Here is a 144,179-nt window from a genome sequence, read left to right as displayed (position 1 = left end):
GTTTTGACTCATTATTTTGAAGACTGGTAAAATGATAAAGCATTTATTCAGCCTTTTCTAAACAAATTCAGGGTAGCCAAATTGTTGAAGACTGAAAGAATCATTCTATAGAAGAATTCTGACTAACCAGTTAAAACCACCCCCCACCTAAGGAGTAATAAAATTAGAATATCACATTTTGTAACTACTAGTGGTTTGGTCCACCACTCCCCTATCAATTTGTCCTACTGTGGTGGCTTTCATGTTGCTCTGATGCTGGAAGTTATGCCATCAATATATCAAATACCAAAAGAGTCACCCATGGCAGACAGGTTTCAGTGGAGCTTCCAGACTAAGACAGACTAGGAAAAAGGATCTGGTGATCTAATTCTAAGAAAAGAAAAGAAAAAAAAAGGCCAGTGAAAACCTTATGAATAGCAGCAGAACATTGTCTGATATAGTGCTGGAAGATGAGCCCCTCAGAATGGAAAGCACTCAAAATATGACTGGGGAAGAGCTGCCTCCTCAAAGTAGAGTTGACCTTAATAATATGGATAGAGTAAAGCTTTTAGGACCCTAATTTGCTGATATGGCATGACTCAAATTGAGAAGAAACAGCTGCAAACATCATTAACAATCAGAACATGAAATGTACGAAGTATGAATCCAGGAAAATTAGAACTCATCAAAAATGAAATGGAACACATAAAGATCTATATCCTAGGCATTAGTGAGTTGAAATGGACTGGTGTTGGCCATTTTGAATCAGACAAGCATACAGACTACCATGTCGGAATGACAAATTGAAGAGGAATGGTGTCACATTTATTGTCAAAAAGAACATTTCGAGATCTGTCCTGAAGTTCAGTGCTGTCAGTGATGGGATAATATTCATATACCTACAAGGAAGACATGTTAATAAGACTATTATTCAAATTTACGCACCAACCACTAAGGCCAAAGATGAAGAAACTGAAAATCCTTACCAACTTCTGCAGTCTGAAATTGATCAAACATGCAATCAAGATGCATTTATAATTATCAGTGATTGGAATGCAAAAGTTGGAAACAAAGAAGAAGGATCAGAGTTGGAATATAAGGCCCTGGTGATAAAAACAATGCTGGAAATCTCATGATAGAATTTTGTAAGATCAGTGGCTTATTCCTTGCAAATACCTTTTTTCAAAACATAAATGGCGACTATACATGTGGAGTTCAAAGGATGAAATATACAGAAATCAAATTGACTATATCTGTGGAAAGAGATGATAGAGAAGATCAATATTATCAGTCAGAACAAGGCCAGGGGCCAACTGCAGAACAGACTATCAGTTGCTCATATTGCAAATTCAAGTTGAAGCTGAAGAAAGTTTTAAAAAATCCATAAGAGCCAAAGTACAACCTTGAGTATAGCCCAGCTGAATTTAGAGACCATCTCAACTATAGATTTGATGCTTTGAAAGCTAATGACTCAAGACCAGACAAGTTAGGCAATGACATTAAGGACATCATACGTGTAGAAAACAAAAAGTCATTAAAAAGGCAGGGAAGCAAGGGAAGACCAAAATGGATGTCAGAGGAGACTCTAAAACTAACTCTTGAATGTAGAGGAGCTAAAGTGAGTGGAAGAAATGATGAAGTAAAAAAGCTGAACAGAAGATTTCAAAGGGTGACTCGTGAAGACAAAGTAAAGTATTATAATGAAATGTGCAAAGACCTGGAGTTAGAAAACCAAAAGGGAAGACTATGCTTGGCCTTTCCCAGGCTGAAAGAACTGAAGTAAAAAACTCAAGCATCGAGTTACAATATTTAGGGATTCTATGGGCAAAATATTGAATGATGCAGGAAGCATCAAAAGAAGGTGTAAGGAATACATAGAGTCACTGTACCAAAAAGAATTGATTGATGTTCAAGCATTTCAGGAGGTAACATATGATCAAGAAACGATGGTACTGAAGGAAGAAGTCCAAACTGCACTAAAACCATTGGTAAAAAACAAGGCTCCAGGAATTGCGGGAATACCAATTGTCAGTTATCTAGTGCTGCTACAACAGAAATACCACAAGTGGATGGCTTTAACTAAGAGAAATTTATTCCTTCACAGTCTAGGAGGCTAGAAGTTTGAATTCAAGATGCCAACTGCAGGGAAAAGCTTTCTCTCCCTGTTGGCTCTGAGGGAAGGTCCTTGTCTTCAGTCTTCCCCTACTCTTGGAACTTCTCAGGGTAGACACCCTGCGTCCAAAGGAAGGCACTGCTCTTGACTCTTGTTTCTCGGTGGTGTGAGGTTCTCTTATCTCTCTGTTCACTTCTCTTTTATATCTCAAAAGAGATTGACTGAAGAAACAACCTAATCTTTTAGATTAGTCCTGCCTCATTAACATAACTGCTGCTAATCCTGCCTCATTAACATCATAGAGGTAGGATTTACAACATATAGGAAAATCACTCAGATAACAAAATGGTGACAATCACACAATATTAGGAATCATGGCCCAGCCAAGTGGACACATATTTTTTGGGGGACACAATTCAATCCATGACATCAATTGAGATGTTTCAACAAATAGTTGCATTGTTGGAAGCACTCATTTATCTACGCCAAGAAATTTGGAAGATAACCACCTGGCTGAACATCTGGAAGAGATTCATATTCGTGCCTATTGCAAAGAAAGGTGATTCAACAGAGTGTGGAAATTACTGAATAATATCACTAATATCACACACAGGTAAAATTTAGCTGAAGATAATTAAAAAACCATTGGTTGTAGCAGTACATTGATGGGGAACTGCCAGAAATTCAAGCCGGATTTAGAAGAGGACGTGGAACCAGGGATATCATTGCTGATGTCAGGTGGATCTTGGCTGAAAGCAGAGAACACCAGAAAAATGTTTACTTGTGTTTTATTGACTACACAAAGGCGTTCAACTATGTGAATCGTAACAAATAATAGGAATTCCAGAACAGTTAATTGTGCTCATGAGGAACCCATACATAAACCAAGAGGCAGTCATTCAAACTGAACAAGGAGATACTAAAAAAGCCCAGTGCCATCGAGTCCATTCTGACTCCTAGCAACCCTATAGGACAGAGTAGAACTGCCCCATAGAGTTACCCAGGAGCACCTGGCAGATTCGAATTGCTGACCCTTTGGTTAGCAGCCGTAGCACTTAACCACTACGCCACCAGGGTTTCCAAGGGGATACTACGTAGTTTAAAATCAGGATCGGTGTGCGTCAGGGTTGTATCTTTTCACCATACTTGTTTAATCTGCATGTTGAGCAAATAATCTGAGAAGCTGGACTATATGTAGAAGAATGGGACATCAGGATTGGAGGAAGACTCATTAACAACCTGTGCTATATAGATGACACAACTTTGCTTTCTGAAAGTGAAGAGGACTTGAAACACTGATGAAGATCAAAGACTACAGCCTTCAATATGGATTACCCTCAACATAAAGAAAACAAAAATCCTCACAACTGGACCAAGAAGCGACATCATGATAAATGGAGTAAAGATTAAAGTTATCTAGGATTTCCTTTTATTTGGATCCACAATCACTCCCACAGAAGCAGCAATCAAGAAATCAAACGATGTACTGCATTGTGCAAATCTGCTGCAAAAGACCTCTTTAAAGTGTTAAAAAGCAAAGACGTCATTTTGAGGACTAAGGTGCACCTGATCCAAGGTACGGTATTTTCAGTCACCTCATGTATATGCCAAAGCTGGACAATGAATAAGGAAGACGGAAGAAGAATTAATGCCTTTCAATTATGGTGTTGGAAAAGAATACTGAATATACCATGGACTGCCAGGAGAACAAACAAATCTGTCTTGGAAAAAGTATAGCCAGAATGCCCCTTAGAAACGAGGATGGCGAGACTTCATCTTACGTACTTTTGACACTTTGTCCGGAGGGACTAGTCCTTGGAGAAGGACATCATGCTTGGTAAAGTAGAGGGTCCGTGAAAAAGAAGAAGACCTCAGTGAAATGGTTGACATAGTGACTGTAACAATGGGCTCAAACACATAACGATATTGAGGATGGAGCAGGTCCCGGGCATTGTTTCGTTCTGTTGTACATAGGGTCGTTATGAGTCATAACCAGCTCGACAGCACCTAACAACAATGAATTGCTAACACCACTGAATGAGACAGGTGTTATGTGCCTCTTGATGAAAGTACTCAAAATAATTTATTAAGCAGTCTTGTCACATACATGCATGTATGCGTACACACATACACACATTCCGTTACAGATTGAATTGTGTCCCCATAAAAGATGCATTGAAGTCCTGACTCTTAGTATCTGTGAATGTGAACTTTGGAAATAGAGTCTTTGAAGATGTCCTCAGTTAACATGAGGCCGTACCAGAGTAGGGTGTGGCTTAATTCCATCTGAGTGGTGTCCTTATAAAAGGAGAAGAAGCACAGAGAGGTAGAGAAGAAAGACAGCCATGCGAAGATGCATCTACAAGCCAAGGACAGTAAGAAATGCCTAGGGTTATGAGAAACTGGAAGAGGAGATAAGGATCTTCTAGAACTGACAGAGGGAGCACGACCCTACCAACTCCCTGAATTCAGACTCCTAGCCTCCAAAAGTGTGAGACAATAAATTTCTGTTCCTATGTAAGCTACCAGGAGCCGTGGTGGCAAAACAGTTAAGAGATCAGGCTGTTAACTAAAGGTCAGCAGTTTGAATCCACCAGCCACTCCTAGGACATAAGTACTAATTTACAGCATAGAACTTCACAGGACAAGTGACCCAACTCTTCCAACAACAATAACAGCAACAAAAAATTGCAAGCAGAGAAAAAAAGAGATGGAGCAGGAACTTATAGATTGTAAGAGACAAAAGATATTAACCAAATGCAATATATACATTTGTTTGAATCATGATTCAGAGAAATTTAAAGTGAGGGAACATTTACAGAATAATCTGGTAAATGTGAACACTGCCTGGATATTTGAGGGGATGAAGGGATTTTAATTGATTTGGGGGATATATTGAGCCCTGGTAGCACAGTGGTTAAGCACTCAGCTGCTAACCAAAAGCTGGTGGTTCTAACCTGCCAGCTGCTCCTTGGCAGAAAGATGTGGTAGTCTGTTTCTGTAAAGATTTACAGTCTTGGAAACTCTATGGGGCAGTTCTACTGTGTCCTATGAGGTTAATATGAGTGGGAATCAACTTGACAGCAATGGGTTTGAGTTTTGGGGTTTAAACCAAGTATAAGAGCAGTGTAATAAATGAGATGATGATACTGATAGGGCACATAGACAACAGAGAACTTCTCTCAAACCCTAAATTAGCTATTCAATATTAAGCTAGAAGGCAACTATAAAAACACAAAATAATAAAATCAATCATTGAAGTCTGAATATTTTGATCCTTACATGCTTTAATTTTTCTTACAGTGGTGTATGGTTCCTTTACCATATCAAAATATCATGGGATGAAGCACCTCAACAGTATATTCCTATTAAAAAAAAAAAAAAATCCTTTGACAACAAGTCGTTTCCAACTTACAGTGAAACTATAGGACAGAGTAGAACTTCCCCATAGGGTTTCCAAGGCTGTACATCTTTCTAAAAAGAGACTGCTACATTTTTTTCCTATGGAGCAGCTGGTGGGTTTGAACTGCTGACCTTTAAGTTAACAGCCAAATGCTTAACCACTGCACCACCAGAGCTTATTAATAGTTCTTAAATGATTTTGTATGCACTTAACAATTGTTGAAAATTTTTCCAGGTTGTGACATCTCTGAAAAGGTGAGGTGCTAGATCTAGAAACACATGTATGTAAAATACTTACAACACAGTTGGTGCCCAGTGAGTGAAAATTTTTATTATTGTGTCAGAAAAAAAAAAAAATATATATATATATATACACATTAACAGGGCCATATGCTTTGATTTTCTCAATTCCCCAGCCTGTGAAAGAAAATCTGCATTGGTGAGCTCAATTTTCCACCTTTTCTCATCTCCTAAAGAGGACAGATTATTTTGTGCTGAATTTAAGCCTACTGAACAATGTGATGGAAGAGGAATCAAGAAAGGAGAAAGTCAATGCTAAAAAGGCCGGGGGCTTAAGAGAAAGTGCTTGTTGAGGGGTAGGTTGGAGATGAAAAAAGTAGAAGATGAAAATGGATTTTATTACAGTAAAACCTGTGAAAGCCGAAACCTGTGTAAGGTGGAAACCGGCCAGAGAAGGAAAACTCAAATATTCTCCAGTAATAGGGGGCAATAGAAAAGTGGTAAGAGTGCACCCTGTGAAAGACAGAACACTTGTGAGACCAGAGAAACAAGGCAGTCCTGTCAAGTTCCGGATCTCACAGATTTCACTGTAAAAGTGGATGTGGAGTATATATTTGCATCTCCTTGAAAGCTCTTTGAGAGTCGCTAGTTTTTTTTTTTTTTTTAGTGAAAGGTGGAATTTCTTTTTAATTATATTTCAAGAGTTCAAACCGTGCTATTTGAATGTAGCACTGTCCTGGGACTGAACCTTGAGGGTCTCTGAATCTACGAGCCTTATATAACTACTTACATGGAAATGCTTTGTGAAATTGTTGGGAGAATGATCTGCCTTTATACCTCCCAACCAGGCTGCCTAAGTAAGGGCCTTGGGCCCAGGGCATTCTCTGATAAGGAGGCTGGGAATTGGGTCACCTCCTCTCTCCCATTTCCTTCTCCTTATCAGAGAAGCCTTCCCCCTGTTCTGGGCACACAGTAACTTTCTCTGTCTCTTGTACATGCGCAGGCACCATAGGGCACCTGGCCAACCCCACTTCTATATCTGTTTCCGGCAGGGAGGGAACAGGGTCTCTTGTACTGTGGCACAAGAGAGAAAACATGCCAGATTGTAATATTCAGCCTCAGGTGGTGGACTGAACGGGAAACAGGCTTTGTGAGACCGAACACTGGTACCCCCATGTGGTCCACTAGTTCATTACAGTTTGCATTCTGTGTGAGCCTCTGGCATGGAGCCACTATTGCACACACACACACAGACACACACACCCACTGCCGTCGAGTCGATTCCTACTCATAGCGACCCAATGGGACAGAGTAGAACTGCCCTATAGGGTTTCCAAGGAGCACCTGGTGGTTTCGAACTGCCAACCTTTTGGTTAGCAGCTGTAGCTCTTAACCACTATGACTCAGGGTTTCCCACTTTTGCCCACCACCACTACTGCCCACCACCACTGTAAGACCTCTGCTGTCCTACTTTGGGGTGCAGAGATGTGCTCTGGTCCTGCTGCCACCCAGGACTTGGCCTCATATGTGAGTCTACCTAATATACTCCTTTGCTGTCACACTGGAGTTGCATGCCTCTTTTTTAGTCTCTCAGCACTTACCATTTTTTGTGATAAATTTGTCATTACTGGTCCATGCCTGGACAGATACATACCTCTACACACAAATGTAAGGTAAGAGTACTTATGAAAAAGCCTAAAAGGTGAAAAAAGGGAACCACATTTAGGAAGGGACAAGTCTAGAATTGTAGGCCAATAAGCTGTACTCTACTTCCAGAAGACATATTAAAACACATACTCAAAATAAATTAGCAAGAAATGGAAAATGGCATGGATTTTAAAGGTGTAAATCCTATTCTAATGTATTTTTTACAATAGTAATAAATAGAACAAATTGAAGGCATATAATGAGTATAACACATATTAGCACTAGTAACACTTTTATTTGGTCTCAGGGTTCAATCCTTTAAAGCATCTCATGTTAGATAGTCTCCAAAAGTACTGCAAATTCAAATAAGTCAATAGTGACAAATGCTTCACACAAAAAGTAGCTCATGAAAGAAGAAAGCTGTACAAATGCAGGGTAGGGCAGAACTTATTGACATAAAATTGATCTGAATCACATAAGCCACAAGTTAAGTAGGAGTTAGCAATGTGTCACTGTAATTCTAAAAGTTAATAAAATTCTGAATCATCTGTATAAAAGAATGGCATGTTAGTCACCACAGTCTATTCTGGTAAGATTAGTTTTTGAATAATGTATTGTTTTAGGACCCCATAGGTGGTAAAACAGACTTCAGTGAGCTGGGTTCCAATGCTAGCTTTGCCTCAGGAAACTGGTTATTTTGTGGAACTGCTCAGGGTCGCAGGTCCTCAGCTTTCTTCATCTTTACACCAAAAATCCAAATCCATTGCCGTGGGGTCAATTCCGACTCATAGCGACCTTATAGGGCAGAGTAGAATTGCCCCCTAGGGTTTCCAAAGCCATAAATCTTTATGGAAACCAACTGCCACATCTTTCTCCCCCAGAATGGACTGGTGGGTTCAAACCACTGACGTTTTGGTTAGCAGTCCAGCTGCTTAACCACTGTGTCACCAGGGCTCCTTCTTCATCTCTGGAGACTGTAAATTGAGGGCACAAGTCTAAAATCATACTCAAAGGACTCTGCTGATGTAAAATCCTGTGATGGACAGGAACAGGCATTATTACAAAAGACTAAGGGGGGTTCTAATCACAAAGTCTGTGATCGCTTTACCACAAAGAGCATGAGATGTCACTATCTCTAAGAAATTCTACCAGGGCCTCTCATCAAGTGCTCTTTCTCAGACAGAACCAAAAACTTGTTGCCATCGAATTGATTCTGACTCATAGTGCCCCTATAGGACAGAGTACAACTGCCCCACAGGGTTTCCAAGATTGTAATCTTTATAGACGCAGACCATCATATCTTTCTCCGTCCGAGTAGCTGGTGACCTTAGCAGTTACAGGTCGAGATCTTAATCACTGTGCCACCAGGACTTCTCAATCCAAGCACAGAGGCTACTAAACAAAAGGGGTATCTGCAGACAAAGAATTATGACCATCCAAGGCCTTTGTTGAGGTTACTTTCACATGGAACTAACTAGGAGCAAAACGACTAGAAAACAACTAAGTTTTTGAGCTTCTGACAAATAAAACATAAAGGAGACTTACAGAAGCCTCCCAGTTTGTCATTCTCTTTCCCCGTTCCATACCAGCAAGACACAGCTGGTGAAAGCTATTTAAGCTGTGCAGGGCCAAGGAGGCCAAACCCTCTACACCCACTTCAGATGAGGCCATGGTGGAGAGTGGACAAGGGAGTTTCTGCTTGAGAGTACAACCAGGTCAAACCAAGGAACTTAATAAAATATAAGAAGGGACTTGTCACAACCGCTACCCAGCAAAATTTGTTAACTGCTACACATCACTGACTGCTTTGTGTTTCCCATTATTCCATTGTCTGAATGGGAATTTTAGTCGTAACTATCCTGTTCCTACTCAACAAGTGTTTTCTGGATGTGTGGGGGATAGATAACTCATCTTTCGGTAAACCGGGGTTCCCTCAAATCTCACAACCAGTTTCCCTTATTATTAACATCCTACATTAATATGGTGTAAATACATTATGACTAGTGAATCAGATATTAACCAAAGTCTGTGTTTTTATTCATGATAAATGGAAAAAATATTGACATTGTCAAGGATTTCATTTTACCTCGATCTACAATCAAAGCCCATGGAAACAGAAGTCAAGAAATCAAATGATGCATTGCATTGGGCAAATCTGCTGCAAAAGACCTCTTTCAAGTGTTAAAAAGCAAAAATGTCATTTTGAGGACTAAGGCGTGCCTGACCCAAGCCATGGTCTTTTCAATCTCCTCATACGCATGCAAAAGCTGGTCAGTGTTTAAGGAAGACTGAATAAGAATTGTCTGCTTTTGATGACCTTGACTTAAGAAGCACTGGACATTTTGTACAGTGTCCCTCAACTGGGATTTGTTTGTTTTTCTCATGATTAGACTGGAGTTTTAGGTTTTTGGGTAGAGGACTACAGAAGCGTGCCGTTCTTATCACATGAGAACAAGGAACATGTTAATATGATTTATTACTATCGATGTGAGCCTTGATCGCCCCACTGATGTAGTGTTTGTCAGGTTTCTCCATTGTAGAGCTACTCTTTTCCCCCATGTTAGTACTATATTCTTTGGAAGGATGTCACTAGGGAAAGTCCATACTTAGGAAGTGGAGAGTTATGCTCCATCTCCTTGAGGGCAAGGGGTTTACTTAAGTTACTTGGATTTCTTCTGCGAGGGAGATTTGTGCCTTCTTCATTTATTTATTTAATCATTTATTTATTCTCATATGGACTCAGGGATAGTTATCTTACACTTTGGGTTATAATTCAGTACTATTCTATCTATTTTGTTTTTCAAATGATTCCAGTTCCGTATACTGGAAGCTATGGGAGCTCTTTCAATTGGCTCCTGTGTTGTCCCTTCGACATATCTGTGTGTGTGTGTGTGTGAGTGTGTGCATTTGAGCAATTCCTTACTTTCTGGAACCACATCAAGATGCTTCAGAATCATCTTGTATATATCTGGCACCAATTCTAGAATCAGCCATTTCTCCAAGGAGTCCTAGTTCCTTTAATTGGAGCATGGTATTAGAAACCAAGATCTGGGTGTATGTATGCTTATTTCTTCTGGAGTGTCATTGATTCCAAGGCCTCTCAGCTGAAAGAAAAGAAAATATGTGTATACTCACATACATAAACCCAAAAAACATATTGCCGTCGAGCCGATTCTAATAGTGGCCCTATAGGATGGAGTAGAACTGCCCCAGAGTAGGGTTTCCAAGGAGAGGTTGGTGGATTTAAACTGCTGACCTTTTGGTTAATAGCCGCACTCTTAACCACTGGGCCATCAGGGCTCCTCTTACATATATACACATCTACAATTATTTCTATATGTAACCATCTGTATTTATAACAAGTAAGCATGAGTTCACACTGATGTCTCCAACTCTGATCGATTACCACATGGATTACTGTAGCCTCCTCCTCTTGCTTAACCTCTCACTCCAACAGTGAGAAACTTGGCTCCCATTACCTGGCATGCATTTATCTAGTAGTTTAATTTCAGTATACTTGTACAGTGGTCTTAGAATTGTTAACCTGTACTCCCATGGGAACCAATTTTACCACCTGGAGTTTAGTGTTCATGTACTTTTTTCCACTAGTCTTACAGTCTTCACTCATTTCCATACACTTTTCCCCACTTCGTTATTAAGGTCAGTTCAAACATTTATAATACAGTCAGATACTTCTGTCACATTCTGCATTTCTCCCCGGGATCTTCCACCCGATCCTAAGTAATATTTTTAATTTGCAGATTTTGTGGTTCATTCTTTGTACTGTATAGTTATATGGGTTTTGACAAAGGCATACTGTCATGTAGTCACCATTCCAGTATTATACTGAGTAGTTTTACCATCCTGAAAATCCCCTGTGCTTAACCTGTTCAACCCTCCCTCCAAATCTTTACAGTTTACTGATCTGTTTACTATCTCTATAGTTTTACCTTTTCCAGAATGTCCTATAAACAGAGTGATACAGTATGTAGCCTTTTCAGACTGGCTTTTGTTTTTTTGTCACCTACTAATATGCATTTAAGATTCGTCAGTGACTTAAAATGGATTGATAACTTGTTCCTTTTTATCAGTAAATAGTATTCCATTGTATGGATGTAGCACATTTATCCAATAACTATTGAAAGACATCTTGGTTGCTTCTAGTTTTAGGCAATTTTAAAGAAGGATGCTTATATACTTTGACAGGCAGGTTTTCGTGTAGAAATAAATTTTCAATTCATTAGCTGGATCATGTGATAAGCCTATGTTTAGTTTTGTAAGAAACTGCCAAACCACCTTCTAAAGTGGTGTACCATTTTGCATTCCCACCAGAAATGAATAGAAATTCTTGTTGCTCTGCCTCCCTGCTGGCAATTGGTATTGTCAGATTTCTGAATTTTAGTCATTCTAATAGGTGCATATGGAGTTCATGACTGGCACAAATGGCTTGGCACTCCATTAACTAACAAAAAGGTGGTAGTTCAAACCCTCCCAGAGACTCCTCAGGAGACCGGCCTGGCGATCTGCTTCTGAAAGCTCACAGCCTTGAAAATCCTGGGGAGTAGTTATACTCTGCACACATGGGTCTCCATTGGTCAGAATGGACTCGACAGCAACTAACAACCATAACAATAGATGTATGTATAATAGGTGGTAAAAGTATCTCATTTTAATTTTTCTAGTAACAAGTGATGTTGATTATCTTTACATATGCTTATTCTCCATCTTTACATATTCTTTGGTGAGTTGTCTGTTCAGATCTTTTGCCCATTTTTAACCAGGTCATGTTCTTATTGTTGAGATTTAAGAGTTTGTTGTATACTTTGAACACATTATCAGATATGTGTTTTGCAAATATTTTCTCCCAGTCTGTGCCTTGTCATTTGATTCTCTTAATAGTGCCTTTCACAGAGAAGATTTTAATTTTAATAAAATCCAATTTCTCAATTTTTTTCTCTCATGGGTCACGTTTTTGGTGTTGTATCTAAAAACTCTTCACAAAACTCAAGGCCATGTAGATTTTCTTTCATGTTTTCTTCTAGAAGTTTTATAGCTTTGTATTTTACTTTTAGGCCTATGAACCATTTTGAGTCCATTGTTGTGAAAAGTGTAAGGTGTGTTCCTACATTCACTGTTTTTGGTTTATGGACATCCAATTGTCCCAGCTCTATTTGTTGGAAAACCTGTCCCTTCTTCAATGAATTGCCTTTGTGACTGTCAAAGATCAGTTGACTGTATTTGTCTAAATTAAATTTTAATCTGTTCCTGAAAATAACAATATTCTTAATGACACAAATCTAAAAGGTATAAACGAATTCTACTAAATGCCAACATTCCTTTAATGATGTATATTTTTAACTATCAATTATGAAACTACCATGATTTGAGCATAGGCTACCTCTCCAAATGCATCTCTTCACATTGATTTACGCCAGCCTCCAGGCAGTCTCTCTATTCCTAAAACACACCAAAGTGGTACTTGTCTCAGTGCCTAAACACTTTCTTATGGCATATTTCCATTGAATTTGCCTTTATGAGCCTGAAGGATCCCTGTGATTCTTTCCTGTCCTCTTGGGAAGGGAGGTAAAATAAACAAATTGTGACCATTAAGAAAGTTGTACCATTTGTATTGCAAAAAGAGAAGAGAACATGCAATGCTTATAAAATTCCTGTGAGAAGTCTCTCTTAGATCAGAAATTATAATGCCTTACCATTTAATGGTTTGATGTAGAAAGGGATCTGATCCTTAGTGTCCCCAGTGAAATGAAGGAACTGGGTGTGGATGTTATCACAGCCCATTGTTTCCACTGCAGGAAAGAGGTCAGAACCTCCCCATTCCCACCTTGGAAACAGTCACCAGGTCATGCCTGTGAATTCCCTTGTCTAAGCAAGCTATGTCAGTTTCAGGTCAGTGACTTCACAGACATTTGGTACAACTCACCCCTTGGCAGCCACCACCACTCTGTTGTACTGTGGCGGCTTGCATGTTATTGTGATGTTGGAAGCTATGCCACTGGTATTTCAAATACCGGGGGGGGGGGGGGGTCACCCATGGTGGACAAGTTCCAGCCAAGCTTCCAGACTAAGACAGACTAGAAACAAAGGCCTGGCAATCTGCTTCTAAAAATGAGGCAATGCAAAAACTGCAGAACACGGAATATTGTCTGATATAGTGCTTGAACCAGGTAACATTTCTTTCTGTTAAACATATGGTTCCCATGAGTCAAAGCTGACTCGAAGGCAACTAACAACAATAACAACCCCTTGGCAGAGAGTTGAAAGCAGTTTGAGTGATATCTGAATATTGTCTTGCATAGAAGACATAGAGGAAACTAAGAAGTTTTTTGACTAGTTTGTCTCTTGGCATCTTTGAACTTCCATCTCATGTTTGAAAGAAGCGAAGAACAGCCTAGCCCAGAAAATGGTCTGATTTAGGCAGATTCTAAGACATCTCCTCTTCCAAACCATTTTCCCTGGCTGGTTCCTTCTCATTATTCACCTACTCACTTGAACACATCATTTAAAAAAAAGAAAAAAGAAAATCTTCAGCCAGTCAATATGTCTTATTTTCTTCACAACTTCTATCACTTTCAGAAATTGTCATGTGCAGGGCCAGATGAAGGCAAGTGAGTTCCCTAAAAACTGATAATCTGTGATGCCCCCTCCTCTGCTTACACATTCAAATGAGATATGAGTTATATATACAATGTGTGCGTGTGTGTGTCTTAGCTACCCATGATATAATTTCTTCTTAAATGTGACTATAATATCAGTGATTGTCTTAGGTTGTGTTCTCTAGGGAAACAAAACCAGTAAAGTATATAAATATAGAGGAAGAAAGATTTATATCAAGGAAAGCTCACAAAGTTGTAGAGGCTGGAACATCCTGAGTCCATGGGTCAGGCTGGAGGCTTTTCCTGATTCATGTAGCAGACCCAAGATTGGGAGCTGGCAAACCCAAGATTGGCAAACCCAAGATTGGGAGGTTAGGCAGCAGGGCTCTTACTCCCAAGATCAGCAGGCAAGATGGCAGGCAAGCTGTTAACTCACGTCCTAAGAATAGGAGGTCAAACAAACAGGAGCCAGATGCAGGGTCCAGAGAGAGCAAAAGCCCAGGAGCCTCGATAGAAAGTCCACCTATACTAGATGCAGGCCACACCCCCAAGGAAACTCCTTTTCAGCTGATTGGCTACTCACAGCAGTCCCATCACGGAGATAATCACATTATATCAAATCTCATCATAGAAGTGATCACGTCATCATACAACTTCCAAACTACGTCATAACTGCCAAACCGCTGAGAATCATGGCCCATCCAAGTTGACAAGAACCTTAACGATCACAGCAATTGAACACAAAAGTAGTGTATGCTATTTTAGTAGAATGAAATGAAAGGTATTAGAAAATTTATAGTAGATGTGGGGTATTAAGATTTTTACTATATACCACATTTCCTGCAAAAAACAATACAGTATTTCACACGTTTAACAACAAAGAAAATGAGCCAGTAAACTTAGTCGTTTACAACAATCAATGCAAACTTCTGTAAATCTTCCACAGTGAGAAACTGACTTTCACCTGTTTTGCTTTAGACAGTTCATACTTCAATTTTGATGCTTTTTGTTGTAATGAATGCTATAAGTGAACAAATGAAAAGGTGCCATTAAAGAATATTTAATGATCAAAAAAAAATTACAAGTTACCATATTTATTTTTAGATAAGTCTTTCATCTCTAACATGTTATATTTGAAAACATTTCTTTCTATTCTTTGCTTTTACAAATTATTCAATGATTTCATCACAATTAAGCCACCAAATCATATCTACTTCTATACACAATAAGGGTAATGAATCAAGTCTTTCTTAAATCATTGTTGTACGCTGAAGGTTTTTGAGTCTCTTTGGGGATGAAAATGAGCATTCTGTTGTGCAGTTTATGATCATTAATGTTTGGAATACGCGTAAAGCCATTTCAACATTGGGAAATATGCATCGTATTTTATCTTCTGTTGTGGAATCATACATGCCTACATGAGTAAAATGTGTCTTTCTGAATCTGTAAACTTAGTTCTCACGCATGAATGAAATTGTCACCCTTCTCTGTAAAGGTTTGTATTTAAGCCATCGGGATAAGCCTGGACTAATTTCTTGGATGCCTTCATTCGTTCTTCATCAGGTATAGCCACATTGTTTAAGAAGAAAAATCTGTTTGAAAGAACTTCATACACTTTCACCCTTCTTTTCATGCAAGATTCAAGTATGTCAATGATGGTGTAGTATGTGGTTATACGAAATTGATCTCAGACACTCAATACTTCTGGAGAACTTTTGTCATTTACTTGTTTCTTTCTAATGCTTCTGTGACAATGAACCGTTTGATAATCAGTATTTGGCAGTATTTATTTTGTTGTGTTTCAAAATCTTCTCTTATTTAGAGATCTGTGCATGTCTTTAAATTTACTTCTGAATCTTGGGAATGTTGACTCAACCAATGAAAATGCTGTGATATGTTATTCCACATAACCAACATAAATACATACTCTAGTGTTTTCATTTTGTTGTCAATATTTTCAGCTTCTCTTTTGGCATCTCATTTTTGTGACTGGTCTTCAGCAATATTTTCTAAGCCATCTAGAACCTGAGTGTATGATTCTAGGATTGTACTTCTTGCTACGGCACGTGCTTCCCAACGTGTATTAGAAAGACATTTAATACTCAATTATTGCTGTAATGGTTTAGGTTGTGTTTCAATTTGGCTAGGCTATGATTCTCAGTGGTTTGGGAGTAGTATAATATTGTGATCACGTCCACCTCCATGATGGGATCTGTTGTGAGCAGCCAATCAGTTGAAAGGGAGTTTCCTTGGAGGTGTGGCCTGCATCAAATATAAGTGGACGTTCTGGCAAGGCTCAGGGGCTTTTGCTTGCTCTGGATCCTGCGATTGCTCCTGTTCATCTGACCTCTGGCTCTTGGAACTTGAGTGAGCAGCTTACCTGCAGTCTTGATATAAATCTCTCTATATACATATATTTATACACTTTACTGGTTTTGCTTCTCTAGAGAAACCAGCCTAAGACAATTGCCTGAGTATGTTTTAAGAACTGCCTATCAGTGAGTAGAGGCAGCAAAAAATCTACAGAGTAACTGAAAAATAGAAAAAAAAAAACTGCTTCCAGACCACAATCTACTGTACTACGTCCTACAAGATTAAGTGAATGCACAGCACATGGTATGAAAATGGTGTATTCATTCTGTTCTAAAATTTCCTGTTGAATGCCTTTATAATACCCTAACATGTTGGCAGTGTTGTCATAGAACTGTCCTCTGCACTTAGAAAAATCAATTTCGCAAACTTTATATAAATATGAAGTATTTGATTTGCAATCTCTTCACCAGTATGACTTTTTAAGTTGGTCAATGTGATAAATTGCTCTATAGGTTTTCCATCTGTTGGAGATCCATATTTTAAAACAGTGCTTAGCTGATCTGTATGAGAAAAATCAAAAGTGGAATCTACAGAAAAACTGAAATGTCGAGCTATACTTTACTGAAAATAGTTGATCAAGCTTTATCACTTACCAAGTTTATTAATCATTCACACATTATTTTAGACATGTATGATGGGTTGCCATTTCCTGTGTTACCATATTTTGAGATGCCATCTGCTAAAAATGGATCAAACTGAGCAACAAATTCAAGTAAACCCCCAAAATTTCCATTTTGTAAGGACCCAAACACTTCATTTCTTCTTCAAAAAGATAGTCCATATTCAGTGATTCTTATAATGACAGCAAAAAGGCTTTCCAGTACTGATGTTCTTCATTAATTTGTGTTTCCAGTTCATGAGTTAAGCCAAAACCATGTCTTCAGTTTAAGTATGACAACATAGTCTCTGTGAATTGAACTATTTTCACGTTTATCAATCATATTTGAGTTGCACCAGTTGCTAAATCCATCCATAGGAAATCGAGAATTAATGATTCAGGACTGGATAGTTTGCAAACAAAACAATGTACAAAGCTGACTAATGGAGAATACAGTAGCCACCCCTTAAAATTTTCACCATTAGCTTTGCATCCTAGAAATACATTCTGGCTACAGAACCTTATTGTTTACCATGCACAAAATTTTTTACACAAATTTTCAAATGGTCTGCTGTGACGTTGACAATCAGTTGACCCTCTTTCAATCCAATAATTTACATCATTAGTAGAAAAATTATTCCACAAACAGAATCTGTATTTCTCTTATTCATGGGGTCTGCAGATATGACAATTTCAGATTCTAAAATAGTTTCACATTCTATAACATTATTAATTTTCTTACTACAGCAAGGAATGGATGTAGAATTTTAAAAAATTCTGTTATAGTTACCTTGCTATTAATAATTTCAGCACTAGTACTAGTACAATGATTTTCACCTATCAAACTTGAGCGTTTAATGGAAGTAGTCTCTTCTGATTCTTTGTTTTAAAAAGGAAGTTAATTTTGGAATTGTCTTTAGGGATTCACAAATCCTTTTCATTTTTAAAAAGCTTTCATTTTTTGCACGCCACTTTGTTGTTGCCATTTCATTTTACCTGAATATAAAATTATGTCACTTTTAAAATTTGGTTGTACTGTAGCAAATGAATTTAAATACTTGAAAATAAATAAAAATTATAAGTAAAATCTATAAAATAAAATTTACATTAGAATTTGGACGTTAGCACAAAAATTTATATTTCAAAGTTGTTGTTACGTGCTGTCGAGTTGGCTCTGACTCATAGCAACCCTACAGGACGGAGTAGAACTGCTCCATAGCGTTTCCAAGGAGCAGGTGGTAAATTTGAACTGCCGACCTTTTGGCTTAGCAGCCACAGCCACTGCACCACCAGGGCTCCATTTGAAAATTAGTAAGTAAAAAAAAAAATTAATTTGGAACATGTAATTTCGTTCTTCAGCTCTGAGATAATCAAATTATATCACTTGGATATAATTTCATTCCTTTGTCATATGATGTTTGTTGGCTGGCCCTTTGAAGATCTCCAGGAGTGTTTTCTGTCTTAAAGTTATACTTAAAAACTTACACACTTACTTTCTGTCCTTTGATGCTGTGTCTTCACAGTTCATCGGACTACTGGCGATACCCAACTGGGCAAGAGCAATTGTAAAGGGCATGATACAAACACAAGGGTATGCTCCGTTTGAAGATACATTTTGGTTTGGGGCAGGACAGGACCAGATATGTCACAAGTCATGTGATTATAGTGCTGTTGGTGTGTTCCTATGTGGTTTATGAGAGAGAACTGAATGTGAGGTTAGACTCAATCGATCCGAAATGAAAAGGAAAATATAATTGCTATTGTATACAAAATTTATAAAATGTACATTTTATTTCTTTGTAGAATTATTCAACTACCATATTGGGAGATACATACATAATCGATGTAACAATAGCACCACTTCTTGACAAGCAAGTTTGGTTTTTAAGTCATAACAATGTCAATCAATTTCTTAAAAGAAAGTCATTCTGAAGGAAAATGGGAAATAAAATGCATTTATAAAATTTTTATTATCTAAATATTCATTTATTTCCTTGAGGAATTTTCCAATACATAAATATCCTGAAAAAATATAAATGTGATGTTGTGATAAATGCCATTTGTAGCTTTCTTGGAAGATGAATTTAGAAACATATCATTGTTGCAAAACAGAAACATATTTTGCGCAATAAATATGAATTTTGCATCCTCTCAGTGTACCTAATACCTTGTTTATTACTACAGAGTAATATCAAGCACTGTGTTCTGCACAACAGACAATAAAAAATGAAACTCACTTGATACACAATTTAAAACTTTTACCATTATATAAATATTAATATTTCCAGCATTTTTGGGATGTTTGCTATGTTAATATTATATTATTACCCATGTTAGTCCTATAGTAAATGTATGCTAAATTGAATCTGCGTGTGTGGCAAACAGATTTTAAAGTTAAAGTTATAAATATTATTGTTTACAAAAATAGGATATAACTCTGTATGTAATGCTATGTAGTTAGGAAGTAACTTGGCTGAATTCATTGCAATGGTCAACTTATTTGAGTTCCTTCACTTTTGCACATCATATGGGACTGGAGTTTCCATTGGTTAATTATCAATGCGTGCACAAGAGCATACCCTTTTGTTTATATCATGGCAAAGAACATTGCTGGCCCTCCTGGCTGGAGTTGCTGGATCAGCAGGCATGGATGTACAAGACGGTTCTCTCAAAATGGATCCATTTTTGCTCAGTAACCAATCATGTTGGATCCAGTTGCACATCGGGTGAATGTAGCAAGAGTTAGACTAGACAGCCCGCCCTCACTTGCTTATTAGAAGGAACTAGTATACTCCAAGAGACCATCTAAGATAAGGAGATTCAGTTACATGGGAGGGAACCGTAGGAGACAGATATCAATCAAGGTGTTAAACTGGTAGGGGCCTCATAGCTTAAACAATCTTGTGCATTGGGGGCCCTCCTGACCCTTCATGAACTTTATTTCCGGCCAGCATATCCTCACGCACTGGAGCAGGTTATCAAGTTCACGTAGTGCCCTGCCAGTTTACTTCAACTAAGGCACTTGCTTTTGCTTGTGTCCTGTCTGCTTGGTATCTATGAGTCTTTGTTTGGGCCGTAGGTGCCCCTGTTTTGTTGATACCCTAAGCGCATGCTTACCTTGTTTATTGGGTAATCCGTCCCTGATCAAGTGTCATGGATTGAATTGTGTACCCCCAGAATATGTGTCAATCTGGTTAGGCCATGATTCCCAGTATTGTGTGGTTGTCCTTCATTTTGTGATTGATACAATTTTCCTATGTGTTGTAAATCCTAATCTCAGCCTATGGCTAGTGAGGGAAGATTAGGTTATGTTAAAGAGGATTAGAGTGGGTTGTAACACCTTGCTCAGATCACATCCCTGTTTGAATGTAAAGGGAGTTTCCCTGGGGTGTGGCCTGCACCATCTTTTATCTTAAAAAATTCTTACAAGAGATAAAAAGGAAAGGGAAGCCAGCAGAGAATTGGGGACCTCATACCACCAAGAAAGCAGCACCAGGAGTACAGCAAGTCATTTGGACCAGGCATCCCTGCGCAGAGAAGCTCCTAGTCAGGGGAAGGCTGATGACAAGGACCTTCCTCCAGAGCTGACAGAGAAAGCCTTCCCCTGGAGCTAGCGCTCTAAATTTGGACTTCTAGCCTACAAGACCGTGAGAAAATAATTTTTTTGTTAAAGCCATCCACTTGTGGTATTTCCATCTGGCAAATGATCCTCCATCCCCACCCACTACCCTCCCCCGCTCCCCTTGTGCTCCTCCCTCCTGCCATTAGAATATAAATTTCATGAGGGCAGGGACCTTGGCTCTTCTGGTCATCACTTTATCTCCAGAACCTAAAATAAGGTTTTCAGTAAAGATCTTTTAAATTACTGAATAATAAAGCAATTGAATGAATGAATGATGGTAGATTACAAACCATGCATTTTTTTTCCTACAGAGCCTGGAACAATTGGCGTTTAAATATTTTAATGAGAAGAATGTATCAGAGACAATGCAGAAGCAGTTCAATTACAAAATCCTTTCTGAAATGGCATTTTATAAGGTAATGATGCTCATTTTCCTCTTTTGTAGCCAAAAAAATTTACCTAGCTCATGCATTTGAACATTCCTGTAATCTCTCTCAAATGCTACACTTCTTAAATGGCAGGACAAAGATCCAGCAAATAAAGTTCAGAATGGTGCCCAACTTTTGCACTGTAACAAAGTCAAGACAATTCCAAAGCGCATATAGAACATTGACTAATCCTCGGGCCTGTGAAAAAGATCATCTAAGAAAGAAGTGAAAACCAGGAATAGATTCATAGATCCATGAAACGTTTGAGTTAGTGGGTACATTAGTCCCACCTGTTGCCATTGAGTGAATTACAACTCATGGCAACCCTATGGGTGTCAGAGTAGAACTGTGCTCCACAGAGTTTTCAATGGCTGATTTTTCATAAGTACATCACCAGGCCTTTCTTCCAAGGTACCTCTGGGTGGACTTGGACCTCCAATCTTTCTGAGAGCAGCTGAGCGTGTTAACCATTTGAACCAACCAGGGAATCCAGTAGTTAGAGAGCTGATATTCTAAACCTCATGTTTTCCATAGGAAGAGTGAATCCATGAGGGAAAGTGGCCTGTCCAAATTAGCACAGGTATTTATGGATGCATCTGGGAACTGCTGTGTACTATGATAGATAAAAATCTAAAAGCGATTTATTTACGTTGCACCAAAATGACCAGCAAATTTAGTGGTAAAATAAAATTCAACATTATTGGTAGCTGGCCATGATGTAGCCAAAATGCAGTCAGTTATTTTGCTAGAGCTCTGAATCAAACTGAATAGTAAAATTTTCTAAATGCTCATGATTTTCAATCGGCAATGATAGCTTGACAGTCTCATCAAACATACCTCCTTACGTGAATGATTGCTGTTTTTGTTTTGGGGTGCTGTCAAGTCAATTGTAACTCACAGCGACTCCATTTGACAGAGTAGAACTACCCCCACAGGATTTTCTTGTTTGTGATTTTATGAAAACAGATTGCCAGGTCTTTCTCCCGAAGAGCTGCTGGATGGGTTCAAACCACCAACCTTTCAATTAGCAGTCTAGCGCTTAGCTCTTTGCCCCACCGGAGCGCCTTACATGAGTGATAATAGTCAAACTAAGGATATACAGATTACTTCTTTAATAATTACTTTTTTTTCCTCATTAAAAGAAAGAATACTCTTTTAACAAATTCTATTTTTTGAAATTAGTATGTTTCTTTCATTTTATTCTTTTAGAGGGATATTGTCATGTTGGAACAAATAATTCTCTTTTAGAGATATCTCTTAATTACACCCACTCTTAATTAGTAACAGAGACCAGATATTCCTAAATTTAAACGATCATGTCCAGGAAAAATGGGTCAATCGTAACAGTTAATTGGTCAGAAAAAAATGAGATCTTCCAAATTGTCTTAGGGATCTGTCATTCCTATCGTTTGAATAAACCCAGACATAATGAAATGGTCTTGGTGAATCCTATGTCCCGCACTCTCTCTCCACTCCATACTTACACCATTTTTACTACAGCTTTTGGTTTAATACAGTATTGTAAAAGAAAGGGCCTATTAAACAGCTATACAAAAGTGAGAAACGTGTTCCTTTTAGGTTTTTTTAAATGAAGCATTAGAAAGTCAAATACTTTAAAAAGGATATTCAAATGATTTTTTAATTACTACAAAGCATTGAGATGTTAATAGCATTTATATAAAAAGGAGGGATACTATTCTATCCAGCCTTTTCTGCAATGAATTTCAAGCCAAAGAAAATTACTTCTTTTGATCCACTCTGATTGCATGTAATAAAAGAACAAAAAAACATATGGCTCAATTACCACGGCTTCTCATCAAGCATGAATTAACGAATATCAAATTATTATTAATTGTTTTTCTGGCTCCCTCTTCATAGGACCATGATTATACATTGCTGTATTTTGACAACCATATTGTGTTTAACACTTTGTGGACCAGTCAGTAAGTGAAATAGTTGCTAGAAATTATTATACTGAAGGATAATTCTTTGCATTTGTGGTTATTTAGAAAATACATGGTCATTTTTAAATTCTCCCTAGTTTATATCATTTTTTCACAATGGCCTTACAAAAAAAAAAAAAAACACAACTTCCCTATAATTCTATCCCACCCCTGATGTTCCCTACTCTTCCTTTTGGGAAGAGTTGCTATGTATATGTAAAATAATTGAAAAGTTTATTTTTTCAATTTTAATAATAATACTACCTCCTTACATATGATTGGAAACCCTGGTGACGTAGTGGTTAAGTGCTACCGCTGCTAACCAAAGGGTCGGCAGTTCAAATCCGCCAGGCGCTCCTTGGAAACTCTATGGGGCAGTTCTACTCTGTCCTATAGGGTCGCTATGAGTCGGAATTGACTCAACGGCACTGGGTGGGTACATATGATTATTAGATTTTAAGCTCCTTAAGAAAAATTCCTTTAAAAATAAAAAGCTATTGCTTGAGCACTTAAAAAAGTAAGTTAACCAGCATAGCACAGAAATTAGGATCATAAATTATGATCATTCTAATTGACAAGTATCAATGTTAGTGAATGATCTTTATAGACACTCCACGAAAAGATTCTGTGTAATTTATAGTTTATTTTATTCTTATAAGCCTTCTGTAAATATAAAGGGCCATATAATATGAATATATTTAACATGCTACAGAAAGTGCCTTTTTGGTCCATAACCGTGATTTCTCATTGGTCATTCATATACCCAGATTTTGAAATACATGCAAAGAAAATTTAACAAACCATAATATGTAAACTACACATGTCATATAATTTTATCTCTTACCTATAAATTCATTTCTTTCTGAGTTAAAAAGGCAGTCTACAGAAATTACACCCGTGATAAACTAAAAGTGACACTAAAGTTAAAATCTAAATGTTCTTTCTAGTTTAATCTGCTTAACGAGCACACACATATATCGGTTTCAGAAGAGCAAACTAAAACTTGCTTTAAAATTGGAGAATTTGGGGAACAGAAATGGATCTTAAAAATCATTTTGTTCAGCGCCCCTCATATTGCAGATTCAGAGATTCAGAAAGTTGAAGTGATTATCTATCTGAGATGCATACAACCTTATATATTAGCATCTTTCTGCCAAACTTTATCAGGAAATGTTGATCAACATTTCTTTTTGCACTAACAGGAAACGTATCTTGCTTCCTTGACAAAGATGTCAATAACGTCGATAAGTCCAAATTCTTAGAAAAATGAAGGGGAGAAAATGAGACACTTGGTTATAATGGAAACCATGACCCACAGCTTAAATACGGAGTGGGGATGGACCAGGTTAGAGCTGATAAGGCTCACAGCTGTCAGAGACATGGCTGCTTTGACGACAGTAACTGAGACCACTTGAGTTTCTTATCTAGCCAGCTGCTAGATGGTTCTTTTTACTTGTTGCCCCTACTGAAAGCATTAGGTCATTTTTGCAGTAGCAGAATCGTTCATTTTATACAAGAGTCAATCTTCAGTGTCAAAGCTCTTCTACATTATGTACTCTGAAAATAAACATTTTAAGCTTTTAATTTCATAAGGAATGCTTGTTATCTTGATTCCCGGGAACCAGAATTATTGAATCCACTTTGCTGAAAATTGTAAAGAAAATAATAGTTAGATTTATAAATTCAGTACAGAAATAAGTCCATAAATAAAAATTAAAGAAATAATCACCTATCAAGACACAGTGGTACTCTAAACATTCTACTTTTTCCTTCTACTTCTGCTTTCATCTCTATGGCTTTTGGTCATACTATGTAGACGTGGCTCAGTGGTTAAGAGCTCAGCTGCTAACCAAAAGGCCGGCAGTTCGAATTCAGCAGCCACTCCTTGGAAGCCATATAGGGCAGTTCTATTCTGTCGTTAGGGTCGCTATGAGTTGAAATCGACTAGATGTCAATGGGTCTGTTTTTTGGGTTTTATGTACATGAAGAACCAGATGCCTGGCACATATACTGATGAGACACCTGATAGCCATGTCTTGACAGCTTCTATGCCAGTATATACCAAAAGAAGGCAATGCCTATGAGTGTATGCACTTGGGCAGGGAGGAAGACACAGACTTCGGAATCTTTTGGCAACAGCGCTTCCTAAGCCTTATCACGGGCTTCTGAGGAAATACAAGTTTTCGAACCACTGCTATGTACATCAAGACACTTGACATAATATTGGATTATGATGAGGCTGCTAAAATTAGAAAGAAAACTGAATATGAGAACTGGGGGAAAGCAGAAAATAGAAGGCAAAACAGGAATATCATCAAGTTTGTTCTTGGAATTGATTCTGCAGCCTGATGGAAATTGGGTTTCTGAACATTTTTCAGAGCATTTTCCAGAAGTAGCCTTCCAGTATCTCATTAATATCACACATTTGTCATTAAACTCTGTATACTTTGGATCCTATGTAAGAATCCCAAATGTTCCTCTTCCATTCACTGAACCAATAGGACATGAAGAAAAATGGCTTTCACATAGTGCTGTTGCCCAGCTCCTCAGCATTGTTTTGGTTATCTTATCCACTTACTATTGAATTAAAAATAAAATGTGGACACTCACTTTTAAAAAGTAGTCAAGTTTCATAGAATTTTACTTCACTAATTTACTGTGCATTGAGACCATCTTTAAAATCAGTGTTTAAACTTTTGTGCTTAGTTTACAGAAAATCTTAGTTTATAGAAGTACTTAATGTGTTCTTCTCATTTCATTTATGCTGGTTAAGAGTCCATATTAGAGTGATGTTAGTCTTGAACTGATAGAATATACATATGCTATATTATATTTACTATAGGATTATATAGAATTAACTGTAGATCTTGCATTAAAATAACATTAAAAGGCACATAGCATAATAACTAAACTAGGCAAAAAGTGTACTCAAGTGCAAGTATAAATGATCATTCCTAGACATGGACTTTGATTGAGGAGGCACTGAACTTGTAAACAACTCTTTGAGCAGAGGTTTATTTTTGTTTGGGGAAAAAAGTGGAAAATTTTCTAAAATCAACGATCTAGTTGCTTAGCTGTACCTATGTCTGGTCTGCTATCAGAAGACAATATAGATGTTGACTGATACTATGCCATCCAAGAAAATACTATCATAGGATAACTGTCTGTAGCTGAATTCTTAAGTAAACATAATGAATGAACATTTTTACTTTTTTGAAATACATCATTTTAAACAATACTTAAAGCTTGTTAATGTTAGCAAAAGTGATAGTTCCTTATAGATCTTAACACTTACCCATAACCTTAGAGTAGCAAGGTTTACAGTGTATTGTCTGTCTATAAATCCAAATACTGTCGCCTGCTTTTAGGTTTTCCAAAGGCTGTTTGCATATTTCACACTAAGGGAAACATGAAGCAATATATAAAGTTTACATTATATAAGAAGTCTGGAATCGTAGAGTAACAGGGGTAGAAAAGCTCTTTCCATTCATTCAGCATCATCCTCCACAACGGCCCTGCGATGAAGCCTCAAGAGAAGCCACAGAGAAAGTGAAAGTGTACTTGTCTATGACCCTTGTGCCTAACTTTTCAAGTAAGTTTTCACAGCATTTCCCTATCATGGAGGTACATTTCAGGGCATATCTACCACCTGATAATTTCTGTTTAACTTGCATTGGAGCAGATGTAAATTTTCAAAAATTGGTTATACCAAGAAGAGAGCATTACTCAATATCTGAAACAGAACCACAAAGCTTTGTTTATTATGTACAGGAGGAAGACCTATGCTGTCCAGGTACAGCCTCATTGAGCAAAACAATTGCTGATCTTATAAAGATCTGGGGGAAGAGTTTCTTTTGGGTTGCATCAATTGCAGAAGCAGGAAAGTGTTGACAGCCCCTTAGATGCAGGTACTGTAGCGAGCCCACTGCTGATTGGCTGACTTTCGAAGCATGAGACTGTCACTGATTGGGTACCTTTTAGAGGTGTTTTCAAGGAAGCAAATTGCCATTGATAAATTTGGCATATTTGAACCAGTCTGGTGGTTCTCTATTCCCATGGCTGGAAAACAATCGAGCTTTTCCTAGGAGTGTGGGAATTTTTTTATTCTCAGTTAGTAGTATTTTAAATTGAAAATGGAAATAAATGCCCCAAAATGTGAGAAATCAAAATTATTCTAATTTTCCAAAAGCAATAATCAGGGGGAATTTCCTTGTTTTTAAATGTTTTCTCCATTTTTTTTTTTTTAATTTTGTTGTGGTAAAATATATATAGCAAAACATTTGCCACTTCAACCATTTTTACTTGTACAACTCAGTGACATTAATTACATTCACCATTTTGCACAACCATCACTACAATCCATTTCCAAATTTTCACCACCCTTAACAGAAACTCAGTGTCCCTTAAATAGTAACCTCCTCCTTTCCCTCCCACAGGCCCCTGGTAACCACTAATAATGTTTGGCCTCTAAGCATTTGACTAGTCTAGATATTTCATATAAGTGGGATTATACAATATTTATCCTTTTGTGTCTGACTTATTTCACTCAACATAATGTTTTTGAGGATCATCCATGTTGTAGCATGTATTGGAATGCCATTACTCTTCAAGGCTGAATGCCATTCCCTTGTATGTAGGTACCACATTTTGTTTATCCATTCATCTGTTGATGGACACTTCGGTTGTTTCCACCTTTTGGATATTGCAAACAATGCTGCATTGAACATTGGTATACACGTATCTGTTTGAGTCTCTGCTTTCAAGTCTTTCTGGGTCTGCATAATAATTTTAAATATAGAGCTATAAACTAAGTTTTGCTTAATTGAGTAAATTCCAATAACAAAAAGAAAGTAATTTCATTTTCTCATAGTTACTCAATCTTCAGATTATATTTTAATATTTAAATTTATATTCTGTATACATGTATATTCTTTGTAAAAGATATATATGTATGTATAATTTTATATTCTATTATATATATATACAATTCTATATGTTTGTTTAAATTTAATTCTATAAAAAACTGAATTTTTTTTGGCCCAAAATGAGGCATTGTATTTTTTATTGCTATGTGTTTCTCTTTGAAGCTAACTGGAGAAGAAGCAATCAGCTGACAAAGTATTACATCTACTTGGCTGAATAAGATAATTGGAATGGATTATAGAATGTCAGCACTAGAAAGGGCCCATCTGTTTAGGCAACTGGTTCTCAAACTTGCTGCGTGTTAGACTTGCCTACAAACTTCTAAGGAGCCCTGGTGCCACAATGGTTAAATGCTCGACTACTAACAGAAAGGTTGGCAGTTCAAATCCACCCAGCAGCTCAGAGGGAGAAAGACCTGATGATCTGCTTCCAAAAAGATTACAGCCTAGGAAATCCTATGGGACAATTCTCCTCTGTCACCTGGGGTCACTATGAGTTGAAATGGACTTGATAGCACATAGCAACAACAACATAGAGCTTTTAAAAAGATCAACTTCCAGGAATTATCTCTGAGATTCTTGATTTAATTAATCTGGGGCTGGTCCCAAGCATTCCCTTGGTTTCTAGTCACCTCAGATGATTACATCATGCAGCCAGTGTTGAGAACCACTGATCTAGTCAACTGCGCCCATGTTATAAAAAGGGAAACGGAGGCCAAGATAATTTAGGTGATTGTCCAAGGTCACACAGCCGCAGTTAGCAGTAGAGCCAGAACTAGAATCCTGGTCTTCTAACTTCTCAGTCACACCAACAACTATAATATTGACACACCCAACATTATTGTGAGAATCAAAAGAAATGGCATATGAAAGCCCAGACTACGAAGCTCTCTGCTAATGCAAGTTTCGTTACTACTATACTAAGCTATGATGAACAAGCCCTGGTGGCACAATGATTAAGCACTTGGCTGTTAACTGAAAGGTTGGAGATTCCAACCTACTCAGTGCCCCCAAGTGAGAAACACCTGGCAATCTGCTCCCATAAAAATCACAGCCTAGAGAAACCTGTGGGGCAGTTTCTCTGTCACACAGTGTCACTAGGAGTTGAAATTGACTCGACAGCACCCCACAGCAATAACCTACAATTACATATGTAATTAATTATTATAAAGAATCATACTCTCAAAAGCAGAAAATGAGTTTCAACTATTGTAAGCCTATCAGCACTGTGTAATTTCATGATAAAAGGATCTGCTGTCTTCTCAACAATTCATTTTCCTTTCTGGATTTCATTGTATATTTTATAGAATAAATGATTTATTAAAAAGTTGCAAAAGCTTTTATAAAGAGATCAAGTGTTTGTCTTTTTCACAGATTTAAACCTCTAGAGTAAGAGTGAATAAATGCTTTAGTAATCAACCCTAAGACTAAAGCCAAGATCGTAATTACAAAACCTCGAGGTTTAGACTGCAGAACTCCAGGAAATATTTAAGCAGTACATTATTAATGAGGGTGATAGTATTTCTGAAAGCTTTAACTTCATCCCATGTATTTCATTAAATAATTATTTTTATTCCAGTCATTATGCAATTTTATATTTAGTTAAAGTAAATGAGCACATTCTTACCTTAAAGCAAGTACAGTGGCAGCGAATTTGTAATTCATCTAAAATCATTTTCGCTTCTACGCCCAAGGGTTTCCGGCAGTAAGTGCACATAGCTCTCTCAATGACAGACCTACAGAGACATACGCAATTAAAAAAAAATAAATCTGCCGTTGTACAAAAGACAGGTGTATTTCCCATAAAATCATGTGGGAATAAGTTAGCTTTGATGATACTTTAAGAAATTGTGCAAAATCAAGGAAAGTTTGGGGTTTGCTTATTCTAGTAATCAGATGGATTCTTGTCTCGTTATCGCAAAATGATGTCAAAGAATTCACATTTGGGAAAGTCTCAAATTATTAATTCATCAGCAATCAAGAATGCATCTGGGGCAGCACTGAAATGTTCATAGCTTCCTAACTGAACTAAGTAATAAATACCCCTTGAAGTTAGAAGGGTTTTTTAATTATTAATTTGCATGTATCATTTTACAGATTACATGAAAAAAATTATGCTGAATAGTAATATAAATTTTTAATTCTCAAAACATTCAATAGATCAAAAATAGAAATTCATTCAAGAGAATATTATTAAATTCACAGATGATGGGTCTGTAACACCCTAGGCTCTAGGATCACCAAAACACTACCTATAATAACTTCTCTTGGTGTCCTCATGAGACTCAGAACATTGGGCTACTTATGACAAAATTTATATTTTCCAAGGAAGCATAACTGGGCCATAAATTTGATGGTGGAATATTGTTTGTTTGTTTGTTTGTTTTTTAATTCTGGAAAAAAATGTCGAGTAATAAATGAACTATAGCTGTGAATCCCAAATACCTTGCAGCATACCACAGCCTTAATAAAGCTTAATAAAGTCAACAAATGTTGGACTGTTTTCCTTTTGGAAGGTTTTAGGATTAAGTTTTAAATAGCATCTTGTAGAGTTTACTAGGTTCAGGGTTTTAACATGTGAGCCTGAAATTTCTAGAGTAGGATGTATCATGATGTGGCAAAATAAAAATAGCCAATATTTATATAGTGCTTCATATGTACCAAGCATTTTTCCATGCTCCTTACTTTCATAGACTTAGTCTTGACAAAAGAAGCAGGCAGAACACAAAAGGGTAAATAACTGTCACACAGTGAGGAGTAGAGCCAGGATTTGAATGGAGATGACCTGGCTCCAAGCTCCTGGTGCTGCTCTGGGGCCTGCTATGAGGTCTCTTGGGATCTCTGTGTTGAAATAAGTTACCTAGGAAGCAGACAGGAGAAAAACTGGAAGGGACTCAAAGGTGGGAAAAAAGGGATTAGAACAGATAAACCTTATCTGGTTTTAGCCTTTCAGTCTAGTAAACTCTTCCTAACCTTTATGAATATAAACAAATATTTTCCTTTTTCAATAAACTCTATAGCTACTTGCTTATAGATTCCTGGCAAATATTTTCCTGTGGGTTCTCATATGCATACATAATATGTACACACGCACACACACAAGCCCAATTTCCCCTTCAAGATTGTAAGCAATTCAAGAGTGAAAAATAGGTGCCTTATATCATTCATCCATCCCATAGACACTGGGCTAGGAACTGGGAATACAAAGAAGAGCAAGACGGTTGAGAAACTTTCGTTCCACCAGGGGAGGGAGATGTGAGATTTGAGGATCACAGTATAATATAAATATGTGGAAAGAATTGTGAGAGCACAGAGAACAACTAACCCTAGGGTGAAGTCAGGAAAGGCTTCTCAGAAAAACTGTCATTGAGTTAAATCCTGAAGAAGAAGGACCTCTCCAGGTGGGCTCAGAGAGGTGGGGTAGGGTGTGACAGAAGATTTCCAAGCAGAGTGAACAGGATGTACAAAGATGCCACACAATGAAGGCATTTGGATTGATTGGGCATTGGTCAATATTCAGCAGAACCTGGTTGTGAAGGCCCATACAGAGGGCACAAAGGAAATTGGTCTTTATCCTGTAATCAGTGGGAAGCCACTTTAAAGGCGATTGGCATGCTTAGAGAAGACCTGTGGGGACACAGCCAATTTCACACAATAATCAACAGCTAGACTGCTTGGACTTACAAAGGGTTGACTTTTGCACTAATGACTAAGAAAAATTTGAAGGACTATCCTAGGAACAGGACTGAAATACTTCACCTTAACAGCAAAAGTTTTATGAGGAATGTTTCCCTCCTTAACAATAAAAACACCAGCCCAGGGAAAGCTCTGAAGATTGTTAAAAAATTGTAAGTTTTGCCTTATGAAAACATAAAGAATTCTCTTACCCACGATACCAAAGGCCATCTTGTTAAACGTTGTTAAAAATCCATGCAGTCTAACAAATAATCTTTCAGCTATGTTATAAACTAACCTTTAAAAGTAGCTAGGCGACTAGGCCCACTGAAACCAGAACGGCTGGTTTCATTAACTTTCACTTAAACTTATTCTTCCAGAAAACAATCAGAATTAATAAACACATCCTGTTTTTAAGATTAATAAATATAACCTGCTTTCAAAACTAATGAGCAGACCCTATTTTCAAGATTGATGAAAATGTCCTGCTTTCAAAACTTTAGGAATCTTGTAACCAAGTCTCACTGATCTTGTCACTGTCTTGTAACTGTTTAGCAAAATTATGTATATGTCAACCAATCAGAAATTTTGTTCAAAAGTTCCTGATGACTTATATAAAAGCACTTTAAGAATCCTAACTGATCTGAGCGCTGATTGACTAGGTAAATTTTGTGCTGCCCAACTTTCAAATTGTCTGTTAAACCTGCATAGCAATCTAGTAATGGTGTTCTGAGTTGTTTATCTTTTGACAAGACCATACCATTAATCAAAGGTCTTTTCAAAACATTATATCAGACCTAGCTCTTTTTATTATCTAAACAGCATTTGTAGTTCTGTCTACTACTTGTATAGGTGACTTTATTCCTCAAAGAAGCATGACTTAAAGCCAAGACACTCAGCAAAGCATTGGCAATGGGCAAGACCTTGTAAAAGTGACAGACATGGGGCATACTTTTAATGCCTGGCCCATGTTTCTCTTAGCAAATGTGACATATGTTCATGTTTTCAAAAAACATTTATAGGACACCTGTTAGGTGCCAAGCACTGCATGAGAAGCTGAGGCTATATATAAAAACAAAGTATGTTCTTACCCTCAAGGGAAACCCTGGTGGCACAGTGGTTAAGAGCTATGGCTGCTAACCAAGAGGTCGGCAGTTCAAATCCATCAGGCACTCCTTGGAAACTCTATGGGGCAGTTCTACTCTGTCCTATAGGGTCACTATGAGTCGGAATCAACTCAATGCCAAGGGGTTTACCCTCAATGAGCCACATTTCCAGCCCCTGCTAGAGAGAAACACCATCAATGGAATGAATACTGGGTACTTCCATTACTCCTGGTTTCCAAATATATAATGCTAATAGTGAATTTTCATTTCCCCCACTGGAAGATTTCAGGCCACACTAGCATGAGTGTCACCTATGTGCCCCACTGAACATTAAATGGTAAAAGAGGTTCATCTACAGCAAAAGCCTGGAATGGGGCCAATTCACCAGCACTAAATCAATACCATTTTTAACCCCACTTCTGAGAACCGAGCTTGGGAGGAGAGTGGGTGATAGCAGCCTATCCAAGCAGCTCTTTGTAAGGCGAGCTGCCTTTGGAGAATGGCAGGGAGGGAGGGCTGAAGCCAGTTTAGTGAGGTAGTGGAGCCTAGATGATAATGATGTGGTACTACTGGGGATTCCTGGGAATCACCAATCGCTGAGGAGCTGGCCTTGTAGGCAGCTTCAGAGCACAGAAAGGTCTTAATAAAGTGCATCAAAATCAAGGAGCAGCAACACCAGAAAACAAACAAATTCCTGAATGCAAAGGTTGTAATGAGTTGTACTTTTCTCCATTCATATACATATAAAACAATCTCTATCGGGACTGCGATCTCCAAGCACCAAGGATAGCAAGAATATACATACTTTTATGTATAAAACATGTATACATACTCACCTATCAGAAGTTGAATAAACAGTCTGAATGTAGTTTCCAGAGGTATTTTCCGGATGTACATCCTTAGGTGATTTACTAGAAATAAACAATACAGATGTGTGAGAATTGGGCTATTTTCCCCAGTATTGGTGTATATGCCTATAAACCAATACTGGGGAAAATTAGTATTATTTGCCTATATTAGTATTATTCATTGTGATGTTACATGCCAAGACAATGTACTGGCACTTTTCTTTTTTTTTTTCTTTAAATCTGGAGAAGTATTCACATACAAGCCACCTCTGACATGACCTATCTATCAAAGTATATCTAACCAGTTGCCACTGAGTTGATTCCAACTCATGGCAACCCCATGTGTGTCAGAATAGAATTGTGCTCCACAGGGTTTTCAGTGGCTAATTTTTCACAAGTATCTCACCCAGACCTTTCTTCCATGGTGGTCAGGATGGACGTAAGCTTCCAACCTTTTGGTTAGCAGCCAAGAGCATTAACTGTTGTACCACCCAGGGACTCCATCAATGTATGAAGAGAAGGGGATAAGGAATGTAGGAACAAGTGTTTAAGTGGGAAAAGAAGCTGTAATCGTCATGAAATGTATACTGTAACCTCACTTATTTACTAAAAGAAGGCTACATGCACTCTAACACAGATAAAATGAAATACATAAAACATGAACCAGTACAAGCACACCCACACATACACCATTCACAGGGAGAAACAGTGACTCTGGGACTTTTAAAGAAAGGAATAGAAAGTTTTCTTTTTACTTGGAAACATCCAGTAAAGAATAATTTATAATGAAAGCAAAAAGAGTGTGATGTTTTAAAAGTCCCCCTCCCCCCCCTTTTTTTTTCCATTTCTTAGTTTATCCCAGTTTGTGAATGTCTCAATTTCCTAGACACAAATGAACTCAGTAATGCACTTCACTGGCCGCTCACCATTGCTTCCTAAACACTCACGCTACCTGGGAGTGTGTTAGGACTGGAAGCAATACGTTACTATTATTTCATACAGTGAGTGATAGCCCTACAGCCCTCCCTTGGGTTTCGTAAATGAGAAACCTCTCTCTCCCTTCAAACTGCCCTTGGGCAGACTGCTGTCAGAAATGAAATTCATTTCATAAAATACAAAACCCCTGCAAGGCTAAATAAGACTTCGCACATATTTATGCACTAAGTATCTATCATTACCCACATTTTACAGATGAGGAAACTGAGACTTGAATAGATTAAGTAACTTTACCAAGGTCGTGTAGCTGGTGAACGACAAACAAGGAGTCAAATCTATATCTGATTCCAGGCCCTGAGGTCTCTTGATTGTACTGCACTGTCAGACAGTGATCAGATTTTTAGGGAAGTTAGGGATGTTTGACTTGCATCACCATCCTTGTTAGGTTGAGGTAGAGGAGGGCAACCAATCCTTTGAGTTTCCTGGCCTGCAGTCTATTGGCCTGATAAGCCATAGTATTATGTGGTCTTAAACTTGGCTGTGTATCACCTGGTTGGTGTGGTGCGTGCTTGTATCGATTCCAACTTGTAGCAACCCTAGATGACTGAGTAAAACTAACTCATAGGGTTTCCTAGGTTGTAATCATTGTGGCGAAAACCTGGTGGTGTAGTGGTTAAGTTCTATGGCTATTAACCAGAAGGTCAACAGTTCAAATCCACCAGGTGCTCCTTGGAAGCTCTATGGGGCAGTTCTACTCTGTCCTATAGGGTCTGATGGCAATGGGTAATCTTTATGGGAGCAGATCACCAGGTTTTTTCTCCCATGGAGCACCACCAAACTTTGGGTTAACAGCCTAGTGCTTAACCATTGTGCCACCAGGGCTCCTCAGAATCACCTGGAGGGCTTGTCAAACTACAAATTGCCTGGCCCCACCTGCAGAGTTTCTGATTCAGTAGGTCTGCAGTGGGGCCCAAGAATTCTCATTTCTAATAAGTTTCTAGGTGATGCTGATGCTGCTGGTCCAGGGACCGCATTTTGAGAATTACTGTTCTGTATAACTCTATTCAACATGATCATGACTTTATTTGGGAGGCACTGGAATCAATATAGTTAAAAATAGACTGTAAAATTCACTGTAGTTAAAAGAATATAGTCATCATAACAAAATAATTTAGGCACATTTTATTTTTGACACTTCCATGAATCAATTTAATATTCATTTATTCGAGAAATCAAAAAATTAGACTATTATGGTAATAGAATATTCCTAAATCTAAAAAAAACGTACTGTTCTCTAAACATTTCAGCATTATAGTTGTTTGGCATTGGTTCCTATGAGACTAACTTCTTTAAAAAGCAAAATGTATTGGTGTGATACCCCACAGGGGTGAAAATATGTGAGAGAGGTTATTATGTGAATATAGGATACCTGTCTACATTATTCTTATTCTATCTGCTGATATTTGGTCACTTGCTTTCATTGTAATATTTGGTACTAGTTATCTAGTTACCAATTTCTTTCAGACTTAGTAACTACTTGATATTTTAAAATTTACTAAAAATTTTTAACTTTTAGTGTAGTTAAAAGACAGCAGGAATCACTGCCTTGGACACAACAAAGAGTGAGAGTTAGACTAAGGAGGAAAATCAATTTTATGGTTGTATTTTACAAAGTAAATTATGCCTGAGTTTGAGAAACCCTTTTTTTGGAAATTTGCTCACCTTTTGACAAGTACTGAATTTCCTGGAGCTTCCTCAGGCCCCCTCCCCACAGGAGGCTTCCCTGAATACTTGCTCTTTGGCGCTTTGAAATGGACTCTGATTAACACTTGTCACTCATATCCGTATTTGTGCGCCTTCCATTACATTACCCCACAATTAGGCTAATTTTTGTTACAGTAAAACCTGTGTAAGGCCAAAAACCTGTCAGAGAAGGAAAACTCAAATATTTCCCACTAAATGCTAATGACAGTAAAGTGGTAACTTCACCCTCTCAAAGGTGGCAAGCTTGCAAGACCTGTAAAAACAAGGCAGTCCCATCAAGTTCCAGCTGTCACAGGTTTCACTATATTAACCAAAAAACCACCATCAAGTCAATTCTGACTCATAGGGGCCCTATGGTACAGTGTAGACCCATGCGGTTTCCAAGGCTGTAAATATTTATGGAAGTAGTCTGTCACATCTTTCTCCCGAGGAGCGGCTGATGGGTTCCAACTGTGGACCTTTTGGTCAGCAGCCAAGTGCTTTAACCACTGTACCACCAGGTCTCCTTCCCCCCCGCCCCCCCCACTCTATCATGCTTCTTGAAAACCTGAAAATTGAACGGATTTAGAATCCTTGACCTTGGTTGACATTTTCCTCAACAAGTTTAATTTGGACCAGAGGATCTACTAAAAGTTATCACTTATTTCAGATTAGAGGTAAGCATGGCAGATAGAAGCATTTGACTAAAGTTGGACTTCAATTTAGCATAGCAATATTTGTGTAACTTGGTAAAGCTTATTATAAGTACGTAGGCATATAAGTTTATGAGAACTTTTAATGGCCCTGGTGGCACAAATGGTTAAGGGCTTGACTGCTAACCTAAACATTGGCAGTTCAAACCTACCCAGCAGTTCATCATAAGAAAGATGTAGTAATCAGTTCCCATAAGGATTACAGCCTAGGAAACCCTACAGGGCCATTCTACTCTGTCACATGGGGTCACTACGAGTTGGAATCTACCTGACCACATCTAACAACAACAATCCTATTACATATACATGTGTTACATTGAAATATTACTTGATTATTTATCAACTAAATATTGGAAACATTATGAAGAATTATATACCTAGAACTCAATATATTCTTAAGCGGTCTTCAATTTGAAAGAAGCATACCTAAAAAAATAGTATCTCTTCTTAAACATAGGTCATTTCAAAATTATAAAATAAATATAGTAAAACATTTGAAATAAAGTTCTGATACCTATTCTCCACATATGTCCTTGTGTACACAACTGTATCCTTTGGTCCTTCATGCCTGGTTCCAACACTGGAGCTGCAAGACAAACCATTTTACCTCACATTTAAAGTTTACTTACAAGGATAGGAAAAATAACAAGGCTGTTATTCAATTTAATGCAAAAAAATGCTTTGTAAATTTCTTCCATAATTTTTGGAATATAAATGTTAAAGTTGTATTAGTACACTTTGCAAAATTTCTTTATTTTATGCCTCTCATTTTGTTCTTAACTTCCACTGTCTTGGCCTACTTCCAGAGTGTTATTACGAAAATTGGTTACTCAGGAAATCTGTTGTAGAGCATGAGAATTACTCTGAATATTTGCGTAATATGTTTTACATTCTGTTTCCCTGATGGCCCTTTTATTTTCTAAACTATAACTTTCCCCAAAAATCTCAAACAAAAGTGGATCTTAATTAACTATCGTGACAACATGTAATTTAAGGAAGCATTTTGTTGTTGTGTTTTTGTTAGGTGCCGTCGAGTTGGTTCCGACTCATAGCAACCCCATGTACCACAGAATGAAACACTGCCCGGTCCTGCACCATCCTCACATTAGTATGCTGAGCCCATTGTTGCAGCCACTGTGTCAGTCCATCTCATTGAGGGTCTTCCTCTTTTCACAGACCCTGTACTTTATCAAGCACAATGTCCTTCTCCAGGGACAGACCCCTCCTGAAAACATGTCCAAAGTATGTAAGATGCAGTCTTGCCATCCTTGCTTCTAAGGAGCACTCTGGTTGTACTTCTTCCAGACTGATTTGTTTGTTCTTCTAGCAGTCCATGGTATATTCAATATTCTTTGCCAACACCACAATTCAAAGGCATCAACTCCTCTTCGATCTTCCTTATTTATTGCCCAGCTTTCACATGCATATGATGTGATTGAAAATACCATGGCTTGGGTCAGGCGCACCTTAGTCTTCAAAGTGACATCTTTGGTTTTCAACTTGAAAGAGGTCCTTTGCAGCAGATTTGCCCAATGCAACGTGTCTTTTGATTTCCTGACTGCTGCTTCCATGGGTGTTGATTGTGGATCCAAGTAAAATGAAATCCTTGACTTCAATCTTTTCTCTGTTTATCATGATGTTGCTTATTGGTCCAGTTGTGAGGATTTTTGTTTCTTTATGTTGAGGTGTAATCCATACGAAGGCTGTGGTCTTTGATCTTCATCAGTAAGTGCCTCAAGTCCTCCTCACTTTCAGCAAGCAAGGTTGTGTCATCTGCATAATGCAGGTTGTTAATGAGTCTTCCTCCAATCCTGATGCCCAGTTCTTCATATAGTCCAGCTTCTCAGATTATTTGTGTAGCATACAGATTGACTCGATATGGTGAAAAGATACAACCCTGACGCACACCTTTCCCAACTTTAAGCCACTCAGTATCCCCTTGTTCTGTCTGAACAACTGCCTCTTGGTCTATGTACAGGTTCCTCATTAGCACAATTAAGTGTTCTGGAATTCCCATTCTTCACAACGTAATCCATAATTTGCTATGATCTACACAGTCGAATGCCTTTGCATAGTCAATAAAACACAGGTAAACATTTTTCTGGTATTCTCTGCTCAGCCAAGATCCATCTGACATCAGCGATGATATCTGCAGTACCATATCCTCTTCTGAATCTGTCCTGAATTTCTGTCAGCTCTGTCGATATACTGCTGCAGCCACTATTAAATGATCTTCAGCAAAATTTTGCTTACATGTGATATGAATAATACTGTTCGATAATTTCAGCATTTGGTTGGATCATCTTTCTTGGGAATAGGCATAAAAACGGATCTCTTCCAGTCGGTTGGCCCGGTAGCTGTCTTCCAAATTTCTTGGCATAGATGAGTGCGCATTTCCAGCACTGCATCCATTTGTTGAAACATCTCAATTGATATTCCATCGATTCCTGAAGCCTTGTTTTTCACCAATGCCTTCAGTGCAGCTTGGACTTCTTCCTTCAGTACCATCGGTTCCTGATCATATGCTACCTATTGAAATGGTTGAAAATTGACTAATTCTTTTTGGCATAATGACTCTGTGTATTCCTTCCATCTTATTTTGATGTTTCCTGAGTCATTTAATATTTTTCCCATAGAATCCTTCACTATCGCAACTCAAGGCTTGAATTTTTTCTTTAGTTCTTTCATCTTGAGAAATGCTGAGCATATTCTTCCCTTTTGGTTTTCTATCTCCAGTTCTTTGCACATGTCATTATAATACTTTACTTTGTCTTCTCAAGCTGCCCTTTGAAATCTTCTGTTCAGTTCTTTTATTTCATCAATCATTCCTTTTGCTTTAGCTGCTTGACGTTTGACAGCCAGTTTCCAAATCTTCTCTGACATTCATCTTGGACGTTTCTTTCTTTCCTCTCTTTTCAATGACCTCTTACTTTCTTCATATATGATGTCATTCCACTACTTGTCTGGTTTTTGGTCATTAGTGTTCAACACTTCAAATCTATTCTTGAGATGGTCTCTAAATTCAGGTGGTATATACTCAAGGTCAGACTTTGGCTCTTGTGGACTTGCTCTGATTTTCTTCAGTTTCACCTTGAACTTGCACATGAGTAATTGATGATCTGTTCCACAAGCAGCACCTAGCCTTGTTCTGATAGATGATATTGAGCTTTTCCATCGTCTCTTTCCACAGATATAGTCAACCTGATTCCTGAATATTCCATCTGGTGAGGTCCATGTGTTTATTTGCCATTTATGTTGGTGAAAAAAGGTATTTGCAACGAAGAAGTTGTTGACCTTTTAAATTCTATCATTTGATCTCCAGCGTTGTTTCTATCACCAAGGCTATGTTTTCCAACTAGTGATCCTTCTTCTTTGTTTCCATCTTTTGCATTCCAGTCACCAGTAATTATCAATGCATCCTGATTGCATGTTTGATCAGACTGCAAAAGCTGATAGAAATCTTCAATTTCTTCATCTTTGGCCTTAGTGGCTGGTGTGTAAATTTGAATAATAGTCATATTAACTGGTCTTCCTTGTAAGTATACGGATATTATCCTATTACTGACAGCATTGCACTTCAGGATAGGTCTTGAAATATTCTTTTTAACAATGAATGCAACACCATTCCTCTTCAAGTTGTCATTCTCGGTGTAGTAGACCATATGATTGTCTGATTCAACGTGGCCAATACCAGTCCGTTTCAGCTCACTAATACCTAGGATATCAATGTTTATTTGTTCCATTTCATTTTTGATGATTTGCAATTTTCCTAGATTCATACTTCGTACATTCTACCTTCTGATTATTAATGGATGTTTGCAGCTATTTCTTCTCATTTTGAGTCGTGCCACATCAGCAAATGAAGGTCCCGAAAGCTTTAGTCCATCCACATCATTTAAGGTGGACTCTACTTTGAGGAGGCAGTTCTTCCCCAGTCGTCTTTTGAGTGCCTTCCAACCTTCTGGCAGTATATCAGACACTGTTCTGCTGCTATTCATAAGGTTTTCACTGGCTAATTCTTTTCAGAAGTAGACTGCCGGGTCCTTCTTCCTGGTCTGCCTTAGTCTGGAAGCTCAGCTGAAACCCCCATGGGTGAACCTCCTGGTATCTGGATACTGGTGGCATAGCTTCCAGCATCACAGCAACACGCAAGCCCCCACAGTATGACAAAGTGACAGACATGTAGGGGATGAAGCCTTCTAGATCTACCTAAAGTGTTCCAAAGGAGCCCTGATAGAGCAGTGGTTAAAGGACTCAACTGCTAACCAAAAGGTCAACAGTTTAAACCCACCAGCCGCTCTCCAGGAGAAAGGTGTGGTAGTCTGCTTCCAGCTTTGGAAGCCCTGTGGGGCAGTTCTACTCTGTTCTGCATGGTCGCTATGAGTTGGAATCGACTCTACAGCAATAGGGGAAAGAATGTCAACATCAATGTCATAATCATACTTTGTATAAAATAGCAAATGGTGGTCCTTATTCTGTTAATAGTGTGTTTGAGAAAATCAGAATCTACTCGATGACAGTGGTTAATCGGGAAAAAATTGGCATATCCAGTTTTTTCTTAATCATTTTTGTAAGAATCCCCTTTGCAATCTTTGTTATTAAGTGGAATTGCCACCTTTATGATGCTCTGTTTTATTTTCTCCTTTTGAGGATAGAGAATAATGCAAAATACCATTTAGCTTTAAAAAATATTTTTTACCAAATGTGTAAACTTTCTAGGAAAAACACATTTTAGTTACATATTTTACACTTTCAGATCCAGATGTCACGAGGTAACAAAGATTAACTTGATAATTCACCACCTTTTTGTAAGGCTGTTTACATGTAACCTCTGATCAAATTGGAAATTTCTTCATTTCAGAAAAAAAAAAAAAAGGATGAAGTTTGCATTTTGGATGTTTTTTAAAAGCATAGGGAACATGGTTCCGTCACTTGTTTCCTAACTGACCACAGTACCTGGGATTGTTCCTGATTTCATAAGAATAGGCAATGGTTCCAGTAGACTGGCTGTTTAGTGCATTGGTAGAACCATTGACTTGCCCATTTAGTCTGAAAAAGCAAACACAAATATTTGGCACTGAAAATCAAGGCCACTTAGAAGTTCTTTGTTTTATTAAAATTTTGCTCAATTAACATTATTTTATATACAGTGAATCTGTTTGCCTAGTTTCTTCACAGGTACTCACCCAGAATATTTATACTTTATTCCCTCCACGGGACCACTATTTTACCATGAAGATTACTCTATAGCCATGTCCCACATTGTCTAACTCTAGGGTAGAACATCTTTTTATCAAGGGAGGAAACCATCTGAAATTGGTTCTAGTAATGTCACAGAAGCAGCGCCATTTTAGGAAGTTTACCATGTGCAATATATCCGAAAGTTTATCAGTTTAACAAAAATAATCCAGGGGTTGCTTTGAGTAACTCTACTTTCCATTTTGTTTTTAATAGAAGGGAATGCTTTGAAGACAGCAGAACTCTGACCTAGATCGCAGCTAATCTAAGAATGTCACTATGTTGAACAAAGCGTAGAGTATTTAGCTTGTCCCTATGAAGCAGAAGAAATTCTTAAGGAAGAATAGTGAAAATGTTAGCTCTTATTCCTCCTCCATGTTAGTAAACTCTGTTATAGGAGACACATGAAAATCCAGAGTGGATTTTAGATCTTAATCAAGCCATATCATCAAACAGGCTGTTACTTCTATTTCTAGGTAGCTCTTAAAGAAGAGGAAAACATTTGTTTACATATTATCTCTGGAATACAGAAAATAATCTTGTTTCACAAAACATACAGCTCAGTTAAAATGATACTAAATAATGAAAAGGTGGAATTATTATTAGAAGATTAGATCAATATGATTATTAGAATATGTCATTCCCAGGAAAAATAAACCCAGCTAGGAGTTGATTGGAAATACTCAAATCCTATATTATACAACATAAAACTCAACTTTAGCCAACAGATAGCTTCAAAGGGCAGAGGTTATCAATGAGTTCGAAATGTGTTTGCTTTGTGCTCAGCAATGTAAAATCAAATATCGCCAGCTTCTAAAATCTGCAGACAGGAGATGGAAATAATTTGCAAACAGTACCATTTCCTAGTTGTGTTTATCATGAGATTTATGACAAAGCCTTCATGAAAGATTTAATTTTTAAAAGTGTGAATAAAAAACAAATGCTAGAAAAAAAATTGTAGTGTAGAACAACTTTGATGGATTTTTCCTTTCATGTAGGTTTTGAGGGTGATTTTTTTTTAAATAAATAAACCATTTATTTTGGAGTATTTAAGATTTACAGAAAAATGGCAAAGATAATACAGTCACCCAGCTTCCCCTTATGCTAACGTCTTATGTAACCATGGTACGTTTGTCAAAAGTAAAAATTAGTATTGGTGCAATGGTATTAACTAATAGCATTTGGATTTCAACAATTTTTCCACTGACGTTCCTTTTCTGCTCCAGAATCCAATCCAGGATATTACATTTCACTTAATCCTCATGTCTCTTTTGTCTCCTTAGGTCTCTGATTGTTGTCAAGCCTTTGTTTTTCATAATATCAGGCTGGTTTTACAAAGAAAAGTTTGCCTGGATACAAAAAAAGTGGTAATACTTGTGTATTATTATTTAGAACCATAGACACAGAGTTGGAGAAATAACACTTTGGCTACCAATGGAATAGCCTGTAGTGCTTTTTAAAATGCTGATGTCTGGGGTTCACATCCAGATATTCTGATTTAATTGGTTTGGGGGTATAGCTTGGGCACTGGGATTCTTTTAAACCTGTCTCACATACAGTCAAGGTTGAGAAGCACTGCCTCAGAGTTTAGGAAGTCCAACATCTTACCCACTAGAGCAGTTCTTAAAGTGAGACACCAGGAACAGCATCATGAGATCACCTGGGAACTTGTTAGAAATGTTGGTTCTCGGGCCCCTCTTCAGATCTACTGAATCAGGAACTCTAGGCATGGGGCCCAGAAATCTGTTTTAATGAGCTCTCCATGCAATTCTGGAGTCCATGGGTGATGCAAATCCTAACACCCTCAACTGCTAAACAAAGGGTTGGAGGTTCAAGTCCACCCAGAGGTGCCTCAAAAGAAAGGTCTGATAATCTGCTTCCAAAAAATCAGCCACTGAAAATCATACGAAGCACAGGTCTACTCTGACACACATGGGGTTGCCATAAGTTGTAATTACCTTGATGGCAATTTTTTAAAAAAAATCCTATCTTTAGGTGATGAAAAATGTATTATGTATCCTTAAAATGTGAGAAATGGCTACATGAAATTTATTTCACTCATAATCACTAATCATCAAGTTTAGGGAAAGACTCCATCAGTTAGAACTCCAACAAAAGCATTTAAAGTTATTCTTAATAAATCAAATTTACTTGGGCATACAAGTGACTGTATAAGCACATTCATAAAGTAAAATCTTAGTTTAGCAGATTGGCCCAGGACTCTTACTTAGACTTCTATTGCCTTGTTAACTTAATCTTAGCAACCTGAAATTAAACAGCCCTAGGACAATTTCAACTTATAAACCACCCATATCACTGCAAAACTTCATAAATCGCTTTTGTATAAAGAATAAAAACTTGTTAAAAGCTTACCATTTTAAGATGTTCTGTATGTTAGAGTTTACTTCTATAAAACTGTCAAGGTCTTGGGCCCTTACAAAATTTACAAATTTAAAATGTAAAAAAAAGGAACTCTATGGTAGAAAAACAAGGAGCCCTGGTGGAGCCATGGTTAAGCACTTGGCTACTAACTGAAGGTTGGCAGTTCGAACCCACCCAGTGGCTCTAAATTAAAAAAAAACTTGGCAGCCTGCTTCCCTAAAGATTACAGCCAAGAAAACCCTATGGGACATTTCTACTCTGTCATATGGAATCCCAATGAGTTGGAATCAACCTGAGGGCCCCCAACAACTGTAGAAAAATAAACAGAGGACTTGAAGTAAGAACACCTGTGCTCATTCTGCCTCTCCCATTTACTAACCTTCTGAGCCTGATCAAGCCTCTTAATCTCTGATCCTCAATTTTCTCTTCTATGAAATATCTACCCATATCGAAAAAATATCAAAAGCCCAATGAAATTTCCTTTCTGTAGTTAGACTACATGAATCCAGAAATTGAGGTCAGAGAATTCTTCCTTTTCCACTCTTTCTCAAATTTCTATTGCAGTTGCAACTGCTGGTGTTGGAGTGGCACATACATTAACTGTTTAATTTGTAGACAGCAGAATAGTGAGAACTCATACCCATATGGGATTCAATAGGACTGGAAAAGAAATGAATACCTCCTGAGAAATCACACCTGTATAGGACTGTAATAGAAATGAAGGTGAAACAAATCCCTCTTGGAAATAAAGCTCAGAGATCAACAAATCGTTTTGCAGTGGTGGTCAGAGCTTCTGGGAGTCGTAACTGAATATAATGTTAATCACCATCCCACCGGGGACAGCGTGGTGGGTTTCTGATTGTAGATGTTGTACATGATCATTGAATTATGTCAGCCAAGAGGCGCACATGAAATTGCAGGAAGGGGAGTGTGCGCATTATAGTCAATCAAAGGTGTTTTCCATGTCCTTATCTTCTTCTATGCAGATTTCCACACCCGCACTGCTGAAGGACACCAGAAAGACCAGGGAATGCCTGAGTACACAGAAATTATGAGGAAGCAGTAAAACTCTGGGTTATCAAAGAGATACAGAGTAGAGAATGAGGAAGCCAATAGGTAAAGGAAAGAGAAACTCACACTCAAGGGGTAGCTGAGTATGTTAATGACAAAGAAGTAGGGTTAATGTCCAAATATACCTGATTCTAAGGATTCTAGAACTGCCTTGGGTCAAGAATGAACAACCTTCCATTTCAGGCCTTTACGAGGCTGGGCCATGCCATCATTCCTGCTCTTGAATGTCCATGAAATTCCATCTCCTCATTAATCCTTAATGTAAAATCCCATTTTATAAACAAGCCCAACTGAAACTTGAGCACCTCTCAAACCATTAGTGAGAAGTTCCTTAATTATACTTTATCATTTATTTGTAATTTTTTTTTTTTTTTTTACCTCTATCACTTCCAAATATTATTTGAATCAGATTGGGTAGTTGTAAGCCTAGCCCTATTCCCAAAATAATAAATGTTTTCCTAAGATAAACAAATCCTACTAAAAATTTATCCTCCCTCATTCTATCAAAGACTTTCTTGGGATCAGGAAAAGGAGGAGGGAAAGAGATGATTTCAGGAATTTGAGGCTGAAAGAAACTATCACCTATTAGGTGCAAAAGCCTTTTGTTGGCATTATGAAAAAAAAGTGAGCCAATTCTTTTTCTAGCTTCTCCCCTATCTTCATTCAAAATCAGTGGTATGATTTCCTTATATAAAAAAGCATTTAAAAAAGAATAGTCATTTGTACTTTTGCAATTAAGATAAAAATAGAAACTTATTGTTTTTAGGGTTCTCTCATATGTGGGGGGAGGGAGAAACTCCTAAATATGGAAAAAATTATTCATTCATTCCTTCCTAATTTGAACAGTTTATAAAAACAAGGAAGTATAGCTTCTATCCTAACCTTCCTTGTAAAGCCAAACAAGGTCTAACATTTTTAAAGCTATTATTATACTCTGTTGTGTAAAGAAATTTGAAAACTAGGTCTTGTTTTGTAGCTGTGATGAATTTGTGCATTCCTTTTTTTTTTTAGTGCTGGATATCCAAGGGAGAGACTCCCAGAGTTCTTTATACACTGTTGAAAACCTACCAAGCAACAGAAAGTAAAAATAAATCTTCACAGCCCCAGTGAGGAGCTTTGAATTTCCATGACACTGTTTACACTGAGCAACAGAGCAGCAGGTCCTGCATCAGAAATTCTAATAGAGTAAGAATTTTGTTATTTTTTTCTCCATATTAGCTGCTAAGTACCCTATACCATTGTTCTTTGTATTTGGGTAGTATTTATAGACAAATATCATAATATAATTCAACACCCCAGAAAATCTTTAAAAAGTGTATAATTTATACAATTACGTGTGGAATTAATAAGAAAGAAAGAAAATTATAATAAGTCTTACCTTCCATCCTTACTTTCAGACACATTACTTTCAGACACATTGGAGTTTACTTCAATTAAATTCTCGAGGTCCTGGTCTCTATAGAGGAAGAAAAAAGAAAATACATACACACGTATAGATAGATAGATACATTTAGTTATAAAATAATTTCAGGACATAGACAAATATTAGATTAAAAAAATCAGTACATAATCTTAGACATAGTCATTATTTGTAGTCAATAAGGATATGGGCTGTTGGAAATCTGGCACTGATCTCTTTGTTCCATTCAACTCAAGCATGAGATCGTGGATTATGTTGTGAGAGAGACGTAAAGAACTTATCCTTTGGAAAGACTGGAAAATCTAGTCTGAAAAGAAATTGCTGATTTATATCCACACTGAGCTAACATTTACCAAATACAAACTTTTGTCACGAGTACTAACTTTGGATAGTTTCACATGGATTATCTCATTCAGGTCTCACAAAACCCTGGAGGGCAGTACCAGAGGCTCAGAAAGGATAAGTGACTTTTCCAAGGTCAACTAACTAATTTGTGGAAAATTCAAGATTTAAGCTACCTACCCCAGAGAAAATCAGTTCTTAGATGTTTAATTAGAGACGTCATTTGGGCTTTTTAGATCACAGAAAAAAATGAGAAGCGAACCCAAAATTTGAATAAACAATTCATGATGAGGAGGATAAATGGGAAGATTAGATTCTTAAATTTTGGATTTCATTAATGATTTGATACCCTTTCATGAGACACAATGTCTTCTGGTATGTTATTTATATATTACTTATTTATACACTTGTAACGCTGATTGCTTTGAACCAATAGAGCTCATGACAAAGGCTTTTCCAAACTCATGAGAAAAAAACTAGAGCTTTGTTTAGGAATCAGAACAATAAGGCTCAGCTCACCGTACTTCGGAGCCCTGGTGGCACAGTGGGTGAGAGCTACGGCTCCTAACCAAAATGTAGGGAGTTCAAATCCACCAGCCACTCCTTGGAAACCCTATAGGGCAGCTCTACTCTGTCCTATAGGGTCACTATGAGTTGAAATTAACTCCACAGCAATGGCTTTGGTTTGTTTTTTCCCTCCGCACTTCTTCCTTAGGCAAATTATTCAACATCTCAGAGCTTAGTTTCATAAATTAGGATAATAGCATCTAATCTCATAAGGTTGTGGTGAGAATAAATAAACTGATGTAAACAAAATTTGTGGCACAATTGCTATAGTTGTGGATTAACCGAAAAAGCATATAATAAATGCTTGTGAATGGAAGTGTAGCAACTCAGCAGTAGACACGGTAACAGTTCAGACAGCAGCAGCAGGATAGACCCAAATGCTCTTTGATTCCGCAATTTTAAAGGATGGCTTTTTCATTTGTATTTCTGTCCTAACTTTTCACGTCTTTGGAATTAACTCTAATTCTTACAAATCCCTCTTCTCATAGTCTTAAATACCCACAAAAACCCATGGCCATGGAGTCAATTCCTACTTACAGCAATCCTATAGGACAGAGTAGAACTGCCCCATAGGATTTCCAAGGAACACATGGTGGATTCAAACTGCCACCCCTTTGGTTAGCAACCAAATGCTTAACCACTGCACCACCAGGGCTCCATAGTCTGAAATAGTGGAGTTAAATAAGTTTATATGCTTATCCAACACATTCATTTATTATGAATGGACTCAGTATAAGCACTCCTATTCATAAAATGAATTATCAATAAGGATGCAAATGAATAAGGAAGACTGAAGAAGAGCTGAAACATTTGAATTATAGTGATGGCGAAGAATATTGAAAATACTATGGACTGCCAGAAGAACAAACAAATCTGTCCTGGAAGAAGTACCACCAGAGTGCTCATTAGAAGCAAAGATGGCAAAACTTTGTCTCCTGTACTTTGAACATGTTATCAGGAGGGACCAGTCCCTGGAGAAGGACATCACGCTTGATAAAATAGAAGGTCAGTGAAAAAGGGGGAGACCCTGAAGGAGATGGATTGACACAGTGGCCGCAGCAATGGGCTCAAACATAGCAACAATTGTGAGGATGGTGCAGAACCGGGCGGTGTTTGGTTCTGTTGTATGTAGGGTTGTTAAGAGTTGGAACCAACTCAATGGCACTTAATAACAACAGCAAGGATGCAAAATATGATAAAAAGTGTTCTTATGTGCATGTGGAATGATATTTAGTAATATTCTTTTTATATAACATCCAAGCCATCAATAATTGATAAAATCTGCAAATTAGGCAATATCCTATGACCATGCTTTTAAAATACTGGATGCAAACTTTTGAAAATCCAGGAATTAGGGCAAATTATTTTTTAATGTGAATTACTGTAGAAAATATGCCAATTAATATTTGTAAAAAAACACAGAATTTCAGAAGTAGCTCCAAAGTATCAAAATCATTTGATTCTGTAGTCTAAATGATGTAAAATTTAAAGCTAAATTCCTAAACATAGCTGCTAGAACTTGTAAAAGGTAACCTCAAAGCTCACATCCTTCAAATTTGTGAAGTTTTAGACTTGGGCTTTTGGATTTGCCTATCGCTGATACTCCCTCACTAATACCCAGAGCCACATTCTTGGCCTCAGGGGCCACCCTCCTATCTTAATGACCTAGCCTTTAGGTGATTCTCCCCTTAACATTTTAAATAATGTTTTATAAATACGGGGTAATGGAACAAAATTAAATGAAGTATCACACTATTCCAGAATCCAGCTTCCTGGGAATACCAAACTGGGATGACTGGTGTGGTAAATAGCGAGAGATTGCCAGGAAATGTGAATCTAAGGAACTCGAATCTTGTCCCGTGGCGTGATTCTCCCCCGACTGTGAACCGTGGAAGCACTGAGCGCCATTTTTAAAAGAAGATGGTGGTTTTCATTACAGCTTGTACGTAAGGTCACATTATCAGGATCTAACATGGCCTTGCAAAAGAAAAGACTTGGCAATCTGCTTCCGTAAAGAATACAACCAAGAAAACTCTATTGAACAGTTCTATCCACAATACATGGTGTCACCATCAGTTGGAATCCACTCAACAGCAATGGGTTTTTGGTTTTAAAGTGGCCTTGCACATAGAAGCTACTGTGTGAATACTTGTGGAATTAATTAAATTATCTTTTTCTCCTTCTCTGAGGGAGATCAAGTACCACCTCACTTATCTCTGGGAAAGGGGGAGATGTCAGCATAGACCCTAGAACCTTTAAGGAAGTCAGTTCCATCCATATTTAGATACATAATGTGCACCACAGAGGAAAATATAAATGAAGCCAGTTATAGACACTTCATCTCCATTCGAAACACTCACTCAGGACCCGCCTTACTTTAGCCCTGAATGGTACATATTTCTCTCTTTTTTGCACAGCTCTCTGGCTTTCACCCTTAATTTTAGATCTGCTCCTACCCTTACAACATAATTATGATTAGTTTCTTAGCCTGATACTGGACATCCTCACTTCCTCAGTCACTTCCACTCCTGGTTGCTGCAGATATTGCATCTTTTCTCTGCCCACATCTTTTCCACTTCCTCCAGGACCCAAACTCTCCTGGACCCTAGCTATTGTGCGGGAAAACAGGAAAGGACTTGGACCTGAGAAAGGAAAAGTCAGAATCTTAAAAATCCAACAACTGTAGTTAGATGCCATCATGTTGAGATTCTGACACATAGCGCCCCCATGTGACAGAGTAGGGATTTCTTGGCTGTAATCTGTGTTTTTTTTTTTTTTTTAAATCTGGACGGAAACAGAACACCAGGTCTTTCTCCTGCAGAGCCACTGTATGGATTCAAACTGCCACCTTTTCGATTAGCAGCTGAGTGCTTAACTATTGCACCATCAAAAAAAAAAAAAATCCATTGCTATTGAGTCAATTTCAACTCATAGTGACCCTATAGGACAGAGCACAACTGCCCCGTAGGGTTTCCAAGAAGCACATGGTGGATTGGAACTGCCAACCCTTTGGTGAGCAGCTGTAGCACTTAACCACTACACCATCGGGGTTCCCATTGCACCATCAGGGCTCCTTAATCCAAGAACTACAGGTAGATGATTCAAAATGGGAACCAAGCATGCCTGTTTTCACAGAATTTTTCCTGTGTGCATTAAACAGTATCATACATTTAAGTTCAGCAGAATGGATTTTAAGATTGTCATCTAATTAATCTATGATTACAGTTAAAGCAAAATAGAGAATTCCAATTTATGCAAAGTATAAAATGTGTATCTGCTTTGGTTGTTCTCCCTGATGGCTGTCATTGGCTAGATTTAAAGATCCAATTACAGAAAGTTCAGACTGCCCGTAAACTTCCCAAGTTAAAGGTTGTAAAAATAAATTTTTGCTCTTTAATTAAGACCACATCTATTGCCTGGTGTCTTTTGCACTGTGGTAGAAGATGAAGAGCTGTGAGTCAGAGTGTGAAAAAAAGATTTTTATAGAAGCCCAACCAAATGCTGCAGGGTGGGGCAAAGGGTTGGTTTTAAGCCCTTCCCATGACAGTTGCAGTGGAAGGGAGAATTTATAATTTTGCATATTTATCAACAGTTGAAATTAATTCCAATGATATCACCAATTCTCCATAGATACAATGAAAAGTGCTAAAGAGCAAATTGTTAACAATTGCTGCTAAAAATGTTTCTTTACGTAGATTTCAAATGTTTGGGGAAAACATGTAAGTTATCTATGGGTTAAAGCAAGAAGCCCTGGTGGCGCAGTGGTTAAGTGCTCAGCTGTTAGCCAAAAGGTCCGAGGCTGGAACCCACAACCTGCTCTGAAGGGGACAGATGTGGCACTCTGCTTCTGTAAAGATTACAGCCTTGGAAACCCTGCGGGGCAGTTCTACTCCGTGCTATAGGGTCGCTAAGAGTTGGAATTCGACTTGATGGCAGTGGATTTGGTTTGGGTTTTGGATGAGCTAAAGCCACAGCACGATATTTGAATACAAGCATTTATTTAATTAATTAATATTCCCATTAAGGAATACGGTAGTTCCTTACAGAGGGGATGAAGGAAAAAGTAGAGATCCTGAGGACCTAAAAATGGTGTCTGTAACTATACAACTTTTCCTAGGATAAGTTCTGCATGAGAGAAAGTTCTCAGCTCACTGCTAAGTGCTATTCCACCCTTCTCTGGGTGTGGGAGGTGTGTATTAATGAGGCAGCAATATGTTTCACTCTCCACAGCTTACTTAAATTGCTTTTTCAGAGTGTTGAACACATTTACAAAATTAAGGGCCTCCATATAAAAATTTTACAGTGGTACTTCTTTTCTGCCAGGAATACATCTCAGGAATGAAGCTCTAGTCAAAAGGAATATTTGTCTCTGGGAAAGGATTATAGAATACAATGAGATAACTGGTCTAATTCTTCAGCTCTATTGATGTGGGAAAATGGGTCCAGTTGTACATATTTTTTAAACTCTTTTCAATGTAGGAGTTTTAATCATTAAGTGCTCAGCTGCTAACCGAAAGGTTGGTGGTTTGAACCCACCCAGCACCTCTGCAGGAGAAAGAACTGGCGATCTGCCTCCATAAAGATTACAGCCTAGAAACCCCTACTCTATCATATGGGACCACAATGATTTGGAATCAACTTGATGACACCTAACAACAACAAAAACACATAAAGGAAATTAACAGTTTCATAGAGAAATTAAATAATTTAGGTACTTGAAACAGAAGATGTGACCAAGAATTTCAGTGGTTCTAATTCATCTTGGCTCATCCAGATTGTCATGAGCAGAAGATATCCATTGGCCTAAGCAGAGAGACCAGTCATAAGAAATCAGATTTCTTCAGTCTGGTTTTACTCACAGAGGCTTAAAATATGAGAGCTGAAAGGCAACGAACTTTATCTTGATGCACTATCATAAGACCTTGATTAGTTTGAGGACTGGCCTTTAATTCACAGAATATTTGTTAATCACCTACTATGTGACAAGCATTGTGCTAGACACTGGGGATAAAGTAATGAACGAGACAGAACAGATCTTTGCCCTTAAAGATCTTCTAGCCAGAGGGAGATAATTAAGTAATAGTTCCCTCTAAGAGGAGAATGCTATGGGAAGGGGAGGACAGAGAGCTTGAGAACACTTAGAAGTCTCCTGATGCACAATGATGGGTCAGAGAAGGTTCCCCAGAGATTAAGCTAGAAGCACCTAAGCTGACACCTAAAGTAGAAGGAGGAGAGAAGAAGGTGCAAGTCAGGGGGTATATGAATGGGGTTTGCTTGTGGGTGGAGAGTAATAGATGGGAGAGGGAAGCACATGGAGCCCAGAACATGGTGGGCTTTGGATATCAGGTTAAGGAGTATGGCTGTTATCCAATGGCAATGGGAAGCCATGGAATGGTTTTAACGAAAAGAATGACATGATCAGATTCGTATTTTAGAAAGATCACTCTGCCTACGCTGTGGCGAATGGATTGGAAGGCAAAGGGCAAAACTGGCAGCAGATGGATCAACTCAGAGGCTACAACAATAATCTAGAGGCAATAGAAGCGGAGGTAACAAAGTGTCATGGACAAATTCTTGAGATAATTAGAATCATCAAGCGTGATTGATTGACTGTGGGCAACGAAGCAGTGGGAAGAGTCAAGGTCACCCCCAGCTTTCCATTTTGAACAGAAATCTGAGAAATATACAATAGGAAGAAGATAAGAAGAAACTCTCCTCTTTTTGGAATACTAAAAGCTAGGAGGCATGTGCCTTAGCAAATGCTATGTTGCCATCAAGTTGATTCTGACTCATAATGACCCTATACGACAGGGTGGAATTGCCCCACAGAGTTTCCTAGGCTGTAATCTTTATAGGAGAAGATAGCTGGGTCTTTTCTGCCACAGAGCTGCTGGTGGGTTCAAACTGCAGACCTTTCGGTTAGCAGCAGAGCTCTTAACTATTATGTCACTAGGGATCCTTACCTCAGAAATGGAAAGACCTTAAAAAGATGGAAGCAAATGTTACATATAATTAAGAATCTTTCTTTCTACTTCAGATGATGCCTTTGTTAACTTTAAAGGTATAACTATCACTGGATGCTTTAAAATCATTTGAAAGCAATAACTTAGAGTTTTAACAATTAGTCTAGCAACAGCTTATAGGTCACAGATACTTGAATATCTCTCTTTTAAGGTGAGCTCATGACAATGTGAAATTATAACTACTAAAAGTCATGCAATTTCTCCCTGAGTCAATGAAAATGCTGTGCACATCTGCATTGTTCAGGTTGATGTATTCCTAGAAGGAGCTCTGGGAGGCCGGCTTGCATTCTGATCGATGACGAGTATATCCAGCCCCTAACTGTGAATTAAATCTACAGCTGCTGGAAATGTCAGCAAAGTCACATACAAAGAACTCTGGTCCACTGCTGTTACCACTATTAAATAATCAGTGCTTGTATCACATCAAATTAAATGTCAAAGTGCCTTGTGGCTGTTATTCCTACTGGGAGGCACTTAAAATGCCCCCCTCTCTTTACCTACATTAAAACAAAGCCAGCAGCACAGAGGAGGCATTGTAGCTACAGGTGGCTGAACAAATTGAATGAAGCAATTTTCTCAAATAGCTCAGTCTTTCCTGTTTGCTCTGCTTGTTTTTTTAATTTGTATATGTATATATATATTGGTGGGTTATATATATATATATATATATTTTTTTTTTCCGTGATAATTCTTGAACAAACTGGCTGATTATCATTGAATCTGGTCAACTGCTAAAGAAGAGATGTCTGACTGTATAGCTTAGGTTAGATTTGTGGATCAAGCTGCCATCTTGAAATAACATGATAGTCAATATTATTTCTAAATTTCCTGTTTATACCACTCATAAAGGATTAGGAAGATTTCTTCTTTTTATAGATATTTCATTAGGAGTTGCTGAAATGGAAACTATCTTTAAAACAAAAAAATTAACCTCTTTTACTAACACAAAAGGCAAAACTCTTATAGGAAATTTATCGTTGCCAACATAGCATGTTTGCCAGAGGAAGGGAGGAACGAAGGGAAAGAGGCAGAGAGGGAGGGAGGGAGAGAATCAGCTGCTCTGACATTGGCTACGATAGCCATTGTTAGTTACAGTTATAATGTGGTTATTAAATCTAACCACTTCCAATGATTGGGAGCCTCGTAAAAGTGCCGCTGAGAAAAGCGAAAGTCCATCCCAACAAATACCACTGCAAAGAAATGTTTCTATTGAACAAAGGTATTTCCTCACTATTATGGGTGGCGGGCCCACACCAAAAGTCCACTGTTATTTCAGCTGTTAGACAATCTCTGTGTGACAAGTGCTATCTCTTCTCCCTGTCATTTGAACAATAATGCTCTAGAATGAATGGATCTGATTGCAATATTTTTACATGCATGTGAGAGGTTGGGGGAGGCGGCTATGCATAGGGCGTATGAAGGATGGAAAGGAGAGTCTGAGCTGATTTATTGACAGAGCTTTTGTTTTTCTTCTGGACAGTGACGTCAGAAGGACCTGGGTTTAAATCCAGGGTGTGTTTTCTTTCTTGAGAGGTTATTCAGTATCTTTGAGCTATAGCTTCCTCCTCAAAAAATAGGGTGTATGAATATATTTCTCGTGGGGTGGTTGTGAGGATTGTGTACACAAATTGCCAGTAATACAATAGGCGCTCAATAAATGCTAGTCTCCAACTGCCTTTGTGCCTTCTTACTTCAAAGACTCCAACACCCCAGTGATAAAAACATACAAACAGAGAAAGCCAAATAAAGCACTAATGTAGAAAGTACACTAGGAGACATCAGAGCTAGGCCAATGAGTGGATTACCCTCTCTTCTTTCTCTTAGGAGCTCAGGGCACTTTTTCAAACACTAATTTTCTTTCTTTATAGTGGAAAGCAGAATATAGTGGGACTTTGATTCCTAGCAATACATTTATTATGATAAAATTCCAAGCCAGCAAAACTATTCGGATTCTAATATAATATATTCCTGAACATTTTATGTTAGGAGCACTTAGGTTAAAGATGTCACATAAAGAGGCAAATTATTTGATATTTGCCAAACACAAAATGAAAATTTAAGCTGAAAATCTGCTGTAATATTTTGTGAGCCCACACTAGCTATGGATCTGGGATTCTGAAGACCCTCAATATCTTCCCCAATGCTCTACAGGCATCTATGTAAACCACCAGTTTGGTTCAACTTTTTCAAAATATTTTTTTATTATCTAATTTTAGTCATTTTTCATTTCAGTACTGAAATTCTATTTCCTATAGACAACAAACACTAAGCTCTTTTAGTGCAAATAAGAAGCTCAGAACTGATTCTAAAATAGCATCAGAATTGATTCCAGAAGCGTGCAACATGTTTTTTTTGTTGACAGGAGACATGTGGGTTATAAATGTGTCCTCATTTGAAACACTAAAGAAAATAAAAAGTCTTCTTTATTAAAAAAAAGAAACAAAATGTCTCATCTAGACTTGGGAACATGGCAAGATAGTCAGTCAAGGTCATTTACCGCTTAGCGTTTCTGAGAGCTGAAGGCTTCACTTCAATAAATTTCTCCAAGTCTTGGCTGTTTAAAAAACAAAACAAAAAAGTTCAGATTAGTGATAGAATTTTCTGATTGGTACTGCTTTATCAAAACAAAATAATAAATCCACTCCACCCAGGGGCAAGAAATGGCTGCTTTTATTTGATTACCTCTGATTGCTCCTGATTACTGCAGGGTTCACTTTGATGAGCTTATCTAGGTCATGGTTTCTTTAAGTAGCAAAATAAAAAGCCAGTAGATTAATTATAAAGGTCTTTTGCTGAGATCATTAAGGTTACATATCTGTTTTAAATAACAATAAAATAAAATACTCTTCCTGACCAAAGCACATGAAAATAGCATAGTTTCTATTACCTTTGGTTATTCCTTAGAGTTTCAGGATTCACTTTGATGAGTTTATCAAGATCTTGGTTCCTTTAAGTGAAAAAAATTAAAGCAGCTTGGGTTACAGAAGTAGCCCTGGTGGTGCAGTGGTTAAAACACTTGGTTGCTAACAAAAAGGTTCGCAGTTTAAATCTACCAGCCATTCCATTGGAGAAAGATATGGTGGTTTGCTTACATAAAGATTTATAGCCTCGGAATCCCTATGGGGCAGTTCTACTCTGTTTCCTATGGTCAATATGAGTCAGAATCGACTCCATGGCAATGGGTTTGGTTTGGTAAGTTAGTGATAATATGGGTTGAAGTCACTGGAAATGGGAAGGATTAACTATCTTATCATTTAGTATGAGGCATATTTGCTTTTCATAGAACAGCTTGAAATGAATTTTCTAACCAATTCATAGGAGGACAAATTACACTAGATCAAAAGAAAAATGGCTCTGACTTTTTGTACTTTATTACCAGAGCCTATCTACAAGGGCCCATCTACATGAGTCAGGCTCAGCTTGACTGCAACTGGACTGGACTGATCAATAAGGGCACACTGGTTAAGTGCTACACAGCAAACATCTGGTGAGTAACAATTTTTCTCTTAAATATTTTAGCTTTATGAAGATCCAAACTGATTCTAACATCCTTATCATTTTTAATCCACGTTCACCAATGAAGGATATCGATTAAAATAAAATAAAAGCTCTAAAACTGGGATTATTCTTAACCTAAGGCTTGGTAAAGGAGTTCCAGCAATTCGTTAATATTAAGACTTTTTTTCCTCTGTAATTAAAAGGTCCCTGGGTGGCACAAGGAAACCTTGATGGCATAGTGGTTAAGTGCTACGGCTGCTAAACAAGAGGTTGGCAGTTCGAATACACCAGGTGCTCCTTGGAAACTCTATTGGGCCGTTCTACTCTGTCCCATACGGTTGCTATGAGTCAGAATTGACTCAACAGCAGTGGGTTTGGGTTTGGTTGGGTGGCACAAAGGGTTTGCTGTTGGCTACTAGCTGAAAGGTTGGTGGTTTGAATCCATCCAGGGGTGCCAGAGAAGAACGACCTGGTGATCAGTTTCTGTAAAGTTTAAAGCCAATAAAACCCTGTGGAGCTCAGTTCTACTCTGTAAAGCATGGGGTCCCCATGAGTTGGAACTGACTAAAAGGCAACAGATTTTATTATGACTAAAAAACTGAATTAAACTTGGTTGTTCATGGTCATAATCATTCCATACTCAAACTGTCCTATCATTCTTTTCTCAGCCTATCAGCAATTTTTCCTCCCATCGAGTTTGCTATTATCCATTTCTCAAGGCATGGCAAGAAATCACAGGACTGATAACACTCGCTATTACTATCATATTGGACAGCACTCCCTTCCCAGATGGTCCTTTCTCCTTAAATAAAAATAAAAAATATTTTATTTATCAAAAAAAAAAAAATACAACTCAACATCAAAAAGACAGACAACTCAATGAAAAAGAATGGGCAAAGAACTGGAATAGGCATTTCTCCAAAGAAGAAATACAAATTGTCAACAAGCGCATGAAAAGACCCTCCACATTGTTAGCGTTAGGGAAAGATACAAATCAAAACCACAATGACATACCACTTCACACCCACTAGGATGGTTATTGTTAAAAAAAAAAAAAAACGGAAAATAAGAGTTGGGGAGGATATGGAAATTGGAACCTTCGTCCATTGCTGGTGGAAACGTAAACGATGCAGCCACTGTGGAAAACAGTTTGGCAGTTCCTCAAAAAGTTAAATATAGAATTACCATATGTTCCAGCAATTCCATACCTGGGTACATACTCCAAGGACTTGAAAGCAGGGACTCAAACAGATCCTTGTACACCAATGCTCACTGCAGCATTATCCACAATAACCAAAGGGTGAAAACAACCTCAATGTCCATCAACAGGTGTATGGATAAACAAATTAAGGTATATTCATACAATGGGCTATTATTTTACAGTCGAGAAGAGAAATGAAGTTCTGATACATGCTACCACATGGATGAACCTCTAAAACATTATGCTCAGTGAAATAAGTCATATATGAGAGGACAAACATTGTATGAACCCAGTTATATGAAATATCTAGAATAGGCAAAGTTGTAGAGACAGAAGGTAGAACAGTGATTACCAGGGATGGGGGAGGGGCGCAGGGAGTTAGTTAATGCTTTCTGTTGGGGTTGATGAAAAAGTTTTGGAAATAAATAAGAGTGTTGGTTGCACAACATAGTGACTGTAATTAATGCCACCAATGTATGCTTAACGATGATTAAAATGGCAAATTTTATGTTATGCACAGTTTGCAACACACATACACAAAACGGTTGATGCAAAGTTAGGAACTGAAGGGGAACCATTTATAGCACAATCATCAAAGGGGTCTGAGGACAGCTCTGAACTTACAGCCTACAGCCCTAAACCTGTCCACAGAATGTGCTTTCCAGACCCTGGCTGTGCTTAGTTTGATCACTTCATCAGAGACCTCAGAGCTGCTGTGATAGACAGAAAGGCCCTAACAGAACTTTCACTATTTTGAATTCTCTTCAATAATAATATTCTCAATTAAAGGTCATCAACTGCTATCTAGGAGTACAATTAAAGAAACGATTAACATCTGACAATTATCGAAAATGTAATTTTCTCTGTATTCAATTGCAAAATCCATTGTAAAGCTAAACTGTGCCAGGAAAATATCAATCCTGAAAATGAGATTAATTTCATATACTAGGAGAAAAAATACAAAAAATAAAACTTCATAGAGGAAATAGTGTATTCAAAGGCCACAACTTTTTTATTTTAAGATATAAAATTAATCACAATATTTCTAGTATAATTATATGTGATACTCATGTGCCAGCATAAGTAAGGGTAAATTGCACAGAAAACACAAAAAACAAATGTGGAAACTTCCCTTTTCACTGTTATGCTGAGCACAGAAAATTGGATTTATCCAGCAACTTAGCAGAATGGTATTCAAACCTCTGTTTTATGGACCCCAATATGAATTAAATTTTACTTCACTACCCAGTACTCTTTTATCGACAAATACATACAAGTACACACATATATACATGTAACAAAACAAATTTCATACCCTCATATTTTCTACCGTGTTCAATTCATTCTATTTAATCAGAAAAAAAATTTTTGATTGACCCTCACGGAGTTAATTATGAAACACTTTAATGGATTGTGACCAGCAGTTTGAAAAACACTAGCTTAGAAAACATATATATGTATGCTATGTGCTACCCAAACCAAAAACCAAACCCATTGCCATAAAGTCAATTCCAACCAATAGCAACCCTACAGGACAGGGTAGAACTGCTCCATAGAGTTCCCAAGGAGCACCTGGTAGATTTGAACTGCCAACCTTTTGGTTAGCAGCCATAGCACTTAACCACTATACAACCAGGGTTTCCATGTGCTACCACTATGCCTAAAAGAACACCACCATGTGTTAATGAAACAAGGATCTCCGTGACACTCCAGAATTGTCTTGCTTGATAGCCTGATGAAATTTGTTACCATGAACTGAAAACAAAAAATATATAGCCATTTTTTTCAGGGTCTGGATTCTGCAAATATATAAATCTTATATCTAAGTTCCATTCAGGGATTATGCAACATTTTTCACACTTCGATTTACGGCTTTTGTTTGTTTTGCTTTAAGGACCTAGAAAAGGATACATTATAGAATATTTAGGCATTATTACTTAAATGAAGTTTAAAAGCTGTGAAAGTATTTTGTAGTTATTTGCATATTTGTGCTGTTGTCAACTATGATGTAATCCTTCAGGTGACCCCATGAGAGCAGTTAAGGACACCCCTGGCTATCTTGGAAAGGGCTACTATCTCAGCTTCATAGCCTGCTATTTCAGAAACCAAAACCAAACCCAGTGTTGTCAAAGTCGATTTCGACTCACAGCCACCCAACAGGACAGAGTAGAACTGAAGCAGACTGCCACATCTTTCTCCCGCAGAGCAGCTGATGGGCTCAAACCACCAACCTTTTCGTTAGCGGTTGAGAACTTTAATCACTGTGCCACCAGGGCTTCTCTTTTGCTATTTCAGGAGGTGCTTAATTACCTTTCCTTTATCTTATGGAGCCCTGGTGGCACAGTAGTTAAGAAGCTTGGCTGCTAACCAAAAGGTCAGCAGTTTGAATCCACCAGCCACTCCTTGGAAACCCTATGGGGCAGTTCTACCCTGTCCTAGAGGGTCAGACTATGAGTCCGAATTGACTGGTCAGCAACAGTTTGTTTTTGTTTTGTTTTTTGATGGAATACTATGAGGCTTTTGGTCCCGGCCTCAGAATCCTCATCTGTAACACGAGGGAGTGAATCGGATTATCTCAAGGGCTGTGTTCATCTCTAACATCTCTACTCCTAAGAATCTGCGAATATGAATTACTGCTTGTCACATTTATTAAGTTAACTATTCAATGTCTTTTTTTTCTTTTTGAATGCAACTCACTGACAATACCTTTCTATATTCAGCAACCAGCACGAGTGTTACAAAATGTAATATATTAAACTGACAACCTATTATTGTCCTGGTCTAACATCTTTGTGCCCCTGTTACATAATTAGCTTTAATCTATGATAATCACCTGCTGTTAACAAGATTGAGTATGTCTACTGAATTCTCTCTTTGCTGTTCACGGCCTATAATTATAACTAATGTGCAACTAATGGTGCCTAATTGTAAGCTGTGAACCCAGTAGGTGCTCAGCAATTATTCACTGACTAAGAGATCACAGACTACTATCAGTTTTCCACTAATTTTCCCTGTGACCCTGGTCAAATCATTTAACCTTTCTGAGTCTTAATTTCTTCTTTTGTGAAATGTGTGGGTTCAGCCAGAAGAGTGTTTTCAAAATGTGTTCAAACTACTGGGCTGAGAGTTCTCTGAGGTTCCTTCCTTCTCTACAATTTTTTGAGTGTATCAACAAAACTTAAAAAGAGAAAGCATGAAAACATTCTTAAGATACATGTCATAGATTGAATTGTGTCCCCCCAAAATATCTGTCAACTTGGCTAGGTCATGATTCCCAGTATTGCATGATTGTCCACCATTTTGTCATCTGATATGATTTTCCTACATGTCGTAACTACTATCTCTATGATGTTGATGAGATGGGATTACCGGCAGTTATGTAAACTCAATCTACAAGATAAGTTTATGTTTTAAGTCAATCTCCTTTGAGATATAAAAGGGAGAAGCAAGCAGGGAGAGTGGGGGCCCTCATACCACCAAGAAAGCAGCACCAGGAGCAAAGCATGTCCTTTGAGCCTGGGGTCCCTGTGCCTGAAAATCCCCTCCACCAGTGGAAGATGACAAGGACCTTCCTCCAGAGCCCACAGAGAGAGAAGGACTTTCCCTGGAGCTGATGCCCAGAATTTGGATTTGTAGCCTGCTAGGCTGTGAGAATAAACTTCTGTTTGTTAAAGCCATCTACTTGTGGTACTTCTGTTATAGCAGCACTAGATGACTAAGACAATACATAACACAGTAATGGGCAATGATATAAAAATCTTCATATAGCCAGCGACAGAAAATGAATTTTTATTATCTGACAGGTACTACTTAAAGAATTACCAAATGGCCAGTCCATCACCTTGCTGGGAGAAGTAAACAATCTAAGGAAATGAACCTCTTTCCATTTCCACTGACAACCAGAAAACACACACTTCCACAATGAGGTGAAAGATGTTGCTCATGAGTCTAATGAAGTGGATGGATCTTTTTTATTTTTCATTAATTCTCATTAATAAATTTTCATCAACTCCAAAGACAAAAAAATTAATATTAATACTACAAAATCAAAACAAAACATAAATAACACAAGGACTGGCCCTGTCCCTACCCCTATGTCTCTAAACACTCGCATTATCTGCTTTACTTGATACTGAGTGAAGCTGGACTTCTTTCAGCTGCCTTTTCTTCTTGCTATTAACCAAACTAAAAAGAACCCAACCTATTGCCATCGAGTTGATTCCAGCTCATGAGGAGGTAACCCCAGGTGTCGCAGAGCAGAACTGAGCTCCATAGGGTTTTCTTGATTGTAATCTTTACAGAAGCCCATCACCAGGCCTTTCTCCCATGGTGCCACTGGGTGCATTCGACCCACCAACCTTCCTGTTAGTAGTTGAGTACAAAACATTTGCACCACCCAGGGACCCTATTGCTATTGATAAATAGATATCAAAGTTTCTAGGGACATATAAAATTGAATGATTTTTCAAGACATTCAATTTACTGATAGAATGATTATAAGTTACTTATAGTCACACTGTGATTAGTTAAGGAGAAACAAAACAAAGAAACAAATAACATTCTTCTCTTACCCAGTGATATTTCTGACAGCTTTGGGGCTCACATTAATAAGTTCATCAAGGCCTTGTTCACTGCTAAAATAAAATAAAATAAAAGGTCAAATTTTGTTGGAAATCAGAAAATGTCATGACTGGCTTTTTTTTGGCGGGGGGGGGGGGACAGTTATGAATCATCAGTGAGATCCTAGAGTAAAAAGTAATGTTCGCTAACTTCCTATTTTATATACATTAGTTACCCTTTTTAATCTATGTAACAACCCAGTGAGGTAGATATTATCATGCCCCCTTTATGAATCAATTCTCTTTTTGGTGTTCACAGCTTATTATTGTACCTAATGTGTAACTAACGATACCTCACTGTAACCTGTGAATCCAGTAGGTCCTCAGCAATTATTCACTGCATAAGAGATCACAGCTCTACTCTGTCCTTATAGGGTTGCTATGAGTCTAAATTGACTGGACAACAGTGGCTTTTTGTTTTTGTTTTTTGTATCAGTCTTTCACTAATTTTCAGAGAGGTTAAGACACTCTCTGGGGCCACACACCTGAAAAGTGGCTAAGAGTAAACCAAGATTGAAACCAAGGCAACCAAACCCAAGTTCCGCTCTCTCTCTTACTCAGAACGCCCTGGCTGTCTCCCAGATTCACGATAATTCCTCACATCTGCACAATGCTTTTCACCAACATTTGCTTCATGATAATTCTATGAGGGGTAGCGTACAACTATCTTGGAGTTTCTCTGACATGCTTTTCTCAATGTTGATTCAGTGTATGATGGGTCTTAACATGTCAAGAAGACAGAGTAAATTCAATGTCATGCAAAAATACTGTAATCAGGTATAAGAAGGATACCTGCCACCAATTTTTTTCAGGAGTAGTTAAAATTGATCCTTGGTTTTGTGAGAGTAGAAAGCCATTATCAAAAAAACCTGTTGCCATCAAGTCAATTCTGACTCAAAGCAACCCTATAGGACAGAGTAGAACTGCTCCATAGGATTTCCAATGACCGGCTGGTGGATTCAAACTGCCAACCTTTTGGTTAGTAGCTGAACACTTAACCACTGTACCACCAGGGCCCCAGAAAGCCAATATCCTCTTGTTATTCATTTTATGAATTTTTAATTTACTAACATTAAATTTAGCAATCTACTTATAATCTACTTACGGTATCATTGTGTTGAAATGAAATCTCTCAAGCAGTAATTATATAGAATTAACTTCAATGTTATCATTAAACAATATTGGAATGAAATTAATGAAAATTTTAATAAAAGGAAATCTACCCAGTATTATTATGCATCAACAAATTAGCTTGTTCTCTCTTTTTCTTTCTTACTTTTTTTTTTTTTAATGTCTTCTTTCAAAATTACCTTTGCCAAAGAATTAGTCTTATTTTCTTTTGGCACAAATTGGAGAGTTGCTTAGGATCATTAATAATCTTAATAATCTCACCTTTTGTTTGCTAAGGGGTTTACTTTGATAAGATTGTCCAGGTCTTGGCTCCTAAAAAATATTTGTAAGTTTCAATAGCTGATAAAGTCAACTAAAATAAAAAATACATATATATCGTTTAACATTAATATTGAATTACTTGACCATTGCTAATGTAAGTCTCCATTACTAGAATCCCTGTTTAAGCAGATGGCTACTATCGATCAATTTCTTCTACAACTATGTAGATATGAAAGAATTTAATTTTTATTTTTGTTTTTTTCACTTCAACCTTAAGGCAGAATTACTCTTTAACTCCCTTATATGTATTATATCTGTGTGGTAGAATAAGCGTTTAGAATTTTTTTGGATATTACAATGCAGAAGAGAAAAAGATAAAATTATTCATCATTTCTATGTGTTCCTTGCCTCCCCCCAAGAAACTAAATAGATAATAATGAATGCTTTACAATCATGATTTCATCTAATTTTTTCCAGTAATTCATGAAGAAGCTCTTACATTCAAACACTTTACAGACGAAGAAAGAGAGTCTTAAAAGAGGTTAAGTGACTTGTCCAAGTGTCCTTTAAACTCAAAAAACTCATTACCAAGTGGAAAAGATGGACACACAATTGAATGTAATACATGTGCAAACTACAGCAGAGGTTCAAACACAGCCCAGGAAAGACCTTGTAATTAAGCCATCTTCACCTTGAGAAACTAGGCTATTTTGGAAGGAGACCAAGGAATACCTATCTTTCTCTGAGTTTTCATCTATAATGAATGCAATACATTCATATTACATTTGTTATACACATAATATGACCTCTGAATTCAGTATCTGACTCATACCATAACAATAAATTTGCATTCTCATTTGGTGAACAAAATCTAAGGCTAACTTTGCACTACATGTTAAGATAAAAGAATGATGAAATCCTCCATCTAACCATAAAGTGAATGAAACAATATATGCAAAAATGGGGTGGGGAAAATGTCAGGCTGCATTTTGGAATCTGCCTCAATTAATTTTAGAGTTGATCCTTCTCTCCCACCTACATGAAATACTACCTAATACAGAGAGGGATCAACAAAACTACGGCCCTCAAGCAAAATCCAGCCTGCCACCTGTTCTATAAATAGTTTTACTGGATCATAGCAATGCCCATTAATTTATAACATATTACCTGTGGTTCAGTGAATTGCTTTTATATGGCCTTTCTAGCCATGGCCTTGTACCTCCCACAAAATGATTGGCTAGGACTATACACATAAGGTATGTAAAACTCTTGAAGGGATTGGACAGTGACTATGCAAATAAGGTATCTGTGGCTTATCAAAGAGATTGGTCAGCTTTGCCATCTTAATAGGCTTTAAAGAGCCAATACCACAGAGGCTGGAGGGACCTCATTACCAACAAGAAGAAGAGCCTGGAGCAGAGCGCATCCTTTGGACAAAGGACCTGGGGTCATGCGCTGAGAACCTCCTAGACCCAGACTAAAAATCAAATGCTGAAGGCTGTGAGAGACAGCAGTGGTGAGCCTTCCCAGCCCACAAAGCGAGAGCTAAGCACCTTCAGGCAGGAGGCTTGCTGTTGGAGCCAAAAGAGCTGTAACACTTGTGCAGAGCAAGAGAGGCCTCAGTGTGCCTTGTCCAGGGGTTGCACACCTCCCCCACCCTGGGCACTGGGGGCCCGAGTATCCTGCAGGGCATGAGAGCCCCAAAGGCCTGGGTAGTGTACCAGGAGCCAGCAACAGAGGCTCAGAAGGGCCCAGAGGCAGAGGCTCCGCAGGGGTCTTCCAGCCAGCAGCAAGACCCAGTGAGGCCCAGCAGCAGAGCAGAAACCATGGGAACTATCCAGGCCCCCCTTCCCAGCCTCCCACAGCAGCATGGTGGTAGCCGGAGACAGGGGTGATGTTAACATAGCATCTGACTTTAACCAAGGCACACCTGCGACGTAAGAATGGACATGGGTAATTTGGAGAAGGGTAAACTGCTCTCCTTTGGGAATCTGTTGTTATTGTTTAATGTTGGCTTTCTATAAATAATAATGATGGCTTTCACTTTGCCAACACTGTGTTTAAGTGTCTCGTGCATCCGGCTCGATCACAGATGAGTGTAGCACCCACAGAGTGGTTGATAACAGTGGGTGTACCTGTCTCATTCCTAGCAGTCTAATTGCTGCCTGCAAGTTTGAGGCACAGCTTGTCTGCATGTACGACGTAGACAGAAGACATATACATACATACTTACGGCTGCTTTTGCACTATACAGAGATGAGTAGTTGAAACAAGGTTTTTTGGCACCCAAAGCCGGAAATACATACTATCCAGCCTATTAAGAAAAATTTGCCAATCCCGATCTAGTCTAATACACTCTGTATGGTAGCTACACACTGTAAAAGAGAGAGCATTTACATACGCAAAATAAGGTAGGAGATATGTCAGAAAGAAGATATTTACCTCGGTATTTTTTTATACCAAACTCAGGTTCAAACCAGTATACCAATTTATGTTTGTAGCTTTATGTTTTTGTTGTGTCTGTTTGTTTACTTAACACAATACATCTTAGAGAAAATTCTCTCTGTATTAAAGATAAATGTCATACTTCGTGCTCGCTATTATTTCAATGAACTAAGTGTAATTTTTAAGAATGACTCCTGAATATTGGGAATAGTTTGGGCGGGACAGAATAAATGATGGAGGGAGAAAGAGCTTTTCTTCATGTGAAGAGTTTTCCTTGGGGTGCTCAGCTGTAGGAAATTATTTTAGGGTATTATTTCCTCCCATTGTAGTCCCTACTCATGTCAAGGAAATACGAAGTGTGAAACTGGGGCTGCACATCATTCCTGTATCTTATGGAATTCTTTCCCCTCTGCTAAAGCCCACAACCAGGGAGCCTGGAGCAGGGATTTGAACACCTGGTTTCTCATGCAGAGCTGTTGATTTGTGTTTCCATCACTGGTTACTTCTATGGTGGGTCAATACAGCTCATCTTATTTTTAAAGTTGAATAGAAAAATGGGGAGAGAGAGAAATGTTTCATAAACCTCACCCTTGGTTAGTCCTGTTTGCTTCAGGAACACCTTTGATGAAACTGTCAAGACTTTGGCCCCTTCAAAACATGAAAGAAATGATCAAGTCAATGGTAGAGTTATATCAAGTGGTTGTAAATATTTATTAAAACGGAGAAACAATTTTCATTATAAAATACTTCATTTAAAAATATTCATTAAAACAGATAATCTTAGAGGTTGAAGTTTTTTTTGATGGTGACCACACAAAAGGTCAGCAGTTTGAATCTACCAGTTGCTCCTTCAAAACTCTATGGGGCAGTTCTACTCTGTTCTATAGGGTCGCTATGAGTTGGAATCGACACGACAGCAACAGGTTTTTTGGTTTGGTTATAACTGTACAAAAATTGTGCATACTAGCTAATGCTTTTAGAAAATTTAAGATGTGCCAGGCACTGGTCTAAGTGATTTATATAATTTATCTAATGTCATCCTCACAACAATCCTATTACCTAGGAAAGATTATTATCAAAGAAAGAGCCCTGGTGGTGCAGTGGTTAAGTGCTCAGCTACTATCCAAAAGGCCAGCAGTTCAAATCCCCAGCTGCTACACTGGAGAAAGATGTGGCAGTCTGCTTCCATAAAGACTACAGCCTTGGAAACCCTGTGCAGCAGTTCTATTCTGTTCTACAGGGTTATTATGAGTTGGAATCAACTTGACGGCTATGAGTTTGGTTTGGTTTTATTATTATCACAATTTCACAGAGGTAAAAACTGAGACACAGCAAGATTAAATAACTTTCCCTCTTGGCTAGTACTAGGTAAAGCTAGAATTTAAATCTACCATCTTATTGGAACTTAGTAAGTGAACTAGTGTTGGGAGTGACTAGAGTGTCTTGTCCAATGACCTCACTTTAAAGATGAGAAAACTGAAGTCCAAACAGGAAATGACTAGACTGACGTCACCCAGGAAGAGGCAGAACCAGGCAGAAGCAGGCCTAAAACCCACATCTATGGGCTCTGGTCTAGTTCTCTTTCCCCTATACTTGTCAAAAAACAAACAAATAAAAAGGCAAAAATGCCCTGTCCATCCTGGCAAAACAACTACGGACCTAGTTAATCAAAGGGCACCTCTATTATATCAGAAATTAATTGACCTAAATCTTCATCATTTTCAGGTATGCTGTTGTCAAAGTTACATGAATTTTCTTGAACAATCCCTAAGCTTAACATCATGAACTGAAATGGTGATTCGATTATACTTTTAAACACCGAAATGAAAAAGGAGAGCTTATTAAATCTTACCCTTGGATACTTTTTCCTGTTCTTGGGTTCACTTTGATTAGACTATCAAGGTCTTTGGAGCTTTAAACAAAAAAAGCAAACAAAAACACGTGAGTAAAATGTAGTTAAATCATTGACTGTTTTAAGATATATATGTGCTCAAGATGAATTTTACTACTAAGTTTTGAAAGAAATAAATACTGGTCTAGCTGCTATAACGGAAATACCACAGATGGGTGGCTTTAACAAACAGAAATTAATTTTCTCAGTTTAGGAGGCTAGAAGTCCGAATTCAGGGTGCTAGCTCTAGGGGTAGGTTTTCTCTCTCTGTTGGCTCTGGAGAGAGATCCTTGTCTCTTTTGAGCTTCTGCTCCTGGGTAATCTTCATGTGGCTTGGCATCTCTCTTCCCCCATCTCTGCTTGTCTGATCTTTTCATATCTAGTAAGAGATTAACTCAAGAGATGTCCTATACTACTTCTGTCTCATTAACATAACAAAGATAACCCATTCCCAAGTGGGATCATAACTGCAAGCAGAGAGGTTAGGATTATAACACATATTTTGGGGGACACAATTCAACCCATAACATTCTACCCCTTGGCCCCCCAAAACTCATGCCCTTGCCACCTGTAAAACACATTCACCCCATCACATCATCCCAAGCCTTAAATCAACTCCAAGTCCCAAATCTCATCTTCTGAATCATCAAATCAAATATTTGTGAGATTTCAAGCATATTCTATCCTGGGGCAAAATTCCTCTTCATTTATGAACCTGGGAAATCTAGACCACAAGTTACCTGCTTCCAAGGTACAATGGTGAAACAGGCACAAGACATTTCCATTGCAAATGGGAGAAATTGTAAGGAAAGAAGGGAAAACAAGCAACTCCAAAACCCGGCAGAACAATTTACATTAGCTCTCAAGGCTTGAAAATAATCCTCTGTTCTCTGAGACCATAGGAGCAATGGCCCTGCCCTCCAGACTCTGGGTGTTAGCCATGCCCTCTGGATCCTGGGCGGAGGGTCCTCGGCCCTGGGCTTCAGTTCCTCCTACCAGGCCCACTGGGATGGCAATTCTGCCCCCTTGGCTTTGGGTGGCCCCATTCTCCTAGTCCGTTTGAGTAGCAATCCCACCGCCTTGGCCCTGGCAGGCCCTGAACATTCCTCTGCCCCTTGGGCATGGCAGCCCTGCCACCTCGGCTTTGGGCAGCAGCCCCATCCCCTGGCACTCATGAATGGCTGCCCCATACTCCGGAACCAAGCTGATGAAAATCTGTCTCTTTTAAAACTAGGAGGCTGTAACTCTACACTTTGAAACTGATGCAGCCCTTGCTTCTTGTGCTCCTTCCAATATTTCTGCTGATCTCTGAGCTGTTCCAGGAATGGTCCTCTTCTTTTCTTGAAGGACAACAGATGTCACTCCTTTGGCCTGCTTCCTCTCTGTAGAATTCCAAGAGGCAGACAGTGTTCTTTCCTTTCATCTTTCCTTTGTCCCCTTCAGTCTAAACTGACGGGTTTTCTGCTGTGTTAGTTGGTTAGATCCATCAGTCAACAGGCTTAATTTAACAAAAGATGGTGTAGCCATATCCTTGGCGAAAATCCTAGGACAAGTGTCCTTATTTTGCACAACGGAATTTTCCAAATCTTTACATTTTATTTTCATTTTGCACAGTTTGTTTTTGAGTCCATCTCCTTTCTCTTGCATTTTACTATTAGCACCAAGGAGAAACCATGAGGCCCCTTTAAGATCTTGCTTAGACATCTCCTCAGCTAAATATCCAAGTTCTTCACTTACAAGTTATATCTTCCACCAAACACTTAAATATAATTTAGAAAGTTCTTTGCCACTGCATAAAAAGAACCATCCTTCTTCTATTGCCAATCACATGTTCACCATTGTCTTTTAAAGTGCTCACCAGAGGTACATTTAACATCCACATCTCTAGCAGCATTGTGTTGCTAGCCTCATATGTATTCTCTAAAATGATAGAGACTTTCTCTATAGCTCTCCTCACTTCCTTATGAGCCCTCACCAGAATATGGGCAGATAATTAGGAAGCAGGGGACGTTGAGCCCCTAAATTCCATTGAATCACTCCTACCAACAGAACCAGCCCCCTTACTCTCATCTAAAGAGATTACTTCATTCTGTCTGCTAAGCCATCCTCCACAAGAAAACCATTATCCCTTCTACCCTCATCTGAAGAAATGAATCTGACAAAAATTAAAGCAGTGTGACATTTCTAGGGGTCCAGTGGTGTGTGACACATCAAGATATTTCTTCTAAAGTGAAGAATAAGTTGTTGCCTCTGGCCTCTCCTACAACTAAAAAAAAAAACAACTAAAAAAGGAGGCAAAACACCTGGTGGGCCTCTTTGAATTTTGGAGGCAACATATCACCCAACTGGGTGTGCTATTCCAGCCTGTTTATCAAAGGACTCGAAAAGCTGCTAGTTTTTTTGTGGGGTCCAGAACAAGAGAAAGCTCTGCAACAGGTTCAGGCTGCTACGCAAGCCGTTCTGCATCTTGGGCCGTATGATCCAGCTGATTCAATGGTGCTTGACATGTCAGTGGCAGATAGAAACTGTTCGGAGTCTTTGCCAGGCTCCTTTTGGTAAATCACAACACAGAGCCTTAGAGTTTTGGAGCAAAGCCCTGTCATCCTCTTCAGGTAACTTCTCTTCTTTTGAGAAATAGTTTTTGGCTTATTACTGGGCCTTAGTCGAGATTGAACACTTAACCATGGGCTACCAAGTCACCGTGCAGCCTGAGCTGCCCATCATGAACTAGGTATTGTCTGACCCACAGAGTCATAAAGCCAAATGTGCACAGCAGCACTCCATCATTAAATAGAAGTGGTATTTATGAGATTGGCTCGAGCTGGACCTGAAGGTACAGGAAGCTACATGAGTAAGTGGCCCAAATGTCCATGGTCTCCACTCCTCTCACATCACCTTCCATCTCCCAGCCTGTACCTACGGCTTCATGGGGAGTTCCTTATGATCAGTTGACTAAAGAAGAGAAAACTGGTGCCTAGTTTACAGATGGTTCTGTGTGACATGTAAACACCGCTTCAAAGTGGACAGCATCAGCACTGCAGCCCTTTACTGGGACCTCCCTGAAGGACAGTGGTGAAGGGAAAACCTCCCAACGGGCAGAACTACAAGCAGTGCACCTGGTTGTCTACTTTGATTAGAAGGGAAAATGGCCAGATGTGCAATTGTATACCAATTCGTGGGCTGTGGACAATGGTTTGACTGAGTGGTCAGGAACTTGGAAGGAACATGATTGGAAAATTGATGACAAGGGCCTATGGAGAAGAGGTGTGTGGACATACCTCTCTGAATGGGTGAGAGAAGTGAAAATATTTGTGTCTCATGTGAATGCTCACCAAAGAGTAACCTTGGCAGAGGAGGATTTTAAAAATTGAGTGCATATGATGACGCATTCTGTGGAAACCAGTCATCCTCTTTCCCTAGCCACTCTTGTCATTGCTTAATGGGCTCATGAGCAAAGTTTCCATAGTGGCAGGGATGGGGAAAGAAGGAAAAGTAAGACATAATCCTCACCCTTGGTTTCTTCTGTTTACATCAGGGGTCACGTTGATGAGATTATCAAGGCTCTGTCCCCTTAAAAACAGAGAAGATGAAGTGGATGGTAGATTAACACTAAGAGGAAAAAGTATTCATTAAAACTCAGAAATAGGGTAAACACTCATTGAAATCATGTCAAAGAGTAGAAGATTGTTAAAGATGACCATGCAGAAAAATGTAGGGATTTATACATCTCTGAAATTCATGGAGACTCAGTGACATAATTGTTTACTCTTAGAGCCATTAGGCTCCTTGCAAATACTACACTAGGACTCTGCCTTTACTTTGATTCATTTAATCCTCTGCCCTTAGCCTTTACCAGGTACACAAAGCATTTTTGAAATAGTCTATATACATGTCTTATGCCCAGCTCCAGAAGGAACACCCTCTTCTGACCTACCTCCAATGTGTTGTGGGATATTAAATTCAACTTTGAAGACTTTGTGTTTCGTAAAATTGACATTCATTAACGAGTTTTTATCACAAAACAAGAGTAAAATAAATACATCAATGTGATAAAAATCCATGATAAGCAACCTAGCATCTGCTTCTGGGACTTATGTGTTAAAACTATAAATTTTGACTAGGCGTGCTAGCAACAAACATGAGGAAGATTACAAACAATAGAGTTCTAAAGTGTTTTGAAATGTAAGCTATATTTACTATAACACAAAATTCCACACAGTCAACGAAAACACATCAGTATTTTGTTACCCTTCTGCTTCTGATCTTAATGGAATTCTGCTTTTCTTTTTGCATCTACATGTGTTTTCCACATGTATACAAAAAAAACACAAAGCATGTATAAAAAAAAATGTATGGCACCAGCAAATTCTCCTTTGACCTACAGAAGACACCACATGGAGAAAAGAACACCCACAGGAAGGTGCTTTTACAACCACTTTCTCCATACCTTGTGGCCCTACTAACATCTCATTTCAAAGTTGCTGAGCTTGCATCTATACAACATCAAAGATCCAGATATATTCAAGGAAACGGATGTTGACTGAAGCTTTTGTTTTTTTAATTTTATTGTGTTTTATGTCAAATTGATTGAAGTTTTTTACTTGTACCCAGATGTCTGAGGATATATATATCCAGGCAAAAAAAAAAAAAACCATTGCCATTGAGCCCATTACGACTCACAGCAACCCTGTAAAACAGAGTAGAGCTGCTCCACAGGGCTTCCAAGGCTGTAATCGTTACAGAAGCAGGCTGCCACATCTTTCTCCCACAGACTGGCTGGTGGGTTCAAATCACCAAGCTTTAGGTTAGCAGCAGAGTGCTTGGTAACCACTGTGCCACCAGGCAGTTTGGACCTTTTTCATGCAAATAATGGAACAATTAACCCAATAGGAATAACTGCTCTACCCAGATTACCACTTGTTGGTGAAGTATGTGGGATGTGAGGAAAAAACAAATTCCCAAGATTCTATTTCCAGATTCTAGTGTCAATCAGAGAAATGGCAGAACAGTAAGCACGGTAACGCCTACTTTGTAATATTTGTGTTGTCTGTGGAGTTTACTTTGATTATGTTATCAAGATCCCGATCTCTTTAAACATATTAAATATAGCATATAGTATACAATTATTGAAATTTCAAAGTACATAAAGTCAATGAAGAAGAGTGATAATAATTTGATGAGCTTAAGCTGAATTAAAGCAATGTCTAATAATGCATGCATCTTCCGTGTTTATGCATTTTTTTCAATCCACAATTACTTATGGAGAACCAAGGCCTGTCCAAGTACAGGAACACAAGTGAACAATACAGACATAGGCTTAGCATTCATGAGGCTTCCATTCAAACTTGGGGACAGGGAGAGTCAGGCAACATACAATTAAACGTGTAAATGAATATCACAGATAGTGTCATATGCTATGAAGAAAATTTTAAAAGGAACTTGCAGTGCTGGGGTTGGGGGAGGGGGCGGTGACTGAACTCTTATCAGTGGTCAGGGACAACCTCACAGATAAGGAGACAATATGGGGACAGAGCATTTCAGCGTATGGGACCAGCACTTGTAAAAGTCTTAAGGCAGGGATGAGCTTGGAATAGAAAAATGATCATTGTGATTGGACTTCATTGAGCAAGTAAAAGGCCACAGCCAAGTATTAGAATTTTATTCTCCCTAAAGTGGAATGATAACCTTGAAAAGGTTTTAATAAGGGACCGAGCATGATCTCATTATTTTAAAAAGACATACAGAACTTAATTATATGTAGAAAAAGAAAATGACAACTACTGTCCTTAAGAGACCCCAGGAAAAACACATATACAAATGTAGACACACATATGAACATGTGAACAATGCACACACACACACACTAGTGAGCAAGCATACACATCCATGTACACATGCACTCCTACACACTCAAAGGCACACATCTATTTATACATATACTCAGAGCATGTGTGGCATATGTATACTTGTATAATGCACACAGGTACACACTCATGTATGCACTCTCACACATATAAACATGTGCATGGGCTCACATAAGCATACATACTTGTACACGCCAAACACAAACTGTCACACACATGTTCACAGACACACATATGCACATTCACATCACATGCACTCACATACATACACAAGCAAATATGTATATTTACACACATACTTATGAACATACAAGCTTGTGCACATGTGAATGTGCTCATACACACATATAGGACACACACACCCAGGCCTGTGTGCACTCACATACACACAAAGGCACACATATGCACATACCTACACTCATGCACACACAAGCACACACACATAAAAAATGAACACATTTACACAAACATGTGAATGTGTGTATACACACATGTGCACACATATGCATGTACATGATACACACCTGACATATAGGAATAACAGAGCACAATATGAAATGCTAACAAAATGGAAAGAAAAACATGGATTTTTCTTGGACAATAAAGCAAATCAAATATTTGAACACTACAAAAACATAATTCACCTGAACCTTTGATTAGTGCTAATAATTACGGTTATCTACTATGTGCCAGGCATGATATTGTTATGATCCCCATTTCGTAGATGAGTAAATTTAGGCAAAGAAGTGGTCAGTAAATTGCCCTAAAGGATACAGCTAGTAAATGGCAGAACCCAAGTTTTTCTGACTTCCTATTTACAGTCACCACTTCAGGTTTCCTTCTTGAAGTATCCAGGTAGCCAAGGAAACCAACGTCTTCTCTTCAGTCTGTTAATTGCAAAACTGTGCAAGTCTCTAATTCATCTGGGTGCGAGAGCAATACAGCCTGACAGCATGCAAACCATGCTTTTCAGCTAGCCAAAGACTCGTTCTACCTGCCGGCTCGGCAGGCATCGGTGACATAGGTTAGAATCAGTGAATAACATCAAGTACTGAGTTAGTTGAATGGAAATGAGTTCAAAGGAAACCACATGGAATTATTTGGTACATTGTTTTCAGAAACATGCCAACAAGCTTATTTTAAATATATTCCATCTGCTTCTTAAAAAATAAAAAGCAAGAGGACATAAGCTCTCCAGATTTATCCATGACAATTCATGTGTAAGAGAAATCTTTTAATAACGTATACTTTGTTAAGCTCTTCATCTTTAAACACACATCACACTGCATACATATACACACACTACATAAAAATGCATTACACACAAGCACACACAGTTCGTATTTATATACACATTATACACACATAGACACACTATCCACACATACATACACAGACACACATCCGCACATAGACAGACACACTACACATACATACAAAGAAATAAATCATTTAGCTCAGTAAAGATTATGCCAAATTCCCATCAAAATCTACCTGAGAGCAAACTTCACCCAAATATAAAATGCAAAAGACCACTTCTGTGTATCACTTGTATAGAATTACTTAATGTGATATGTTTGGGAGGGGGGATGGGAAGAACTTTGTTTTGACTTGAATTTCATTTTACTCTCCTGGATATATAAACACTCAAATTTCCAATGTGCTTATAAATGCTAGACAAAGAAAAAAAATCTCTAAATGTCTTACCTCTTGATATTTGTTTCAGGACTCACTTTAATAAGCCCATCGAGGTCTTGTTTTCTTTAAATAAAGAAATGAGCTTCAATGAATGTCATTAAAATAAAACACTAATCAAGTCAACAATGATTGGAAAAATTAAGAAGTGGTAAACATACAAGTTCTCTAAATCAACGTAACTTTTTAAAACTCTAAATGCAAATGCACATTTTTCTCTTACGTAACAAGCTGAAGACCATTTAAGCTTCCTTGTTTGTTAACAAGAAACATAACGATTTTCGGTTTTGTTCTCAGAATGTGTAAGTATATGACACTTGTTATTTAATGAAATCACCTTTGCCCTCAGGTACATCTTGTTAGAATACTCCAAATGAACAGCACTGAAGTCATGTAAGGTAGACAAAGTTCTCTAGTGCATCCAGATAGAATATAAATTTCTACTCAACAAATCAGATACTCGATTTTTCAGTAATAAGAATAATGTTTTTTTCATGTAAACTCATCCATCCTCAGCCCTCTCCCAACCCTTTTAAAATATCTTTTGACTCAGAGTAGATTATAGGGAGTTATAAAGGATAAAACAAAGTACCTTACGTGTTAGGGAAATCAATGCCTCACTTCTCAGGGGACACATGCCACCCCATTAAAATGCATTGAGCAATACTAAAAGGAGCATAGCCTGAACACAAATGCATCAGTAGCAGATGGCAGAAGTATCTTGATTGGGTATTGCTGCCATGTCCACAGAGCTCTGAATGGGAGAAACAGTGACGGTATGTCCTTACTCCTGGTGCATGTACCTGCCCAGCCCCTTCCCTGGGGGGCTCTCTGAGACCACCATCCTTAGAGAAATTGATTTACAAGTTTCAGTCAAGCCTGACTCATGGCTACCTTTGTCCTTTTGGAGATCTACTTTGGAAATGTTGTCAAGACTGTACTTTTAAAATGTTGTCAAGGTTGTGCTTTCTTTGGACACAAAGAAATTCAATAGAATAACTCATCTCTTAAAAATAATTAAAGATCAAAATCTGAGAGAAAAAGCATCTCACCATCAAATACTGGGGAAATTCTTCAAAAATAACCAGTTTTTTTGAGAACAAGAAGGGAAGGCCATTTGGCCCATATTTATTGTATAATCTCATGCTAGTAAAATATGGTTATGAAGCTTAAAAGCCACATTATTTTATCTTCTGATTGATCATCACTTTCAGAAATCAGACTAAAAGACACTAGTAAGTCTCAGTGTCTTTGGGTGGTGCAAATTGCTAGGCTGATATCTGAAAGGTTAGAGGTTCAAGTCTACCCAGAGTTGCCTTGGAAGAAAGGCCTGGCAACTTATATCCTTAGAGAAATTGTTTTACAAATTTTAGTCAACCCTCACTCATGGCTACTTTTGTCATTTTGGAGGTCCACTTTGGAAATGTTTCCATGATTCTGACTCACGGCAACCCCAAGTGTGTCAGAGTAGTACTGTGCTCCATAGAGTTTTCAATGGCTTATTTTTTGGATGTAGTTTGGCAGACCTTTCTTTCGAGGCACGCCTGGGGAGATTTGAACCACCAACCTTTCAGTTAACAGCTGAGCACATTAACTGTTTGTAGCACCCAAGCACTCCCCTATGAAAACAGCAATCAGCATATTCCTTCTCCTACTGTCTCTGGTAGACTGGACCAGTACACCAGTCCATCTGTGACAGAGGGAAGCAAAGCACTCCCATGTCTAATGAAGTATAGAAAACTAACCTGAAAAAAGTGCCCCATCAAGGTAGGAGCTTTACTTACCCTTTCTCATTTTTGTCATCTCTTTGATTAACTTTAATAAGGCTTCCAAAGCCTTGGTTTCTTTACATTGAAAAAGAGAGAGAGAGAGAGCAAAGGAGAGAGAGAGAGAGTAAATCAAGGATATATTTGGAATTACATATGACAAGAGCAGATTTCTTTCAACAGTAGTACATTGTTATCAGTACCTAAAGGATCAGCAGTCCTTTCAAACATTTAATACAAGTGATTTGACTCATCATGTAAAACAGGCAAGAGACGTGGAACTGTCTTGCTATTAAGGCCCCTACACTACCCAGGCTTGACTGAATCAATGTAAAAGTAAAAGTTCCCATGAGGTCTCAGCTTTAGCTTTCTTGTCCTTTGAGGCTGGATTGGTGGGAGGCGGACCTGTCTTCTTCAAGCACAAAAGTCATCCACATAAGGGGTTGGAATTAGATCATCAACATTTTAAATCTACACACTTTGAAGATTTAGGCAAAGTCATTTCCCAAAATGGTTTAAGAGTTTATTTAAATGATTCAGAAATAACCTTGGAAACATAGAAAAATACTCTCTTGTGGCTCTAGTACTTTTACATCAATTGAGCACACCCCATAAAACTTTCTCATGCCACTGGCCCAAAGCTATTAGGTGATGTGAAAGACCAAAAAAAAAAAAATGTTGCCATCAAGTCAATTCTGACTCAGCAACCCTGCAGTACAGAGTAGAAAGTGGGGTTCCCAAGGCTGTTATCTCTACTGAAGCAGACTGCCACATCCTTCTCCCCAGGAGTGTCTGGTGTGTTCACACTGCCAACCTTTATAGTTAGCAGCTGAGTGCTTAATCACTGTGCCACCAGGGCTCCTTCCATGTAAAAGATAATCCCTCAAAATTTTAGCAATAGACCAAGTGTTACCATTTGCCATTTTCATCTGTCCTTGATTTCACTGTGATAAGATTATTGACATTTTAGGTTCTTTCAACATAAGAAACTTAAAAAAGGAGGAAGGAAAGCAGGAGAGAAAAAGACTCTTACTTTACATTTTCTGTTGGAAGTCTTGACCTATCTCTTTGTTCATGTCCCAGCCTTTTCTTCCAATCCTATGACTCCTCTATGCACTGACAAGACCAGAGTCATCCTTGTATCAAAACCCAGTGCTATCGAGCTACCCCAGATTATAAATCTCTTTTCTTTGTTACATCTAGCCCCCAAAATGATTTCATTATGACACTCATCCTACTTTTCCTATTTTCCACCACTTTTGTGGAGCTTTCTGAACTCTGAAATCTCTGAAATCCCATCTTTTCCTGCCGAGGTCATATAACCACTTGCAGAAAACTGGCTGTTTTTATCTATTACTCATTTGAGAAAAAAAAAAAAAAAACTTGTAATAATATACACATGTTTACATTAAAATAATATGTTGTTAATAAGCATCCAATATCTGCGTGATGGTTATTGCCAACACTTTGTATCATACAGAGTTTGGAAAGTATTCTAAATCAGAGAGGTTTGAGAACATATCTGCCAAACTTAATTTGGAAAGCCATAATGCCATTCTGTGTACCCACTGATTGGCACAGATAAATGGTTTTTAAAAATAGCCATGACAGTAGAAATAATTATCACAGTAAGGAAGGCAACTTTAATAACTAACAAAATACAAGGTGAACAGTCAATTTGGGGAAAAATACGAGTAGAGAAAACCTCTCAGTCCTTGCCCGTTGTCTTTCTTGACTACCCTGGGATTTTCTTTAATGAAACTGTCAATAGTTTGGTTTCTTTCAACATGAAAAATAAAATCAGTAACATAAGTCAATTTTCTAATAATCAGTGTCAGTCTAGAACCATCAGTTAACCTCTCAGATGTTATGAGTTCAGTTACTAACCATTAATCAATCAACCCTTTTTATGACATGAAATAAATAAAAAGATGGTTCTTGATCTTGAGATATTTAGAAAAGTGTCTGAGATATACATATAAAATGACTCAAGCAAGATTTCATCTGAAAAGCTCCTTGGAACAAGTCAAAGACATCAGTGAGGAGGGGCTACGCTCCCAGTACCAAAATGTCTCATAGTAAATTGATTTAGTTCATAAAACCAGCCTATTGTCTATTGGCTGAATTTCCTTCACTTTTAGATATAAGAGGAAAGTAGGAGATCATCTAGGTCATAGCCTTCATTTTATGGGATGAGGTAACGGAAGTCTCCAGAGGTTACAAGACTTGCCTAGGGCCAAGATGATTGATGTTGGTGGCAGAGCCAGCTTCAGGACACCCACTCATCTCCTGACCCTGATCCAGGACCTGTTCCACCAGCCTGGCTCTAAGCAGGAGATTTCACCCAGAAAGTAGTTTACAGTCTAAGGTTCAATCAAAGCAGTGAGAGTTTCAATCAAATCTTACCCTTTGCCACCTTTGTCTGTCCAGGGGTTCACACAGATGAGGTTTTCAAGACTTTTAGCTCTTTAAACACAAAGAAATTCAAGTGAAAGACTGCATATTGAAATGAAATTGTGTGGTAATTTGAACGGTCAGATATAATAAACATTCTTCATGAACTGCTCATTTACTCGATTGAATGGAAGAGAGAAGTCCTTCTGGGCAATTCTGTCTGAACTAAATGCACACTACTGAGAGTGCCATCCCATCTGCTAGTACATTTCCATGCCAGAGGCTGTAACTCCCTTAGAGCTAATGTCAAAAAGAATAAGACAAGCAATCTGGGAGATATAGTTTTTTCAGATTAGAGACAGATGCACTTACCTCTTCTCCGGTTGCTCTGCCTTAGGGTTTGCTCTGAAGAGGCCATCGAGACCTTGGTTTCTTTAAGTGGGTTGAATTTTTTAAAAAGTTTATTTTTTTTCATCAGTGGTAATAACAGATACTTAAATCTATAAAAACATAGACCAATTTATATCTAAGACAAGAAATAAACTGGTTGGGAAAGGTGAGCCACAATTCCTGAGATGGCTTCATTCCAAACAGGTCTTTTCATAGACTCAAAATTTAAATTGCAGTGTGCATAATGTAAAGAACACAAACCAGTGAACCACAAGCTCTAATCGGTCTACAGATGTGTTACTTGACTGCATGGACTGTTTTTATTTTTAACACAAGCCAGTTATCATAAAGATGGCCACTACACATAGAAACTTGGATTTTGAGGACCTTCTGAAAATTGTAATGCCCCGTTACACTGGTTCACATTCCCATGTGACAACTGTCAGCTGGAGTGAGAAACAGGTGGGCACCTTAGATGGGCATTTGTTCCCCTTTTTGCCACAGTTCCCCTATTCTTTATACCTCATTCATTGACGTCTGCCTGGCCTTCACAGGTCTTCAAGTCTGTGAGTTCTGATCTAAGACCACCTCTCCTTACAAATGAGGAAACTCAGAACCAGCAAATTTAAGTGACTTATCGATAGTCAAACATTCATCACATTATTGTCAAAACAGGATATGCAAACCATATCTCCTGATCCTCAGATCCATGAATTCATTTGAATTTTGCTTTATTTTCTCTTTTTCTTTGATATCTGCCCATTTAGTTTGCTAGCATGCAAAGTAACAAAGGCATAACTAAAACTGTATACCCCTCTAACATAAACTTCAATTATTCATTTTCTCTCTTAGCATATTGTAAATTGCTCAATTGTAAATAAAAATAAGGAGATAATGTTTGCTAAGAAAGTAAGTGGTGTTTGTGATGGTCTAAGTTAAAAGTATTCGGTGCCTAAACCAAACTGTTTACCTACTGTTGTTGTCGATGGGTACCCTTGAGTCGAGTCTATTTTTGACTCATAGCAACTCCATGCAACAGAGCAGAGCTGCCCCTAGGGTTTTCTAGGCTGTAATCTGAGCAGATTGTCAGGTATATTCATATTTCATGAAGAGAAATTTGTTTGTTTATATAACTGCCTTAATAAAAAATGGACTAAGAAAATACAAGACACTTTTATATACTTTAGACTTTAATAACCATTCATAATAACAATGAGTGATTTCTTATTTCTGTAAGTTTTTAAGTCAAGATTTGTAGGATATTTTTGACTAGGCCAGTGTGTGGGTCCTTATGCTCACATACAGAAAGGATATAAAAAGTCACTGTGTGAAACTCAGTAATAAAGATAGATGATTTTAAATCTTACCTATTCAAGCTTTTGTTCATTTTGATGAGATTATCCAATTCTTCACTTTTGGAAGGAAAAAAAAAAAAATCTCACATCAGTAAAAGCCTAACCATAGTCAAAGGGCAGATTCACCTTAGAACAGCTATTTCTAAGCTCTCTGAAGTACAACACATATCCCACCTTTATTATCTGTGAAAAATGTTTCATAGGTGCCTCAAGGATCCTTCAAGGCTCCTCTCAAACACTACTTCCTTCAAGAAGCCTTTTACAGTCCTCCAACTTAAGACAGCCCCTACATATTTGGGAACCTCAGATAGTTTTGTTTATTTGTTTTTGTATTTCCTTTTTGGCGCTTATCTTACCATACTTTGTAATGTAGCAACTGCCCATCTGTCTCATGGTAATGGTTCTGCCCCTACACACGCACACACCCACATACACACATACACTTGACATTTAGAATTATATTTTATACTGTATCCTCTGCACTCTTTAGCACAGTATCTTCTATGCAGTAGATGCTTAATACAGTTTTTTAACTGGACCAGCAAATACAGGTACATTGAGTAATTATAAACTCTAGCTTTGAACAACGCACTTGCACAAAGTAGATACCAGAAAATACTTGTTCATCAGTAAACCTGGCTTCTTTCTTGAATTCCATCCCCACCTCCTTCCAAATAAGCTAAACTTGCTCTTCTATTGTCATGTTTGAGAGCTGCAATGCCTTTTCTAGATGCTTCTTCAGAAGCAATCTGTTTAAGCGAAACCCCTGCTTCCAAAATATCTCTCAGAATCAAATGGACTCAGCTCTTTCCTCAAGACACGCAGTCGAGGTGGGTTCTCCCAGAGCACCTTCTGGTTCTTGCTCTCATTTGCTCCTCCCAGTAAGTCCTCTCCCTCGCTCCTTTCTGTCCTCTTCCCAGTTCCCATTACCCTTGTCTTTCTCATCCAGTTTTTCTGTTCACACATCTTTGTTCTCCCTTCTTTCAGCTCTAGAATCTCATGTTTTCCAACCTTCCACAACAATTCAGTTTCTTCCTAAGTCATATCTGATGTTGACTTTTGAGGCCCAGTCTCTGAGTAGTTATGCACTTAGGCTCTGAAATCAAGGAGACCTGAGTACGTATCTGGATTTACCACTTATTAACTGGTGACCCTGGGCACGTTACCTAACCTCTCGTTGCCTCAATATTCCTATCCACGTTGTTGTCGTTGGGTGCCATCAAGTCGGTTTCAACAGACAGAGACCCCATGTGATAGAGTAGAACTACCCCACAGGGTTTTCTTGACTGTAATCTTTATGGGAGCAGGTCATCAGGTCTTTCTCCTGAGGAGCCGCTGCCTGGGTGCAAACCTCTGACCTCCAACCTCCAGCCAAGCACTTAACCATTTCACCACCAGGGCTCCTGGTGTAAAACCAGAATAATAATTATCCCTACCTCAGAAAACAATCAATGAGCTAATGAATATAAAGTGATTAACATGATACAAATCATAAACTCTCATTCAATTTTGGCCATTGTAATAAATAATGCCCAGGCAATACTAAATTTTTTAATTTAATAAGTGCCTGCTATAGTTTTTATAGTTACTTATTTAGAGAAACCAAGACTTTGGCTCAGCCTTAGGGAGGTATAGTTACTGAGTGACTTATGTCCTTTGAAGGTGTCTGGAACAACAAAAGCCAGGATATTTGCCAGAAAAGTAGTTGGAGGCAGTGCTTTGGAGACTATGACAATTCATTAAACTAAATTAAATTAAGAGCCATCAGAGAAATGGATCCTTTAAAATAATATTACATATTCAAAGGTGGAATTGAAGGCTATGAATAAGCCAGAAATGCAAAAATAGCTGTCACTGACATAAAATTAATTAACTCTCTATCTGTGTGGGACAAACACCATGCAGTCCCGTGACACAGGGCCCCATCATTGTTTCTTTGCTTGAAATTCTACCTTCCAGCTCTTAGGCTGAGAAGCTGTCTGTGTCCCCAAGGGAAGACGCAGACCTAAGAATCCTGTTAATTTTAGCCCCAGCCTTTTCTGACTGGTGTAAGTCGCAATGATGAGATCATCAGGATTTCAGGTTACTCGTGTTTATCACAACAAAATTAGCATAGATCATGAGAAGACACTCTGTGGTAAATTAAATAAAACGGAGAGTACATTCTGAATAAAGAAGCTGAGCATTTAAAATGACTTTAAATTGATGAAAGGTTTGGGTGTTAAGTTTCACCATTGCATTTGCAACAAATTAAATGTTCTTCATCAGATTACAGTACCACTGCATTTCACAGAGGAGCATCACAAAGAGCAGCTTGGATAAATAAAGCTATTGCTAGTCCCTGTGGATGGCCCACAGTCAAAATACTCTGTAATGAATATGGCTATGCAGGAGACATTCTCCCTGGTCTCCCGTCTGTGCAACCACTTCCGCTTGTGATGAATGGTTCCAGCCGTAGGCGGTGTGCATTGTGGCTAGGGGGAGAGGACAGAAAAGTTAAACTAACTGCAGCTCTCATTGTTTTTGTGTGATTTATGTCAAACCATAATTTTCTTTCAGCATCCTTCACCAGCTCTCTCCCTCAAACAACCCGATCACCCACCAAAAGAACTGTGCAATCACTATTAGAAACAAGATAATACCACTGAGAAAAATAAATAAATACAATTACAGATCTAGGCACTTGGACTACAGAAGAAATAAACAGAAATGAAGTAATTCAGGGTACTTTCTACAGCCTTCTTCTAGATTCAGGGTTCCTATTTTTCTTTTCTTTAGCTTCTTTTACTGGGACTGCCATTCCTAGTAACATTCCCAGCATTACTAAATTCCATTAAGCAAGGATCTTTTTTTTTTTTTTTTTAGTAATTTTGGGGTTTAACTGTGGAACATTTGTACTCAAAACTTTCTCACTACTCATTATTCATTTTACCATAATCTATTATATAAATTTTTTTTTTTTATTATATAAACATCTACTTTGTAAAAGCATTGTATCAGGCTGGAAAGGATATATAATGAGTAAGACACAATCTCTGCCCTCACAGATAATAGAGGTGATAGAGAAGGGAAGCATTCACCACAAATCACATGAAGAAAACTAAATATGATTAAGTGCTTATACATATGAATGCCTGTTGCCGTTGAGTCAATTCCGACTCACAGTGACTGTACAGGACAGAGTAAAACTGCTTCATGGGAGTGGCTGGTGGATTCAAACTGCTCATCTTTCGGTTAACAGCTGAGCTCTTAACCACTGTGCCACCAGGAATAGTGGGGCTGTAATTAGTAGAATTCTCTCCTTCTGTGTGGGAGACCCAGGTTCAATTCCCAGCCAAACACCTCACACACAGTCACCACCCATCTGTTAGTGATGCTTGCTTGTTGCTAGGACGCTGAACAGGTTTCATAGGAGCTTCCAGACTAAGATGGACTACAAAGAAAGGCCTGGTGAGCTACTTCTAAAAATCAGCCAGTGTACACTCTTTGGATCACAACTGTTCTACCCACAGCCCCTCATGAAGATGGCACAGAACCAGGCAGCATTTTGTTCTGTTGTGCATGAGATCACCATGAGTCGTGGACCAACTTGATGGCAGCTAACAATAATGATGACAATAGCTTACAGAGGCAGAAGTCCCATCTCACTGGGTCATTCAGGGAAGACTACACAGAGGAGGTGATATTTGAGCTGGATAGATAGAGATAGTAGCCTTCCGACTGGAGAAGGCCTCCAGATAGATGCATGGCCCAAGCAAAGGCAGGATGTTAGAAACTATAAAAAGGAAGTGGCCTAGTTTTGTTCGAATGTAGCATTAAGGTAAGGGTGCAGTCAGAAAAAACTCCGGAATGTTAGATGGGAGACGGATTAGCAAGGACCTTGAATGATGTTATATGTAATCGAATGGGCACTAGGCAGACAGTGGAGTGCTGTGGTTAGAGAAGAATCTTAGGAAGAAAATTCTGGCATTGCTGTGTGGAATAGTTTAGTGGCAGGAGAGACTGGAGGAGTTTAAGTAAATCTAAGTAACCTACGCTGCAAACAATGAGATTTTAAACTGGGGCAAGACCCTGTGGGCATAAGGGATATTTTAAACACTTCATCCATTGGTGCCTGCTCCTACATAGAAGGGAAAAGAGATGAAGGAACCAAGAATGATTCCAGAAAATTGAGCCTTCAAAAGTAAAAAAATACAGAAGTCAAGAGGAGAAGTCAGGAGAAATAGCACATTTGGAAAGAAAGTTGAATATGGCCTTAAAAGAGAACCGCTTGTGTTGGAGTCAACCTCAGCTCCTGGTGACCCCATACGTGTCAGAGTAGAACTACGCTCAACTGAATTTTCAATGGCTGCTTTTTGGAAGTAGATATGGCCTAGGACATCCTAAATGGAGGGTCCTGGAAAGACAGATAAGCTGAGATCTGGGCCAGCAATGTAAATACAGGACTGGAGATTTAGAACAAGGTCAGAACCAGGGAGAGTTGAGGTCACTGGTATGAGTAAACTCGCCAGAGGAGGAAGCAGAATGAGAAGAGTTTATTTAGACACATCGATTCTATTTTCCTTTAAATAATATATAATAAATAGCACTGGGATTTTATTCATATTTGAAACTTTAAAGGTACTGGTTAAACACTTTTGAAGCATAAAGAGAAGGAAAAAAAAAAAGCTCATAAGCTCTGAGATCTCACCCCTTGTCAGTTTTCTGAGATGAAGTATTCACTTTGACAGTGTTATCGAGATCCTGACTCCTTCAAACAATGAAAAATAAATACAAGTCAATGATGTAGAGCTACGTCTGAAGTAGTCAAAACTTTTCATCCATTTTCAATGAAGAAAGTGCTGTTCAAGAATTATTTAGTTTAACAAAATAACAAAATGGTTCTATCCTATCAGCTCATGGCACACACAGACACGCCCACCACCCAGTTAACCCACCGCCACATCCACCACTCTGTCATTCCACCTGGGTGCTTGCTCTGCCATCTAGTGTTCACTGAAAAACTACAGTTCCTCCCAAGGGCTTGGTGGCTCCCAAGTTTTATACTTAAGAAAGGATATGAAAAAGAAAATAACTGTGCAGGTAAACACAGATGCATGTTGAGAACTTTTTGTGCTAGAGCCAAGGTGTGTTAAGCACATCTTCAGACAACTAATTAGTCCATCATGTGCGGTGAAATGGCTGTCTTCTTGGGCTTCCAAAGGGAAAGAAAGTGAATTTTGGAACTACAGGATTGTGAAAGCACCCGGTATATAGTGGGCATGATCCATGCTGGTCTCCCTAGATCATGAAAAAGAGTAATTAGGAACACTCTTATAGGTTTTCCTGTAATCAAGGTCTGTGTTTCATGAACAATGTTTCACAGAAGGTTAATAGGATTCCATGTGGTCAAATAGGTTTGGGAAATGTAACATACTTGTAGAGATTCGGAATACACATAAACATACTGAAGATTCTGAGAAGTTCTGTGGCAGAGAACTCTAATTGTGTTTCCTAAATGTTGCTGCTGTTATGTCCTGCCGAGTTGACAGCAAATATGTGTGTGTGTGTGTGTGTGAGCAGAACTGCCCCACAGGGTTTCCTAGGTTGTAATCTTTGTAGAGGCAGATCACTAGGTCTTTTCTCCCACAGAGCCATTGGTGGGTTCGAACCACCAACCTTTTGGTTAGCAGCCAATCACTTAGACATTACACCACCCGGTTTCCTAAATGTATTGGATCATTAAACATTTCTTTCACACACCGTGCATTGGCATCTTGTGGCACATGGAACACAGTTTGGAAAATGCTGAGTTAAAGTTGTATTTCAGTCACTAGGTAAAAGGCAAACATGTTTCTCCCCAACCATGTAATTTATGTTTCAAACTACACTCTTCTGAGAGTAAAGGGAATGATTAAAAAAAAGAAAGTATATAAGTTTTTAACTATTTATTTGACTGACAAATTAGTTTATCATATTGGTAGACTTAGAAAATGGCATTGTTGAGAAACTATTTTCAAAAATAGTATTTTCTCTAAAAAAATAAAACCAAGTTATATCCAGAACAAACATTAAACCAGATTGGATGTGCAGGATAACAGGCATAAATCAGGACTGTCCTGGGAAAACCAGGGCATAATGTCACCCTACCCAAAGGCATCAACTCCATTTGTGATCCTCTTTATTATTATTATTTTTTTTTCTGATGATGTAGGAGGAGGTGGACATGGCTCTAGCAGCCAACTCTAGGCAAAGCTTTTGTAAAACAAGTTCAGTTAAAGGACTGTATTTCCACCTATTCACTCTGTATATGCCTTGGGGCAAGTGCTCGATTAAAGAGATAAGCAAGCCTTCCTGCCTTCAAGGGGTTTGATCTTATTCTGTTTTCATGTCAGAACATTTTTGGTTGTTTCCTTAATGTAAAGCTTAGAATAAAAATAAAAGGAAAAAAATTATAAACCCAGGTGGCATAGTGGTTAAGAGTTTGGCTGCTAACCAAAAGGTCAGTAGTTCAAATCTACCAGGAGCTCCTTGGAAACCCTGTGGCGCAGTTCTACTCTGTCCTATAGGGTCGTTATGAGTCGTAATCAACTCGACAGCAATGGGTTTGGTTTCACACACATACATATACATATATATAATATTTTCTACTGTATTGAAGGAAGAAGCACAACCAGAATGCTCCTCAGAAGCAAGGATGGCGAGTCTACATCTCACATACTTTGGACGTGTTATCGGAAGGGATCAGTTCCTGGAGAAGAACATCATGCTTGCTAAAGTAGAGGGTCATCGAAGAAGAGGAAGACCCTCAAAGAGATGGATTGACAAACTGGCTGCAACAATCGGCTGAAGCATAATGATTGTGAGGATGGCGCGAGACCAGACAGTGTTTCGTTCTGTGGTACACAGGGTCTCTATGAGTCGGAACCGACTCAACAACGACTAACAACATTATATTGAAGGCAGCTGAAAAGCTGGTTTTATCTATTTTATTATCAGTTGTTTTGTATTTTAAAATATTCAAATAGAGCATATTCTTCATTGTTTTTGCAGTTACATAGAGATAGATCATATACCTTGTATTTCCTTCAGCATATCTGCTGGTTTCAGTATATGCACATGGTTTAGATGGACATATTTGCCTATATTTTTTAATTTAAAGCTAATAACTGTTAGATAAGAAAATATTTCTATGCTAAATTTATAAGAAATAAGAAAATACTTAAGTTCAAAAAGATTAAAGCGTGTTTGAGATGATAAACTTTATTTTTGCTCTTTTGTTCAGCTAGAATTCAATTATCTACTATTTGATATCCCAAGGAGTTCAAAATGCTATTGTGCAATCGAGCCTATCACTCTTGATATGTATTTAAAACCAGTAGTTAAACACAGAAATATTTGTTCTAAATATATTCGAGCCATCAAGAAAGCATTTTCATACTTATTCTCCTTGTTAATCTCATAATATTTAAAAATATTGAGAACTCTTTTCTGTTATTAAGAACCAAAGGGAGGATTTTTTTTCTTCAAGACATATCCCATTTGAATACTTCAAGAAATATATCTGCTCACATAAAGTAGGGAATATGTCTATGTTTCAAGTATACCTGGAGAATACACTGGTAGCTAACAGAATTAAATTTTGTGTTAGGTTCTGTCCCAGTTTATGATATAAAGCTTTTCTCTGTTCTTTTTCTAAATATCTGAGTGATCGACTTATACATTCCTGCATGTGCTCAAGGAACTATATTCAACTATTTTTATGCTCCTGAGGACATGTGTTAATTACAAAGGAAACACTTCCCTTTCATATTCTTTCATTAAAATCATCTCGCTGTGATTAATCAGGGTTAAAAATATGCAAGTCACCCTAATTTTATTTTTAAGATCGCTGGTGGAAGAAATCCAATTAGATAATCACATAATATGAATTAGACCAATTCCCCTATAAATTTAGCTTCTTTTGAACCTAAACAAGTTCAATCCTCTAGAGTCGCTGATTGTAGATTAAAATTTAGGTGGTACTGAAGTCACTTTATTTTAGTCCCTTTAAAAATTTCTATTCCAATTAAGATTTTTATCACTCAATACTGTAAGAGTAAAAAGAAAAACAATATATGATAAAAAGCTTGAGAAGTTATTTTTAAGAATATGATTATAACCATCTTACAAATAAAAAGTTATGAATCTGATCTATATTTTGAATTAATTCAGTAAGGAAGCATTCTCTTGACTCATTAAAAAAATATAATTTATCATCTCATCCAAAGGACAAAAGTTCAAAGATCTTATGAAGTTTCACTGAATAGAAGTTCCGATCTGGGTTTTTTAACCCAAAGGGATGAACACCTAATGTTACATAGCTCTGCTGCCCAGTCAGCACTTTCTAGCTTAAGTTACCCTCTTGCTAAAGAATAATAGTTCTATAATTGGGTTCTACATGGTGTCAAAAAAAATCACCATCAAGAAGAAAAAATACAAAAGAATCAAAGGCAAGCAATCAAGCGGATCTAATGTATTAAGCTTCCATTAAGATACCATTTTTAAGAGGTCGCACAATAATAATGGAAATGTACAATGTACATCTTGAAAAATGGTTTGAAATTATTAAACAGTTTAACAGGAACACATGAGAAGATTTTCAGCTCTCTAAATTTCTTTCTAAGTACGAATTACAGAACGACAGAGAATCAACACCGAAAAGCAAGTCTGTATTTTTTTTTTCTGATTCTGAGACAAGTTAATTAGAATATTTTTCAAAATTTGTGATAGTTTCGAAATAAATTACAAATGCCTTAGCTAAAACAAGATTAAAAATCTACCCAGGGATATTTCTGACATGAGTAGGGTAAAATCAGAATATGTAGCTATTAATGGGGAACTTAACTAGGGTTAAATATAATCCAAATAGGTAGACAGACAGACAGATGGATAGTAGATGGATAGATAGGTAGGTAGGTGGGTGGTGGGTGGGTAGATGGATGGGTAGGTGTGTAAGTGGGTGGGTGGATGGATGGATGGGTGTGTGGATAGGTGGGTGGGTAGATGGGTGGGTGGGTGGGTGGATGGACAGGTGGATAAAAAGACAGATATGCCTGAGTATAAACACCTCCTGAATATTTTTTCAGTTTCTCTCTTAAAGGTTTATTTCCATAAGTAATAGCCATCAGCATTCAAAGGCAAACATAAATACACCTAAGTGTTGGTAAGCAAAATTAGAAAAAGCTTTACAAATGTGTCTTTAGTGAATGCACACATAAAACATATCTATGCTTTGCACGAATCAGATAAACGGTACATTTGGTCTCATTTCCCTTGAACTTTCTCATTTTGACAAGATATTCTGGAGTGCTAGGCCTTACCTATTATCCCGCCTCAGCAGGTTAGGAGAAGAAACTGGAGAACTGGGCTTTGGAAGGATTGGAGGGTGAAAACCTGGTTCCCTATAAAACAAAATACAGCAGTTCATTTCACCATGGGAATATGGTAAATGTTAGCATTTATTAACCAAGTGCATTTATTGCCTGCATGGAAGCAACCCGTGCATCTCATAACCCCCCAGCATCAAGTACCTGAAGGGTTAGAAACCATGAAGCATTAAACTTAAGTCAAATATTAAAACTATGGGTATTTAAAAAAATGCACTTAATCAGGTTTTTTAAAATCCTTTCCTTTTTAACTATAGCTTTAAATAAAATATTAAACAGCTTAATATTTTGCTAGAATATATAGCTCAAGTTGTGGCATTTGGGACCAGCAGCACGTGACCATAGTAAAGGGCTCTAAGGCATTAACGTATAAGCTTCTTTAGGAATTATGTCAACTATCGGGCTGCTATAGAAACAGCAAGAAATGCTTTCAATCTCACAGACCTCAAGCTAAAGTTGATTTAAAGCTCTTAGCTAAATCTGCCTTAAATATTGCCAGCACAGGCCAGTTTGACGTTAATGAAACATATACGTAATGTCAGCCTAATCCTTCCAACAAACACCAAGGTAGCCTCTGAACTGGCAAAAATTAACAACCTGGGACCTGGAGATGGGCAATAGTGTATTTTAAATGCTGTCAGTATCATACCAAGGGCATGTCACTCCCCCTACCTCCCAATGGTTCCCTATTATCCTGAAGATAGATCCCAAACTACCTGGTAAAAGGACTCCTGTGTTCTAGACTGTATTCACACTTCTGCCTTCCATAGCTCATTAGGTAGGGGCATGGGCACTGGGGTCAGGCTGCTTGAGTTGCCAGCTGTATGGCGATGGGTTAGCCTACTGCCATTTCCTCATTTTTAATAGCCCATCTAATAGAGTTGTTGGGGTGTTGTCAGGACTAAGTGAGATCATACTTTAACTTAACACACATTTGTTGTTTTTTTTTTTTTTTCCCAGGTGCAAGGCACTCTTCTAGATGGATAAATTCTCTGTTCTCAAAATGTTTACAACGAACAAATAAATATATGTCAGGTGGAGAAATGTGCTATGAAGAAAAATAAAGTAAGGTAAGGGGATATAGAATGATGGGGTGCAGAGGACTACTTTATATAGAATGGTCAGGGAAGGCCACTCTGTGAGGTGAAATTTGAACATAGACTGAGGAAAGTGATAGAATGAGCCATGAAGATATTTGAAAGAAAAGCACACAAATATGGACATCATCAGCTTAGAGATGGTATTTAACACTTGAAACTAGACCAGATCACCAAAGGAGTCAGCCCAGGTAGAGACAAAAAGAGGGCCAAGGACTAAACCCTGGAGCCCTCTAATATTTAGATGTTAAGAATATAAGGAAACAGCAAAAAAAGACTGAATAGCCAAGGAGAAAAGAAGAGAATGAGGAGGGTGTGGTGGACTGGGAGACAAGTGAAGGAAGTGTTTCAAGAAGGGAGTAATTGATTGTGCCAAATGTTACTGATAATAAAACTAGGCCTGGAAAATCACTGTGGTTTTGGCAACGTTGTGGTCACCAGTGACCCTGATAACAACAGTTTTGGTGAAGCATGGTGAAAAAATTTTATAGGAGTGAATTTAAGAGATAATGGGAGGCAAAGAGTTGGAGAAATACATATAGATACCTCTTTTGAGGCATTTTGCTGTGAAGAAAAAGAAATGGGTAGACAGCTGGAGGTCCTTGATTGATCAAGGAAGGTATCTACAGCATGTAGGTATGATGATGAGAACAATCTAGTGGAGAGATCAACTGTGAAGATGCAGGAAAATTAGGGGGAAATTACTAGATGTCCTTGAGAAGCCATGGGACCTGAGGCACAAGTGAGGTGATTGGTCTTAGAGACACAGAGGGCTCATACATAGTAGCAGGAGGGAAGGTGTCTATATGGATATAGCTGAGGTACTTTGGTTAATTCGGAGTGAAGAAAGTGGTCTTCTGTTTGCTTTTATTTTTCAAGAAGATAGAAATCATGATCATTAGCTCAGAATGGGGAGGGAGCAAAAGTTGGATGTTTGAAAGAAAGTGAGAAAATGTGTGCAATGGTTTTCTCAGTGACTGGGAGAGTAAGTAAACTCAGAAAATGTAATATGATAATAATAATAACAGCACACTCTGATACTTTGATTATTATGTACCAGGAACTTTTCTAAGCACTTTACATAGATTAACTCTAATTCTCTCAACAACCTCAGAGGAATTCTTTCTCCCATAATATAGATTAAAAAAACACAAAATGTCCTAAGATCACACAGCTAGTAAGGTACAGAGTAAGGAATGTGAATCAGAAAGTCTGGCTCCATAAGGATACCCATGTTATGCTGCCTTTCAAGAGAACCTTAAGTAGCACCAAGGGCTCAATTGATGTTAGAGCTCATAATATTAAAATAAGGCCATCTGACACTGTTTTCTCTTGCCATATTCAGCTGTTCCAGGGACAGTGGAGCTTCCAGACTAAGAAAGACTGGGAAGAAAGGCCTGGCAATTTACTTTTGAAAATCAGCCAATGAAAACTCTACGGATTACAACGGTCTCATCTACAACCAGTCATGGGGATGGTGCAGGACTGGGCAGCATTTTGTTCAATTGCGCATTGGGTCTCCATGAGCTGGGGGCCAAATTGACAGCACCTAAAAACAAGGCCTCGAAAAGGTGGGTGAATATTGCTTGGGTGGGGCTGGGAGGCAGAAGGGGGGAGAGAAGAGGGAGATTGTGTACACAGTGCCCAGATGGCTTGGGGAGTACTTAGGAAAGAAAAAGGAGTCCTGGTGGCACAATGGCTAAGCGCTCAGCTGCTAACTGAAAGGTTGGCGGTTCGAACCTACCAGCCACTCTGTGAGAGAAAGTTGTGGCAATCTGCTCCCATGAAGATTACAGCCTTGGAAACCCAATGAGACAGTTCTACTCTGTCCCATAGGTTCACTATGAGTTGGAATCCACTTGAAAGCAATGGGTAATAGGAGGAAAGAGAAGGTAGCTATGCCATGGAGAAGGCTGAGGAAAGCAAAGGAAGTATACTTATTTCTGAGGACTATGCATTCACAGCCCTGCTGGGCCAGAGGCCAGGCCAGGCCAGGTCGCATATACATCAGTTCACCTCAAAGGAGCTTTCATTTACATCTCTCCAGTGACAGACACAGATGACGGAATCCAAGCCCCCTGTGGCAATGAGAGAAGTCATTAATGCCATGCCAAGAACACGATGTGACACCAAGCAGGGGGATTAAAATGCAAGAGCAAGACAGGAAGCTGTGGCCTGGAATATTTTGAAGAGAAGGAAACAAGAGACATTCCTGTGGAATGATCCTGATTGAATACAGCTTTGACACTCAACATTTAAGCTTGGTTATGGTGAGCCCCTACTCTATTCTCTACCCTTCTCTCTACCCCACAAGACTTTGAAGGATCGATGAAACCACGTTAGTGGCTATAACCATAAAGAATAACTTTCAGGAAGAAAAAAGCAGTGTTCGCTAACAGCACGTGAAAACTTATAGAAAGTAGCCAAAGGCCATGGCCACTGTAAAGAAATCTGTTTTTCTTGCTTCATTTTCACCTGCTGCTGGAACACTCACTTTTCATTGTGGGGTTTTTGAATAACATGCTCAGATCTGTAATTTCTCTTAAAGACTGGCCTTAAACCGAAAGCCATTGCCTTTGAGTTGCTTTTGACTAGTAGCGACCCCATAGACAGAGTAGAACTGTCCCATAGGGTTTCCAAGGAGCAACTGGTTGCTTCAAACTGCCAGCCTTTTGGTTAGCAGCTGAGCTCTTAACCACTGTGCCACCAGGGCCTTAGGAAGAACATTTCTACATCTATTTACTATAGCACAGATCTGGATTGAACCAAGAATAAACCCACTGGCATCCAGTCAAGGATAGTTGACTCTAATATTCAATTGTGAGTTTAGTTTCCACTTTCCAATGTGCTTAACTTCTGTATTCCACAAAAAGAATTTTTTATTTCAACAATGGCAAAGGAGGTGAAATGTATATTTATTGATGGTGCAGTTGGTTAAACATTAGACTGCTAACCAAAAGGTCGGTGCTTTGAACCCACTAGCCACTCCACCAGAGAAAGATGTACCGTCTGCTTCGGTAAAGATTTCAACCTTGGAAACACTATAGAGCAGTTCTACTCTGTCCTATAGGGTCACTGTGAGTCAAAATCAACTCGATAGCAACAGGCATTTTTTTTAACATGCTGATTATCGTGCTTGGACATCATGTTTCGTAAAGTAGAAGGCCAGTGGAAACAAGGGAAACCCTTAATGAGATGGATTGACACAATAGCCACAAAATGAATTCAAAATTGCCAACAGTCATGAAGATGGTACAGGATCAGGCAGCGTTTCATTCTCCTACACACAAAGTCTCCATGAGTGAGAGCTGACATGACAGCAACTAACAACTATATGCCAGGTACTTTGCCAGGCTTTCACATACATTATTTGATTTAACCTCTACACCTATCCTGTAGGGTATGTATTGTTACTCCTATTTTACTGAGACTCAAAAAAGCTAAATAATTTTCCCTGGAGCACATGGCTGGTGACTCAATATTTCAACTTAGCTCTTTCTCACTTCAAAGCCAACATTTTTTGCTCCATATTACACAGTATCCAACCAATATTCTTCTAGGTATTTCCAATACTAAATCTGATAATGATAGATTGATCTGTAATATAATATTTTCTTACTTAAGCAAGATTATAAGTATAGTTTACTGGAGCCATTAAAAAAAAAAAAAAGGCAAAGATGTCACATTGAGGACTAAGGTGTGCTTGACTCAAGCCATGGTATTTTCAGTCTCCTCATTTGCATGCAAAAGCTGAGCAATGAATATGAAAGATCAAAGAATTAATGCATTTGAATTATAGCATTGGCAAAGAATATTGAATATACCATAGACTGGTAGAAGAATGAACAAATCTGAAGAAGTTCAGCCAGAATTCTCCTTAGAAGTGAGGCCGATTAGAGTTTGTCTCCTATGCTTTGGACATGTTATCAGGAGGGACCAATCCCTGGAGAAGGGCATCATGCCTGGTAAAGTAGAAGGTCAGTGAAAAAGAGGAAGACCATCAACGAGATGAATTGACACAGTGGCTGCAACAATCGGCTCAAACATAGCAATGGTTGTGAGGATGGTGCAGGACCAGGCAGTGTTTCATTCTGTTGCACATAGGGTCACTGAGTCTCAACCAACTTGACAGCACCTAACAAGTAACATTATCTCAACAAGCACTTATTCTACAACTGCCCCAATTAAAAATGCTAAGACACATAGCAGTATAAAGGGTAAAATTAGGCATTCAAAGACAATAAAAGGTGTGGTCCATGTTCCTAAAGAGCTTATCAAATGCAATGCTAATGTTCAAAAGAATGATTACTGTGATCATGTTTCACTTTTCAGTGGCCAGTGGCAATTTTACTAAAACCAGAAAAGAGTGATGGAACATGCAGACTTAAGTTGGAAACTAGCTCTGTCACTAATTTTCTATTTGACCCTGGAAAGAACACTCATTCTCTCCAAGCCTTCCTTCTTTATCTGTAAAAGGCCTATTGCGGAAATCCTGGTGGTATAGTGGTTAAGAGCTATAGCAGCTAACCAAAAGGTCAGCAGTTCAAATCTACCAGGTGCTCCTTGGAAGCTCTATGGGGCGGTTCCACTCTGTCCTATAGTGTTGCTATGAGTCAGAATTGACTTGACGGCAATGGGTTTGGTTTTGGTGGTTTGGTAGATGGCAAACCACCAGATGGCAATGGGACTGCAGAGTGACTCAAGGAATTCCCAAATCCACAGGGCCTCAAGCACTTGCTGTAGACTAAGTACATTGCACATACATGTACTACATGCTGCTGTGCTTAATGAAATTTATTTTTAAAGCATTGCTGAATTCATAGCAAATTTTGGTCATTAGGTGTTTTTCGAAGACATAAGAATAGTCGAACTATAATCAGATGAAACTGTGAAAAAAACCGCAGCATTAAAAAGGAGTCTACTCAGACATGTATTAACTTTGGTGAAGGGAAAGGCAATATGCAATAACGGAGAAGTCAGTACAACGTGACCAAGGCAAGGGACATTGAGACACATGCAAGAATAAAAGGCAGCTACAGTAAATGCTATAACATACACAATCCGGTAAGGTGTGGGAGCGTGTATGGATATATAGGATTAGCTATGCATATTTCTACATATATATTTACATGTGCTGCATGTACATTCTTATATATAACAGAGCAGTTAGGGGTCAGAGTCATGGAAACTTCCTAGACATAACTGAACACCTCATGGAACTGAGTTACTGGTCTTGAAGGCTAAGGACCATAGTCTCAGGGGATATCTAGGTCAACTGACATAACATAGTTCATAAAGACAATGTTTACACGCTACTTTGGTGAGTAGCATCTGGTCTGTTTCCATTCAGAACAAAGGAGAGTAAAGAAAATCAAAGATTCAAGGAAGCAATTTGTCCAAAGGACTAATGGACCACAGGAACCATAGCCTCCACTAGCCAGAAGACAGAAGAACTAGATGGTGCCCAGCTACCAGTACCAACTGCTTTGACCAGGATCGCAATAGAAGGTCTGAGTTAGTGTGGACAAAAAATGTAGAACAAAATTCAAATTCATAAGAAAGACCAAACTTATTGGTCTGATAGAGACTAGAGGAACCCCTGAGTCTACAGCCCTTGGATACCCTCTAACTCTCTAACTTGGAATTGAAGCCACTCCTTGAGATAACCTGGAGACAGGCCTAGAAAATAAACAATAACACCCATGACCTTAGAACACTCATCTGTGTGAGACCAAAAGAGCAACATCTGCCCAAAAGCAAAGATGAGGGGGCAGGAAAACCGGACATATGGAAATGGAGAACTCAGGGTGGTAATGGCGAGAGTGCTAACATATTGTAAGGATTACAACTAAAGTCTCAGAACAATTTGTATATAAATGATTGGCTGGGAAACTAATTTGCTCTTTAAACCTTCACCTAAAATACAGTAAAATGTTAAAAAAAAAAAAAAAAGAGTCTACTCAGTCAATGGAATAATTCAATTAAGTGCACACACCTATGATCAACTAATCCATTAAATGGGAAAATATTGCCTTTCTAATAAATGGTGCTGGCACAACTGGATTTGTACATGCAAAAGAATGAAGATAGAACAATATCTCACATCATATACAAAAACATAAAACGTATGACCTAAAACTATAAAATTCTTAGAAGAAAGCACTGGGGTACTACTTCAAGACCTAGTTCTCAACAACAGATTCTTGGACACGACACCAGAGGCAAAGGCAACAAAATAGATAAATGGGATCTCATCAAAAAGCAGCCTACTCAGAAGGCATCATAGACCTACATAAAAAATGTAAAACTATAAAACTTTTAGAAGAAACCATTAAATAAAACTTTGTGACCATGTGTTAAGCAAGGAGTTCTTAGATATGACACCAGAAGCACAATCTATAAAAGAAAACATGATAAATTGGACTTCATTAAATTAAAACACTATTTTCTCTGAAAAAATACATTGTTAAGAGAATGAAAAAAACTAGCCAGAAACTGGAAAAATTATTTGCAAGTCTCATATCCGACAAAGGAGTTGTAAGCAGAACACATTAAAAAATAAGTAAACAAAATAAACAAACAAAAAAAACCTTCAAAACTCAACTATAAGAAAACAATCCAGAAAGGGCCACATAAAACAGAGACTACATTAGCCTGAGACTGGAAGAACTAGATGGTGTCCAGCTACCACTGATGACTGCCCTGACAGGGAATACAACACAGAATCCCTGATGGAGAGGGAAAACAGTGGGATGCAGACCTCAAATTCTCATAAAAAGACCAGACTTAATGGTCTGACTGAGACTGGAGAGGCCCCAGAGGTCATGGCCCCAGGCCCTCAGTTAGTCCAAGACTGGAACCATTCCTGAAGCCAACTCTTCAGATAGGAATTGGACTGGACTATAAGACAGAAAATGATGCGGGTGAGGAGTGAGCTTCTTGGCTCAAGTAGACACATGAGACTATGTGGGCAGCTCCTGCCTGGAGGCAAGATGAGAAGGCAGAGGAGGACAGGAGCTAGTTGAATGGACACGAGAAATACAGGGTGGAGAGGAGGAGTGTGCTGTCACATTAGGGGGAGAGCAGCTAGGGTTACATAGCAAGGTGTGTATAAGTTTTTGTATGAGAGACTAACTTGATTTGTAAACTTCCACTGAAAGCATAACGAATAATAATAATAAAAAAGCAAGTAAAAAATAGGCAAAAGATTTGAACAAATACTTCATCAAAGATGATGTATGAATGGTAAATAAGCATATGAAAAGATGATCAACATCATTAGCCTTTGGGGAAATGCAAATTTAAATCATGATGAGATACACTACACACCTATTAGAATGGCTAAAATAATTTTTAAAAAACTGACAGTTCTAAATGATGGCAAGGAAGTGGAGCAGCTGGAACTCTTATACACCAGAGGGAATGAAAAATGATGCATTTTAAAAACTGTTTGGAGTTTCTTATTAAGTTAAACATACGCTTATTACATAACCTAGCAATGTCACTTGTAGGTATTTACCCAAGAGAAATGAATACATATGCTCATGCAAAAACCTTTGGAAACAACCCAACTGTCTCTCCTTGTGAGTGGATAAATGAACTGCGGTATGTCCATACAATGCCATACTGCTTTGAAAAAAAAGGAAGGAACTGGTGATACGTGCAATATGATCGATGAATCTGGCATGGATTATGCAAAATGAAAGACACAAGATTCAAAAGGCTGTATACTGTATGATTCCATTTATGTAACACTCTTTTTTTTTTTTTTTTTTTCTACATGATACATGAGAGAGGAGAAAGAAGAGAAAAAGAAGTGTCTCCATTTCTCAAGTATGGGGACAGTCCTAAGTACAATGCTGGTTCTTTTACCCCCACCTCTCTGCTCCAGGCTCTCTGGAGTACAGCCACTAATGCCACTGCTCGCCTCACCCACACCACACCACACCCAGGCCTCCCTGCCTTCCAGAATCTTCTTGCTCCACAGTCATTTTCCTCTCTACCCCACAAAACCCAAACCTCCATTCCCTCAGTGCACTCGAATTTTACCCAGTTTTAGCAGGAAAGAAACTTGATTTACATAATTGATGCTATGCTTTGAATGACAAGAAGACAGTACATTTAGCCCGTCAGAGTGCTCATGGTTTCAACTGAGGTAAGTTTTATGACCCTGTAATTGGTAGAACTTCAGGCAATATTATTAAACAGTAAAATACAATTTTTTTTTTTTTAAGTAAACTGATTTTTATGGTTGGGGCAGAGGGATTTGTATCTTGAAGGATATTTTTGGCAGAGAGCTTGACCCTAGTAGCTATCCTGATTCTTATGGGTTCTTCCTCTTCCCTACTTCTGGATGGTTCCCTTAAAACTTCATCTCTCCTGGCAGTGGAAGAGGCAGCAGGGGCTCCAAGGGATGGTGGGGTGGTAGGAATCTAAATTGGAGGGAGCACAGGTACTTTTTGTTAATGGTTATTGTTGTTGTTTAAAAGCATGGGTTGCCTAAAATCAGTGTTAGGAAATCAGGGCTATTTATGTTGTCCCCACTGGACTTAGGAAAAAGTAACTCATTTTTAAAGGTTAAAACCTTCATTTACACATTCTAAATTAGCTTTTCTCACATGCTATTCAAACAACACTCTCTAAAAATAATAAACCTTAATTCTAGCTAATGTTTTAATTATTTCGAGTGCTTAGAATGAGTAACCTAGACATTTGGGTAAGATTTTAAAATCACTGTGCTTTAACATTTTACTGATTGGTTGTCTTAGAATTTAACGTTTACGAAACAGATTCCAGTTAATATAAAGAACATTTTTGTAGAGACAAAAAATAGAATATATTTGTTTTTATTTAGGGTGACATCAAATTTTGTAGAGGGTTTGGTTCTAAAATAGTTAAAAATGTTTCAGCTTAACAAGAAAGGTTACATTTTACCATTTATAGTCACAGGCGGAAAAAATAACTGTAGTGCAAGGTTGCCATGGCAACTCACTTATCAATCAGGGTTCCCCCCCCCTTCATCAAACTGGAAATGAAAACCACTGAAGGAAAAGGGGTTGAAACAAATAAGGATGCAAAATTATGTTGGTATGTAACAAACATTTAACTAATTTTCCTAGGAGTGCTTTCACTATTTTAATTTTGTCAGATACCATGTATTTTTTTCTTTGCCTTTGATAATAATTTCATTAAAAAACCAACAACACATTTTGTTGTTGTTGCTGTTGTTAGGGATGGCTTCATTGCTGTTCCCAAATCACCATAATTGGCAACAGACATATTGTCAGTTAAGCAAGTCCCTTAATTCAGCTTCAGTAAATTTCCTAAATAAGATTTACATGGCATTTAACCATTGAATCTCTAAATCTCTTTAATGTTTATCCAAAAGTGTGCAAGAGGCTTTCAAAGGTATTCATTCTTAACTAAAAATTTTGTTTGATCACCCAGGTCTGGACCCTTGCCTTGCAAGTTTAATCTGATCTATCATTTAGAAAATAATATTTGTCTTAGAAAATTGAATATGGCTATTTTAGAAAATTCAAATTTTCTCATTTAAGCTAAAATTGAGCTCACAAGTCTTATGTTAATAATATATCTATATTACATCCAGACATAGATACAGCCATAGGGCAGCTATGAGTCGGAATCAACTCGACAGCAACAGGTTTGGTTTGGTTTTGGGTTATAAAGGTAAATATAGAAATAGATGTGGGGATAAAAATAGACCCATATAGTTGTAGGCATAGATATACCTATACATTAGATATGGATATACACATACAAATAGATATGAGCCTAGGTGGCACAAATAGTTTGTGATTGGCTGCTGCCTCAAAGGCTGGCAATTCGAACCTACCCAGTGGCTCTGCAGAAGGAAAGTCCTGTTGATTTGCTTCCATAAAGATTACAGCCAAGAAAACACTATGGAGAAGTTCTCTGTAATGCATAGGGTCACCATGAGTTGGGGCAAACTCAATGGAAGCTTTCAACAAAAACATACAGATAAAGGTATAGGAATAATGAGTTCTTCTCTTGGTAAGAAAGCTTCAGGCCCTTTGGGGACTGTTTACTTCTTGCAGATTCCTTATAATAAAAAATAACTGTGGAGAGTCAGGAATAGGAGAAGGATATGGAGTGTGTGGCTAAATGCCTCCATGAATAACTGTATCCTTGGCCATGAGACCAGAACTGGATGGTGCATGGCTACCATTACTGAACATTCTGATCAAAGATTCTATAGAAGAACCCTGATCAAAAGGGGGAGAATGCAGAACAAAATTTCAAATTCTCATGTGCTCCAGACTTCTGGAGACATGAAGGCTGGAAGAGCCCTTGAAACTACGCCCTCAGAAAATCTTTAAACCTTAAAACAAAAATATCCCCTGAAGTCTTCTTAAAATGAAACAATAGCTTAGTTTAACCAGTGAAGACTATCTGGTTTGAGCATTGTGCTCTTTTAAGACCTATCTATATGGGATCAAAGTGACAACAGCAACTCAAAAGATTAAATAGAAACTTGGGGGCAGTATGTTTATGTTAATGAGGGTGGAACAGCTCAGAAAAGGAGGATGAGATTTGTTGCACAACCCAAAGAATGTAGTCAATGTCACTGAATTGTACAGGTAGAAACGGTTAAATTGGTGTGTTTTGCTGTGTATATTTTCAACAACAACCAAATTCAAGAAAAAAAGAATTTTTCTAAACCCACACCAAAAATAAATACATAAAAATCAGCGTGAAAAAAAAAAAGTGATAGATTTTAATTCAAACACAACACCAAGACAAGTTCTTAATCCAAACACAACTAAGGTTTATTTCTTCCACAGGATATAAGTCACAAAATGATTTATGATGTCAAAGGTGACAGAGAAGCCAAGGAAACAAAGGACAGGACGAGAGCTTATTTCTATAATGATTGTAAAGTCTGTTGGTCTTTTTGGATGTACTGCACACAGAGGGGTGTGGGGGAGGAAATGAAATTTCAGAAAAAAATTAGGTGGTGAGAAAAGTAAGGTTCATAAAATTAAGAACAGAAAAGAGATTGAGGGTGTTAGTATTAAGGAAGATTCTTTTGAAGAAGATGGGAGGGGATGCAAAAGGGTGAGGGAGACCACTGTATAAAAGAAGGGTGAAGGGAAATAAGTTTAGCATTGAGATATCAGCCAGTGTTAAAAATCATAGCCCCCCATTTTTATCTGTTTTTGACCTATTTTCATTTTCTTTAGGCTTTTCTGGGAACAAAGATCTCTTTTGAAAGCTTCTACTCCCTTTTATCATTTAATAATTGCTTCTGCTTTTCAAAATTTACTAAAAAGCCTATTTCTTAGCCCTGGGAATGCACTGGCATTAAAGGTGAGAAACAGGAGCTGTACTTTCAGCTCTTCCAAAGAAAAGCACTTTAGAAATCAAAGGCATTGCTATATTGCTATTATTCTCACCTTCCCCTGAATGCTTGGCATGACATTGTCTCTGATCTGCAAAGAGAAGTCTTTCATTTTTGCCATTATATTAATAACCTGTATCTCTAAAAAAAGGAATGGATATCTAAATTGATCAACCCAGTCCAATCATCTTCTTTTTCCTTAATTCTGGTGCTATGGAGCTGAGCCAGGAAGCAGAAGTAGGAGCACTGTAACTTATTTCATCTTCTATGTAAATTGCATCCAACGATGCATAAATTCTCAGGGCATATGGCCAAGCCCCGTCAGTTCTATGCAAGCAGAAATCCACAAGCTCAACAGGCACTGAAAACATGAGATGCTAACTCATGAATAATCCTTTCATATTTTTATACACTTCTATAGCCAGTCACTTATTATAATGATCATTTGCATTAATATTGGAATAATGAATAGAGGACAAAAATAAGAAGTTATTTTGGAAATAACCAAAAAAAAAAGAAAACCCATTGCTGCTGAGTCAATTCCAACTCACAAATTATCAATATTTCTAAGAAAAGTGTCAGTTATTGTCTATCCAGGCAGAATTAGAGGTATCTTACAACACTCAGGAAACAATAGTAACTATCAGATCCAGTTAATATTTTCCCCACATAGGCAGGTCCATGAAAGTTATCACTCACAGGGAAATAGCTAATAAAACCTGAGGGGAAAGAAACATTTAAACTAGAAATACAGATAGTTAGAAGCCACCTGTAGCTGATCAGAGTTAAAAAGAAAGAAAACAGATGCAATGACAGGTGTGGAAAAAGCTACTTGATCTTTTTTGTCTATTGACCAGCTAAAGTGCACACATATCCTTATACAGCCAACGTAAATTATAATAGAAGACATGCATTTATTTGGAAATAAAAGAGATGTTAAAAAGCTGCACAGAGATGAAATTTTAGGAAATAAACCAATACTAAACAAATACACAAGTTAATGCTCTCTCTTCCAATTTTTGGAATGGAGAAAATAGATCCCACTGAAACATGGAAACATGGTAAAGATATTCTAGGGGTTGGCGACATGAGAGCATTTTTGGTGACCTGAAAGCAAAACCAAATCAGAGCCCTATTTTTCTTTCTGTGCTAGTGATGACATAGACAATAAGAGTTCTACATGTGCACCTGCTCCTTTGCATGCTAGAATGTAAGCTCCATGTTTGGTTCACTGATGTATTCCAAGAATCTAGCACAGAATCTGGTATATAGTAGCCATTTAATAAATATTTATTAAATTGAGTTGCTGACACTCCTAGCATAGAAATTGCAGAAAAAGTTGTCCGCCACATAATCTATAATTTTAGTTACAACTATTCCTCGCAACAAAAATAAAACAAAAAAAAACACCCAACTAAAAAAAAACTTCAAGTTTACAAGGAACTTTGCAGGTATTGCCACCCAGTGCTCTGTGTTCATCAAGCATGGAAGCAGCTGTGCACTCCCGCCTGGGGCTTGACTCTGCTCTTGACCTTTGTCACCTGCTTGCTTCTGTGGCTTGCTGAGTTTCTTGTACCCCAGACCTCATTCTCACTGGGCAATGTCTCGTTCAGAGCTCCAAGTTCACAAAACTGCCTCCTATTTATTCCAAAGCATACACAATGATATGTTGTCAATACCTGACATGTTCTTCCATCGAATTACACAGCGATTACATCTGACACATTTCCCTTACCTCCTGCTTGTTCCTGGGCCTGAGGCAGCATTATAACCTGGAGGGGGTGGTGGAAACCAGGACTGTCTGTTAAGAAATGACATTGGTTATAAACATGGTCCTTAATAAGCCTGATCCCACCCACATGTCTGTGAATAAAAGCTGAAAATAATTTGATAGTTAAAAAAGGCAACATGATTGTTTTATACAAGGCCTTGGAAATAGAATGAAAACTATTTTATAAATGAAATAGAAAGTGACCTATACTCCAAGCCATCTGCTATCCCAAGAAAGTTCCTTTTCTCATTTCTTTTGGCACTAACCAATGTGGACATTTCTTTAAAAAGAAATCTGAAACAAATCTGTAAAACAGTAGCATTTATGAAACCTAAGTGATGGGTGCTTGGCTGTTTACCATGTTATTCTATTTTTCTCTATATCTGAAATATTTCATAGTAGAAACAGTAATAATTTGATGTTCTATGTAAAATATGGTTTTAAAAAATTGATAGAAAATCCTGACAAGTAAGAATATAAATAAACTCAGACATTAGCAAAGGCATTGGCAATTAGCAAAGAGTTAGCAATAGGCAGTAAGAAATATCTCCCACTAGAGAGATGTCTTCACCTTACTAGGACATAATTCTATGTTTTTATTTTTTTATTGTACTTTAGATGATGGTTTACATAACAAACTAGTTTCTCTTTAAACAGTTAGCATACATATTGTTTTATGAAATTGGTTATCAACCCACAACATGTCAACACTCTCCCTTCTCAACCTTGGGTTCCCTATTACCAGCTTTCCTGTTCCTTCCTGCCTTCTGGTCCTTGCCCCTGGGCTGATGTGCCCCTTTAGTCTTGTTTTGTTTTATGGGCCTGCCCAATCTTTGGATGAAGGGTGAGCCTCAGAAGTGACTTCATTACTGAGCTGAAAGGGTGTCCAGGGGCCATGCTCCCAGGGTTTCTCCAGTCTCTGTCAGGCCAGAAAGTCTGGTCTTTCTTCTTGAGTTAGAATTTTGTTCTACATTTTTCTACTAGTTCATAATTTTAACTGGCAGAGAGAGAAAGCCTGGGACAAGGAAGTCAGGAGAGCTACCTGTAAATTCTTAAAGTAGATGTATTCTCTGAGGCATGACAGGACAGAACTAAGACCAGGTAGGAGTAAAATCAAGATAAATTTCAGCTCAAGTTAAGAAGATACTCATCCATGAGAGATGGTCAAAGGTGCATCTCAAAACAGCCATGGTCTTATTGGCTTCAAGATCCTGAATCAAATCTAACTGGTCAGAGGAAAGGTACTTGCACTGGGTAGTAGACTGGGCTGTTGTTGTGTGCAGTCGAGTTGATACCAACTCATAGCGACTCTATAGGGCAGAGTAGAACTGCCCCAAATGGTTTTCTAGCCTGTAATCTTTATGGGAGCAGACCGCCAGGCCTTCCTCCCATGGAGCCACTGTGTAAGTTCAAACTGCCAACTTTTTGATTAGCAGCTAAGCGCTTAACTATTGTACCACCTGACCTTAAATTTCCCTTCCAAACTTAGGAATCTGTTTTTAATTCACAAAGGGTTGGAAAGATGTGAAATGTGGGTCCAAGAGGAAGATAAATCACATTTTTTTAGATTCTGCAAATGCGATAGAACCCTCACTGCTGGAAAAATAGTCATTTGTCTCTCAGAGGACTACAGCTGCACCAGGGCAAAGTCAGTCAGTCCCCCATCAAATACTTATTAGGCATCAAGCTTGTGTCAGGCATGGTTTGGGGTGTAGACAGAGGTAATAAGAAAAAACAAAACACCAAGGTTCACAAGGGCTTGTTTTCTGTGCACCATGATGTACTAGCACTGTATTCCCTTCAAGATGCAGGAGTCTCTTCCACCACCATTTTCTGACTCATGAAGATTTCTGCTTCCACAGGTCTTGCTATTCCACTGCACTTACTAGGTAAGTGGAACTTAGCAAAAGCAGAATATGGGAGGCCACACAGGGGAAGTCAGAAGATGCAATAACCACACAAACATAGATCCCTTCATATAGAGTCTTTGACTCTGTCTTTGGAAGTAGGGTCAGCCCAGCCACAGAGCAGAAGAGGCAGCCCCTGAAGCAGGCACATGGAAAGGTACAGCCACCTAGGGACTCCAAGGAGCAGACTAGGGGGTAATAAGTACTAAAGTTTGACGTCAGCACAATGCAGGCACTAGATCCTTGTGAAAAAGTGAGAACAAAGAGGAAGTAACTCTGAATGCTGCCCGGAGCCTTGGTGGATGATTTCGTTCAGAAATAGGATAAAGAACAATCATTCTTTAGAATATCGGCTAGAGGCAAATTACAACCAGCCCATTATACCTCTTTTTCTTTACAGGAGTGGTAGCAGAGGTGGAAGCTGTGGTGTTGGTGGTGTTTGTGCTGAACAAATTGCCAGGTTGCCTGTTTAACCACAAGAACAAAAAATAATCACATTCCTGAAAGTTTTTCAGTCTACCCCAACTTTGAAACCAAAACCAAACCAAACCCAGGGCCGTCGAGTCGATTCCAACTCATAGCAACTCTATAGGAGAGGGTAGAACTGCCCCATAGGGTTTCCAAGGAGCGCCTGGTGGATTCGAACTGCTGACCCTTTGATTAGCAGCCGTAGCACTTAACCACTATGCCACCAGGGTTTCCCCCAACTTTCAAAGGCCTAATAATTGACTCATATGTCTCACCTGCTCCCTATCCACCACAAAATACTTCACTTAAGGATTGAAGAATAACAAAAGATACCCTTCCATAATTTGACTTATTTCATAAATTACCAGTTTCTCATATAACTAAATAAAATGGAAGGAATTGAATGAATAAGTCATTCATCATATGACATTATCTGTCCTGAATCCAGAAAAATGAACTGTGGTATGCTATGTATTCACATATATTTTTAAAGTCTTGGGATTATATTGCTACTAACACGGTTACATTGCAATTTTTTTATATTAAAAGCATTAGTTTGCTAAAGAAAACAATTTAGAAGTCCCAGCATTTTTGTATCTCTACTTAGTATTTATAAATATATTCAGACCCTCAAAGAATGGAAGTGACCCTGGCCTGTTTCAGCCACTGAGAGATGTGGTCCAGTGCGAAAAATTAATATGTACACACAAAGGAAAAAACTAAAAACATTTAAAAATTACCTAAATGGGTCTGCCTATAACAGCCAGAAGTATATTCTATGTTTCAAAAATGTATTTCTTTTATATAGATTGTTAAAAACCCATGACTTCAGAACTCCCTGAAGCAGGAGTTTGGGGGTTGGGGAGGTGAAGTTTAGGGAAGGAAGAGTTTATTGCCACGGTGAACGGGAGTCTGTAAGAAAAAATAAAGCATCTAGATTAAAAGGAAAAAAAATGATCTAAGTTTTGGGGTTTGGTTAGAGCAGTGGTCTGCAAACTTTTTCTGTAAAATTCCAGACGGTAAATGTTTTAAGCTTTGCGGACCAATTCAGTACCTGTTCTTGGCTGAAAAGATTGAAAAAAAAAAAAAACCTGTTGCCATTGAGATTCCGACTCGTAGTGACCCTATAGGACAGAGTAGAACTGCCCCATAGGGTTTCCAAGGCTGTAAGCTTTACAAAAACAGACTGCCACATCTTTCTCCCAGGGAACAGCTGCTGGGTTCAAACCATCAACCTTTCAATTAGCAACCAAGTGTTTAACCACTTAACCACCAGGCTCCTGTGCTGCAGAAATTGATAATAGTGGGTGGGTGTGGCTGTGCTTCAGTGAAACTTTGGCCTGAAGGTCATACACCTCCAGCTTATACCATTGAATTAGCACATATAAAATATTATAAATATATACACATTTTATTCTTAAAATGTAACTTCAGTTAGAAAAGTACATACGACTTTGTTGATTCTGGTGATCTAAATGCAGACAGGCTTCTGGTAAGGAAAAAAAAAGTTTGAGCAGCGATGAAGAATTGACACTTGCATCTATCTGCAATTATCCATGAATTTAGAGTTATTATTAAAAATTAGCCATTATTTGAGAGCAGGAAGAAATAAATTTGATAAGGTGAATCTATGATCTTTTTAATCTCTTGTATCAGATTCTAAAAGAATAGTTTTCCTTCAGAAGATCTGGCATCTTTTAAGTCCAATGTTTTTACTTGTTGAGTACGATAATTTTCTTTAGCAATGTGAATGCAAAATTTGCATTTACATGTATTTCATAATCTTGCCACCAGGGGAATTTAAATAGGAATATAAATGTGATTAGAATGATGACATGAAACTAGGAGCTGCTTTGATTTTTTTAAGCCAGCCAGGATTGTGTTTTTCTCTAGCCCTGTAGCAAGGAACAAAGGCTTTTACTCCAGAATTTCAGTATCAAAAACATAGAGGATAAGAAGTTACAGAAAGATATTAAGTAGGAATGAAACAGTTTAAGTATAAATTATGCCTAGAAAAATGTTGCCCTTGAGCTTTTCCCAAGTTAGTACATACCGACACCTATTGGTTAGTCGGTTATCCAAGGTACTGGCCTTGTGTGTTTTAGCAGCATCTTTTCTGTCTGAGATCCTTTATAAAGAAATGAGACAAAAATTTGGATAAACATTTAGATTATTAAACTCCTTTGAGAACTTGTCCATGCTAGAGTAACAACGCCATGTAACCTTTCCTTAATAACAAGCACTGTTTTTCAGGTGTTACGTTTTAGAAAAATTTACAGTAAAAAAAAAAAAAAAGCTAAGACAAAAAAGATGAGGCTATTTTTACACAGTTTTAATTTCTAAAAGTATGCTCTTCTGTTTGCCTTTCTGAGCACTGATATCATTAACTGTTTTTGTAATCCTTATTATCTTATCAGTGACAGTAAAAGGGATCAGTGGAATGCTTAACTATGTTTTTAACATTTCGTGGTAGAAAAAAAATGCTTTGTGTTTGTCAAACCCATTCTATTTTCTTGCTGAGCACACAGAAAGACTATAGTTCTCAACTTCCTTTGCAATTAGGTTGGGATCATGAGATTGAATGCTAAGCTAAAGAATATGGACAGAAATGTGGTATGCCACTTCTAGACCCATCATAAAAGCCCCAGCACCCTCCTGCATGCTGGTTGTCCCCCTTTCATGGTGGCTTTGGTGCCAACAGGCTAAAGATAGCAGTATTAAAACATAGAAGGAACTTAGGTCCCTGAGTGACAGCATGGAGCAAAGATGCCCCCCCCCCACTTCTCCAGTCAATCACATTGGACTCTAGTGAAAGCAAGCAATAACCCTCTATGGGTTAAACCACTGAGATTTGGAGTAAGGAGCTTGTTAAAATAGTTACTTTGCCCTGACAAATTAGCTTACTTTCACTAATACATTTAGTTAATAGTTCCAACTGGAACATGCCAGGAATCATGAGGATAATGCCAGACTTGGCAACATTTCCTTCTTTGTACCCGGGGTCGCCATGTGTTAGAGCCAACTCTACGACAGTTATCTATCTAATGGCCATTAGGTCTTTAATCTCAGGTCTCATCAAGGCTGGTAGATCTAGAAAAGCTGGGTTTGTCTGTTCCTAGCGTCAAAAAAATTAGGAATCCTTCATACATAAGGCCACCCTAAGTCAGAGTTGGCTCTACAACAACTAACAACAACAATAGTCTCCGTGACAATGGTGGAATCTCAAGACTGCAGCACCTATTCTTCTCCTTCCTTCCCTCACACCAGACTGAAAGGTTCTTCCTAATACCTGGTGCTATCTTCTGGAGCATCCTTCAGGCTTACGTGACACGAGAATATACCAAAGTTTCCCTCAGGAAACAAACAGTCTGACTAGCCCCTTCTGTTGATTCCATACTATGGGTCTACCATACCAAACCAAAAACCAAACCCATTGCCGTCAAGTAGATCCCAACTCATAGCGACCGTGTAGGACAGAGTGGAACTGTCCCATATGGTTTCCAAGGAGCACCTGGTAGGTTCAAACTGCCAACCTTTTGGTTAGCAGCCATAGCTCTTAACCACCACACCACCAAGGTTTCCATGGGTCTACCATAGCTCTCCTAAACTTCCACTTTTACTCTCTACTTTAGTACAGGTCTTCATAAAAACCCTACTTGCTAAGACGGACACTCACTTTGATTCTCTTAAAAAAAAAAAAAAAAAAAAAACTCATGGGAAAAAATATGATAGCTATATGGTAGAAATAATTTCCATTTGTAAATGTCATTTTGCCATTTGTAAACAAAATATTGGGTAAATAACTCTAACAAGTTTCTATTAGTCAGCCCTAAAACACAGCTTTTTCTTATAGTGCATAATGCCAGAAACCATTAACTCTTGAATGCAGAAAGGGGAAATGAATAACTGGTTAGGACACTCCTGAGCTCCACATTCTCTATACACTGTTCGCAATACAGGTGGTAACGTGTACAGAATCCTAGAATCTGTGTACAAAAAACTTCAAGTCTGAGGAGATCATCAGGCCAAACACTATGATTACATAGCACCTGCACTAACTGCCACTGAGCCCTCTGGGGTATTTAAAGTGCCCTTTGGTAAATCATAGTCAATCATAGGTAGGACTGACAGGCTTAAGTTTTCCTTGAAAACTCTATTCAGACTTTATAGCTATCTCTGAGGCCCTCATATAAGATAAAATTAATCTTCTGAAATACTATTCTGATACGCTGAAAACAACAATTTGTTGAAAACAAACAGCATATCAAATATTCTCAAGGTTTAAAGGTGAGCTTTGATGTTAAATTAAGCTGATAAAAATTCTACACTATAAATCTACATGAATAATATTACATCTAATAATAAAAATAGCTACCTACCACTCTTTGCCAGTCATTTTATATACAGCATTCCCTTGGTATCCACCGGGGATTGGTACCAGGACCTCCGTGGACGCCAAAATCTGAGAATGCTCAAGTTCCTTATTTAAAAAAGTATAGTATTTGCATATAATAACCTAAGCACAACTTCCTACATACTTTAAATCAACTCTAAATTACTTACAATACCTAATACAATGTAAATGCTATGTAAATGGCTGTTATACTGTATTGTTGAGGGAATAATGATGGAAAAAAAAAGTCTGTACGTGTTCAGTACAGATGCAACCATCGTAGGCCTAACAACATAGCACACATCAGCAACAAACTAACTCCCCCCCGCCCCCCCGCCCCCAGGTATTTTCCTTAGGAGGTTGGCTGAATAATTCGCGGTGAGGAACCCACGGATATGGAGGACCAACTGTATATTCCTCTACCCTTTAAAACAGTACTACGAGGTAGGTGTAATTATTTTTATTTTATAGATCTGAAAAAGTGAAGTCTCAGAGAAATTGGATGACTCTCTCTTGGCCACACTACTAAAGAGTGGCAAAGAAAGAATTTACAGTATTACTGTTCACTTCCCACAATTTCTTGCTTGACAGTGGAGATCTGTCGATGGTAATAGATCTCTAAAGCACCATTCCAATACATTCATCATTTTATTATTGTTTAGGCCGATGAAATTTGTATTTCTCCGGGAAATTAAGTTTCTGTCAACTTATGACACAAAATAGGTTGTTTCAATAGGAGACAACCTTGGAGGCAGGAAATACCCAAACAATGTATTCAACAAGAGAATCAAAGGAAAAGTTGTACTTCCACTTCCGAACACTAGGCGTCTCCCTTGGTTTTCTAAATTCAGTCCTTTTAACCCTTAGGATTTGGGATTGTTAAAGTATGCTGTGTAAAGATTTTTACAGCCTAGGAAACCTTAAGGGGCAGTTCTGCTCTGTGCAGTAGGGTTGCTATGAATCAGTATCGACTCGACAGTACAGAACACGACCACCTATACTGCGTTCACTTGCGTGCTACATATACTATTGCCTACTTACGCTTCTTTAGCATACTCATGTTTTTACCTACATACATATTTAAATCTCTTCAAATATAAACTCGATACTTTTCTCATACTCATCTATACTATGTACATGTGTGCATACACACACACACACACACACCACTCACACACACTGTGGATATTTGACCATCTTCCTTTTAAAATTATTTCATATCTCGAATTTTGGGGTAGCCTGTCTTTGAAATTTCTACTCCTGCTAATCGGGCTTGTCTTTCTTTACTGACTCCTGTGCTTTCTCTTTCTTTCTTCTGTTTCTACATGTACAGAGATGTAGCTTACTATGGAAGAGAGGACCCCCTTGGAAATAAGCTAATCAGGTTACTTCTCTCAAACATGCCACTGAAGCTGTCCGTAGATGATTCATTTAATCTCTGGCCCCGTTTTCCAGTGTGTGAAAGATTTTGAGTTAAACTGGTGGTTCTGAATCTTGACTACATGTTAGAATCACTCCATCAACTTAAAAAAAATTGCCCGAGTCCCATTTCAGAATAATTATGTCAGAGTACTGGGGTTGTGGGCTAGTGGATCCAAGGCATCAGTAAAGATCAGAAAGGCCCTCAGTGGTTCCAATGCACAGTCAAGGCTGAGAATGACTCCACTAGGTTGCCTGTGAGGCCTAGTCCTCTTCTAACATTCCAAGGTTCTGTCCTGAGTGGCCTGAGATAAACTTTCAGACAATCTACAAAAGCTTAGGTCTCTCACATATCCACATTTCATGAAGCTTAATTAACTCACTTTTAAATTCATTCCTGAAAATAGGGTTTTCTTCTCAACTTAGGAGCTCACTAGGACAGCCTGCAAAGCCAGGGGTGAATGGACAGCGGTATTTTGACTCCTCCATGCCCTACTGTGGAGATGCAGATCTTTTACATACACTTACACAAACTCGTGTTTGTCAGGATGATAATTAAAAGGAGAGGCTGATCCTTCAGGGATACCAATGCTGACTGTCTTCTTTTAGGGAGAATGACTTGAAAACCTATGAATAGTGCAGATGTATATACATTTGCAATATTAACAAACACTGACACGATCTAAATATGGAATATAATAGATTAAGTATCAGGATAGCTGCTGAAAGTCTAGCAGGTGCCGTTTTTATCTACAACAGCAGCACGTCTTTAGCTGTAGGGAGTGAGCTCAACCATTGCTGGCCTCAGGTGTCCATTGTGTCTTGACTCCAATTAAAATTGTTAACTTTGCTCTTTACTTATGCTCATTAAGCATCTCTAACAGTTCTAAAATAAAAATGTGATTTGTGGTATGTACACTTTAGCCTGAATGGAGGTGTCGCCGTTTTTTCTGCAGAGATGAGCCCGGACCCTCTAAGCGAGAACTAACAACAAGCACAACATAAAGGACTCATTCTATAAGCCAAATGGTTACTCTAGTGCCAAGAGAGTAGTTTCCCTTTCTAAAGTAATGAACTAATGCCTTTATCCTGGGTGTGTCAAAACTATTGTGTTATTAAAATTTGCAGTGTTTCCATAAAGTAATTGGACAGAAGCTGCTATTCTTTCACCATCAGGATGGAAGAGCCAAAAGCTATTCATCTTCACAAAAATAATTACACTCTCAATTTTAAATTCAACTGACAGATTCCATGCATGTCCGCTATAGTTATACCAGTTTCTCTCAGAATTTTTTATATCAATCTACTCTTATCAGGATATGAGAGGAATAGTCCATCTAGTCAAGATTTTGTGAGTTTGGAAGAAGGAAATGATTCAGTCCTCATGTCACATCTATCTTGAGAAAAAATATCAATGGTTCAGTGTTTAAATTGGAAAACATTAGAATATCTCATAGCTTTACAAGAAATGGGATTCAACATATGTTATAGATTCTGCTTAGATGGTTCAAAATACCTTACCTGTCTAAAGTATCATCAGATTTGTACCGGCTAATTGTGGCCTTTGGCTCATCTCTCTCATTTGTTTTCCTGTAGCCAAAAAATAATAATAATAGCCAAAAGACAAGTACATTAGCAGATAAATAGTTTATAAGACCTATCATGCATTTGACAAAATGTTTACCAACCAAAGTAGAAAATGTACATGTTACCAAGAAAAGAGAGACTTTGAGCACCCAAATTCTCCAAAGTTTTGACTTGGGTAGAATAAATTATGGAAAACCTAACTCCTCACCCTACTAAGGGATTCTTCCCTGGCTCCAATCACTCCTAAGTACAATATGACACACTCAAATTGGGGATAAGGATATGTAAAACAAACAACACAACATGCAAAATGGTTAATAACTAATATGTACTCTTGTCAGTGTTGTGAATTTCTACATAATAGAAACTTCTCAATCCCTTCTAATCAGCTTTCTTTTTTTTTGCAGAGTTTTAGCAGTGCCATAAGGCAGCACAATGGGCTAAGTACTTAATTGCTTTATTTGAAATTCAGCACCGTGGACAGGGTTGAAAAAGAAAACTGCTAGCAGAAGGAAGAGAGGAAAGAAAGGAAAAGAAGAAACAAGAAAATCTGGGAAAAATTAAAAGAAGAAAATGGGGACAGAGAGAAAGGATGGAGGTAGTCAGGAGATGAGGAGAAACAAAGCTAGGACAGAAGGACGGCAAGAAGGGAGAGGAAAAAAAACGAGCAAAAAGGGTAGAGGAGAGGGAGGAAGAAAGAAGAAAGAGGACAAGAAATAAGGGAAAGGAGGATAGGAGACTCAAGACTAAGGATCATAATAATCAAAGCAGTGACATATCTTGATGAGACTGATAAAACGGAAAAAACAAAGCCTATTTAATACCTCATATAACCCTGTAACCCCGTGATACAGGAAAGCAAGCTATTTAGGAAATTACATTATGATTTACTGTGCTTGCATTTTAGAGTATATTTGAAGGAGACATATCAAATTCAGGGAGAGCACAGGAACTTCTAAGTTGGGAAAGCTTATTTCCAGGTGTTAGAATCAGGAAAGGCTTTGTGGATGAGGTGTAGTTTGAAGTGCACCTTGGAGGATAAATAGTAACATTTTCAAACAGAGGGAACAGCTCTGGGGTAAGCAAGAAAAATGTAAAGAAAAATACTAAATGCAACTCCCCAAATTTTTAATCAAATCCCAGAGTGAAATCATGGTATATTTCACCATCATGGAGTTCCTGGGTAGTGCAAATGGTTAACTGAAAAGTTGGTGGTTCAAACCAACCCAGCGGTTCTGTGGAAAAAAGACCTGGTGATCTGTTCCCGTAAAGATTACAGCCTAGAGAACTCTATGGGGAAGTTCTGCTCTGTCACATGGGGTCTTATGAGTCAAAACTGACTTGATGGCACATAATGACAACATACTAAAATACTTTAGATGTACTCTTAGAATATAAAGCTATGGTTTTCATTTCCACATTTCAAAACAAGTATGCATGCTCTTTAAAAATTCTAGAGAAAGGTAGATAAAATAAACAAAGCAAATTCCCCTGGCACTAAAATGACTAGGCCTCCTTTATTTTTGGTAAGATAGGTGACGTGGGTTAAATTGTATCCCCCAAAATATGTGTCAACCTGGTTAGGCCATGATTCCCAGTATTGTGTGGTTGTCTTCCATTTTGTGATTGTAATTTTATGTTAAAGAGGATTAGGGTGGGATTGTAACACCCTTACCTAGGTCACCTCCCTAATCCAGTGTAAAGGGAGTTTCCCTGGGGTGTGGCCTACACCACCTTTTATCTCTCAAGAGATAAAAGGGAAAGGAAAGTGAGCAGAGAGGAGGACCTCGTACCACCAAGAAAGCAGTGCCCAGAGCAGAATGCATCCTTTGGATCCAGGGCCCCCGAGAAGAGACACTCCTAGTCTGGGAGAAAATTGATGAGAAGACTGACAGAGAAAGAAAGCCTCCCCCCGGAAGCTGACACACTGAATTTAGACTTTCAGCCTACTTTACTGTGAAGAAATAAATTTTTCTTTGTTAAAGCCACCCACTTGTGGTATGTCTGTTATAGCAGCACTAGAGGACCAAGACAATGGGGGACAACTGAGAAGTCTATAATCTTTATAAGCATGAGGACTAACGTGAGGGCAAGGAAGCCTGGTGGTGCAACAGTTAAGTGCTCAGCTGCTAAGCCACCAGCAGCTCCATGGGAGAAAAGACCTGACGATTTGCTTCCATAAAGATTACAGCCTAGGAAGCCCTATGGGGCAATTCTACTCTCTCCTACAGGATTGTTCTGAGTCAGAATTGACTCCATGGCACCCAGCAACAGCAAGGAGAGGGCACAGATAAAGTGTCCTCTGGATCCCAGAATTCAGTGAATTAAACCTGGTATTAAATATTAGGAATGGTAAATGGCTACTTCGGGTAGAAAGAGCCCTGGTGGCACAGGTTAAATGCTCGGTTACTAATTGAAAGGTCAGCGGTTGGAATCCACAAGCCACTCCATGAGAGAGATGTGGCAGCCCAGTCCCTTAAAGATTATAGCCTTGGAAATCCTATAGGGCCATTCTGCTCTGTCCTATAGGGTCGCTATGAATTGAAACTGACTCAACAGCAACAGATTTGGTTTGAACTTTGTGTATTGGTTTGCAAACCCAGTACCCTTAAATCAAACCAAACCAAATCCATTGCTGTTGAGTGGATTCCGACTCACAGAAACCCTGTAGGACAGAGTAGAACTGCCCCATAGGGTTTCCAAGGAGCAGCTGGTGGATTCGAACTGCGACCTCTTGGTTAGCAGCTGAGCTCTTAACCACTGTGCAACCAGGGCTCCTAGAACTAGTTAAACTTATAAATAGGTTTAAAAGGATTTAGAGAAATTAAGGTGTCTCCTTAACTTTTTGAAGTCTACACAATGAAAAACAATCCTGCTCTTGTACTAATTACCTCCTGGTGACAGAGACAGGCTACAGGATGAGATAAAACTTGTGTCTTCTGATGGGTGCGGCTGTGTGTGTGTGTTTGTGAACGTAAATGTGTTTTAATAAGAATATTATCTATTTATTTGATCAAGCTTAGATTATTTACAACATTGTGTTGCTAGTAATTCACGTTTGTCAGTCTGTTTGCCATGGGGTGGCTTAATTCATTTAGTGTTTTCCCACAAGCCCAGGAATTTTTAGAAAGAAATGCACTGTCTCATAAAGCAAGTCAATTCTGGAATTGTTATTTCTGTATTTCAGGGTTGCTCTCTCTAAGATTCAGAGACATCTGGTCACGTTCCTATGAGAGCCCCTTCCTGCTGTCACAATAGTTCTGGGAGCAGCAATCAGGAGGAGCAGAGTTTGCCCTGTGGATACCCCTAATGATGTCAGAGACTCTTCTTAAAGTGACCAGGTCAGAGGAAGCCTTAAGCTAGCCACAAATATTGAGTTGTTTTGAACAAGTCTCCTCCTAAAACTACCATTTCTGTCTGTGTTTCTACCAGTGACGTAACATGTCTGAAACACCCACCTGTCCAAGGCATCATGGGAGTTATGCGGGTTGAGCACCACCCTACCATAATTTTCATCTCTGCAGAGAAATAACAAATCATGTCACATAAGAAGTGAGAACAGTATTTGGTAAGTGCAGAACAAATGAAAAAGGCAAGGAGCTCATAACTTCTGACAAGGTTAATTCACTTTAGTGCAAGCATACAAACACAACTGTTTATTTTAATCAGTCACCACTTGACAAAGCAGGGCACAAAAGAAACAAGTATGTCAGTACAAATGATGGTTATTCTAATTTATCCCGTGAGATTTCTACATGATTCAACAATGGAATGAGTCTGTTTTTTTTTTTTTTTTTTTAATCAGGGTGTGGGAACATGAGGCTATCTACTTTTTATATATTATCTTGTTGGTATCGAGGTGATTCTGACTCATGGCGACCCCATGTGTTACAGAATAGAACTGCACCATACAGTTTTCTTGGTTGTAATCGTTACTAAAGCAGATCACTAGGCCTTTCTTCTACAGTGGGTTTGAACCACCAACCTTTAGCCTAGTAGTCTAGTGCAAACCATTTGCACCACCCAGGGACCTTTGTATATGTTCGAAGGATCTTTTTCTACTGGAAAAAGCTTTCTACCAATATATATTAAATTTAATGAGGTCCATTATGTCTGGACAATTTTATTTGATGTACTTGACAGTTTCTCTGACACACAGCAGGGAAATACGTACCAGTATTCGTATAAAAGGAGACTGATCATTCCCAGGAGACATAGCCTATTTTGAACTATGAAAATACATAGTGTACCCCATTTGTCCTTAAAGTAACACTATAAATTAGGCAGGGAAGACAATGTACATAAAATCTAATACATAGAATCCCAAAGCATGTCTTTCTCACTTTGTACAACGAATCTGAAAGCACAGGCAATTTTAGGAAATGTCAAAACATGTAGTAGAGGCTTTGGATTTGAGCCAAGGCAGAGAGTAAGTACCTGAATCTTTTTCATGTCGACCCAACCAAACCTGAAATACCACGTTTCCCACAGTTCTGCTCTACTAACGTTACTCAACACTCTGTAACCATTTTTTAATAAAGCTCTAAAAGAACTGTAGTAGACAATTAGAAAAAAAGATTAACAGGAAACTAAATGCCAGCAAATACATGCCTTGCAAGATCCCAAGGGAACTTTTTCCATCTCACTAGGTAGCCCTTCCTGAAACTCCTGAGAGAGTGGCAGGCACCAGGCAGCCTTCTTCCCTGAGGGATAGAAACCATAACACACAGCCCAGAGCTGAGCCAGTGGGAGTGCAGGAAGCACCAGGGCCAATTTTCCCCCATTCAGCAGCTGCCGTGCCATCTTAGCTGGCTTCCCTGGGCCTTTTAAGGAGGCATGCCTGGCATAAAACTCTCACTCCTAACCACTCTTATTTGTCTTAGACATCCTTATCTTCACCCGTTGTGTAAATACTCACAATCCAAAATTTATACCTGCATTTGACATCACTCTAACACTACGGAGATACAGAAATGCTATATTGGGCTCTGACAGAAGCAATAAGTATTACTTCATAAAAGTGAATAATTGCCAATAATGTTAACTCCAAAAGAGCCTTGGTGATATAACTGTTAAGCACTTGGGTGCTAACCAAAAAGTTGGCGGTTCAAACTTGCCCAGAGGCTCCATGGGAGAAAGACCTGGTGAGCTGCTCCCAGAAAGATCACAGCCAAGAAAATCCTATAGGACAGTTCTACTCTGTCACATTCTATGAGTTGAAACCAACTCGACAGAACCTAACAACAACAACAGTGCAAACTCCATAAGTTAGTGTGATTCTCTACCTACCCTGATATTCCCTTAAAATAGTAACATTTAATATAAGCAGGAGTTATAATATATACATTTTTATTTAACAGTCACAAGTATGTTTCTCAAATAACCCTATACGGACAGTTTTGTAGAAAGTAATGCAGGGTTTCTCCGCCTCAACACTATGGACATTTTGGCCTGGTTAATTCTTTGGTGTGGGGGCTGTCCAGTGCATCTAAGGATGTTTAGCAGCATCAGGTTTGTTTTGGTTTTAGCAGCATCCTTGCCTCTACCCACTAGATGGAAGGATAGCTCCCCAGATGTGTCAACCAAAAATATTTCCAAATATTGCCAAATGTCCGCTGAAGGGAAAAATTGCCCCCAGTTGAGAAAATGGAATCATGGAAAAAGATTGGCCATGTTAAAATCTCAACTCCACCACTTACTAGGTGTGTGCCATTGGAAAAGTTACTTAACTTCTCTGAGCCTCAGATTCCTCTTCTGTAAAATGAGGCTATAATACCTACTTTGAATGGTTGTTGTGATATTTAGTGTTGGGTTGTTAAAGTACCTAGCATCAAACCGGACACATAAGAGAAAATCAGGAAATGTATGCATATGTATACATATAACATATAATAATTATTTACTCGGGTTGGACACACATCTCTTGTAAACCTATATTGGCAATGTAGCCATAGTTTTCAGGATATTTCAGCACATAGATAGTATAACCAATGCTTGTATCATGCAGACAAAACTTTCTTTGTAGCAAAAGTCTTCCCTTACAAAATAATGCCACCACATTGACCAAACTTCCAATACCTAGAGGTATATGATGAGCCGTGATGGTCACAGTGGTTAAAGTGCTCAGCTACTAATGGAAGGGTCAGTGGTTCAAACCTACTAGCTGCTCCGTAGGAGAAAGATGTGGCAGTCTGCTTCCTTAAAGATTTACAGCCTTGGAAACCCTGTGGGGGAAGTTCTACTCTGTCCTGTAGGGTAACTAGGAGTCAGATTCACTCTATAGCAGGGGGTATCTGGCCACTTGGGACTAGAGTGGCCTGGGAACTTATATCCATGTGTTCAATTTGATTTGTGCATATAGAAATTTTAGAGAAATTACTATTAAATGTATAAATTTGGAATCATATTAGTAAGCATTTATTTCTGCTAAGAAGGAACCCTCATGGCGCAATAGTTAAGTGCTCACCTACTAACTGAAAGGTTGATGGTTCAAACCCACCCAGCTGCTCCATGAGAGAAAGACCTGGTGATCTGCTCCCATAAAGATCACAGCCTAGAAAACCCTATGAGGCAGTTCTATTCTGTCACATGGGGTCACTATGAGTCAAAAATTGACTTGACAGCACCTAAAAACAGCAACAGCAAATTTCTACAGACATAATCAACATGCTTCAGTAATTGTCTTAGCATGGATTAAGTGCTACGTTTTTAGAAACTGGAAACTCATGTTTTCAGTTTACCAAGTAAGCACAAACATCTATTCTAGGCAATAACCTTGAAATACTGCTCTTTCTCACTACTGACACACATTCTCTTAAATATGTAGGATATTAAAAATGAGAGAGGTATTTTTGAAAATTTAGTGTAATCAATGCACTCTTACTATACTTTGCCAAACATTGGGCAGCACAACCAAGTGTGTTAGAAGGAAGGTATTTGCTTGTCAGATGGTACTCTATACGCATCCACCCACCCACCCTCTACACCCCCTTACTTTTCCTCTTCGGGATGTTTCTTTATCCAGCTGTTATCCTGTAAGAAAGTCCTTTTTTTGTTCACTTCTTGAGAGCCCTGTTGCCTCAGCATGGTTCCTTGAGCGGCACTCTTCTTATCTGTCAAAAGAAACGTGAGAAATGGAGAGATGCAGTATCATGGAATGGGGTGTGGGTTCCTTGGCTTGAGCATCTTCAGAGTCACATCTGATTGGCCAGCATCAGTATTCTAGGCTGCCAAGCTCAGTACTAATTCATGGTAGGGCTCACTGACAAGAAAGAACAAATCCATATCCAGTCATCAGCGATAACGTACAGAACTCTTCAGGTGCTCAATGAAACTGCCAGCACAGATCACGGGCCCCGTCCAGCTCCAGGAATGTGGAACCAGAGGCTGAGATAAACCCAGCCAGGGCTTACTGGGTTGGCCATTTTACTCAATAAGAAGGTCCCAGAAGTACTCACAGGGCTGTTTTTAAAGCACTTAGTAAATAATAGTCAATAAGTCATGGTGCACTGGATTACAAGTAACTTATATACTTCTTTGACCCTGTGGGAGCCAGAAGCAAAGAGCCCATCCCCTAACACAAACACCCAAAAAGTGCATTTTTGTTGACTAAAAAAAAAAAAAACTTTGAATTACAATTACATAGCTAAAAGTTGTAGCACTCTTACTTTTTTCTTAGGCCTAACATTAGAAATGCTAATTAAATTAGACTATTGCTTCTAAACAGTCAAAATCTATATTAAAGAATTAGGACCTTTTCGTTGTTTTTTTCCCAGATTTTTAAGTTTTCTGAGTAACAGAAACCTCATATACATTACCATGTCCTGTGGGAGTCGTTTTTCTCATGGTGAGATTTGACATGCTGCCGTCCAATAAGGATCTAAAACAAAAATGGGGTAGGGGAAGGATACAACAATGATTCTCCGAATTTACATGTAACAGTTTCATGGCTAACTGAGACACATTTTTCAATGGCATTGACCAAGTCACATGGTCTGTGATAATGAATACATGACATGAAGTATCTCAAAGAATCTGAATTTAACGATTTCAACCTACTTACTTTACAGATGAAGAAACAGATGCCCAGGGCATTTACTGTCATCAATGTCAGACAACATGCAATTAGCTGAATCAAGCCATCAATTAATTTATTCAATCAATTGATGTTTTGAGTGCATACAATGTACCAGGCACTGAATTAGGAGCTGTATACAAAATGATGAGTGAGATAGTTTCTGGTCTTGATCAATGGGGAGAGAGATACGGGTCTTTACAGCACACTGTGAAGAGCACCCTAAGAAGGATGTGTGCAATGACCAGTAAGCACCAAGAAGGTACATTTGGCCAGTACTGGATCCAGCAGCCAGGACCCTATTGTCCCTGCCATTGTCCTTCACGACTTGTCTTAAACAAATCACACTGCCCTAGGTGGGCAAAGAATACTGACCATTTCCTTTCTCAGGATCAATGTTGCTTAATTCCTTTAAGGTGTTATAAAAACAAGTTATGATTTTCTGATTCCTGGGTTATGCTGTGGACAAGGCCCAGGGCTCAACGTATAGCCAGCATCATTCTTCCTTCCCACCTTATTTTCTGCTTGTAAAGCACCTGCCTATGTATGGTTACCATAGCCCACATAACATCATCATTAAATTTATTAAATATTTGCCTCGGAAAAAACCAGCTCAGTTCCTCTGATTTTCAATGGAATTGGTTCTTTGATTCCAAATTATTAAAAGGCAGATAAACAAACAGGGTCCATCTAATGATAGTAATGACTACTGATATTTTGAAATATTTTTAATGAGCCCTGCTAATGGGATCAGGTCTTCAAAAAATATCTCAGTCTGGTTAAATTTCATGGCTATAATATACCCACTGCACAAAGATTTCTTTCTCTGATATTATCATGCACACATGACTTTTTCCAGTACCTAGCATGTTGACTGAGGAGCAGGCAGGATTTTTTTTTTTCTGCCCCCAGAATGTATCAGTGATATCCAACTTAAACCAAGAGACAGATGACCAGTGGACCAGTGGACTTTCAAGCCATTTTCAGTCATCATTCTTCATGATGTCCCCCTCCTAAGTTATTACTATACTTTGTAACTTCTTTCATACTAAAACCAAAAAACCCTTTGCCACTGAGTTGATTCCACTCAAACCAGGGCTCCTTTCTTCCATACTAGGAAGTTATTGCCTGCATACTAACTTCCATACTAGGAAGTTATTGCCTGCAATATTCCAGAAAGGATTTATGTTGCCCAAAGAGGTAGATAGAAATTTTTAAAAAAACGAACTAACAACAACAACTGGAAAGATGTCCAGTAAATACACATTCTCTTTCTTTGCAACTCTGTTCTCAGGCATTTCTACCAATTCCCTCTACCTACTTCACTTCCCAGCAATGTGGGTACTTTTTGAGCCTGGAGGCCTGGAGTGAACATACTTCATTTAGTGTAACTGGGTAGAGTATTCTGCTGGGGCCCTGAGGGCTGGAGAGACAGTATTTCTAGCCCACGCACACTCAGAGAAAAAAAAAAAAAGTTGAGTAAAATTTTATTGTGTTGAGCTCAATCCAAGAGCATGACTTCACCAGGAACACTTTGTTCTTCCCCAGTGAGGTCTTTCACTGATTGTCTGGCCTGCTAGGTTGTTCTCTGAGAAGCCAGACTGAACCCAGGCCACTAGTGTGTAATTAGAAGGGAAGCAGCTAGACATGTAGAAGTCACAGATCTGGTGAAACATTAGCTTTTGTAGACAACTACCTCATGGGAAAGCCTGAAGCTCCTTAGCCATGACCAACCATTACCGTTAAGACGTTAAGGAGTTGAGGTGAATCACTGTCCCAGTTTGCCCGTGACTGAAAGATTTTTCCAGCACCACATTATAACTTTTGTGGATGCTAGGTACTTTTGCCTTCATGGAGCCCTTCCTCCACATACATATATACAAAATAAAAATTACATTTTATGATTATATTATTTTAAAGATGAATATAGTCCAGGCTGTATTTTTTATTATATATTCATTATTATTATATTCATTTTTTCTTCTGATGTTAAGAAGAATTAAAATCAGACATTTTTGTGGGTCTCTAAAAGCATCGTGGAGTCTCTGGATGGTGCAAACAGTTAACACACTCACCTTCTAACCGAAAGGTTGGAGGTTCAGGCCCACCCAGAGGCACCTCAGAAGAAAGGCCTGGTGACCTAATTCTGAAAAATCAGCCATTGAAAACGCTATGGAGCAGAGATCTGCTTTGACACACACAGGGTTGTCATGAGTTGAAGTCAACAGCAACTGGATTTTTGGATTAAGAGTATCGTGGGCCCTAGACACTGTGCCAACTCTGCCTAATGGATAAGTCAGCTCTGGGGTTCCCTGAGTGTGGGACTCTGAGTTTTAAAATGGGAAAGTCACCTTGGTGGGGTATTATTTCCTTTGCAGAATCCATCCAGCCAACCAGAGTATGAGACACTGGAGACAGCATTAGATTTCAAGTCAGAAAGTGCAAGTTCTAGGCCCAGCTTTATTACATTCAGGTAATAATGAGACTAATAAAACCAGCATCTACCGGTACTTCAGAGTTTACTGTGATGAGAAAATAAGTAATGTATACACAGGCCACATTCTGATAAAGTACAAATGCTATTCAGATTTAAGGCAATGTTATCAGATAGCTGCCTATAGGTATACTTTGAGGGTTGTAAAAGCTACCACTTTTGCCTCCTACTTGAAAGTATGTCCTGCAGAAATCTGCCATAAAATGTGAAGTGGTAAAGATAAATCCTTTAGATTAAAAAAAAAAATTGCCGTTGAGTAGGCTTCAACTCATGACAACCCGTGTGTGTCAGAGTAGAACTGTGTTCCACAGGATTCTCAGTGGCTGATTTTTTAGAAGTAGATCTTCAGCCCTTGTGCGTCAGAGCTCTCTGTGGGGTTAGGCCAGAGCTAAATCAGCCAAGGCCTCATCCGTGCTCAGCCCCTTCCCCTCCCCTATCCATCCTTTGCTCCCTTTCTCCTGAGGGTACACCCTCAATACACCCTGTTGTTGTTGCCACTGTGTGCCATCGAGTCGATTCCGACTCATAGCGACCTATAGGACAGAGTAGAACTGCACCCATAGGGTTTCCAATGAGCAGCTGGTGGATTAAAACAGCCAACCTTTTGGTTAGGAGCTCAGCTCTTAACCACTGCGTTACCAGGGCTCCTGGGGACCCAAATCCTGCCTAGGCAACTGCTTCTAGGGAACCCAACCTAAGGCAAGGACTCACAACAAATATGATTAATATTGACCATTATCTTCACAAAGACCAAAAGCTGTTCACAACACTAATAGCTGAGAGTCTGAAGGTCTCAGTGGACCAGTCTTTGGAGTTCGAAAAATGCAGATTTTTTTTTTTTTTTTTTTTTTTTACTTTGGGTATGTTACTAGCTCATTTCCCTCATCTATAAAATGAGACGAAATAGGGCTATTGTGAGGATAAATGTGATCACATATGTAAACAGAGAGAGATTTATCTCAAGGAAATGGCTCACACAGTTATAGAGGCTGGCAAGTAGCAAGTCCGTGGGTCAGGAGAAGCTTCCAGCTTCTCTTTCTCACTGTGCAACAAACAAGCAGAAGCCACACAAATGTGCCAAACGTACATATTGAAAGATATCCTAATTTAACACTGTTATCTCTTGATCAGACCCCAATTCCCGTTATTGGTTTGGAAACAGGGTCACCCTATTGTACCAGTACCACCAGTTCCAGTGGCGTTAATTCTGACTCAGGGAGGTCTCTTATGTATCAGAGTAGAACTGTGTTTCATAGGGTTTCCAGTGGCTGGTTTTTTAAAGTAGATCACCAGGCTTTTCTTCTGAGGTGCCCCTGGGTGGACTCAAACCTGTATCCTTTCGGTTAGCAGCTAAGCATGTCAATTGTTTGCACCACCCAGGGACTCCTAGCTGTAGCACAGAAAAAAGAATAATGATTGTCAAGCTAGAAAGCCGCAGGTTGAGTTCCAGCTTTGCCTCTCTGAGTCTCTGTCTCTACCTCTACAAAATGGGGGTTTTATTGATCTAAAAAGGTTGTTATTGAAACTGAATGAGACAATGCTTTAAAAATTATAAATTACTATAGAAATGTTAAGTATTATTACTGTCTAAACTCCCCTCCTCATCCAGAAGGGCCTTAAGAAGTAGTAGAAGGAGCCTGGTTTGGAAGCAGGAATGAGGTGGGATACAAGTAGGATAAGGCAAGCCAAGGAAGGTCTAAATCAGCATCTATATGGGTTGGTAGAGACCTACATACCATAGAAGTGGCAATAAAATAAAAACTGAGGTGCTCAGGGAATGTAGGTGAGTTCATTGGAAACTATTGCTATAGAGCATCTCAGAGACTCTAGAGTGGAACCAGTAGGAGTTTATAGGATACCAAAGGCTAGTTACTGGCAGAGAGAAAAAGGTTAAGAGCCATGAGCTTGTTTGAATGTCCTATGTCATTTGTTCTTGTTTAACCAGGCCTTCTGGAGATTGCTTAGCTATCAAAGGCATGAAAATATCATACCCTTTAGCAGGATGTTGGGTCTGATTAGGGGCAACCCTGAGACTAAGGCCAAAAAAAAGATATCCATTTTCCTCTATCCAGCTCTCTTCACAAAGTGCCGATGATCTAAGAATCCATCAAGATTTAACCCATTCCATCACTGGTCCCCAACTGTAGCTGCAAACCTTTAGCGGATTGGGGATGGCCATAGTGGGGAGTTAAGGGCATGTGGAACAGAGTTATTGCAAATCCTGCACTCAGTATCCAAGCATTTTTTATTAGTGGAGTACAAATCATTAAATCAATCACAGACTTTTGTCAACGAATAAATAACTGAAAATATAACTAGTTTCACATGTGGGACCACATGAGTGATGGTGGTGGTAATTATAAAAAGAAATTTTCATGCTCGAAAGATTAGTAACCACTGCTCTAGATCTTAGGGTAAGTATTATTTTTCATTTTATTATGGTAAAAAAAATGTATATATATATAACATAAAAGTTGACATTTTAACCATTTTAAGCGTACAATTCAGTGGCATTAATTGCAGTCACAATGTTGTGACACACACATCACCACTATTTCCAAAAGCATTTTATCACCTTTAACAGAAACTCTGTACTCATTAAGCAATAAATCCTCATTTCCCTCTGCTCCCAGCCCCCTGTAACCTCGAATCTATTTTCTGTCTATAAATCTGCCTATTTGAGATATTTTATATAAGTGGATTCATATAATATTTGTCCTTTTGTGCTTGGCTATTTCACTTAGAGTAACATTTTCAAGGTTCATCCATGTTGTAGCATGTATTAGACCTTCATTTCTCTTTATGGCTAAGTAACAATCCATTGTATGGATATACCATATTTTGTTTATCCATTCATTTGTTGATGGACATTTGTATTGTTTTCACCTTTTGGCTGTTGTAATTAATGATACTATGAACATTGATATACAAGTTACCTGTTTGAGTTGTTGCTTTCAAATTGGGGGGGTATATACCCAGGAGAGAATTGCTGGATCACGCGGTAATTCTATGTTTAACTTTCTTGAGAAACTGTCAGACTTGTGATAAATTTTTATTTTTAGATTGTTTCCAGAATGTTATACCCTTCCTCTTTTAAATTAAAAATGGAAGTGGGATTGTTATCAGCTTTTTTTTTTTTTTAATTTTGAGATTTGACTTGAACTTTTGGGGGCATCAACAGAGCCCTGTTCAAAAGAGAGAGGTAAGAGGAAAGACCCAGTTGTGGGTGATGTGAAGGTTTCTAAACAGGAGAATGCGGCAAACTGCTTGTTGCCTGTCTAATGTCTCTTCTCCCATTCTCCCTTGTTGATAGCTGAAAATCACATTTTTCAGCCTCCCTTGCAGCTATAGGGAGACATGTTTATAGTTCTGACTATGAAGATCTAAGTGGAAGTCACAGTAAAACTTGTACTTTGTGCTTTACCCTTCTCTGAACTAAGATGCCATGCAAAACATAGGAGCATGGACTACAGACAACCTCTTGAATTGGCAATGTTAAAAATAAATGTAGCAAAAACTTAATTTTATGAATTTTTTTAAGGAAATAATTTATTTCAGGGACCGAGGTTTTCTTGAATTTCAAATTTGCTCAACACCCAAATGATGAACTTCAGTAGCCTACATTCAGCCAATAAGACTTGTTTCTATCATCCTTTTGTTTCATTCTCATCAAGTTTTTAACTTCTCACAAGAAAGATGAAACTATAACCTAGGATCCTCAAAATGGTGTTGTTTAACAGCCTAGCAATGGCAGACATCAGGCATTTTAAATATGGAAGACTTTATAGGAAGAGATGTGTGAAAGCCACCTCTAATATACTGGAACTATAAAGACACTGCTCTTCAAAGTGTTGAATGCTTAAGTTGAAGACTCTAGTATGAAATCATGATGCCAGACTACATAAGGATAGAGGATAAAAGAAACCTTTCCAACTACTGGCCCATCTTTTATTTCTTTTTTTTTTTGGTCAAACACTGGAAAGAGATGATTATTTTCACTCACTACCTATAACCCTCTGCCCAAAAAACAACTGCCTTAGATTATAGATGAAATCATTCTCCTTAAAGTTCTGAATCACAAAATTGACCATCTTACCACTTCATTCTGGATGCATTTGAAACACCCCGTTCCTTTAATTTGTCTTCTTTCTGGCTTCTCATCTCTGTTATGATCTTTCTCAACTTCCTTCAGTATTTTCTCTTTTAATAAAAGCACTTGTCTTGGGGACATTTATGGCCATTAAATAACCCACTCTTCCCCAACCCCACCTCAGCTCTGCCTCTCAACTAAGCCACAACCTTCATCTTTTGGGTTCTTTCTGCATAAAGAGCTCTTAGACGTTCCCTTTCTCCTCTTCTCCCACCCAAGGACAAATTGCCTCTTGACCTACCTAATATCCTTACTACTCCCTACTAACTCTCTCTTAAGAAAGACTTTGTGAGTAAAGAAACTGGGATGGGGTGGTTCAGAGAGAAAAAAGAATAGAAAAAGCAAGGCAGGCAAGGGAAAAAAATACAGAGCAGAAAGTAAAGTAAGGAATTAGAGGATGAGAGAAGAGAAAAAAACAAGAGAAACTTTAACTCTGACCACTGATATTTATTGAGCTTGGCTTTTATATATACTATCTCATTGGTGGTGCAGTGGTTAAGCACTCAGCCATAACCAAAAGGTTGGCAGTTCCAATCCACCAGCCACTCTACAAGAGAAAGATGTGGAAGATCTGCTTCCATAAAGATTTACAGCCTTTGAAACCCTGTGAGGCAGTTCTACTCTGTCCTATAGATTTGCTATGAGACAGAATCAACTCAAGAGCAATGGGTTTGATGTTCTGATTTTTTATCTCATTTAAGCCTCACATAACAGTTTAAGGTTGATTCTGTTATTATCCTCATTCTTTGCCTCTGTGGTCCTTGGGTAGTGCAAATAGTGAACACACTTGGCTGCTAACCAAATGATTGGAGGTTTGAGCCTATCCAGCACTTCAGAAGAAAGGCCTGGTGATCTACTTCCAAAAAACTGTCATTGAGAACCCTGTGGAGCAGAGTTCTACTCTGACATATATGGGTTGCCATGAGTCAGAATCAACTCAACAGCACCTTGTTCTATATCTACATGAAACTTCATGACAAATGATTCCAATGAAATCAGAAGTCTATGTGCAGAAGGCTGGGGTAGGAGCTGGCCATGTGGGCAGTGGTGCAACCAGTCGTCCCTGAAGAGAGTCTTAGGATGAGTAGCTTGCCTGGGGTTACATAGCTAGTGAAGTGCACAGGTGGGCCTGACATCAAAGCCCCTGTTCTTAACTATTCTGTCCAGAGCCTAAAAGGGACTAGGCTGAAAAAAAGAAGTGGGAGGTGAAAAAAAATAGTGTTCCCCTCATGGTAGAGATCCATGATGGACCCCAATCAACCTCAGCTTGGACCAGGCTTTCTTTGATACTAAAGTATCATAAGATCAGAATAGAGTGAAAATTGGATAGTTTAATTACCCTAAAATCCTCCAATAAATTTATTAAGCTTCTAATATACATAGGTAAATTGGTATCTTGAGAGAAAATACCAAGTGTGAATAGTTGCCTAGGCTAAATATCTAGAGTGAAAGAAAGTATTAAAGAGACAAATAAGGAAAGCAATACAGCAAAAATGCCTAGAAAATGGTATATGTACATGCCCTGGTGATGTTCACCTTTGTATGTGAAAAAGTTGAGCTTTTTTGACAGTGCCATACTCACTAGTATTTTTTTTTTTCAACAATCAGTGGAAATGGGAGAACTCTCAGAACTGGAAAATGGCCAATGTTATAAAACCATTTTCAATAGAAAGAAAAAAGGGTCTAATAATTACAAACCAATAAACAGATGAGTTATCTTCAGGAACATAAATAGAACCATCAAACGATTAACTGTCACCTAATTTTTTTTTTTTTTTTTTAATAAGGAAACCCTGGTGGCGTAGTGAATAAGTGCTAAGGCTGCTAGCCAAAGGGTCAGCAGTTCGGATCCACCAGGAGCTCCTTGGAAACTCTAGGGGCAGTTCTACCCTGTCCTATACGGTTGCTATGAGTTGAAATTGACTTGATGGCAATGGGTTTGGTTTTGGTTTTAAGAAGACATGAAATATTCTGTGAGAAGAAAACCACTAGCACCTCATGAAATGTAAATGTTAACAAGTCAATTTTGAATTAATTTTTAAAAGACTCTCCCAGACACTGACAACAATGTTTAGCCTGCAAATGCAGTGTAGAAGGAAATCCAAAAACTATCAGACTGGAAAAGACTCATTTAGCCTGTGAAACTGGCCATTTTTAAGTCATCCTTCTTTATAGTCTGAGCCTCAGCACAGGGAAGCTTGCTTGCTGACTGAACCAGGGTTCAGAAAATGGCAGGAATGAAGTCAGATATCTGTGTGTTACCAATTTCCTGAGTCTGATAATACCCCCTCATCAAAGTTTTTTGGAATCCCCAGGTGGTGTAAACGGTTAACACACTCAATGGCTTACACAAAAGGTTGGCAGTTTGGGTCCACCCAGGGGTACCTCAGAAGAAAGGTTTGGTGGTCTACTTCTGAAAAAATCCGCGATTGAAAGCCCTACGCAGCACACGTCTACACTGACACACATAGGGTCACAATGAGTTGGAGTCAACTCAACAGCAACTTGTTTATCAAAGTTTGTCACCGTTACTGCTTTTAATATGTGGCTTTCACCTGCTCTTATTTCTACCACCTGTCTTTTTTATAAAATGACAACATCAAGTGTTAGCATGAATTGAATTCTACTCTCTGGGACAATTATTTATTTCATTTGACAAAAGACACTGGTTCTATATTCAGTAATAAAAGTGTTTTCTGATAAAAATTATCTATCAGCTGAACCCTTATGGGCTATCTCCAGTTCTAGCTGGAAATTTTGACTACGATTAGCCAAATACACGTTGTTGTTACTAGTTGCTGTCAAGCTGATTCTGATTCATGGCTACCCCACGTGTTCAGTGCTAACTGCTCCATAGGGTTTTCAAGGCTGTGACCTTTTTAGAAGCAGATCGCCAGGCCTGCCTTCCAAGGTACCTCTGGGTGGGTTTGAACCATGAACTTTTTGGCTATTAGCTGAGAGTTTAACTGTTTAATTAAAAATAAATACTTTATTATATTTTATATTCACAACAGCTCTCCGATGTGGTCAATCTTTAGCCTAATGTCACATAGTATTTCAATAGCTTCCTTCTCTGTACGTTAGTAACACGTTCTCATTATTAAAAATTTGGAAAATACCAAAAAAAAAAGCATTAAGAAGAAAAAAAAAAATGAGACAGCTTTCATCAATCACTGTTATTTTCTTCCAGAATTTTTCTTTGCCTATTAGATCCTACTGATACATATTTTCCTAATGGCACTTAAATTATTTAAATTATTATTAATTGTACAGCTGTAAGGAGCCCTGGAGGCATAGTGGTTAAGAGCTTGGCTACTAACCAGAAGGTCAGCAGTTTGAATCCATTAGCCGCTCCTCAGAAACCCTATAGAGCAGCTCTACCCTGTCCTACAGGGTTGCTATGAGTTGGTATTGACTCGATGGCAATGGGCTTTTTTTTTTTTTTGGTACAGCTATAAAATGTTCTATCTTATGAATTTAGCCTAAAATGTAATTCTCCCCTTGTTTCTAATAAACCAAAAAAAAAAAAAAAAAAAAAACCCAGTGCTGTCGAGTTGATTCTGACTCATAGCGACCCTATAGGACAGAGTAGAACTGCCCCACAGAGTTTCCAAGGAGCGCCTGGCAGATTCCAACTGCTGACTCTTTGGTTAGCAGCCATAGCACTTAACCATTACTCCACCAGATTTTCCTTGTTTCTAATAATATCACACAAAAATCTTTGACCACATCTCTGATTATTTTCTTACGATAGATCTCTAGAAGTGAAAGGGTAAAACTTCTAAAAAGTTCTTGATCCCTATTGTTAAATTTCCTTCCACAAATCTTATACTAGTTCATACTCCACCGGTAGCATATTAACATCCATACATTTGCCAGCACTTAGGCTTATCATTTATTAATGTGTCTAACAATTTAATAAGTGAAAAAAGGATAATTTTACTTTAATCTGTATGCTTTACATTTATTGGCTATTTTATTTCTTATTTTATATATTGTCTGTTGATGTTTATTGTCTATTTTCCCACTAGTATGTTGGTGCTTTTCACACAGTTTTTTTTTTGTTTTCTTTGTGTATAAGAAGCATTCATCCTTACATCACCAGTTTTTTATTCATCCTTACATCACCTACTAATTCTAATTTTATTTAAATGTTTAACAAGAGTTTTTAATCTTGTATTCTCTATCGTTCCTTTTGTGATTTATTCCACTCTAAAAATCTCTGTATACCATCCATGAAGCTTCTCTCTGACCTCAAAATCCAATCAATCACCAAGTCTTACAGTTCTACTCCTAAATATCACTTGATTCTCTTTCCGCTGCCCCCTCCCTAATTCAAGCTACCATAATCCCTTGACTATTTTAACAGCTTCCCAGCTGTTATCCCAATCTCTAGATTTACTCTCTTCAAATTCATTCTCCTCATTGATGCCAAAGTAGTCACCATCTTGTTTAAAACTCTTCAATAGCGCTCATTTTCTGTCAGGATAAGATCTAAATTTTTCAGAAGGCTTACAAGGCCATACCCTCAAACTTATTTTTCCCCACTCCCCACTCCTCACTCAAATTCTAGTTTCAGCCAAAATGAGTCATTCAGTTCCATGAGGGCTCCATCTTCTTTATCACTGCCAGACTTTTGCTTATTCTATGCCCCATGCCCAGAACATTCTTCTTTCTGAGCTTCCCCAACTCCTCACTTTCTTTTCAGGAAAGATTTCTATTCATCCTGTAGGCCACAGGTTAGATGATATATCCTCCTAGAAGCATTCTGTGACAACATCACAACCTTTGCACCCCCCTCCTCAGGCTGAGTCAGGGACCCTCCTGTGTGCTCAAGTAGCAGAACATATTTCCCCATAACAACAATCACTATACATACGGCCCACTTGTCTGTCTGATTGCTCTTCCCCCCACTCACAATATGTGTGCTTGCACTCACGCCCCTCCCCCGCCACACACTGTAAATCTTGAAGTCAGTGACCAAGCCTATCTTCTCCGCCATTATATTTCCAGAACTTATAGAGCGTCTGGCACATCATTATTTATAAAGGAATATTTGTTGAACAAACTTGAGATTTAATATTTACACATATTTTCTTCTAATTTAAAAAATATTTTAATGCTATATAGAAGCGTTAATCATATGGATTTACTTTGAAAGTGATGCAATGAATTTCTTCCCCATTGATATATTATTCCTCCTTTGTCACATATTAAATTCTTATATATTCTAGGATATATTTCATGGCTCTCTGTTCTGTTCCAGGAATCTTAGTGTCTTGTAATAGAAACATACTATTTTATTGTTTTCTAAAAACACATTTGAATATCTTACAGTAAAAAGTACCCTGCACTAGTTTCCTTTTTAAAAAAAATTTCATTAGCAATTTCCACTCATTTCTTTCATGCAGATTATGTTTGAAATCATTTTCACAGGTTCCAAAATAGATATTTCACTGGAGCTTTTGATTGGAACACTTAAATGGTTGGAAAGAGCTGACATTTACAACATCCAATCTCTCTACCCAGAAACAGTACTTTAAAAAACTCTTACTCAAGAAATCTTTCATGTCTTGCAGTAAAATTTTGTGATTTTCTTCATATGGTTTCTACATCTTTCTTACGAAGATTTTTTCCAGGTATTTTACATTTCTCTGTGCTTTTTTGGGTTTATTGTTAAAAAGTCTTATATGTTGTTGTTGTTCTTAGGTGCCATAGAATCAGTTCCAACTCATAGCAGCCCTACGTACAACAGAACAAAACACCGCCTGGACCTGCACCATCCTCACAATCGTTTCTGTGTGTGAGCCCATTGTTGTAGCCACTGTGTCAATTCATCTTTTCGAGGGTCTTCCTCTTCTTCATTGACCTCCTACTTTATCAAGTGTGATGTCCTCCTCCAGGGACTAGCCCCTCCTGATAACATGTCCAAAGCATGTGAGATAAAGTCCTGCCATTGTCACTTCTAAGGAGCACTCCGGCTGTACTTGTTCCAACACCCTAATTCAAAGGCATCAATTCTTTTTTGGTCTCCCTTATTCATTGTCCAGCTTTCACATGCATATGAGGTAATTAAAAATATCATGGCTTGGGTCAGGCTCACCTTAGTCTTCAAAATGACGTCTTTGCTTTTCAACACTTAAAAGAGTTCTTTTGTAGCAGATTTGTCCAATGCAATACATCATTTGATTTCTTGATTGCTGCTTCCATGGGCGTTGATTGTGGATCCAAGTAAAATGAAATCCTTGACAACTTCAATATTTTCTCCATGAATCATGATGCTGTTTATTGGTCCAAATGTGAGGATTTTTGTTTTATTTATGTTGAAATATAATCGGTACCAAAGGCTGTAATCTTTGATCTTCATCAGTAAGTGCTTCAAGTCCTCTTCTATTTCAGCAAGGAAGGTTGTGTTATCTGCATATTGCAAGTTGTTAGTGAGTCTTCCACCAATCCTGATGCCCATTCTCCTTTACACAGTCCAGCTTATCAGATTATTTGCTCAGCATACAGATTGAATAAGTATGGTGATTGAATAAGTATATATATTTATGTGTGTGTGTTATAAACTATGCATATTATTCAGCAAAAACCAAAAACCAGACCCATTGCTGTCATGTCGATTCTGACTTATAGCAACCTTATAGGACAGAGTAGAACTCCCCGTATGGTTTCCAAGGAGTGCCTGGTGAATTCAGACCGCTGACATTTTGGTTAGCAGCCATAGCTCTTAACCGCTACACCACCAGGGTTTCAGCAAGAATCTTAAATTTTCTTTTTTAATCTTCTGGTAAGTGCTCTGAGATAGGTCCTGTCATGAAATGTAGGGGGGCTTGAGGTTCCCAAGGTTAAGTAAGTTACCTTTGGTCAAAAATGGGGTCTGGTTCAAACCCAAGTCTATTGGGGTTCCAACCTCCTGCACATTTTTCTATAAGAATGTTTTTTCATACTTGTATGCACGGTCTTTGTAACGATAGGAGAGAGAGTTCTGGGGAAAGGTGGGAGGAAGCAGAGTGGTAGAGACAGTTTTCTCCAAAGCCTGTGAACTAAAATTAACTCTCCATACAGTTGTATCATGTTTATCTCCGAAAACTGTGGTCTACAGTTTACAATCTGCCCCACGAGGTTCCATCTAAAGGAACTTTAATAGCATTTTAGGGCCAGGGAAACGTCTACAAATTTAATAACATTTTAGGTTCAGGGTCTAGAAACACCTAATAAATTATTTAGATCCTTTAGAGTTCTCAAGTACACAATTATAACGAGCATTCAGGACTACTGGCCTAGAAGTAAGCCACTTGTCATTTACTGGGTAGCTGTAAAATGCACTATCCCAATTAGTGGTCACAATAAAAGAATTATGCATATCCTTAGAAAGTTTAGCAACTAACGTAAAATGCAAGTCTAACACGTGTAGCTGTCATTTGACAAAGCATCCATTTGAGGAAGGGCCTCTCCTAAATTTTAGACTCACATGGATCTGTACAATGTAAACCGGAAACACTTAAGGAGCATTGCTGGCAAAGACTTTTGATTCATAAGAGGAGGTTTGGCAACTGCAGACGGGTACATAGCAATTAATACATAAAACCCTCATGCCAAAGTCCTCAGCATGAGAAAACAGAAAATGATCAACCAATTGCCTGGAAGCAGGATAATAAAAGGGAGAAGCTGTATGGAACCCACAGACATTTCCCTTGGAAGGGAGGATTTTATCATGTCCCTCTTAAGGAATGCTTGGAGTTAATGGCTGAATTATATGGTATATTATCAGTTAAAGAATGTTTGCCTAAGTTCACTGCTTAGAAAATTATGTGCAGTTCATTCCACAGTATGAGTTCAGTCATTCAAAACATAACCTCTTTGTTTGATTTACAAAATCCCCAGGAAAAGGAATCTGTTAGTTATTTCAGTCAATTCTGGTGGTCAGAGAAGGCAGCCAAGTAAGCAGCACCTACAGAATGATAACTGAGGTGAGGGATGTTCCCCATTGGATATACCACACCCTACACACATACCAGACAACTGCCTTAATGAGGAGCTAAGAAGTCCTGGGATTAAAACCCCATAAATATAATAAATAACAAGATTCCACAAGCCCCAAACTAAAAAATGTATCCTATTGTGATAGTCATACCTTACACACTGTAATGATACTTTCAAAAATTACTGAAATTCTTGAAATTTTAAGAAAAAGAAATTCTCATTGCCACGTCAACTGCAGTCCTTTCATAAGGATGGAATACAGCTCCTTTATTGCTATCAGATATTTTATGTAGAAGAAAATTGAAAGATCATTAAGACAATTCAGTAAAGCAAAACCAGGTAGTCTGGCTTCTCATTCTGGTTCTGTTAATCTTCGATTTGGGAAGCTGCTTCACACTTACTCTATGTTTTGTTTTCCTCATCTGGAAAATTCATGAGTTAGACCAGATGAGTCAGAACCAATTCAATGGCAACTTACAACAATAACAGGCCCAATGGTCCTATGCTCCCTTCTGATGGAAAAGCTATAATGACAACTTGCATGAAGTTAAAATTTTAATACAAATCCTCATCTGTTCAGATAGACATATACCCTGACACTTAGAATGGTCTAAATGTTTTATTAAAATTTTCACTGACATCATATCGTAGTTTTTTCAAATGAACTTTTCCAATTCTTTAAATGTTGGAGTACAGCAAATACCAATATTGATAATGCAAACATCATATTTGCATTATAAACGGTGGAAACTTGGAAGGAAAAGTCAGCTTTAAATTTTACCACAACAAGGTGGGGAAAATAGCACCTGACTCTACCTTTCTATATGGCAGGTCACATTTTAGGAAAAGTAAAACTATAGTTCACAAACGCTGTACTTTAACTTTTGGATTAATATAAATGCTTAAAAGCCAAGTTGTAAATTTCTTCAGCAAACCATCACAAATTGAGCACTGAAAACATCTACAACTCCTCTAGAGCTATAGGTGGTAACTGATCCACCATGGGAAGCAATGAAAGCTCTAGCAGTTAAGGCCGAGGCCAGGTGTGGGAGGACACAGAGCTGCTTGTTGCAAACCTCCAGTGACCCCCAGGGCCTGACTCCCACAGCCCTGCATCATAAATGGAAATGGTAGAGAAAAACAGGAGTCTGACTATTCATTATAAAAGACAGTCTGGTTAAAATAACTTTTCTTATCAAAGGTCTTCCAAAACTGGTTTTTCAGGATGACGGTATGAAAATTGCCCCCATATACATTAATCACTTCCCATGTGAGAATTCAAGATATTGCATAAAGGAGTTGGCAACGTGCACCAAATCCCTGTGAGGAACAACACACCTTCATCCAGCTGCCCTGTCTTACTCCTCAGTACATTCGGCAAGAAAATGGTGATTTTCTTATGGAGGCAGGGGGCAGGAATGACAATGGAGAGGGTACAGGTTTGGCATCTTTCTCTGACAGCTCAGTGACCTGCAGTGATTTTTAGCCAAGTATGACTTATCCATCAAACAGTAGAGTTTAAGAGATCATTTCACTGAAACCATCGTCTCTAAAAACAGGGAGGGCCTTTAAAAATGTTTTCATATTCACTTGAGAAACTAAAGCAGCAATTCTAATCCCTGGCCTTAAAGAATTTACTATCCCGTGTGTGACAGCTTTCGCCAGCTGACAGCTCCCACACAGAGGCTCAAACAGGCTCTCATTCCCGTGATGCCTGGAAATGTATAAAAGGGCCAAGAAATTAAAAGCGGTGAGATCTTAAAAGCACAACAAGTTGATGAGGAGAACATCTTCGTGGAGGCTGTCAAAGCTTAATTGGAAAAAAAGACAAAGGCACTACAGTAAATTCTAGTTTCAACCATTTGAAAAGAAAGCAGGCAAAGTTACACAAGTAAAGCAGATGTATTTATGCTCACAGATATAATTCAACTTACCTCTCGCGTGAGCAGAAAACTGGGGCTTTTTGGCTCAACAGGTGGATCCAGCTGAAACTAATGTTTAACTGGCGTTTACTGAGTGGAGTTTCAATCCCCACCTGCTGCATTAATGAACAGCGCAGAGGCTGCTGCTTCCGAGGCTGAGTCACTCAGGGAGGAGGTGGGTGGCGTAAAAGAGGGTGTCACCTTGTACAAATACCAATTCAATTAAAACAGTCTCACTCCTGAACCTCCTGTCTTCATTAAATTCTTTATATAATTTATGGCCTTATTTTACAAAAAAAAAAAAATCTACTCCTGTTACCACCCTTTTAACAGACTTTTACCAACATCACTGTTGAGGTGGCATCATAACCAACTCTCTATCTGTTCATAGTATTTGAAGGCTGGGGCACAGATACACAGAGGAAGTATACTGCTCGGAGGAAGCAAATCCCTTTAGGAAAGAAAAGTACTCAGGAACACTGGGATCAAGAAATATGGAGAATGGAATCTGTTACAATTCTACACGTGGAATATTTTGTAAAGCTATCGGAGGAAAAATATATCCTGGAGTTTAAGAATTCTGATCCTTATATTGGAATTCCTTGGTGGCACAAATGGTTACATGCTTGACTATTAATGGAAAAGTTTGGTGGTTTGAACCCACCCAGAGGATCCACGGAAGACAGGCCTGGTGATCTACTTCTGAAGGATCACAGCCTTGAAAATCCTAAGGGGCAATTCTACTCTCCACAGGTGGGGTTGCCATGAGTTGGAATCGACTGACAGATGCTGATCTGGTTTGGTTTTTTTGATTCTTATGTTAATTCACCATATATAAAAATACAAAAAGATTGCTGAAACTTCTTTTCTCTCTGACAGCAGCAGTAGACCCCAACATCAAACTCTGCTTCCCCCAAGAGAAAGGAACAACTAGTGTAGGCATCCTAGATGGAGACACCTATCACAAGTTCTGAAATGCACCTTCCATAACAGCGAGGAAGGGTTTAAAGAAGCTTAGCAAACCTGGAACATTGCTGAGAGAAGTTGGGCCATTAGAATTTCCTAAGCCATCTTTGTTCATCTACTGACGCATTGCCGTCAAGTCGATTCTGACTCATAAAGACCCTATAGAACAGAGTAGAACTGCCCCATAGAGTTTCCAAGGACCAGCTGGTGGAGTTGAACCGTTAACCTTTTGGTTAGCAGCAGAACTCTTAATCACTCCGCCACCAGGGCTCCATAGACCAACAATTAACCAAATTTTCCCAGTAAGACAGCTCCTGAAAACTACAACCCAACTGAGCTATGGCCGCGTAAATGATTATAATAAGAAGTAGAAAAATTCAGATTAGAAGGCCTGGGCAATTGTAGTACTCAATCATTAAGACATGGGAGATCACTTCGTTAATTTTCCCTTATACTGGGCTGATGAACCTGACAATCTAAAATAGAAAGTGTTCTGTGAAAGAACGTTCCCTAAAATGGAACATACACATCTAGCCAGCCCTTCTGTGGAATTTTACACATGCGAAATATTTTTAAAAGATGTTGCACCGACTTATATTACCAAAGAGAAAGATGAAAAGCAAAGGTATGACTTGACTCAGCAATAGGACTTATCCAAAATGAAGGGCCAAAACAGTTTAAGAGCCACTTTGTAGGGACAAGTGGTGACTGATGTTGTAGAATGCTTAAATGCACATTTTAACTTCCATAAAATATAGAACCAGAAAAAAAAAGTTTTTACCTTGCATTGAAGTAAAATACAGCCACCTTAGGTACATTTAAGGCTTTTGAGCTTACAAGCAATTACTTCTGCATGTAATTGAGTGTTTTTCTTACTACCAGGACATTCATACCACTAAGCCACATCAGTGTCTTTTCATTTAGAAACAAATCTCTTATGCAGAAAAAGGGCTAACTAAACATTTGGGCAAAATTCAGACCCTCTCATGCTGAACAGACATTCAACAAAAAGACTACCTAGAATTGGAAATTTCAAAGTTTCAATAGGTCGAATCAAGAATATATCTGGAGTGTAGGTAACCAAATGGGCTTGGCCTTGGTTTCACTAAGGTCTTGAGCTGGGAAGCCTTGAGCATGCTTAGAATAACTCTGGCTACACCACACCTGTTTTACTGTGAGTGTCAGAGTTCTTGAAGTTGGTTTGGAATGTCAGCTCCTAGGGACGGCTAATGTGTTTTATCTCAGGTGCCAACTCCAACTGATTGGTGGTGGCTGCCTGGAGGGAAACAAGGAGGTTTGTAAGGTATGTTTTGATTCAACAGGAGAGATTATTATCGTTGGTAACTGCTGTGGAGTTGGCCCTAACTCACAGTGGGCCCTGTGCACAACGGAACAAAACGCTGCCCGGTCCTGAGCCATCTTCATGATCAGTTGCAAATGGGACCCTAGCGATTCATCGGTTTTCGGAAGTAGATCCCCAGGCCTTTTTTCCTCATCCATCTTAACCTGGAAGCTCTGCTGAAACCTATTCAGCATCATAGGAACATACTCCTCCACTAACAGACAGGTGGTGGCTTCACATGAGGTGCACTGGCCTGGAATTGAACCTGAGTCTCCCACGTGGGAATAACCAGTGCCCCCGCCTCGATTATTAACAGGAGAGAGTGCCATGGTTAATTAGCAATGTTCACCACAGGTCTTGGATAGGGGTGTTTGCTGACCCTGCCACATAAAATAGGAACGTGGCTTTAGCTAGGTGTTGTATCTAGTAGAACAATCAGCCAAAATAAGCAATTATTTCTATATAATAATGAAAATAGCAAACATTGATATAGCACTTTCAACGTGCCAAGCATTGTTGTAGGCACTTTTCATACATTAACTAATTTAACAATTGTTAGTAAATGACTGTCACCTCAACCCAGATGGATTCCAAAACAGATCATGAAAATGCAAACAACACAAATAGGAAAAATCAACATCTCAAAGCTCTCTAATCTTTTATGTCTGAACTTTGAGAATTTAAGAGATAGAGGCCTCCTACTCTCCTCCCAGATGGAGAAAATAAGCATTGTGTGCATGTGAAAACAAAAGAGATATCATTAGGGTGATAATTACAGAGGTGAGGAAAGACAGATGCGGAAATTAATGAATTACTGCTAGAGTAGTGCTTGCGCTGTGGTGCTTAATGGGTATTAATGGCTCTAGCAATGCAGACCAATGAGGAGCGGAGCAGAGAGCCCACAGGAGCCTGAGTTCCATTTGCATTTGTTGTACAGACTCACTATTCACCATGGGCAGGTTTCTTATCCCTTGTGCCTGAGTTCTTCTTGGCACAGTGAGACTGATGATACCCATCTCCTTACCAACTGGACTGGTCTCAATGAGGATATCAGGTTTTTTTTAATCAGGACTCCAAACCTGTCTCCTCTATAGACAACAATCAGGAGGACCCAGCCCTGAGTGGCTGAGGCATCCTGAGTCTCTAAGCTCCAAACAGGAAACTACCCTTGCCCAAGGAAACCAGCAGAAATTAGGCATGGTTGATGACGATCATCACCATCATGATAAAAATAATAACAACAGGCAGCAACAACAACAGCACTCGAGTACGTGCTAATCACTGTAAATGCCTCCCGTGCATTACTTCATCAGATTCTCACAAAAGCAACACTACAAACTGTGGCTATGCCCCTCTTA

At 38.5% G+C, this 144,179-nt stretch overlaps 1 protein-coding gene across 1 annotated transcript; it reads right to left on the bottom strand.

Moving 5' to 3' along the window:
• Positions 1-23,231: 23,231 nt before the first annotated feature.
• On the bottom strand, positions 23,232-140,670 carry SCEL (sciellin). Its single transcript, XM_049853056.1, has 31 exons — positions 140,526-140,670; positions 123,705-123,766; positions 122,882-122,999; positions 119,346-119,405; positions 115,822-115,890; positions 110,542-110,616; positions 109,939-109,977; positions 108,405-108,485; positions 106,078-106,143; positions 91,797-91,877; positions 87,146-87,205; positions 82,468-82,512; positions 81,083-81,142; positions 80,723-80,782; positions 78,335-78,394; positions 76,563-76,616; positions 72,502-72,561; positions 68,953-69,012; positions 67,689-67,748; positions 64,656-64,706; positions 63,216-63,278; positions 56,833-56,892; positions 56,628-56,687; positions 56,443-56,499; positions 46,972-47,049; positions 41,859-41,951; positions 37,417-37,488; positions 33,499-33,573; positions 29,509-29,617; positions 26,255-26,357; positions 23,232-24,603 (listed from the first exon to the last, which is right to left on the bottom strand). Exons 1-31 carry the CDS (start codon positions 140,633-140,635, stop codon positions 24,587-24,589), a joined length of 2,118 nt encoding a protein of 705 aa, XP_049709013.1. The 5' UTR covers positions 140,636-140,670; the 3' UTR covers positions 23,232-24,586.
• Between the last annotated feature and the right edge of the window lie 3,509 nt (positions 140,671-144,179).

The sequence above is a fragment of the Elephas maximus genome, chromosome 14 (genome assembly GCF_024166365.1).
Source record: "Elephas maximus indicus isolate mEleMax1 chromosome 14, mEleMax1 primary haplotype, whole genome shotgun sequence".
Classification (NCBI taxonomy): domain Eukaryota; kingdom Metazoa; phylum Chordata; class Mammalia; order Proboscidea; family Elephantidae; genus Elephas; species Elephas maximus.
This window is presented reverse-complemented; position numbering and strand designations above follow the sequence as displayed.

Bases quoted from the DNA above. Each gene is read 5' to 3' on its own strand.
- SCEL (XM_049853056.1), bottom strand. From the start codon at position 140,635: ATGCAGCAGGTGGGGATTGAAACTCCACTCAGTAAACGCCAGTTAAAC. The intron at 67,749-68,952 runs GTAAGATTTAAT...CATGTTTTGAAG, and splicing joins ACAGGAAAAAGTATCCAAGG to GGGCCAAAGTCTTGACAGTT. The intron at 26,358-29,508 runs GTAAGAATGTGC...TGTTTCCCTTAG, and splicing joins GCCACTGTACTTGCTTTAAG to TGTGAAATATGCAAACAGCC.